Below are 142,110 nucleotides of genomic sequence, written 5' to 3'. Positions count from 1 at the left end.
GTCTCTGTCTCTCTCTCTCTCTATCTGTCTCTCTCTCTGTCTCTGTCTCTCTGTGTCTCTGTCTGTCTGTCTCTCTCTCTCTCTCTCTCTCTCTCTCTCTCTCTCTCTCTCTCTCTCTCTCAAAGAAAACTTTCCATTGTGGAAATGGCATGTGTTTGTTCTTAAAAATCCAGCCACTGAGCTATGTAACTTCTGGGAGTGGGAGAAAGCTCAAGGGCCCATAGTAGCCCTCCTGTTAAAGTGAGATCTGTGGGTTAGTTAGCCTTTGATCCATCCCCACTGGGCCTCTCCCCTAGCAGAGGTTTCTCCTGTTCATACAGGAGAAGGAAGGAACAGGAAAGGCCTGTGGTCCAGAGAGGTAAAACAGTTACAACAACTATGGCAGGCATTTATTGAGTGCTTGCTGTGTACTACACACTGGGCTGGGTGTTTCACTTGTCATTCTAGATAACCCTAGGAAATATATATAAGTCAATACAACTGTTGTTATATTTTTATCTCTACACCTGCAAGAATCCAGTCAAAGAGAATTAGTTACTAAGCTAGGACGGTAAATCAAGAATTACACAGGTTTGATTGACCCCAGAGTCATAGCTTTGTCATAGGTCAAGACAAAGTTTTGGAGCTTTGGGCTGAAGCCTTGTGTAGGGGAGGAGACACTGAGCTCCAAGGCAATCTGGCAAAGGAGGCATGTGAGGAAAAGGCTGAGTCAGGAGCATGGCTCTGGGAGATTCTTTCCAAAACATGATGAGTTGAGGTGAGATGCCGAGCCCATGGCCACATGGCTTCCCTCCCCCTCTTCTGGCGGTGGGACCCTGGCAGGTTACATAACCTCTGTACCTAGATTTCCTCGGCTGTCAAATGGGAGAGTGGAAAAACCTGTTAGGATTTCATCTCATTCTATGGCACATATAACAATGTGCCCAGAACAGTGCCTGCGTGTAATCAATATCTCACAAACACCAGCTATTATTATTTTCCAGGGCAACCCATTCCCACCATTTAGAACGCAGTGAGCAAAACTTCGCAGATCTGTGCTTTTTTAATAAAACAGTCAGACACTGTCATTTCAGCCCTAGCTCCTGATGTTTGAACCTGGCTACTTCAGCCTCTTGGCTGGAGGCTCTTGGGATCCTCAAAAGGACCTAGAAGGGTTGATAACCAACTATCTCCATTCTAGGAACTTTATTCAGAATACCATTATGGGCACACACACACACACACACACACACACACACACACACACACACACACACCCTTCTCCTGGTCAGATTCAAGTAAGATTTACCAAGCTATGAAAGGGGACAGCACCAGACCTTCTGGAAGAGCCCCTTCCTCTGCCAAAGACTCTTTTCTAATGATCCTTGCTTGGGTATGTGGGGCACATGCTTCTAAGAGACCTGTCCCAATTAGACTGTTGGTCTATCACATAATCAATGCCCCCATCACCAACACTATCCTGGTCAAGTGTGTTCATCTAATGTGAACTCCAACCCATGTGACCCATGTAAGCAGCAGTGCCATACCTTCTGACACCCTCTTCCATCATCAGTGTGGCCTTTGTCATTTTTCTCCTTCCTCTCTGCCATCTTTACCATATCGAGAACATCTGGGCCCTCTCGTGAACAGCTGTTCCTAGTCAGAACCCTTTCCTAGTGAGAGATAGAAACTCATGTCAACTAACTCAAGAAAAAAAAAGTCATTGAGGTTTTATGGCACACTGCCCCAAAACGGAAAGGGATTGCATCCTAAGTGACCAACTGGGTCAAACACCCAAACCCAAGGGGAGGCTTACTCTGCTCCGTCTCCCATCTCTCCTCGCTGCTGTTCACTCCATCCTGTTCTGCAGACAGAACTTGTCCACGTGAGCTTCATGAGTCCCTACTCTGGCTGCATAGTGACTCCCAGGCTCCAAGTGAAAACCTCCAAAGGCAGTCACTGCTGATTTTTGCTTGCACTCCATTTGGTCTGCCATAGTGGACAGAGTGTGTGGCATTGCGACTGAACTGACTTGATTGTATGCCTAGCAAGCACATGGCAATTGAGAAAACTTTGTGACTAAGCAATCTTCCTCTTCACCATCTTCCACCACAACCTTTAACACTACCCACTGCCATAACACATAGTCAGAATTTTGGTTTCTTTAAAAACCCAGTTATGCTATGTGAATATGTTTCTGCTTTAATTCCAGGTGTGAGTTATGGGGCTGCTTCAGTTTGTCCATAGCTTGTTAACTATGATTGTCTCGTGCTCTGGGAGGGGTGTGATTTTTTGTCAACTGTAGATAGTTTAATTTTAGGGTCTCTGGGGAGGGTATAAATAGAAGAGCCCTGAGAGGGCACATGGCGGCTGCTGCTACTGCCCCGCTGTTGCTAGTCCCTGCTGCTGCATTTGCTATTCCTGGATTGCTGGGTTGCTGGGTTACTGTTCAGAGATATTCTGGCAGCTTGGACTTGGCCCTAGGAACCCAACACCCCTAAACGGCAGGAAGTAGTCTAAAGAGGTCTATGCTCCCTCTTTCCTCTAACCTTCTTCCCCTAGTCTTGAGGGGTTAGAAAGGTGCTTGTTGTAAGAACCCAAAAAAGTATGCCTATAATCACATCTCCATCATCTTTTTTTTTTTAAATTATTTATTTTTATTTTATGTGCATTGGTGTTATGCCTGCATGTATGTCTGTATGAGGGTGTCAGATCTTGGAGTTATAGACAGTTGTGAGCTGCCAGGTGGGTGCTAGGAATTGAACCTGGGTCCTTTGGAAGAGCAGACAGTGCTCTTAACCACTAAGCCATCTCTCCAGCCCCCATCTCTATCGTCTTTACCATCATCATATCACCACTGCCACCTTCACCACCACCATCATTACCACCACCTTCATTACCACCACCCTTTCGAGCTTTACAGCATGCCCAACTCTGAGCATTAAACTTGGAGCTGCAACAGATTTCAGTTTGATGAGGCTTCCAGTCCTGCAGGAATTTACCGTCTCCAGGAAGCCAGAGCAACCAAGTCAAAAGGATGAGCTCCATTCCTTGCTGTCCGATAGAAACAAAAAGTGAATCTGTGGGCACATCTCTGCCCTGGGAAGGCTGGCATACTTAGAAACCATCAGGACTGTGTTCCAATGGGCCAGACCATTTGGCAAACAGCCATTGTGCCATAGCCCAGAGTGGGAGTTGGGCCTCCACATGTGCCGGGCTCCCACCCCATCCCAATGCCCTGGGCCTCACCAGAGCCTTCACCACACCTGCCCCCCCCCCCCCACTTAGGAGACTGTGGCTTTATTTCTTTGGCTTTGTGCCTCCTATTCCTGCTCCATCTCTGAGCAAACATCTGTTTCCAGATGTTGTCCCAGAACCCTCTAAAGTGGAGGCAGCACTTGAGCTCATCCATCTCCAGCTGACCTGCCTGTCGACAGTGAGCTAGCATCAGACAAGGGCCAGGCTTCAGAAAGCAAGACCCTGATTTGGGGAGTGGGGTACAAGAAAAATAAACATGACCTCCCTCCTCACTTCAGAAATGACCTCCACAAGAAAAGGCCTCCGGATAGGTGCTTCTGGACACTTCAAAGGCGAGCCGCCCTGAGATGAGATTCGAAGACTGGGTTCGCATTCAAGACAAAGGGTTCCAGGGTAGCGGCATGGGTAAAGGACAAGAGCTGCCTGATGCTGGCGAGCGTACATCTGCTCCGGCACACGAATCGGGCTCTTTGTGATCTGTCTGTCATCAGGCAGAAACATCTGTGTCTTGAACGCCAGTTGCCTGTCCCTCCCACAGCTCTCCCGCCTGTCAGGAAGTACTCAGTTCTGGGCTGCTTTTCAGAGCCCATTTAGGGTGCCTAGATTCGGAGCCCTTCCCAAAAGCTGACAGACGGCTCTGAAGATCTGGGCTCTTGCACTCCAGTGATGATTGTTCTTTCTTCAAAAAAGCAGCAAATAACCCAACGGATGCACTTGCTCACGGTTCCCATGAGACCATTCACTGCCATTGTCTCTCCTGGGTTTTCTGCTTTGGTAGGGCTTTGCATACATATAATCATTTTAATATGTCAGCACCCCACCCCCAAGAGGCAATTAATATCCTCCCTGCCCCTGCCAGCCAGGAGGGCTGTGTTCTCAGGTCAGACTTGCTGGAGAAGTACATGGTCTGAAGAGACAGAGACCAGGACCCAGAGACCTGGGGGCATTGTCTCAAACTCAATCTGAATCAGCAAAATGCTTTCTATCTCCAGTAGCAATCTTAATAAATTGATAAAGCCCTCCTACTCGGGAAAGCCCAAGGGTGGTTTGTGTGTGTGCATTCGTGCATTTGTGTGTGTGTATGTGTGCACCTGCATCCGTGTGTATGCGCATGTGTGTGCCTGCATGTGTGTGATGAGAGTACTACTCTGTAGTTGATTGGTGATTTTTGTCAGTGGTGTAGGAATAGGGTGTCAACATTTGTGCCAAACATACCCAGGTCATCCCACCTGAGGAAGGAATGGTGGGGAGGACACTAATGACTGAGGTCCCTGGTATCAGGAAGCCATGCGATGCACCCTGGTCAGAGGAACCACTGATCTCTTCTTCCAGTCTTTTCATGGGACTCCTGCAATGCTCCAAGCCCAGCTCAGGACCTCCTCTTCTAAAAGCCTTTCTGAACTTTCACCCCTCCCTCCACATCTCCACTTGTCCTCTTCTTCCAGTCCCAAGGCGCTGACCATCTGCCTGCTTGTTTGGCTTTCCACTTGTGTTGCTGGCACCAGCTCACATAGTTCCCTGTGGGAACTTGGCTCTGGGTTTTACCTCGCCAGGAACTCAGTAACACTGGAGGATGGTCAGAGGGCTAGACCTACAAAATGACACTCAGTGGCCTTCCTCTCAGCTTCAAGACCCCAGGACATGACACGAGGAGGCACGAGCACTTGCTGGACCACCATCTTGTGTGAGCTTTGTGTTCGGTTCCCAGTCTCTGTAGTTACTCTCGCAGTGATGACAGGTTGCTCTGAGTCCTCCATGCTGACTCCACACTGTGTGTGTGTGTGTGTGTGTGTGTGTGTGTGTGTGTGTGTGTGTGTATGTATGTATGTCAGCATCCAATTTTTTATTTTTTATATTTTGGTTTTTTGAGAAAGGGTTTCTCTATGCTATCTTGACTGTCCTGGACTCGCTTTGTAGACCAGGCTGGCCTCGAACTCACAGCCATCCACCTGCCTCTGCCTCCCAAATGCTGCTTTGGTTGTCTAGGTGCTCCTGGAAGAAGCCAGAAGCGAGATCTGGCTTGAGAAGGCTGTGTGTGTGGAGGCCCTAGCTCTGACAGATGAGTGTGGCCTTCCCTAATTACAACCTTCCCCAAATCCTACATTCAGGGTCATATGATCCTCCAGTGAGGCCCACTAGCCCACCCTGGGCCACATACATCTGTGGCCTCCAAAGGACTACATATTCTGGCATCCACAGCCGGGGCTAGTTCTTATATGGACTGTGGCTTGTTTTGGCCATTAGCGAGTGTCTTAGTTAGGATTGTATTGCTGTGAAGAGATACCATGACCAAGGCAACTCTTTTGTTTGTTTGTTTTTGTTTTTTGTTTTTTGAGACAGGGTTTCTCTATGCTATCTTGGCTGTCCTGGACTCCCTTTTGTAGACCAGGCTGGCCTCAAACTCACAGAGATTCACCTGCCTCTGCCTCCCGGGCGTGCACCACAACACCCGGCCCAAGGCAACTCTTATAAGGAAAAATATTTCATTGGGGCTGGCTTACAGTTCAGAGGTTTAGTCCATTATCATCATGGCAGGAAGCATGGCAGTGTGCAGGCAGACCTGGTGCTGGAGATGGGGCTGACAGTTCTATGTCTTGGTCCCCAGGCAGCAGAAGGGGACTGTGTGCCACACTGGACATAGCTTGAGCATAGGAGACCTCAAAGCCCAGCCCTACAGTGACACACTTTCTTCAACAAGACCACACCTCCTAATCGTGTCACTCTCTAAAGGCCAAGCCTTCAAACACATGAGTCTATGGGGGCCACTCCCATTTTAACCACCACAGCAAGTATCTCACGTGTGGAGGCCTGATAAACACTCTGGGAACCCTGCCTTTGGAAGTCAGTTGTCAGCCAGGTGGTAGTGGCACACACCTTTAATCCCAGGACTCAGGAGGCAGGCGGATCGCTGTGAGTTCAAGGCCAGCCTGGTCTAAAAAAAAAAAAAAAAAAAAAAAAGGAGAAGAAGAAGAAAGAAAAAAGAAAAAAAAAGGAAGGAAGGAAGGAAGAAAAGAAAGTCAGTTAGTCAGTTGTCACGCTATAGGGAAAGCCAGGAGGGACTACAGAATGTTTAGAGGTCATCTCAACTGTACCCCAAAGATGAGAGGCAACCCACAAAGCTTCCACAGTGCAGCCCCACAAGAAATCCCAGCCACACAACTGAGAGCCGAAGAACCACTCAAAGAAACCATAAATCACCCTTGAAGCCTTGAAGCCTTGAAGCCTTAGAGCCATTTGCTGTGCACTTGGAGAAGACTGAGGCACTGGCCCACTTTCCTGCCACTATCACTACACAACACAGTTGAGTTCTGACCACTGAGAGGCAAGTGCCTGTTCTCACATATGCATCTACACCGCCACACGGTATGCGCAGAGGTCAGCACACACTCCTTTCTGGGTACATGTATGAGCATACCCCAACACACACACACACACACACACACACACACACACACACACACACACACACAGCCTATATACCTGCTAAGGCAAGCCTGCTCAATCTGCACATGTCTGCTTGTATGTGCATGCAGAAATACATATCCTGTGTCCTAATATCCTGGTTGCCTCTCTATTGCTGCGAAATGAAACCATGACCATGACAACTAATAAAAGAAAGCATTTAACTTGGAGTTCACGGACCCAGAGGATGAGTAGATGAGGACATGGCAGCAGGCAGGCATGGTGCTGGAGCAGCAGCTGAGAGCTACATCGGATCATGGGCGTGAGGCAGAGAGAGAGAGACAGAGAGAGAGAGAGAAAGAGAGAGAGAGAGAGAGAGAGAGAGAGAGAGAGAGATGCTGGGAAATGATGCCAGCTTTTGAAATCTCAAAGTCCAGCCTCAGGGACCCACTTCCTCTAACAAGGCCACACCTCCTAGTCCTTCCCAAACAGTTCCACCAACCAGACTGTGCCCCTTCAGCTGCTTCTGCTTACTCCGTAGCTCTTACACCAAAAGTCTTATAGGGGCCCCTCTTCTGCAGTCCGCCCTCCCACACCTGCTGTGTCTTATCCATATTCAGTGATGTCAACCATCCATGAACCCATTTTGTCCACAGATGTGTCCCCAACAGTATCGCAGAGCTCTGCTCCAAAAAGGGCTCTATGCATATTTGGTGGGTGAGTGGATTTTTGGCTCCTATCCTTTCCACTGTCTTTCCCTTCCGTGCCCACCAGTCTATCCCATAAGTAGAAATGGAGGTACCAGCTAAGAGGCACTAAGAGAGAGCTTGGGAGCTGGAGAAATGGCTCAGAGGTTAAGAGCACCATCTGCTCTTCCAAAGGTCCCGAGTTCAATTCCCAGCAACCACATGGTGGCTTACAACCACCTGTAATGAGATCTGGTGTCTTCTTGTGGTGGGCAGGCACACGTGTGGGCAGAATACTGTATAAATAATAAATAAATCTTTTTAAAAAAGAGAGAGCTTGGACTTAAATGTACCCACCCAGTCACTTGATGCTTCCTTGTTCAAGCCCATCATCTTTTCTAGGGTAAGCCTTAAGGACCACCTGCTTGCCTCTGGGAGCTTCCAGTTAGAGAGAGGACAAACATGGGTGGGGCTAGGAGAGCTAAGATAGGATTTAAGCCACGGGCAGTGGCTCCTGCATGCTAGGTGAAAGTTTTATCTTGTTGGGGAACAGGACTCCACAAAGCAAACAGGGCCTGAACCCCTTCTCCCTTGTTGCCCACTTCACACAGGTCTCAGAAAGGGAGCTACAAAGCCGGGCTTCCCTGCCACGGACCATAAGGCTGGGAAACAAACATGGCCCAGGAGGTTGGGCAGGTTCTCAGTCTGGGCCTGCTTAGCTTAGCTTTCTAGCTATAGGCACTACAAGAGAAACTGCTGGCTCGTCCTGGAGGAAGAGTGGGCTTGGGTCAAATCAGGTGATGCTAGTCCCAGCAGGGCTACCTGGGCCAAAGTCATTATGAGAGAGCTCAGGCATCCAGCAGGAGCCACAGGGTGCCACGGATGGCTCCAGCTAAGGGAGCAGAAAGCCGAAAGAAATGAGGAGGCTTAATAGAGGAGAGAAAAGGGAGCTCTCAGAGACTCAGGGGCGCAGCTGGATGAGAGAAATAAGTAGTGCACGAGCTGGGGGTTGTGTGAGACGGAAACCAGCTCAGAAGTACGTAAGAACTAACTTTCACCCCTACCACAGTGAGGTGTGCACAGGGCAGTGACTCCGCCCTAGAGGCCCCTCCAATTCCTGGATGAGTCTGGCCTTCTAGGAGCATGACAGGATTTTGTGGGGTCTGCCACGAAGTTTCTTAGGCAAAATCAGGTAGATAGGTCTGTGTGCTCCAACTCAAACAGGCTTGAACAGAACTGACCCACAGTTGGGAGAGTACAGGTGTGGATAGATAGCCTTCTTGTTTAGCAGAGGCCAAGGATCCAAAGAGTGTCTCAGGACTGAGACTCCCACCCCTGGCTAACCCCCAGCCCCCACACCAGGCTTCATCTTACCTAGCAACCGTGCCACAGTGCCCTGAAATTCTGCTGGCTGTCTCTTTAGAAGCACCTTCCCGAAGAAACTCTGCCCCACCCACCACACCCACCTCTTCCTCAACTTGGCCAATCCTTCACTCCATCCCTGTAGCCAGGAAGGAAGGTGACTTCTTGTATCAGTTGCTTTTCTTGTCGCTGTAGACAAACACCCTGATGATGGGTTACTAAAGGAAGGGAAGGTTTGGTTTGGGCTCAGACTTTGCGAGTACAGTCCATCACTGCCCGGAAATGGTAGTAGCAGAGCATGAGGCACCCAGTCATCCTTGTGTCCAGGCAAGAAACCAAGACAGAGGAGGGCAGGGCCTCAGCTTGCTTTCTCCTTTGTATTCATCCCAGGACCCCAGCCCTTGAGACGGTACTGTCTTCATTTAGGGCGGGTCTTCCCACCTCAATCTAGAAACTTCCTCACAGTCGTCCCTACAGGTTTCTGTCCTCGGTGATCTAGATTCTGTCAGGTTGATAATATTAGTCATCATGAGTCATATAGGGCCTGGCATGGGGTTCACCCTTCCAGCCGTGCAAGGACTGAGAGGGAGGGAACCCCTGTCACAGCTGCTGGAAGAGTGGGGAACAGACTGAAGCTGAAGCAACAGGTCCTGATCCCCTGTGGCCTCCACATGTGGCTCAGATGACAGCCGTGCTCAGAATGGCCCAGAAGATGTGCTGTAGTAGAGCTAAAAAGCCTGACTACCATCTTTAACGTGGGACAGCAGGGTTCTGGGAGAACCAGGCAGCAGTAAGAGAGATGGGGAGGCGATGGCCACTCATGAGCGTCAGGAGCGTCAGGAGTATAGCGGTGGCAGTGCATGAATAATGAATAGGCTTCCAGCCAGGGAGAAGAAAAATGGGGATCATATAAAACTGGTCATTCCTCCTACACACACACACACACACACACACACACACACACACACACACTGAGGTGTGGGGCTGAGTGCAAAAAGGCAAGGTCCAAAGTTGCAGAGAGCAGGGCAAATGCACAAAGCAGAAAACCACAGAACATTCCTAAAGAAGAGCCCAGACTGCATGCATAGGGCCACAGCTTTCCTAGACTCTCCACTCCCCAATCCAGGGTTTCCTATGTCTGTTGCCATGTTGTGTGTGCAAAACCTGGGGAGCCACGACACACATTTATTGGCCTATGACAGACTAAAGTACCAGTGCCACCAAAGTCCAACTTGACGACCCAATGAGTTTTATTGGGGTTACTTACAAGAGCAGAAATGACATGAGCAGAAACGCCTCCAGTGAACCGGCCAGATGAGAAACTCATCAGCGCCCCTTAGTGGTCCTTAATGTGTTCCCAGGCATCCGTACTCGACTAGGCTGGAGACCTAGAGGCGTGCTTGCTAGTAAGACACATCAAGGAAATGCTGACGCCGGGACTTCCTGGCCACCAGCTAGCTCTGCGCTTTCTAGCTCTCTAGTTCTCCGTGGTAGCTGAGTACCTAGCAAGCAGCCTTACGTTAATTCTGTGTGAGTACTGTATTACAAGCCCCCATCCATAGATACACACTGCACACTAATGTTTGTGTTGCATATTAAAGTTTGCTCCCACTGGTCAACATGCAGAATGTAAAGTTTGCCCCGTTACTAGGAAAAGACACCCACTTTCCACACTCTTCTACAGCCAATGAAAATACGCAGGCTGGTTGGAGTTAGATCTGAGGGGTATGGGGGGAGATGGAGTGTGTGAGAATTGCTGGCCTTTGATGGCTTGGACCCCTAGGTCATCTGGTCTGCTATGGGTCTCAGATCAACACAAGGAAGAAAGAGAGGCCCCCTGCCTGTCAGACATCCTAGAATAAACCTGGGCAGTGGGCGTGACCCCTGATAAATTTCTGTTCTATAGTTCTTAAGGTCTGCTCCTGAAAGAGAAAAAGGACGCCAATGTCTCTACCTCCCCGAACACTTTTTTTTTCTCCCTCTCGCGAGTGAATCTGTGCCTGGTGGCATGGCCCCACCAGAGACCCACCTGCAAAGAGCGGGTCGTGGGGGAGGGGACGACAACCCTGGCTAGAAATGGGTGAAGAAGAGATTGTCTGACGTAATCACCGCAGATCTCCCAGCTCAGGACATGCAGGACTATACAGGCACCCTGACAGTGACTCAACCGGTTGCCATGAGGGTCCCCGAGGCCCTGGGCGGTGCTTTGGGTGACAGGAGGGTCCCAGATGTTCTGGGAAAGCGGGTTGCTGTGATGCCGGGTCCCTATGCCTTTGAGGTCTTGAGTGTGAATCTAGAGAAAAGAGGAGCGCAGCCCCCGCCTCACTCCACACCCACTTCCCGCCTATAAATAACCCCAAGTGTCACTTCAAAGGGCACCAGGAGTCCGGGTCGGGGGCTACCGGGGTCGACGGGCCCCCGCACACCACGCCCCCCACGCCAGGCAATTTTGCATAAATAAACAAACCCCAGCCGCGGCCCCGCAGGAGGCGGAGGAGGAGCGGGAGGAGGGCGAGGGAGGGGCGCGGGAGATTAGTTTGGGAAGTAGCGCCCGGCGCTCATCCGATCCCCGCGGCCGCGCCGGCTGTGTCAAGTTACAGAGGCGCCGGAATCGGCCCCAGAGCGGCTCACTGCGGCCACGACCCACCTCTGCCCATGGGGCCCTGCTTGCGCGCCCCTTCGCCTGGGGACTGACACCCGCTCTCCCCGGAGACACAAAACACCCAGAAGGACCCCGAGCATCGCACCAGCAGGAGGACTCTGCAAAACAGAGAAGGGAAAGAGCGGGGAGCGGGGCCAGATCCCCGAACTTGGAACATTCTTCGAAATAACTTTTTTCCTACTTTGGTGTACCCCGTTCGCGCCTTTTGGTGATTCTTGGCTGTCCCCGACTTCGACTGCTCGTTTTCTGTCCTCTTTGGAGAGGGACGTCCTCCAGCCACGCTAGCCCCCTTTCTCCCTGCCTAACAGTTTGGATCACTCCTCTTGGATCTCGTTTTTATTTATTCTATTTATTTATTTATTGGCTCTCAAGACGCAAGGGGATGGTGGCGGAGCGCGCCCGCAAAGCGGCAGCCTCCGGCACCCGTGGCCCTGGCGAGCTGGGTGCGCCCGGGCCCGGGACGGTGGTGCTGGCGGAGCAGTGCGCAAGGCTGCCGAGCCCCGGGTGCTGTGGACTGCTGGCGCTGGCGCTGTGCTCGCTGGCGCTCAGCCTGCTCGCCCACTTTCGGACCGCCGAGTTGCAGGCCCGGGTGCTGCGCCTGGAAGCGGAGCGCGGGGAGCAGCAGATGGAGAAAGCTATTTTGGGACGAGTCAACCAACTGCTGGACGAGGTTTGTGCCCTTTGTTGCTAGCTTTTATCCCCTCCCCAAGGCGCCCCCTCGCGCAGTCCCGGGACTCCGTGAGCCGGTGCGGGCCGGCACTCACTTGGACTGTCGCTCAGGTTGCCTGCACTAGGACTGCTGCAAGAGCACTGGGTCGGCATGCGTGGGACCTCCCAACTCCTGGAGACCCCAGGGTCTTGCGCTGGGGGCGCCTTGCGAGCCCGGCGGTCAGGTGGAAGAAGGCAGGGCGCGCGAAAGGTGCTCAGAGGCAACGTGGGCTGGTAGGAGAAATAGGCTGGGGGAGGCTTGCCGGGCTGTTATGGTCCTCTCCACTTCACGAGGGTGGGTACTGTCTGGCTTTTATGATCACATTTGGAAGCAGGGTTAAGAGAATGAGCCATTTAAGGACCTAAAGGGATAGGGTCTAAAATGGATTGCTCTTTGCTGGTCCCTATTTGCTGTTCCTGGCCTCTAGGGCCTAAGTGTGAGTAGCCTGGCTCTGTCCTCCTTGGGGTCCCGTTTACCTATGACTCTTCCTAGCTATGGCTTCTGGGACGGTCCTAATCCCTCCTCCTTCCGCATCTCAGAAAAGGGTGCAGCTCTCTCTCTCTCTCTCCTTGTCCCCCAGTGAGCTCCATGCCAGGTTGTCCAAAAATTACTACTGTGTCTTTTCACAGGGGCAATCCTGAGAGTGCGCAGGGCAGTGGCACCCTCCTTGGAGAGGCGGGGAAATACAGACTCTGGTGGGGCAGGGCGGGGCAGGGAGTGGGTAATAAGGAAGGGGAGCTGGTCCTCAAGATGGAGAGGGCTGGTGGCCTAAGGGAATCTGAACAGCACCGTGGGAGGTATGGGATAGTAACCGACAGGGTGCGAAAGGCCAGCAGCAGCCCTGGGCTTTACTTGCATGCTGTGCAACCTGAGACACATACTGTAACCTCTCCAAGCTGACAGAATGATGGCAAGTTCTAGCCAGGTCTGACAGGGTTGGGTCTCCTGCAGTTAGGTTTCTCTGGGGTGTCACCCCCCACAGGTGACCCCGTGGGGGAAGTCGCAGGCCACAGCATTGAGAGTGGCCTGGGGACAAGTCCCTGCTGTATGAGTGGTGTTCCACTCCCGCTAGTACAAGCTCGTTGTCCTGACTGACCAGAACTAAGAAGGTGATCAGCCTGGCTACCCACAGTTCCCGGGGCCTGGGGGCCAGTCTCTGGGCTCTCTGGCTGGTCGGCTGAGTGTGGAGGGCACTGGCTGGACCGTGAAGAAGGTGGCAAACACCTTCTCATGTGCACCCCAGGTCCTTCCCAAGCCCCTCCCAGTGTCACATCTCCAGGTGTCCACTTTGTCCTTCATGTCATATAGAGTGCCCTGCTCCAAGTAGTAGCTCACGTTTACACTGACTTCTAGACCCTAGCCTCTAGAACTGAGAAGGACTCCCCCCAAAGATGATCTGAATGACCCCCATTTTACAGACAGGAAGAAGTGAGGTCTTGAGAAGGGAGTCCGTTTCTCAAGGCCATATGGTGAAATCCAGTGTTAGGGCTAAGCCTCCCTACCCTGCAACCCCACACCCCAGTCCTCTTGCCACTGTGTCCTACCGCTGATTGCTCAGAGCTAGCTGCAGAAGCGGGGGGTGGGGGCGACCGCTGCCCAGGGAACACTTCAATCTTCCTAAACTTGAGTGGGACACAGAAAGACAGTGAGTAAGGACCAAGTATGGGAAACAGTACAATAACGGAGGGAAAGTGGCCAGGAAATGCATTACAAACAACATGATGTGATAGTGTTGGCAACCAAGGTGGGCTTCCTGGAGGAGTGATTTTTAGGGCAAGACAAAGAGCAGTTAGGAGTTTGCCTGGCACAAGAGGGGTGAGCATAAGGCTTTGTGCTAAGACATCCTGCCACCGCTCCCCCCCACCCCCCCCCCCCCACCCCCCACCAACCTCAGGGAACAGCTTCTGATTGGAGGAGCCAGAGGTTAGGGGCCTGAGCTGCTTTGGGGCTGTGAATAGAGTGGTGTGACTGAAGGTGAGCTTGGATGTGATGTGCAACCCAGGTTAAAAGAGGCCTTAGAGATTGGTACATGAGAAAAGGGGAAATGGGGAGCTAGCTACCAACGGGTTGACTGGGAGATGTTTACATCAGGCTGACAGGAGGCTGTTTGGGGACCAGGGCCTGGAGTGATGTTGGGGACAGGGCTGAGAAGACATGGTGACTGAAGGGACGGTGACACTTGGAGGTGGTAATCAGGGGGTGTTGGGGGGAGCTGTCCTGTCATGGAATCTGGCAAATATGGGGCCTGCAGTCTGGGGCTGCTGGAGGGACACTCAAAGGCCACGGTCTCATACAGTAATCAGTAGCATATGTGACTTAGTCTATTGGAAGGAAATAATTGAACTGGAGTCCCTCGAGGGCTTTGGTCTCACGGAAAGTGCTTCGCAGACATGGCAGCTGGGTGGCTGGCTGGGCAGGCATCAGATATAGTGACAATCTCACAAGAAGTCCGTATGGGGAAGCTCCAAGGAGGCTGTGTTGGCCGTCATTTTGTAGGTTTGGAGGTTTCAGTCCCTCTCGTGGGAGGGGGCAGAACAATGCTGTGTGTGTGTGTGTGTGTGTGTGTGTGTGTGTGTGTGCGCCTCCAGTTCCCTGAAGACCTCCAGTTACAGGTGCTTGGCTCCGTCAGTCTTTTCTGCCCTGCCTTAAGCCTCTCTGGAGTTGACCTCTCGGGACACACCCAGGGGTGTGCTTGGATCCGCCAGACTTTTTTTTTTTTTTTTTTCTGAGACAGGGTTTCTCTGTGTAGCCTTGGCTGTCCTGGACTGGCTTTATAGACCAGGCTGGCCTCGAACTCACAGAGATCCACCTGCCTCTGCGTCCCAAGTGCTGAGATTAATGGCGTGCACCACCACACCCAGCCTCTGCCAGACTTTTCTTGATTCAGTCAAGTTGATAAAATTAACCAGTACAGTGGGCAACTACGGAGCCTGTGAAAGTGTCCCCAGAGAAACTGGAGGGGACCCAAGCTTTGCCCCCACTTCTCCCAGGGGTGTTCTCCCAAGTATATGCAAAGAACAAGAGAGGGAGGGGTCAACACTGACAAGATGGTTCAGTAGGTAAAAGAGCTTGCTGAGTAAACCTGATGACCTGAGTTCAATCCCTGGAACCCACAGACTTCTAACTTCCACAGGAGTGCACACTCATACACACTCAAGCACACATACACACAATAAATAATTTCGAAATAAAAAAAGTAAGGAATGGGTGAGGCTAGAACAGGACGAGAAAGAGAGGGCCATGTTGGTTTGTTTCAAAACAGTTTTCTGAAATGGTCGTGAAGTGAGTCCCTGCCCTTATGTCAACACAGGGAGCTAGAGGGTTTAGGGACTAAGATTAAATTCCAGCTGCTATGTGGAATTCTAGGGTGAGGCACACCCACCCCCACCCCCCCCCCCCACCGCCCGCTGTTAGATTTTTGTTTCTCTCTCTCTGCTAGATCCAGGCTCTAACTCCATCCTAGGACTGCTGTGAGATCCTTAGGAGGTGGCAGGCAGCAAACTGCATGAAGGAATGGGCCCACCACCAGGAAGTGATGATGCAATGCGAAGGGAAGGCTCCAGGGTCCTGGGGTAGCAATTCCTGGGGTAGATGAGCCCGATCAAGCCCCCTCCTTAAAGGAGGAGAGAGGGACTTCAGGGGGGCCTGTATGGTGGTCTGCTGGGTCCCTGAAATCCAAGGAGGCACCAAGAGGAGTGTGCAGAAGACAGAGACTGAGGATTTTCTTTTGTTTTCGAGACAGAGTTTCTCTGTGTTGCCTTGGTATCCTGGAACTCCCTCTGTAGACCAGGCTGGCCTTGAACTCACAGAGATCCACCTGCCTCTGCCTCCCTGAGTTCAGGGATTAAAGGTGTGTGCCACCACTCCCCAGAGGTGGAGTTTGTAGATCTGAGAAAGAGGGAGCTGGGAGGGCAGGCCAAGCAGGACACAGTAGGGAAGGACACTTGGGAAGAAGTGAGCAAGGACAGATCCAAGGGGCCCAGCCGCTGCTGGATGGGTCATCCAGGGAGAAGACCTGGGGATTGGGAGTGTGGCTTGACTTCCTGCCAGGGCCCCTCTGTGGTCTGGGACCCTTAATGAGCACCCCAGCTGCTTGACAGTTAATTTCCTTGCTGTGAATAAAGAAGCTGGAATGTCCCAAATGGAGAAAATCAGATGACACCTAGGCTAGGACTGGGCAGAAGATGGGGAAGAGGAGGGGAGGGAGGGGGCAGAATTGAGGTTGAAAACAGCCAAATTCATGTTGGAGGCCCAGGACTGGGGATCCTGGAGGCGTCTTGCAGCCCCTGGATGGGGACTTAGAAGGAGGCCAGAGAGATTCCCACTCCAGTTACAGTACTGTTCCCAGTACCCTTGCTGTCTTTGTCCCTTAGAGTGGATCCTAGGGCGTACCAAGGCATGCATGTATGTATTTATATGCACACACACACACACACATATATATATATATATATATACACACATATACACACATATACACACACATATATCTATATATGGCCAGGATGGCACCTTCTTTTTCCCCCACCCCCACTGGCTGGCACTGTCCTACCCCACTTTATAGATAGGAAACCAATGCTGCTGGGCCTCCCTCCTACTCTCTTTGACTCATTTTTTCCACCTTGGGGAATCCCAGGGAAAGGAAACGGTAGAAACTTCCAGACCAAGATGTTGATGGAGTGCAGGCAGACCCCCACACCCCTAAAAAAGACCAGTTTGTGAGAATGTCTCACATCTATAGAGTATGTGTACAGGGACCTTTTATTAGCTTTTAAGAGGAGAGATCAAAGCAGCCAGAGGTGGGCTCTGAGGGGAGCAGGCAGTGTAACAGGGTAGGTTGCCTGCGCAGTGGTGTCCTGGGTACGTGACAGCTGCCTGAGACTCGGGAAGTAGACAGGCAGGCCTTAGGCCCCTTCAAGCAAAGCCCAGCATGCCGCTGAGTCCATTCCAAAATCGCTGCCTCCTTTTGTGCAGGGAGTTTAGTCCGGGGCCATTACTCTGTGATGGGAAGACAGGTCCCAAAGATTTTCCTCACACTAGCATCAAAGGACCAGGCCACGATCCTGCTGGAGAGATGTAGGTAGCATGACTCCACCCTGGCACCCTTTCTGTTCTCCAGTTGATTACTAGCTCATTGGCACTCAATCCATGATGCCTGTGTTCCTAGCTCCTGTTCCAGGGTCCTCAGCAGACATGGCACATCGGATACAGGATGCTTTCCCATCGAGCTTAGCAGGGTCTTGAATCTTGCAGCAATGTTCCAGGAAGCTTTGAAGAGCTAGCAGCAAGAGTTGATGCTCAAAGCAAAGAGTTTTGTTTTGTTTTAAATACCAAGTTTACTTAGGGTGGACTAAGTCACGGAGAGCTGTCGTGGCCTCTGTGCTTGTCAGATAACTCCAAGCAAGATGAAGGCTCACTGGGTAGCCAGCCCTCCAAGGAGGTGGTGGGAAGTGAAAGTGTCAAAACAAAGACCTAGCTGCCGGAAACCAGTTTCAAAGTTTGAAAGATATCCCAGAAAGATGTCTTTTCCCCTTACCCCAAATCCTTCTAGATTCTTCTCGGTGTCCTCTGGAGAGATCGCTGGAGCCATGAGAACTCCCTCCTTGCTCTGGCTTGCCTGTGGCACTTCCTGGATATGCCTGAAGTGACATTTAGCTCAGAGAAAGGAAATGCAGACATAGCACACAGTGCTGGCTTCCCTGCCCAATGGTGGCAGGCATTACTAATCACTCAATGAATGAACTTCCCTGAGTCCTCTATCTGGGACTCCAGGCTATACTCTCAGCCCATTGGAGCCAATACACAAGGCAAAGTCTATTGGCCATCTGTGACTTAGCCCCAGCCACCTGGGCAAGGTGTCCTCTGGATAGCCTTTAACTGTCCCATCTCTTTGTTGTTGTTGTTTGTTTTGGTTGGTTGGTTTTTTGAGACAGGGTTTCCCTATGTAGCCTTGGCTGTCTTAGACTCTGTAGACCAGGCTGGCCTGGAACTCACAGAGATCCACCTGCCTCCGCCTCCGCCTCTGCCTCTGCCTCCGCCTCCCAAGTGCTGGGATTAAAGGTGAGCGCCACCATGCCCAGCAAATGTCCCATCTTTTCATTTGTCCACACAACCTGATAACAGAGGCAGAGGCTCATTAGTGTCCTGGCTTGTTATTGAGCGTGGCCTGGGACTTTGCAAGGGGCAGGCAGATTTCACCGCTCATCTGATTGAAGATCACACATGTATGTACATGTGCATGCAGGTGTATGAACGTGTGGAAACAAGAGAACAGCGGTGTGTGTGTGTGTGTGTGTGTGTGTGTGTGTGTGTGTGTGTGTGTGTGTGTGTGTGTGACAGGATCTCTCACTGGCTTGGAACTTGCCAGCGCAGGGATTACAAGCACCTATACCCACACCTGGCCCCTGTTTCTGATTTTAACATGGGTTCTAGGAATCGAACTCAGGTCCTCAGGCTTGCACAGCACTTTTTTTTAGCAACTGGGCTCTCACTCCTCAGCCTCTGATTTGGGATCTTGCTGGAGGCTAGGGAAGGCATCCCAGCCAATGGAACCTCACACACTTCCAACCCCAGCTGTGGCTCAGCATCTGCTCCCACAGTGTCCTTGGGACAGGATTTTCATAGCAGCCAGCCGAGAGTCTAGTATTCCGGCAGCATGCCTGGCCCTGGCTGGAGAGTGGGGACGGCTACATGTGATCAGTTCTGCATGGACGAAGCAGCTGGGCATCTTCCCCTTTGACCCCCCCCTACACCTCCCCCCAAGGATGAGCGTTCCATCTTCTTCTTCCCAGGGTGCTTGGCAACATTTTGCAGGGGCGGGTGGGGGTGGGGGGAATTGCAAAATAATGCCACCAGCAAGCTCACAGCATTTGGTGTCACATGAGCCTCTGACACTAGTTGGGTGGAACTCAGGGTCCTGATTAGAAAACTAGTGGCAGTGTCCTCATCACGGAGATGACAGTAGATGAGGTGAAAATCACCCGGGTATGGTAAACCACTGCCATCACCCCCACCGAGGGTGACAAAGCAGGCGTGCAGCCATCCTCAGCTTAGTGTGAACCTGGTGCTCGCTGTTGAGAGCTTTGCATCTACCGATCCACTGACGCCGTGCAACAGTCCTGTGCGTGCTTTCTGTGTCCTCCACTCCTTTTTGACAGAAGAGCCAAGCCAAAGCCCAGAGAGGGCAAGTGACTTGCCCAAAGAGCGAGGATAGGTTCTTACTGCTTATACCAGGAAATGCCTCATTCATCACAGGTCTGGGTTCACCCAGTGGGCAGAAACATAGTCCTGGTTCATTTTCATTCCTTCCTTCCTTCTTTCATTCATTCATATTCTCTGTGTGTGTGTGTCTGTCTGTCTCTCATTCTCTCTGTCTCTCTCTGTCTTTGTCTCTCTTTGTCTATGTCTCTGTCTCTGTGGTGTGTGTGTGTGTGTGCGTGTGTGTGTGTGTGTGTGTGTGTGTGTGTGTGTGTGTGTGTGTGTGTGTGTACATACCCTGAACAGCTGGTGTTTCCTTAGTCAGTGAGGGGAAACTGAGGCCCAGGGCTGGGATCGGCTGAGCCAGCCTATAGACACTCAGGAGGAGCTGCTGGCAGCTGGGCTCCCCTGGCCCTGCAGCTGGGCACAAAAGGGGTGGAACTGCCTGGGAGAGGCAGGCCCAGCTTCCCCGGGAACACTGGACTCCTGTCTCTCCTCTGGAGGCTATTGTGGGGTTCTGGGAAACCCCACATGGCTGGAGTCCACTCCGGATGGGCCTCTTGAGCCCTTTCCTTTCCTGACCCAGCCCCAGGCTCACTGGCCTCTGAGGGAGGCAGCCTGTCTGTCTGTCTGTCTGTCAGTCAGCCTGTCTGTCAGTTCCCTGTCTGTCAGCCTCCCCAGGAGCCTCGTGTTTACCTGGTGTGTAAGCTGCCACAGGGAGGCTTGGCTGCCCTAGCTGCCCTAGCTGCTGTCCTGGACCCTGGACACCCAAGAGAATCCAATCACAGTTATTAGCTGCACTCCGGCTGTTCTTCTGGATCCTCTGCAGAGAGTCGAGCTCTGACTACAGGACTTGTAGGGCAGGCCAGGAGCAGACATGGGAGACAAGGATGCTGAAGAGAACATGGTGAACAGGCACTCACTGGGACCTCCCTTCCCCTGCCCTCTGCACCGGCTATAAGATTCCTGGGCCTGGAAGGAGTGGATACCTGGGAAGGCCTGAGGGTGGTCACTGTACTCCAGTCCACCCCACCCCCCAAAGCCTCACAGGGAAAGGAAAGAAGCCATGGGCTATATGAGGAGTCCTCCCAGCAGTCTTGGGTCTCACGTTTATACTCCCCCTGTGATGGGGAGCTCACTACAGGCTATGACTATGACTTAGGACTCTTCCAGGCTTAGTCAAATCTCACTTGTAATGCACCTGCCACCACCGAGTCCCAGCATGAATGAAAGGCACCTGAAGTTAAGTCAGAGGGGGAGGGGTCTGCCTTCCTGGACACAGTGGTGACCATCTGTGATTCCCCTGAGCTCCGGCCTCCCACAGACCTGTCTGGTTTTCTTTCCCCATTGCTGCACTGCCCAGCCATCTTCCTAAGCCACCGGCTCACTCCACACCAAGTGACCTTACAGACACACCATATCACAGTTGAAACTCTTCAGTCCCATTGCCCTCAACCCAGAGATGCCTCACCTACCTTTGCTTCTGGAGCTGTGTTGCACTGTGCCACCCAGGTTCTGGATCCAGACGGTTGGGCTCAAGTGTGAGCTCAAGCAAGTTGATAGACCTCTCTGTGCCTTGAGCTGTACCTTCATACAACAGGGGTGATGGTCATAAGTGGGGGTGATGATCTCCCACTATGAGGGCTTTTTCTAGACTTAAGAAATTAGGAGCCTGGGAGACAGTGAAGTGCTTGCCAAGAAAGCATGGATCCATAGCATCCATGTCTGTCTGGTTGTTTTTTTTGTTTGTTTGTTTTGTTTTGTTTTGTTAAGCCAGACATGATGGCATGTGTCTATAACACTAGCCCTGGGTGAACAGAAATAGGCAGATCCCTAGAGCCCTCTGGGTAGCCGGCCTAACCGAGTCAGCCATCCACAGGTCCAAAGAGAGACCCTGCATCATAAAATAAGTTAGAAAACAACTGAGGGTGCCACTGTGTCAACTTCTGGTCTTTTATACTTATGCACATGCACCCATGTCTACACATACATACACTCATGCTCACACACACATGCATATTCACACACACACATATACAAACGCACACATACATACATAAATTTATACACAATCACACACATACATACAAACATGCATACATATATATACTCAGATATATATACATACAAGCTCATGTGTACAAACATACATACACACACACACACACACACACACACACACACAGTCACACGCATGAGGTTAATGTGTTTTCAGATGTTTCTGGTTATCTGGATAGCGGATGTTTTTATCTCCATCTATCACAGACATGGCATGAAGGGCATGGGCTCCAAGCCAGGCTTCCTGGGTTCTAGTCAGACCCTCCCACTGAAGCCCCTGTGCCTCAGTCCCCTGCTTGTGAAACAGCCTGAACAATGACCAGACAAGAAGTTTGCCTGGTTTCCGAGAAGCGTGTCACTGTGCTGGCTTTGAGTCATCCTCAGCACTGGTCCCTCACCCAGTGTCTGCCTCAGCTCAGCTGTAACCTGTCACCTCCCTGTGATGATGAGCCAGGCCAGTCTAGTGACTAGCTCTTGGCCACTTGCTCCTCTTTGCTATGTCCACGCTAACAATGGCGTTGCAGAGTGTCTTGTGTCACACCATACAGGCTCCCCAGAGCCAGCCTCTGGGTCCACTTGAGTCTGACTGTTCTCTAGTCCCTTCTTGGGTGGAGAAGGGAGGAAAGGGTACGTGTGTGTGTGTGCGCGCGTGCGTGCATGTGTGTGTGTGTGTGTTTGTGGTTGTATGTGTGCACACGCGCGTGTGCGCAAGTATGAAAAGCAGCCTCAGCTCTCCCTACCAGAGACTCTTGTCCCTGGACCAGCCTCCTCAGTAGCCCAGCTTCATCTCCCAGGGGCCCTGAGGTGCTGCATCCTGTGCCAAGCTACTCCCATCCACAGCCAGTTGTGGGACCTACCTAACTCCTTGACTCCCCAGAGGCAGCAGGCAGACCTTAGGTTAACTGGAGGAAGGACATCCCTATACAGAGTCTGGAATGGTCCCGCACAGGTACAGACAGCTCTCTTCCCTGAGCTTAGGGAGAGGCTGTGCAGGGCACCCAGAGACTCTTGCCCTGGTGTCTGTGATAGGCGCCAAGCACTCACACAAAGACTAGAGGGAAGAAGAGAGTTCCTTAGCCTCCTTGTGGCCCCCCAGCCCTGGAGTGGTCTGGGCGAGGCTATTTGGGTGTGGGTGGGTGTGTGGGTGTCTGAATTTCCTCTGCTTTGATTTCACTCAACCAGCAGATCTGCTGTAGCCCCAAGGCATGCAGCTACACATGGGCCTGCCCCTTTCCCGGCACCTCTTCTGTGCCCCTACCCCCAAGTTCTCTTCTGTGCCCCACTCCCCTCCCCCATTCACTCCTAAGGCCCCCAACCCCCCCCCCAACACCACCCCTACCATTCTGGGTTTGGGCCACACAGCTAGCCTTGGGCTGCTGGTTTGAGCCTCTGCTCCCCATTGTGGGTATTGCCCAGGTCCTGCCCAAGCCCAGCCCAAAGCCACAGGGAGCAGGTCCCAGGGGCAGACCAGAGAGATGCCTGACTAGACAAGGATGAGGACATCTACAGCCATTTTCTCTTCTGGCAGCTTCAGATCCCCAAGGTTAACAGGAGGGCCACAGGCAGGGTGTCACCCCCACCCCCAGGGAAAGGGCATGGCAAGCACAGGACAGTTAGTACCCATCCCCGTGGTACCCGTGATTGGCTTGGGCACACCAGCCCCTCTGTGGCAGGTTGGAAATGCAAACCCACATCAGCTCAGGACAGAGGTGGCCCACACCACACCTCAAGGCCAGAGTCTTGCTGTCCCATCTCTCTAGCATTTCATCCGTCCTGTTGGAGTAGCAGATAACTGAAGCCACCCCCACTTTACGGCCCGCGTGTTTTATCTGTTGCTTAGAAGCATTGCTGGGGAAGTTGGGATGGGACCCACAAGTCTGGCCCCACCCTCAGCTCAAGCTCCTACCCGTACTGCAAAGCCCCACAGAGCATAGATGATTCATTAGAGTCTGCCAGCTCCTGATAGTCCCAAGGGCACGTACGAGTCATATGATCATTTATCAAAATTAATTATTATGTGACATCTCCCCTAAAATGCATATCGCTATGGGTAGTGTGGAGTGCTTAGTGTGAGTCATTAATGTGGTGGCAGCAAATGCCTTTAATCCCAGCACTTAGGAGGCAGAGGAAGGCAGATCTCTATGAGTTTGAGGCCAGCCTGGTTTACAGAACAAGTTCCAGGACAGTCAGGGCTACAGAAAGAAACCCTATCTAAAAAAACAAAACAAAACAAAGCAAAAACTAAATGAATAAATAATTCTTTTTGAGGGATGACCTGGAACTTTCTTTGTAGACCAGGTTAGCCTTTAAATCACAGAGACCAGCCTGCCTCTGGCTCTGCCTCCTGCCTGCTGGGATTAAAGGCATGCATCACCAAGCCTGACCTAAAATATTTTTGAGACAAGGTTTTCTGTAGCTCAGGTTAGCTTCAAAGTTGGTGTGTATCTGAGAGTGACTGTGAACTTCTCTGATCCTCTTGCCTCTGCCTTCTGAGTGTTTGGGTTAGAGGCACCCAGTTTACTGTCTACTGGAGATTTAACACAGGTACATACCTGCTCTGTGGACATGTAACACATACCAGTATACATGTTGGCACTGTGCCAACAGAGCTGTATCCCCACCCACTTGTTTTGTTATTTTGGTGGCATCTTGTGGGGAACAGTCTTGCTGTGTAACCCAGGCTAGCTTTCATGTTGTAATGATCCCCCTGCTTCTACCTCCTGGCTTTTTACTCCCCCCACCCCACCCTCCCTCCCCTGTGTAGGGCTTTAAGCTACAACCTCAGGCATACCCCAGGCAAACACAGCCCAACCCTATGGAGTGTGTCACTCCCAACTACTGGCAATTAACCCTGACACTTGCTGTTCTACTGCACTGTCACTACCTCAGCACCTGGATGGTTGTCAGGAGATGGCATCTTATTTTGCAGCCTCTGCTTGAGGGCAGACCCTGGAGTGGCAGTCACACTGGGCCTCTGCTCCCACTGCCCTCTATTGCCATCAGGATCCATATTAACAGCCGCCAGGGTTGGGCAGGCACCTGGTCCCTTTAAGAGTCCTGAGCTAGGACATGGGGAGTGACTGGCCCCTAAGCCTGAGCCGGGCTGGAACTGTGTCCTCTGGGGAAATGAGTGGCTGCCTGGCATCTTCCCTTTGATACTGACACCGGCATTTTAATAGCTGCGACCCATCAGGCCGGTGGTGTTTCAACCCTGGCCACACAGGGCATTCCAGGAGGCTCTGGCTGCCAGCCAAGAGAGCAGAAGGCTCTCTCTGCATAGAGGGGCTGGGGTTCATCGCCTAACCAGGACTGCCAAAAGGGCCCCACCCATCTCTAGCCTTCTTGTGGTGGTGGGGTTCTCTCACTAGGGCCTCCAACTCTGATACCTAAGGGGCCAGAGCTAGTTGGGGGTGTCTTGGTGACCTGGGTCACTCATTCCCATCAGAGAGGGGTTGGCCCACACATAGCACCTGACTGAGTGAGTCAGAGCCCATGGCCTCCAGGCCCCCCACTGCAACAGGGGTTGAGTCAAGCTTACTGTGACACATCTGATTTGTAAACAGCTGGGGTTTACTGAATGCCTGCTGTGTGTCAGACTCTGTCATAGGCACTGGGCATGCTGTGATGAAAAACACAGAATATATGGTTCATCTTCCTGTGGAGTTTACCTTCTTTTGGCAAAGGGGAGGCAATAAACGAGAGAGAGAAATGTAAAGGAGGAAATTACGTAGGCAAGGGGACAAGGAGTATGTAGGACTGAGGACAGGAAGCAAAGAAGTTCCCATTAGGAGCATGCTAGGTGGACAGCTAGGAAAAGAACATCCTAGAAATAGAGTGATCACTAGTGCAAAGGCCCTGGGGTAGGAGAAAGCCTGGAGAGATGTGGCTCTGGCAACTGTTGAGAATGGGGCTGTTGGGTCCACGTTGTATGTGGAGTGGGGACATTGGGTTATCAAGGTCATTGGGCTCCAGTTGTGTCTGGAGCAGATGGTAGCCCTGGGATTGGGGAAAGGGACTGATATTCTGTGTGTCTCTAAGGCAGAGGGTGGAGGTGTTTGCTGGCTGGGTTTGGTGGGGAGAGAGTCATCAGCGCAGAGTTGGAGAGTGGGCGAAACTGAATTGGCTCTGATCGTACAGGTATGGGAAGGATAGGGCAGCAGGCTGGGGGCTCAGTCTTGGGACCCTGCTCTAAGATGGCAAAGAGTGACTTGTCAGAAAAGCAGCTGGTCATATGTCCCAGACAAGGCTAGAGGTGGTGATATGGAGCTGTCCATAATCATTATAGTGGTTTAAATAAGAATAGGCCCTATAGGCTCATATATTTGAATGCTTAGTCACCAGGGACTGGAACTGTTTGAAAGGATTAGAAGGATTAGGAGGTGTGGCCTTGTTGGAGGAAGTGTGTCACTAGGGGTGGGCTTTGAGGTTTTCAAAAGCCCAAGCCAGGCCCAGATGTATGCTTGTTTCCCTCTCCCTCTTCTCCCCCCCCCCCCCCGCCCCTCACTCTCACTTTCTCTATCACTCTCTCTATTTGAGGATCAGGTTGTAGCTCTCAGCTACTCCTCCAGCACCATGCCTGCTTGCCACCATGCTCCCTGCATGATCATAATGGACTAAGCCTCTGAAACTATAAGCAAGTGCCCCCCCATGAAATGTTCTCTTTTATAAGAGTTGCCTTGGCCATAGTGTCTCTTCACAGTGATAGAACACTGACTAAGACACAAATAAGGCAAGATTGAAGACCTTAGAGCTGGCAAGGCCTCGGAGAGCCAGTGTCTAGAGGACAGAGATCAGGCCCTGAACCATGGCCCTGTGACCTGCCACGTTTATGCAGTGGGTAGACAAGACAGACCCAGCAGAAGAGAAAGAGAGGGAACAGCCAGGGTGGAAGAAGCAGCATGCAGACAGCATGGCTTCCTGGGAGCCACGTGTAGAAATGGTTACACAGAGGAGGGGGAAGAGAAGGGTGTAAATACTGCCACAGGTCAGGGAGGCTGAGGATTGACTCAGCATCTCAGAGAGGTGATCAGATCAGCCACTGGAAGGAAGAAAGCAGCCTCTGCCAGGTCGGGGGTGGGGAGTTGGGTGGGGTCAAGGGAGTGGAGGTAACCAGCCATATTGGCTGGTTTTGTGTGTTGACTTGACTCAAGCTAGAGACATCAGAGAGGAAGGAGCCTCAGCTGAGGAAATGCCGCCATGAGATCCAGCTGTAAGGCATTTTCTCAATTAGTGACCACTAGGGGAGGGCCCAGCCTTGGTGGATGGTAACGTCTCTGGGCTGCTGGTCCTGTAGGCCTAGCACACCAGTAAGCAGCACCCCTCCATGGCCTCCACATCACCTGCCTCTGGGTTCTGCCTTGAGAGTCTGACCTACCATCCCCTCATGGTGAGCTATGAGCTTGTAGAGTAAACACTTTCCTCCTCGAGTTGCCATGGGTTACCGTGTTCCCTGCAGCGATTGAAAACAAGTGAGGACAGACAGCCATTGGTACCAGGTGCATAGGCGTATGCTGTTTCAGGGAGAGTTGTGGAAGGAGGTTGAAACTTTGAGCTGGCAAAGCTGTGGAATGTTTGAGCTTAAAGAGCTGAGCTGTTCTGGGGGTGGGGGAGGCAGGGCGGACAGTAGAGGCCAGCTTGAGAAGTTTCAGAGGGAAGTTAGTGAGTTCTTCAAAGAGCCTATCAGAGCGGCTCATGTGATAGTTGGAATTGAGAACGTCTGGCGTCTGGTCAGCTGTGACGAACAAGAGGCCAGCACTACTAAAGCGCAACCTTTATACTCCTGGGACAGTCGAAGGTCTCCAACTAGAGCTAAGAAAGCAGCAGGAATTAAGAAGATCCCCGCATCACGGAGGTAAAGTCTTCAGGGATTATACAGAGGGGGGGCCAAGGCTGCGCCCCGTGCTGGCAGCCAAACTCGGTAAATGTGTTAGCGTCATCCACATTTTACTGGTCTTGGCAGCATGAGAGCTTCTGGATTCACAGGGCCACTGACAGCAGCTAAGACCTGGTACCAGCAGAGGCCAGAAGAGGCCACTGGTAAAGGTGCAACCTCAGTTGTAGTGGAGACCTTAGAAATGAAGGGGTCTTGGGGGAAAAAGATGAAGTCAGAAACCCAGGCTGTTGGTAAAGGTGCAGGCTGTGGAGATGCCAGCGTCATAGGATGACCACCAAGGGCAACTGTGGGGTGGAGCTTGGCCTAAGCCTGTGAAAAACACAGTGTGCGTTGTCGATGACCAAGATGGAGAAGTGGGGTCTCTAGAAGGGTCTTGGGCAACCCCTGTGCTACTCAGGCTGACTTCCTAGCAAGGTGTGGTGGTTAGAATAGGTATGGCCCCCCTAGACTCCTGTGTTTGAATGCTTGGCCCATGGGGAAGGCCACTATTAGCAGATGTAGCCTTGTTGGAGGAGGTGTGGACTTGTTAGAGGAAATGTGTTGCTGTGTAGGTAGGCTTTGAAGTTTCACACAGACACGCTCATGTGTGCATGCACACATATATATGTGCTGAAGCTTTGCTCAATGTGACACAATCTCCTTCTACTGCCTTCGGATCAAGATGTAGAACTCTCAGCGGCCTCTCCAGAACCATGTTAGCCTGTGTGACGCCATGCTTCCCACCTTGACAGTAATGGCCTAAACCTCTGAAACAGTAAACCAGCCCTCAATTAAATGTTATCCTTTGTAAGAGTTGCCTTGGGCATGGTGTCTCTTCACAGCATTGGAAACCATAACTAAGATACAAGGCTCACTTAAGAGTGCCATGTAAGTGGATCTCTGTGAGTTCGAAGCCGCCCTAGTCTACAGAGAGAGAGTTCCAGGACAGCCATGACTCCAATACAGAGAAACCCTGCCTTGAAACATTGCCCACACACACACACACACAAAAGTCCCATGCAAGGCACACAACACACTGCCCTCCACAGAGAGGGCACATAGATATTGGCCTCCATAAACAGCCCGCCAGGTGTGGCCATTTTGCACAGCTGTGTTTGATTGTTGCCATGGACATGCAACTTCTTGGAATCTGAAGTATCCCTCCCACTCTTTTTGGGCCTTCCAGATTGGCTCTGTGACTTCAAAGTGTGGAGGGGAGGAGGTTTGGTGGAGAGGGGTGTCTAGGGCCTCTTCAGCACCCCTAGCCCCTCATCACCCACCCCTGTCCACCTCTCTATGCTGGCCTTGCGGGGAGGGGGGAGTAGAAGAGAAGCCTCTGTCCCTGCCCAGGTATCCAGCTGGAGAAGGAAAACTGGGAGAGCGAAGAACTAAGACACATGTGCCATCAAGTCATCATGGGTAGCCATTGTTTCTAGGGCCCTAGGCAGGGCCTACTGAAGATACCAGAAGCTTTATCCTGTTTCTTATCACCCACATGAGGAATGGTTGAGAGTTTTTCAAAAACTATCAGGGCAGTTCATGTGGCCAGCGGAGGGCCATGAACTGCCCACAGGCTTTGATGCCAGAACAGTCCCTTTCTCCCATCCCCCATTCCATTGCTGTCCCCGCTCCCCACCCCTCTACCCCCCTACCCCCCACTCCCACCTGCATACACTCCCCTTCATCCCCCATGCTGACCTTCCAAGACTGGAGCTTTATGAGAGCGCCTGGTGATTTCTCTTGTCTTCTTGTGCAGAAATGGAAGTTCTACTCGCGCAGGCGCCGGGAGGCCCCGAAGACGTCTCCAGGATGTAACTGCCCTCCAGGTAAGGAGCCCTGGGAATGGGTATGGTCAGACTGATATCTCTTGGTCTGCCGCGGCATCCCAGAAGTCCTTGTCTTCCTGTCCCGCTTGGCCACCACCTCTCATTTGATTATCTTCCTGTGGATGTGTCTGCCAGTCTTCTATCCTCCCTCCATCCCTCCCTTCTTCCATTCCTCTCCCTCCCTCACTCCATCCATTCATGTACCTATCCACCATTCATTAATCTAAACACACACCCATTCATTAATTCCTCTGCATACCTGGTACTCCCCTAAGTAGATTAAGTGAAAGCACATCACTTGGTAGATGTGGCTGTGTTGTGACATTCATGATGGGCTATGCAGAGTCCAAGGGAAAATCAGCCCAGCAAATGTGCGATGTCTTCTCACGTCGCCACTGGTGTACCTTCAGTTTCTGAAGGCATAGTAGGTACACAAGAATTCCTATCATCTGGATGAATAGGTGGCCCTGTGGTGCTGAAAATATAAACTCCATGCAAATTCTGCATTGCCTGTTTTCTGGCCTTGCATGAGTGGGATCCAGGATGCTACGGGCTTTGGCTCACACAGTCTGCTCCTCGGTTGTCTCTTTTGATAGTCAAAGCTATGTGCAGAGTGGCTGCTCAGTGCAGGCATCATGTTTGGTGTTGGTTCAAGTGCACTGTCACCAGTTAATACCATCAGTATGTGTGTGTGTGTGTGAGGACTCCTCCAGGCTTCCAACCTTGGCCATTAAATTAATGATTGGTGAGGAATTGACACTGTTTGCTTGAGTAACTAGACTGGACTATAAGCCTTTGAAGGAACAGAAAGAAAAAAATTAGAGAGACATGCTTAAATAATCGCTAGAGACTTTGACCTGCTCAAGATCTCCTAGTAAGCCAGGCGGTGGTGGCACACGCCTTTAATCCCAGCACTCAGGAGGCAGAGGCAGGTGGATTGCTGTGTGAGTTCGAGGCCAGCCTGGTCTACAAAGTTAGTCCAGGACAGTCAAGGCTACACAGAGAAACCTTGTCTTGAAAAACAAAAAACAGAAAAACAAACAAAAATCTCCTAGTGAACACTGGAGCTTCCTGGGTAACTCTGGACAGCAAATGGCCCCAGAACAGCTCCCTCTAAGCTCCCACAAAGTCTTCTCCTGGTTTTAGAACCCTCCAGAAACCCTCCACAGGGTCCTTGAGCCAGGGAAGAGGACTGACAGATGTTAGGTGTATTATTCACTTTTTCCCTTGCTCTGACCAAATACCTGGCAAGAAGCACCTTAAAGGAGGCAGGGCTAACAAGAAGACCATCAGGGCTGGTGGATCTGGACCCAGGAGGGCAAACATAAACTACTGTACCAACCAAGGACAATGCATGCAGTAAACCTAGACCCCCTATCCAGATCTAGCTTATGGACAACACATTCTCCACAGTTGTATGGAGAGTGGGGACTGCTTCTGACATGAACTCTGGTGCCCCCTATTTGACCACTTCCCCTTGGTGGGGAGGCCTGGTGGCACCCTGAGGAAATGGGAAGCAGGCTACCCAGATGAGACCTAATAGGCTGTGATCAGATAGTAGAGGAGGCGGCCCCCTTCTGTCATGGGCGTAGGGGAGGGGAATAGGGTGAAAGAGAGGGAGGGGGAACGGGAAGAAACAAGTGAAGGGACAACAATTGAGATGTAATCTGAATAAATTATTTAAATAAAAAATCTGGGAGGGTCTTGGGGTTAAAAAAAAAAAAACAGGCAGCACTTGCTTTGGCTCACAGTTGGAGGAAGTACAGTCCATCATGATGGGCAAGGCGCAACAACAGAATCAGCTATTGTCTGTGGCAGCGGGAGGCTGCTTGGTCATGTCTCAGCAGATCAGGGGAGGGAGAGAGAGGGGGAGCTTGCTTTTTTCTTTTTATTCATTCTGGAATCTTAGCCTGTGGGGGTGATGCCCAGGGTGAGTCTACCCTCATCAGTTGAGCCTCTCTGGAAATGCCTTCACAGTCACACCCAGAGATGTGTTTCTATGGTGATTTAAAACCCACTCGATCTGACAGTAATGATTAACCAGCATACTAAGCATATAAGCAATGAAGATTCGTGGTAGCCAGGTGTGACTGGGCTGGTGCACTATCCAGATGTGAGGCTGTGATAAGGGTCACTGGTCCCATCACAGGCTGCTTGCCTGGATTAATTTAAAGAGTGTCCAGAGCCCCCAGAAGCCAGCTCCTCTCTGTGAGCTTGGGGAGATTAGGTCCTGGAATCTGAAAAAGCTTTCTGCTAGATCCAGGAGATGCCAAGACTAATGAGCTGAGATGTAAGTGATGATGGGGTGACAGGGCTTGGACAGGTTTCTGGGACTACCTGAGTTCTGTGTGGTTGTGTCTGTTGTCTTAGACAAGAGTGGTACTATGGAAGACAGGTTTGAAATCTCTCTCTGATACTTACCAGCTAGCTTCTGTGCCTCATTGCTTTGTTTGAAGCAAGGATAAAGTCCATCTGGTAAACACGTGGGGGAGATGAATGGCTAGTTATCTGACTTGTTAATGCCTTGCTTGATATTAAGCGGCAATGTTACTGTTATTATTATCATCACCATCATGGTCATCATCATCATTATTAAATTTCCTCAGCTGTCTCTTGTCCCAACCACCATATCCTGGCATTAGGGACAGTGTTGGCTGTATGTTCAAGGCCATGGTAGTTGTCCACGCCTGCTGACTAGGGAAAGCATCTCACCCATAGTGAAAGAATTCCCTTAACAAGAATCTCACCTACTCTACCTAACATCCATTCTTGTCACTATCCCCAGGTGAACACCTACTGTGTGCAGGTAGTAAGTACCTCATATTTGTGGGTAACCTCCCTCAAGATGCTAAAGAAAGGCTGGGAATGTAGCTCAGCTGGTAGAGTGTGGCATGTGATATCCTGGGTTCTATTCTCAGCATGCGTGCGTGTGTGTGTGTGTGTGTGTGTGTGTGTGTGTGTGTGTGTGTGTGTGTGTGTGTGTACACACATACCAGGTGTGGTGGCTCATGCATATAATTCTAACACTCGGGAGGTAGAGGCAGGGAGATCAGGAGTTCAAGGCCATCTTCTGCTTCATAGTGCATCAGAGGCTAGCCTGAGACTCATGAGATGAGACCCTCTTGTGAAAAACAAAACAAAAACTTATGGTCAAAAGAAATGAGGGGAAATCGAGCATTCCAGATGCTTGCAAGTTCTCAAAAGGATCAGGAAAACCCTTCCCAGCCTTTCCCTGTATATACCTGGATCCTTCAGTTTAGGTCATCATCTTGGGGTCAGAGTTCATAAATCTCTCTGAGCTAGGTGTGGTGGCGCACACCTGTAATCCCAGCACTCAGGGAAGGAGAGGCAGTCAGATGTGAGTTCGAGGCCAGCCTGGTCTACAAAGTGAGTCCAGGACAACCAGAGCTACACAGAGAAACCCTGTCTCGGACAAACAAACAAAACAAAACCAAATCTCTCTGTGGCTACCGATGCTATTATAAAACACACAAACACAAAATATTGCACACCTTTGTCTTGCTAACATTTAATATTGCCCGTGTATACAGTAGATACTCAATGAATGCTAATAAAATGACAGCCAGATTCTTCCTCATAGTTTCTACCCACCATCAATACACTTTACACGTGTTGCCCTGCACCGTACCTGGAGTCTTTCCTGCCCTTAAATTCCCTGTCTTGGTCACAGTAAATAAATACTCTCTGCCTGCAGTGGCTGATGGGTCAGATCCTACAGCTCCAAACCCACTCCTGCCCGCTTTGGCTTCTGTGGTCAAGAGAGGCCAAAGCTGGAGTCCTGTGGTGGGTGTGTTCTCCCTCATGGCAGCCCTAGGTCCCTGGGCAGCTCATGATGCACAATCAAGGGCAGAAAACCTGCCTGCTTCCCTTCCTACCCTGACCTCGCCAGCATCCTCCTGAGACCCTCCCTACCTCAAAATAGCTCTCTCCCAGCATCCTGCCACATACACTGTTTGCCAGGGCAGTGATGGGCTCACAGGCTTGGGGCAGGATGCCAGAGTTCAAGCCTCAGGGAGGAGGGCCACAGCAGCCAGAAGTTGAGAAATGGGTGTGGGTCATTTGCAAAGCACTCAGGGCAGGGGGGGTGGGTCCTGAGAAAAGATATATGTACCGTGGGATTTCCTACACCACTCAAGGCCAATACAAAGATCGGGGAAGTTTGCCTATTTTTTGTCCCTGTTCTAACCCACAAATGTGCTGGACAATATAGACTCCAGCTGGCAAGGAAACAGCTCCTTCAGGCCTGTCGTCAGGCTGGGGCTGGGTGGGGCTGGCTGTGGGACCCATCCCTTCTGCCTCGGACTAGTCTCTTAGTGGACTGGAAAGCTGGGGCCTCGAATATCAGTCTGGAGGGTTTGGGTAGCAACAGTGGGAATGCAGGGAGATGTAGTCCATCAGTGTGTCAGCCCCAGTACAGGCACATGGCCAGAAGATGGATGAAGGCAGAGAGGAAAAGTTGCTTTGGCCAGGCCAGTGGATGGATGCCACAAGCCACTGTGTGGTTCAGACATTCTGTGTGGATACTATGAAGGATCAAAGAGCCTCTAAGAAGCCTGGGGACACTAAGCAACTGTCACCTAGGAGTTGGCACTGGAGGTTGGCCATACAGAACAAGCTAGGGCGGTTACACAGTAAGGGTACAGGCTCATCTGCCACCATGACTGCAGTGTAAGTAAAGGGCCTTCAGAGGGTAAATATTTTTGACTGAGCGTGTCACGGGAGCCTGGTGCAGGGGAGGGAGGTGGCGCCACTATCTGTGTCCGGTAGATTTCTTTTATGAAGCCTGGCAGCTGCTTATGCTTTCACCAGCATGAAAGGTGTGTGTGGGGGGGGGGGGGACGAGCGGGGAGTAGATGGTCAGAAGTTGAGGGTGAGTCCTTCGTTTCAGTCCTGTTCACCCACCACTGGCAAGACCTTAGGATGGTCCAGGGAAAGCCAGACAGACACGTGCTGGGTGGTTCATGTACAGATTGAACCTTTGAAACATCATGGTACATGCCTGTAATCTCAGCACTGGGTAGATGCAGGAGGATCAGGAGTTCAAGGTAGGCCTCAGCTATGTGGCAAGTTCAAAGCCAGCCTCATCTCAAAAAGCCAATTTTTGAGACTTTGTTTCCATGGTGATGGGAGAAACAACACCCAAGAACAGTCAGATGGAAGGTCCTTCTAGAACGCCCAGAACAAAAGCTTTGAGGAAAGAGGAGACTGCTGCATCTGGAGTTGACCAGCAGTGTAAAGAACTTAGAGCCCAGAGTGGTGACAGGAAACAGATAAGCAGGGATTAGGGTAGAAAGAGATGTCAAAGCTGCAAAGAGCCAGGCTCTGTTCAGATCCTGTTTATGTTGAGGGTGACTGACAGCTTGTCACTTACTTTCCTCCTCTTTGACAGAATACCTGACAGAAGCAGCTCAATAGTGGAGAGGTTTGTTTTGGCTCACAGTTCGGGATGACACAGTCCATCATGGTGGGGAGGGAAAGCATGGCGGCTGAAGAGCTTTGGTGGCAGCAGGACTGTGAGTGGCTGCTTGTTCACATGGTGCCAGCAAGGAAACAGACAGCTTGGATCAGAAGTATAAAAGTGGGCTGTAATCACCAAGGCACACCTCCTAAAGATTCCACAACCTCCCCAAACGTCGTCGTTTGCTGTGAACCAAGTGTTCAAACACCTGGGATGGTTCACATCCAAACCAGAGCAATTGGTCATGACTGCCTAGATAGAGGCTAGTGCTGAATCATCTTGCCCTCCATATCAGCAGAAGGTGTGGTAGTCGATTAATAATGTCTGCTGTGGGTGCAGGAAGAGTGAGCAGCTGCATCTCACACCCAGGCTGTGCTTCCCCCACAGAGCATAAATGTAGCATCAGGGAAGGTTTGGGGAGGAAGGATGTGGTCCAGTCCAATGTGTACTTCAGAACAGTGGGTAGTTGTGTTGTGGGTGATGCCTCCCAGGCAGGAGCTGCGCCTTCCAGCACCAAAACTTGTGATCCTAGAAATAGGGCTCTGTTTTCTCATGACCCCTTATTTATGCCTGGCTTGGAACAGCCCCTCCAGCCTTGGTTACTTTCCATGGGTGGTGACAGCTGCTGCCACACACCCGAAGCCTTTTCTTTGGCCAGCCCTGCCCTGTTTTTCCTGGCTCCAGATTTTTGCCCACAACAGCCAAATGGGTAGAGCCTGTGGCCAGGACTTTGGTCTCAACTAGGTTCCTGTCACCACCTCTGAGTGGCAGCAGACCGAATCCACAGCCAGGGTCCCTCTCTTTTTGGCCCTTACTTCAGTTTTAGCTGACCAAGAAACTGGAGACTAGGGACCACAGGGTCCCTTGGCACCACTGCCAAAGAGGATTTTAGAATGGATGGTTATCGCAGGGAGATAATTCAAACTAGAGAGATGCTTGTCTTCTGGAGCTTCAAAACTCTGCTGAACCTGCAAATAATTGCCAGGTTACTTATGAGTCATCTAGTCTTTGAAGCAATATCCATGCTTAGCTAGTAAGGAACAGTATATTACACACTTGCTGACGTCATCGACGTTCAGACGTTGCTTTCTGCTGCAGTATGAAGGTTGTGGCTTCACCAGCAATGCCAGCCTCGCTCCTCCCTCTCCTGAACTCCCTTAAGAGCAAGGTTCAGTCCTCATAGCAGCAGCAGCTTCAACGGCTCCTTACCCTTGCCTTCTGCACACTCCTGTTCTGCTCCAACACCAAGGATGGCTGCCCTGTACTCACAACCCAGTGCCACACCTACTCTCTCTCTCTCTCTGGCCTGATCTCTGGCAACTTCCACTCTTCCCTTTTTCTATCAGTAAACCCGGGCTGAAGCTGCTGGACCGCACATCGCCCTGCCTGCAGCCCCTTCTGCTTCTGCTCTCAGCTTCTTCCTGCTGAGCCCCCCAAGCCCTCCCCTCCTTCCGTATCACCCCTGCAGCACTTTCCATCCATCACCTCCCACCTCAGCCATGCCCCGTCCGTTCTGCTATGGGATCATGTTGGGAGAGCGCCTGGTGCATGCTCATTGCGTAGGTCATCTTGGCCAAACCTCTTAGTTCCATGTCTCAGATATGAAGTCCATAAAGACCTATATGCATAGCAGTGGTCAGAGGCTCACACCTGCCGAGCCTAGGCTGCAGTCATTAGCCCATTAGCTATCTGATGTAGGCTCTGTAGATGCTTGAAGGTAGTATCAGTATTAGATAAAGTAGGAACTCCTTTGGTAGGTTCCTAGCCGGGTTCTCTGCCCACAAGTCATGCTGGTAGCCTCCTCAGCACCTTACAGACATGTCTCAGAGGCCATCCTTGCACAGGGGGTGCACGATTACAGCCAGCATCTTCCTTCACGCCAGATCTCCCCAAAATTCTGCAAGTTACCTAATACCTAAGCAGGTTTAAAAATGGGGGGTGGTGGTACATGCACATGTGTACATGAATATGCACGCCGTGATTCGTGTGTGGAGGTCAGAGGACAATTTGCAAAAGTCAGGTCTCTCCTTCCACCGTGTAGGGTCTGGAGGATCGAAACTTGGGTCATCAGGGCTGATGAGTGCCTTAACCTATCTTGTTGGCCCTATGTCAGGGTTCTTTGATACCGTCTTTTCCCCTCATATCCTATCAGTCACAACTGCCACTGAAGGGTGGCTGTCACCCTATACCGCTGGCACTCAGATGCTCGAAGCAGGAGGGTTGCTGCAAGTTGGAGACCGGCTAGGGTTGATAGTGAGTTCTAAGCTAGCCTGGGCTACAAAGAGAGACACTGCCTCAGGGAAAAAGAGAGCCATGGATCCCATTGCTGATCTTCCCTTATCCACAAGAATCACTTTACTCAGGCTGCCGCCATGGGTCGTCTCATGTGCTACAGAAGCCCAGTGCCTGGCCACTTTCAACCGTCATACAGAAGCCAGGTGCCATTTTGAACGTTAATGAATGGCCATGGTTAACCAGCACTTCAGTGTTGCCACCCTGCCCCCACACCCAGGTTCTTAGGATAGAGACAGAAATTCTTAGCACCGTCGCCTTTCAGTACTCCCAGCAGGTTCCTGGGGATATCTGTTTTGCTGGTGACATGACCACCCTGTGAGTGGCAAGGCTGTGTAGCCCTGGCCACCTGGAACAGGGATCCAGAGCCTTAGTGATGAACAGCCCAGAAAGCAGGTGCAAAGCTAAGATGTTTCCTCGTCAATTCCAGCCCTCGAGTGGGCCCTGAGCTCTCACTAGAAGGATTTTTGTGTGGAACGAGCTCTGTGTTGCAGAAGGCCTTGAGCAGCCGCGCCTGCCCTGCTCATGGGAAGGATGGTCAGGTGACCAGCATGGGAGAGCCCCAGCAGCCCACAGCTGTTGAGCGGCCAGGTGCTGCCTAGCTGCAAGAGTGCTGTGTCGGCTCCTGGAAATGCGTCTTCTCTCCTGCCCTTGGCCTGTGTTTTAGGGCCCCTGGGGGAATCCTCTGAGGTTCATTTCTTACCATTTCCTCCTGAAAACATTTCCAGATCCCTAAACGACGCTGATAATGGGTTTCTCCTAGATCAGCTCTGATAACGTCCACCCGGGTGGTCATGGAGATTTGTGAGGAAATAAAAATAAGGAAATAGAACATTCGTGTGTGTGTGTGTGTGTGTGTGTGTGTGTGTGTGTGTGTGTGTGTGTGTGTGTAGGGCAGACGACAGAAAGCTTGATCCAGACCCCGAGGGACTCAGGTGGCTTTCTGTCCCTGGGCCTTGGTATCCTTATATAAAGAGTAGGTGATGGTGAACCCCAACTTGGCAGCATTTGGTGAAGGGAAGGCTTGCCTGGCAGAGTGGCCCCGCTCCTAGACGTGGCCTGGAAAAGTGCACATGGACATGACAGCTGCTTTCCACTGAGGCACCACAGAGAAAGTGCACATGTGTGTGAGATGAAAGGGTGGATAGGCTACACCGTGCCTACCTCAAGGCAAAGGACAGAGAGACAGAGACAGACAGACAGGGACAGAGAGAAACAGAGAGACAGAGAGCAAGAAATTCCATAGCTGGATCTTAGCTGTGGAGAGAAAGCAATGACAGGAGGGGGTTTACAATACTAGTATCTATATAAACTCAGAAACGGCATGCTGTTCACAGGCATAAGTCGTAAATGTGTAGAAACTTGCATGGTAACCCACTACTGTGACTTAATCCTATAAGCCTAGCATGTGGAAGGCAGAGGCAGGAAGATTACAAAGTCAAGGCCTTTCGGGGCCACAGAGTGATTTTAAAGCCAACCTATACAATTGTATAGCATGATAATCCTTGGATTCAGTGGGGAGGGGGGACACGGTGGAGATGGAGGACCCCAGGGTGCTTACTGTTTAGATGCCTATTTAGTGGGATGCTGAATGTGCCAGAGCTGTTACCTAAGTTTGTAGCAACTTGCCCAAAATATAACCCACATGGTATTTCCTCCATTTCAATTGTACAGTGCAACAGTTTTTAGTGCTGTCGCAGAGTCCTGTCATTGTCCTTGCAGCCAACTTTAGGACATAATCATCACCTCAAAAAGAAACCTGGCACCTTTTCCAGTCCTCCATCATTTGCCTCCCCTCCCCAGCCCTAGGTCTCCCGAGCCCCCTTTCTACCACTGTGGCTTTGATGTAACATTTTTAAGGCTTCTCCGTGCAATACATCACTGCCATGATTCTTAAGCCTCTTTGACTAGCTGGAGTATTTCAAGATGAAACACTGATTAACCACGGCGCTGACTAAGGATGACTGCATGGGTGGATGTCAGTAATAAATACTCCCTTGGGATCCCTCAATAAGCATGACGTGTCAGTCTTGGTGTCTGAGTTCTGCCTCCACCTCTGGGCTGGTGACAATAATGCCAGGGGACAAACCCTGCCTGCAGGGCCACAACATGGACTCCCTTCTGCCCCTGGCCCTCTTCTCCTGTTCAGGATCACTGCCTCTGGGATATCTTCCATCAGTCTTCCTGACTTTGCTTATAGTGCCTTTCAGCAGTGGTTTGATCCCACGGGAGGGAATAGCCAGCCAATCTTCCAGCACAGTGTGGTCCTTGATGTATGTGAGCATCAGTCTCCATCATTGTGATATGAAGATGCTGAAACCTACCCGTAGCCCAGGATGCAGTAGTCATTGAGTGTGAGGCCTGACTGAATGTCTATATAGGAGGATGGTCCTGCAGGTGATGTACTGTCTGTAGGAGACACTTGCCTGGCAGTGGCAATGGGTAGCAGTTGGCATGCCTAGAGGCAGACAGGCTAACCCAGTGGTTGCCAAGTGTGGCTTATAGCTCCAACTCCTCACATTTCAATCTTAGGAACCCCAATTCTGCTCCGACTTGGTCCTGGGGCTGTAAGTCATCTCCAGGCCTCATGAAAATGGGAAATAATGATAGCACAGAACTTTGGGGTTGCTAAAGTCAACATGCAGCCTGATACATACAGGACTCTAAATGATGGTTGGTTTCAACCATGGTGGTAGTGGTGACGCTAAATGATGAAGGTGGCAGTGATGAAGATTATCGTGATAGTTGATAGCAATGCATAGAAGCTTCTGGCGACATGGAGCCACAAGGAGAGGATATGGCATTTGTCCAGTTGCATCTAGCCACATAGGGCCGCAAGGTCACCTTTACCACAGAATTAAGTGGAAAAATAGGGCCTAGGCTGCTCAGAGGGTAGCCATCTCTCTCCTCTCTCCCTCTCTGCAAGCACCTTTGTCATTGAGAAGACGTCATCAGAGAGCAGCTAAAGCATGTGAGATGCCTTGTACTCCATAGGATGGGATGGTGGTGTTTGCTGTGGGGTGAGGAGCCTTTGTTGGAGTCTCAGCTTCATGGGGCTAGCTCTTCAATCCTGGAAAATCTACTCTGGTCTCTGCATTTCCACTGGCCATCTTTTACATATCAATGCACTCTTACAGTTCCTGGCCAGCTGTGCTATGCCAATGGGCAGTATCAGGGAGGGGAAGAGACTCAGCTACAGCCCAGCTAGTAGTAGAAGACAGACTGTAGGTTGCTATGGGAAACGAAGAAAGGCATCATGAGATGACATTAGTAAGGGTGCCAATTGGCTCCTCCAACGGAGTTCACTGGTGCTATCTATCTAGGCTCAAGGCTTTGGAGTCCTGGTTTATAAAGAAAGATTTCCCCCTTCCTTTACCCTCCAGCTACAATGTGACCTATGAGCCTCTGGATGACAGGGTTTCCTCAGAGGCCATACCCCTGCCCTTCTGCCTGAAGCCTCACTGTGCACTCAGAGGCCACAGGCTAAGTTCCTAACAGCCATCTGTTAGGATGGGTGTGATGGTATTTTTGTAGAAACTCCATTGTCTTGGAACTTCTGAGAGAGTCACAAGGCACAGCTGGACAGCTGGCTAGTGCATAGACTCACAGGTGATGTCCCCTTGTCAGCTGCGCTCCTACCTGGAGAGGTCAGTGGGGGAAACACTTTGAGAACAGAAGGCCTTTTTGCCCCACAACTGAGAAGGGTCCTACATCCATCGGGATTACACATGTGTGTATCACACCTGTCAGAAGCCTTCTTCGACCCTGCAGTGTGAGGACAGAAATTACAGCCACAGCAGCATGAATTCCATCCTGCTACCCGCTCACCCCAACCTATCAGGACACTACAGGAGTGCATGGCTGGACTCCTGGACTGGCTATGTAGTCTTGGGGCTCTAAGCTGCCTATGAGCAACACTGGCAAATTACCTAAGCCTGCCTGTGGGTAGAGAGTGAATCCAGGACATGCTCAGTGCTGTGGGGTACCAGACACTCAGAGACAGTCCTTTTTGTGTTCAACAGGTGGAAAATGCTGGGGGGCCCTGGAAGGCTCCTGTGGTCATGGGAGGGGCCAGAGGTCAGTCCTGATCCCATGACCTTAGCAAATGAAAAGGCCTCCCACAAGCCACCAGCTGGACGGCTCCCAGCTTCGCTGCTCAGCTGGGGAGACACACAGGGTGCTTCTTGTGGGGGACCTGGCTGGAGATACTGAGGCTGGAGACCTTCTGTTCCAAGAGAGAAACAGGGTCCGAAACGGAGGTTCCTGACAGCCCAAGGCCTGCAGCCTCACTCCCTGTCAGCTCCCTAACAGTTCACGAGTAGGGGTCATGGCCACATATGTCCCCAGGAGCTGTGGCACTCACGCCAGATTGCAGAGGCGAGCAGCCACCTGCTCTGACTCAGTGGAGAGCACCTTGCTGGTCATGAACAGCTCTACCCTGAAGGGTCCCTAGCATCCCACACCTAATAATTACCCCACTTCTAGTGATCACCCCCACTCGTCCATCATAGCTCCCACCTCAGTTGCTCCCACCCCCTTCAGCCATCAGGGCATTCTCCTGGCCTCTGCTGGTGGCCAGTGGGATCAGCTGTGTACCTTGCCAGCTCATCGCACCCTCTCATCATCTTTCTGAGGTCAGGGCTCACAGTAGAATGTTGTCCCTATGAGGACCACTTTAAACCCCAATAGGGAGGGAGAAAATGCAATGGTTCAGCCCAGACATAGCATGCCCAGGGGATATAAGCAGATGCCAGCTCCCTACATAGTTGCATGTGCTGTCACAAGGTGGCCTGGCTCGCTGTGACAGGCCAGCAGGCAGGGCAGGGCCTGGGTGTCCTAGAGGCAGCATGTGCAGGCACACTGCCTGCACACATTCCAGAGTCACGTCCTGACATGGAGGAGGCCCTTGTAGCTGCACATCCTGGTGGTGGTCCAGGGAACTGTGTCTTTTCTGGTTAATTGAGGCTTCACTATTTGGTACCCAGCACACCTCCTTTCTTATTTCATTTCCCACCCCATCCTTTTGTTTCTCCTTCACAAAACTAGAATAAAATAGCAAGAGAACTGATGTTGAGTGATCCACCAAACTCCTGAATAGCGGTTCTCAAGCTTCCTAATGCTGCAGCCCTTTAATACAGTTCCTCATGGTGTGGTGACCCCCCCCCCACACACAAAATTATTTTTGTTACTAGTCATAACTATAATGTCACTACTCTTATGAGTTGTAATGTAAATATCTGCATTTTCTGATGGTTAGGTGACCCCCTAATCATTCAACCTTCTCCAAGGGGGTCATGACCCACAGGTTGAGAACTACTGATCTAAAAGATTCTAGCTCCAAGCCTTGTCCAGCTTAGTGGCACCTGCCAGTTCCTCCCCCAGCGTGGTGGGAGGAATCAGGGGCTTCCCCAAACTGCACATTAGGAGAGGGAGGACTGTGGGCCTTTGATCACAGGACAGTGCCACCTTCAATCTGGCTCCGAACAGCCCCTCTGGCCAGTATGGGAGGAGGAAGCTTCCACCCCCACCCCTACCCCAGGCCTACAGGGGCCCACAGAACACAAGCCTCTTCACAGGTGTGGGATTGTGACTGTGAATACCAGGTGAGCATCAAAGGTCATCTCGGGCAGGACAGGACTGTGACAAGGCCTTTCTTCAGAGGACATTTTATAACCCCAAAAGTATGTCAGGAACAAGAAAGAGCAGAGCCCCGTGGGTAGGGTGGGGCTGGTGGCTCCATGCAGGTGTCAGTGGACAGCTCCAGAGTTCAGGGGATGCAATACAAAGTTCACAGATGCCATCCCTGCTTGGACTTCAGCAGGAAGGGTGGCCATTTGAGAAAGGGACTCTATTCCGCTCCATGGCCAGACAAGGGATAGAAGCGTGTGCTAATCTGACCAGACTTTCCACTGTGTCTTAGCTCATAAATGGCCACCACAGTGGCACCGTGAGAGTCTCAATGGAGGCAGGAATTGGATAGACGCTGAGACCTGGTGAAAAGATGCAGACAGCTCAGAGGCCAGGGTCAGGCAGCACCACCTGCCCCTGATGGTTCCTAGTGCCGAACCAGGTTAATAGTCCCAGGTTCCTCTATTCCTTAGATGCCAGTCTTTCCTGATAGGCAACACCTTAGGTAAAGTATAACCAAAGATGCTACCACATCTCCGAAGCCGACTGGCTTCAAAGCTACCACCTAGCCAGCAACTACATCTAGGGGTGAAGTTATAGCTAGCTCCTTTACGACATCTGTCTCATCTGCTTTACGACATCAGCCCTCTGTGCCATCTGCTGAGGTCCAGGGAGCCGCACCCTGCATGGACACCATTTGGCATTGACTCTGATCCTTTCCTCCCTCCAATCCCATCCCTGTGGGTGGGCCTGAGATGCTAGGAGCTTGTGTCAATAGAAAGACTCAGAGAGTGAACGGAGGAACAGACACCTGGGGAAAGATCCAGGCTCTCTCACCCCCTGAGACCTGAGACTCACTTATTATGCTAGGCACACCGTCAAGTCACCAAACCCAGCTTCATTTCATGGGTTCTGGTGTTCAAACTCAAGACCTCTTGCTTGTGTTGGCTGTAGTAAAGGCAACTACACGCGAAGCCCGCTGACCTCTGAACAGGGTGTGCGCTTGGATCTGTTCGGGCACTGGCTAAGGCTTCAGGTCCACACAGTGAGCCATGGCTAAGCCTGGCTGGCATCAGCACTCATGTTTGTACCTGGCTCCCACATTTGTAAAGCGGGGGCTCTGTCGGCCTCAGCCAGTAGCTTCGAGTGGCCAGTGAGTTCATAAGGGTTAAACACCTTTGAAAGATCTAAAACAGACTGCAGCGGATGGGCCAGCTGCTACTCACAGGGTAACAGACAAGACCTGACCCATGCCTTCTAGAAACCCCTCCCAAGTGGGCCTCTGAGCAATGTCCACCGGAAATGTCTCACCAATTATATCCTGTAGTCTATGTGTGGCAGCTGTGGTGTTTTGAGAGCTCTGGCCACAGCCGCGTCCCTGAAGCCAACCACTCTTGATTCAGTCACTCACCAAGTATCTATCAGCACCTGCCATGGAGAGACTTTGCTCAGGCTCCAGGGTCCTAAGGACTTACTTGATGAGCACGTCTTTCTCTGTTGGAGCTGCCAAATCTTTCAGGAGAGACAGACAAAAATAAACACAAAACAAAGGAAAGGGGATGCTGGGAATATAGCCCCATTTGTCAGACTGCTTGCCGTCCATACACGGAGTCCTGGGTTTGAGTCCCAACACCCTGATGGACTGAGGGTGGTGGTACATGCTTAGAATTCCAGCCCTTGGGAGGCAGAGGCAAGAGGATCAGAAATCCAAGGCCATCCTCAGCCATGTAATAATTTTGAGGTCAGCCTAGGCTACATGAGATCCTTTTGGGGGCGGGGGAAACAAAATGAGGGGGAGGGGAAGGGTGGGAGGAAGGAGGAAAATACTGCTACCTCGGAAAAATATTATCCAAGGGGGTTTCCTTTTAAGGTGTTCACCCCTTTCCGCAGCTTTGTTGGACTCCAACTGGCCAGGACACATTGTATATATTTAAGTTGGCGACTGGATCAAGGGAAACTCCAGCAGGAAAACGGTGTTCAGGGGAATCTATAAGAAGGGGGCATTTGAACTGACAAGTGAGTCACCCCAAGAGTTAACAGATGTCCTTAAAGAAGTTCCTAGGCAGAACATAGCATGGAGTAAGCCACCATTAAGGCATCTACCAAATATGCCAGATAACTAAATCCTGGAGTGGGATCTGAGTTTGGGTCAGCAGAAACAGCTTGATATGTCTGAAGAAAAAAAGAAAGGTCTGAGTGAGCTGGGGGGGGATGAATGGTGGGGTTCGGGGTTCGGGAGGGCTCACAGAGGTGGTGGGGCCAGCCCCGCCATGGTCAATGGGGCTCTCTGGTCTGTGGAGCTTGGAAATTTCTCTTTCTGTGAACCAGGAAAGCCCTGGAAAGTCTCAAGGGGAGGGGTCGGATGGGAACACCCGCAGGCTCTGCTTCTGTTTCTTGTTCCTTTAGCATAGGCAGCGTGGACAGTGAACAGAGTGGAGAGAAAGTCTACTGTGGGTGGGAGATGAGGGAGAAGATGCAAGAAATACGGTGAACCCTTTGGGGTGGTTTCAGGTGGTGGCACTGGCAGGCCTTTGTGGATAGCTACCTGTGGATCGAAACATAGGACAATAGACAGATCACAGCGTTTGGCCTTGTTCCCTTGAGTGGGTAGAGTTTAGATGGGGGTAGGGTAGTCTAGGGGCATGGATCAAGGAGGGGGTGGCTGAGGAATTATTTCACCGGTGGGAGCAGGTTTCCAAGCGGGGATGATAAAAGTGGAGGCTGGATAAAGAAAGGAAAGGACCAGCCGACAGTATGGAAGTGGCCCGGGACTTCAGGGTGTGGCAGGCCGTATCTCCTGCTGTGGAATCCTTTGCTAGAGGAAAAAGTCCTCGGAGGCTGAACACTTTGGTTCACTTCCAGGTCATCAGCACATGCTGGCTTAGGTGCACAAGATCAGGCCAGGGAGAAAGCAGCCAGCTGCCCAGCTGCAATCCCAGTGGGATGTGTTATCTGGGGGGCTGGCGGGGCTGCTGGAGCCGCCTGGCCTGAGATCCCCTTCCCACCCTGGCAGCCAGTGTGGGCTGCCCTTCCTCCTCCACCCAACCCCTAGATACTAGCACGAGGCCCCTCTTGAAACTTGAGCAAGGTGAGTTTAGGACAAACTGGAGGATGCTTTCCTTCTCACAGTGTCTCTGGACCTCAAGAGACTCCCGAGGTGGTCATGGCTGGGAGTGCCATGGAATGCCTGCAAGACCCGGGTGAGGGAACAGATTGAGGGGCTCCAAAGGGCCCCTGAGAGGAAAGCTGGGATTTCTGTGACCTTTCTGTTGACGTCAAGGAGGAAAATCAGTCTCCTGGGGCCTCTGCTGGCAGTGATGAGGGAACCTTCATATCCTAGCCCAGCCTGGGCTCCCAGACCCCAGGCGCCAGAGCTGGAAAGGGCCCAGACTGCTCCAGGAAGCATTCTCCTCCATCTCTCCTCTGCTGAAACTTCAGTGGCACCAGGGCTTTTAAATCTCGGCCACAGCAGCTCCATGTGGCCCTACTTGTTACAAAAACTTCCAGAGTTCCTCTGAGTACAGCCTTACCCGGCAGCATCGAGGTGATGTGTTTACACTATGCTTCCTGCTAGACAGTGACAGACGGTACCCAGTCTTTCTTGGACCTGGCCTAGTGTAGGCCTCTCCAAATTCAAGGTTATCAGGCCCAGAGAATGGCTTACCCTTCACCCAATCCCAGTGACATCTTTCCTTTCATTCATTTGTGTGAACATTCAACAACATGTAACACCGAGCACAATTTGGCTTGGTGCTTGGGATCTCTAGGGGAATAAAGGATAATCTTTTTCCTCTTGGGACTTAGCTTAGCAATGGAGGGTCCTCCATTGATGGCACCAGTGAACGTACAATCACAGTGGTGACGAGCGCCAAGACAGAACACATACTAAGAAGGAAAAACCAAGCAACCAACCAACCAAAATAACAAAACGAATTAACAACAACAAAAACCCAACCTATTAACAACAACAAAAACCCAACCTCAGATCCAAGAAGGCTTTGCTGAAGAAGTGGCCCTTAACCAGAGATCTTGGGATAGAAATAGGAGTTGGCCAGGCAAAGGGAAGAGGGACCAGAGTAGTCAAAGTCCCTGAGGCTGATGAGAGAGTAGGGAAATGAGGAACAGGAAGAGGGTAGTGGCTGGAACGGGGACTTAGGAACAGAGTGGCATTTGGAAAGTCGGCAACAGCTGGGACATGTGGCACTTTATTCTAAGAACAAAGGGGACCCACTGAGGGATCTGAGCAGGGCCATGGCCTGACTACGTTGGTGTGAAAGAAAGTTAAGATTAGTTTCTGTTCAGTGCAGGGACAAGACCCTTAGCCCTTCCCCATAGGACACTGGTACCCTGTATCTCTTACACCAGATCTCTGTCCCTCAAGGATCTATCCAACCCCAAGTACTGATCTGCCCATGCTCATGGGGCACCCTGACCCAGACATCCCCTCCCCCTCCCCCACTGAAGGTAGAGGCAGAATTTGAATGCTACTTTGTTCTGCTCTATGGGTTGGTGGCTTCTGTCTACTCAGGGAAGGATGTGGGTATCCAAATGAGCCCCAGAACTCACTGGATTAGGACCTCCAAATTCAGGGACCACCCCTTTGGAAGCAAAGAGCTGGGCTCCCCACCATGCTTGCCAGTCCTTGCCACATGCGATGAGATGGGGGTTCAGATGAGCCTTTCTGGGACTTCATGGCAGAACCAATGGCAGAGCAGTGACCTTCATGGGCCTCAGATCCATGTGTATGGAACCTGGTGCCAAGACCCAGCCACATTAAATCCTTGTAGCAGGGCAGGGAGTGAACTGTGTTAAGTTCTCTCACAGCGAAGCCTAGGATCAAAGGGTTGTAGGGTGCCCACGTTGGAGGGTGTTGATTGTCTCGTCCAGCCCTGAGTGTCACAGCAGTAGGAACCAGAGAGGTCCAGAGGACCAGCATCTTCACACTGATCATGTGGTAAGAGCGTTCGACTGCCTGCCCACACCGTATGTAGCTGGTTATGACACTGAATCCCCTCCCTGCTCCACATATAATCTCTAGGTGAGAAACAGAAATGAGGCTTGAAGGATAGAGACCCAAAGCAGACAACCTTAGATTTGCTGCTTTCTAGATTCTCTACTTGTTGAGTCTTTGTCTATGCTGAAAAATCCCCTAGCCTATGATTGCCAGGAACTGTAGCCAGGAAGTGGCTGTCTTGATCCTCCTGCCCCATCCATCCTCCCTAGTTCTGGAAGCATGGGTACATGCCACCTGCAGCCTCACTCCAGGCTTGTCAGGAAGGCTTGCTAACACACCGTATGTGCTCAGAGCCTAAACGTAACTTTGTGGTGAGTCTCCACCCCCGGTCTTGCTCTGCAGCATGGGGTTATCCAGTGGGAGGTTCTTACCCAGGGGTGCCCCCAGAGTTCCTGGGGCTCCTCTCTTAGAAAATGCCATGGTAGGCAGCCCTGTCTACAGGCCCCCTAACTTCTGTGGTTTGTGGCCCACAGGGACAGACATCCTCAGAGGATGGGGAAGTCACGAATGGCCCTCAGGTCCAGGTTGGAAGGAATTGCTATTTACAGAAGAGGCTGCTGCCCGGGTCTTTGGGTTCCCCTGAGCCTCTGACCCATCACATAGCTCATGTCTCCTCACACCCCCAGCATTGGAACCCCGGACAACACCCCTAGTTCCCACTGCTTCCTAGGGGGCCCACTCAGTCACCAGACCACCAATCCCTGAAGACCGTGTCCTAGGCTCCTGATACAGTGTCCTGACTGTGACAATCATCTCCGTTCTTCAGAACTAATGCGCCTCCAGTTCAGGAGTGCTGCCTCTGCTCCCCCATCCTCTGCCTTGTAGACCTAACTCACAGTAGGTCTTCAGTGCGTGTGTGGTATACAACTCTGCTGAGGCTATGGGCTCTTGAGCCTTGGCGTGTATCCTATTCAAAGGTAGGTGACCTGACCATGAGAGAAGAACACACCTCCCTCCCATGACCACCAGAGATTTGACCTGTAAGATGGGGCAGGTCCTCACAGGCCAGGCGAGTAGTAGACATGGCTCACACTTCCGTCGGACTTGGTTCCCTTTGGGTTGCGCGTCCCCAGGGACTTTTGAAGCCTGTGCTCATGCTGATCTTACTGGGTTGAGAGTTCTGGGTGTCTGTGGCAGCCAGGCCACACTCCACTGGCTTACAGGTCCTCTGCAGGACACCCCACAGTTGCCCATCTTTCCTTCTAAAGCGTTATGCTCGCTGGAGATCATCGCTATAGGGCTTTCTCTTGCCTCTCTCTCTCTTCTCAGGTATTTTCAAGGCCTCTGTATCTCTCACCAGTGCCTTAAGTGTTGGAGTTCCCAGGGCCCCATCTGCCTTTTACCACCCTCTTCTTAGTGAACTCCTACCCCCCAGGGACTCTCATTTCCATGGAAATCAGTATTTTTCAGTTTGGGGTCATAACCTACTGGCTTGTGAAATCAATTTGATGACTTGTGATCAACATTTTTAAAGAATTAATCCAATGAAGAAAGATGAAGTCTCAAATCACGGATGGGTTACACATAAGAAGGCCACTGCCGCCCCTCCCTGGGGACGTGCCCCATTTGGATGTTCTTACACTGATAGCCTAACTCTGGAAAGTCATACACTTAAGAGTCACAAGTTCCCCAATGTGCATTTGGGGGCTGGTTTTTCTTCCTTGCACTCTGGATCTATGGGTCTAGTTGTCCACCCCACCCCCACCCCCATCAGGGTGGCCATAGAGGCTACAATTACTAGGTTGCAGAGAAAGTACATTGTGTTCCTTTTGAACCAGCCCCTTGTATGTCCCCAGTCTTGGGACAGCCAGGCATCACCTGCTATCTATCTAGCACAGCATTTCCAGAAACATCCTAAGACCTTGCTTTCTCTGCCTCCACCCCTGCCAGGCTCTCTTCCCTTCACATTCCGCCTTCCTCTTTACGCATCTCCAAGTTTGTCCTCTACTTCCACTGCAACCACTGCCTCTACCCACCTCCCTCCTGACCTCCCTCCACAACCAGCCCCCACCCTCATCATCCTTATCCACCCCCTCCACGTTGTCACTGCCCTTCCAGCATCCCCACTGGACAAACTGGACAAGCTTTCCATACTGAAAAGCCAGTCAAGTAAGCCCTCCTCCTCCCACTGTGGGCCTCTGAGAAACACCGAAACACTCCCAAGAGCCCTTGCTCAGCCTGCCACCTGCCTCCATCCAATGAAGGAGGAGTTGGTCCCTGCTACCACACTTTCTCTTAAACCACTGCCTACCTGCTGTTCTTACAACTATAGGTGTGTAGTTCCCCCCACCTCCAGGTTGGCCCTACAACACTCTACACCTGGGCCTGGAACTCTGCATTTAGCCAACCATTGGGAGTATTTTGCCCACTGGGCTCCACCCGCCGCTGCTGTATGTGTACGTTGTTTGAGTGTGTCTCTGTTCTCACCTCGCTTTAGACAGAGGATTTGAGGACAGAGACTTTGTACCCACAAGGATGGGGGCTGTTGTTTCCCCAAGCCCCAGGGTAGGATGAATGAACTGTTCCTGGGCCTGATATGGCCCCCCCCCCCACACACACACCCGCCTCCTTGCAGCCCTTGACGGAAATAACCTTGCAGGAAGGCTCATGGCATGATCTGTAGTCCCTCTAGGTAGCTATGCAGGTCTCTATGGATTACAGAGAGACCTACATGAAGGACTTGCCCAGGCCTGGAGGACAAGGAGCCAAGGGGCTCCAGGACAGGAGCCTGAATGAGGAGGGGTCTGGTGGGACTGGAGGGGGCTCGGGGACAGCATCCCAGTCCCTAATCAACAGGAAGGGCCTCTTCCTCCAGGATCACTTTTCAGCCAGCTGCCTGGACAGAACCTGAGCTGGGGATGGGGCATGGGGGGTGGGGGGAGTGGCAGCGTACAGGCAGATGGGGGCAGCCAGTGCTGGGATCTACAGCAGCTGGCCAGCCACACTTATACACCCTACTTGTTGCACGCCCCCCCCCCCAATGCCTGGGGAAGGCTTGCCCAGGGAGTGAGCCTGGCTGGTTTGGTGGCACCCTCCTTCCTGCTCCCCTCCCCCAGCTCTCTCTCCGCTTCTGCTCTCTCCACACTCAGGGACATTCAATCCTTCCTTTGATGGACAGCCAAGAAAAGACTTCTTCCACATCCTAAATTTGTTAGCACCAGTTAATCGTCTTAACCTTCCTCCCTTCTGCACTCCCAACTGGCGCCTCCTTAAAGACACAGGGCACTTTTCTAATTCTCAGGAGGAGTCCCTGGGGAGGCCTAAGTACCCCACCCCCACTCCCAGGGTGGGTGGGTGAAAAGTCAGAATTTTTTTCCCCTGGAAGATCCTCTGTGCAGTGTCCTGGTGAACCCCAATGTGAGTGTATTCGGGGGGGGGTGTAGAAGCAGCTTGGCTGTTCAGAGCTCCTGGCTTCACCCTCAACTGGAGCCACCCCAGGATGCTTGGAGGATGCTGAAGGTGGCCTGAGCCAGGAGGACCATGTAGAGCAATTCTCCATCTCCTATGCTCCTTCTAACCCCCACCATGTTCCTGTCTTCTCCAGAGCCTTGCCACCAGGATCTGTGCCCTCCTCCTCCTTGTTCCAACTCCTTTCTCCTACCCTCTCTGTCATCCCCACCCTCCTCTCCTTCCTCCCCAATCCTCCCTGTCTTCCTCCTCCTCCTTCCTCCCCTCCCTTCCTCTTCCTTCTGGCCACCATCTGCTGAACACCTTACAGCATTCAAAGCGCATGCTTAGACTTAGGCAGGACCCTAGTTCCCCCAAAAACCCTAAGAGAAAGGCATTCTTGGCCCCTTTGCACTAAGGAGAAAACCAAGGCCCAAAAGGGTGGAGGACATGTCTGTGTATACAAGTTCAGCTCTAAGAGCCAGACTGGCTGCTGAGTGCCTTCACCATCCATCCTCTCCAAAACTGCCCACACTGCTCACAGTTCTGTCACTAACTGTGGTCCTGTTAAATGGTGTTTCCCCAAAAGCATCTTGTTTGCTGAGATGTATACACAGCAGGCCCCAACATGGTGGTTGTGTGGTGTGTGGTTGTGCGTGGGGCTCCTTCTTTCAGGTGCCCCACCCCCTCCCCCCTGCCCTCCCTTCATTCTGTCCTTTCTCTCTTCCCTCCTCACAGGCAAGGATGCTCTGTGGCCTCCAGCCCTTGTCCTGGCCCTAAGCCTCCCAATAAATAACAGATTTCTGTCGAGGCCTGGGCTCTGCAGGATCTCAGCTTGGGAGACAGGCGCTTGCTGGCTCAAGCTTCTGGAGCCCTGAGAGGCGGGACCAGCCTCGCCCCAGGCAGCGGGACTGGAGGCTTTAATCACTCTCTCTTTCCTCTTTCCATCTGTGACTGATAAAAGCCCGGCAGGGAAGAAACCTGAAGAGAGTTCAAGAGCATCTCAACACCAAGAGGTTGGGGTGGGGGGGTTGTGCTTTGGGACTGGTCTAGAGGGAGGAAGTAGAGAGTTGCTGGCTGGGGTCACTCTCTCTGAGAGCGCTGGAAGGTGGCCCAGAGGAGCTTGGGACCCTGTGTGCTTGGAAGCCCCACCCCCACTTCCATTCTTGTTCCTTTTGTCAGCAGTGCCTGGGCATCTATGGTGGGGCTGTGTAACTAGAGGGTCTCTTGGTCATCTGTTCAAGTACCAAGTCAGCAAACCAGCTAACACTGGAAGGTTCTGGGGAAGAAAGTGGGGATAGAGTCAGAGACTTCCTGAAGAGGGAGGGTCACAAGATAGCACCTCTGAGGTGCTGATGAATAAATAAAGCTGAAGACTTGAGACAAATCACAGTCCCTCTGCTTCCGGAAGCCTGGACCCATGTGGGCTGGTGGGGGCTTAGGGGTTGGGGCCCAGTAGGAAGCAAAGCTCAGAGCTTATTGGGAAACCACTCTGAGGGGAGACTGGGGGGCAGACAATGTGCCTATGGCTGACATCCCATCCCCTCAGCTGTCATCTAACGGGGGTCTTACCCCTCCAAAGCTCAGGCAAATGTGTTCAGAGGTTTCAGCAGATGGAAAAAGGACAGTCCCACACCCATCCCCCTACAAGACTAAAGCAAAACCCTAGAGAGACAACCCTCACTAAGGGTGGCGGCCTAGGGACAGTGGGGGCTACAACATTGCCCCTCCTTCATCACAATACCTCCTCCATCACAGTATCTTCTCCATCACAGTACCTCTTTCATCACAGTACCTCCTCCATCACAGTATCTTCTCCATCACAGTACTTCCTCCATCATAGTACCTCTTTCATCACAGTACCCCCTCCATCACAGTACCTCCTCTATCACAGTACCTCTTCCATCACAGTATCTCTTCCATCACAGTATCTTCTCCATCACAGTACCTCCTCCATCAGAGTATCTTCTCCATAACAGTGTCTTCTCCACCATCTCCTCCACCAAAGTACCTCCTCCACCACAGTACCTCCTCCATCACAGTACCTCTACACCAGGTACTGTGGACATTTGTGCTGCCTTCCAGCCAGCTTTCACTCCTGTAACTGTGTCTCCAGTGGGCTTCTGGAGTGGCCACTGTATCTAGACAGCCAGGGTACCTGAATCACTGCCTTGACTTCACCTCATCTTCACATCTCAGGTGGAGTGGAAATCTCTCAGTCACGTTACCAGGACCAAAGGGAAACATTATGATTGGACTTTGGGGGTTTTGGGGGCCCACAAAATGACTCCATGGATAAAAGTGCTTACTGCCAGTGCGATGACTTGAATCTGATCTCTGGGACCCACATACATGGGGAAGGAGAAAACTGACTCCCAAAAGTTGTCTGCTAACCACCCCACTCATGCACCCACGCACACATACATACCCAAGTAATCAGCAATTTTAAAAAAAAATGGCTTGAATTCTCAGCAGTATTATACCATAGGACTCAGAGAGGACAGTTTTCCTGACCCCAAACTGATAGAAGTCCTGCGTAGGCCTAGTTCCTCTCTTGTCCCATTAGAGATGGGCTAAGTGCCCTCCCCTGGAATCAATTCCCTTCCCACTTCTCCCAAGATGCCTCAGTCTTTAGGAAGCATCAGGCTGCAGTTCCCTGTCACTCCACATCCTCCTATCACAGAGGCCTGCCTGAGTGCCACCTCTGTGCCTCCATGTCACCCCATCCACTATGGAGGCCTGTGTTTGGGGCCTAGCTCAGTACTCTCCTGCCCTGTCTTTGGGGAGGGCTGAGATTTTCTTCTCTCTCAACAGCAAGATTCCATTTTTATTTATTTTTATTACATGAAAAGGGTATTCTCTCTCTCTCTCTCTCTCTCTCTCTCTCTCTCTCTCTCTCTCTCTCTTTTTTTTTTTTTTTTTTTTTTTTTACATCTTTTGATCTTGGCCCAGTCCCTGCCCCAACTTTTGCTCAACTTTCTGAAGTTAGCAGCTAAGAAGGCTTCTTTCTTCAGAGCCAACTGTATAGTCTTCTATTGTGACAAAGATGACATCACCGGCAGTCTTCCCAGGATGCCTCACCTGTCACCAGGGAGGTTGGCTGCAGTAATCCCTGAGGAACTTCATCTGCTGAAGTATCAGTGCTCCAGACAGATTTCTAGGCTTCTTGCCTGCTGGGACAGCAGGGGTCCCACAACCAGCTCCTGGGTGAGGTCAGAGGTCAGGAGAACAGATCGATTGGCTCTTTGCGATCATAAATTAGCTAGTCTCCGCGGTGGCTGCAGAGGTGGCAACGATGAGACAGATTAGCACCAGCTGGTAGCCAATACCTGGACTACAACTGGAACAAGCTCAGTGGTATGAGGCGGAGGCGGCTGTTGCACTGGACTTGACCATCTGAAAGGCTGTCTACCTTCCCTAGAGTGTTTGCCCACTTATAATGCACTAGATTTGCTCCCTAGCACCACATAAGCTGGGCGTGGTAGTACATGCCATTAATCCCAGCACTCAGGAAGTGAGGCTGGGCAATGAGAAGTTCAAAGTCATCCTTATAGACACATAGCAAGTTTGAGACCAGCCTGGGCTCTGTGGTACCCTGGGTCAAGAACAGCAAAAAGATGCCAATCTTCCTTAAACCAAATCTGCGCTAATCCATGAACTCTATGCCTGGAGCTCTGTGGGAGCTCTGACTGTATAGTCTAAGGTTGGCTACCTACTACAGTGTCCGAGCCAGCAGGGCCTGAGTTCTAATTCCAGTTGTGACCTATGAGAGATTCAGGAAGTATGGCTTTCAGTCTTGCTCTGTCTCTAGCAGGACAGGTAGAAACATGGCTACATCTCCTAAGGACCGCATGAAACATCTGGGCATGCATGTGCAAACTGCCCGGGATGGGAGTGCCACCTCCCATGAACATGTTCTTTAATCCTTGGAGCAGATCCAACATGGAGTCTTTGGAATCTCTCTAGCAGTGACCCCCATTGGGAAGAATCTGTCTTCGGAGAACTCTGCCTGTCTGGCCAGGGCAGGACTTGACTTAATGTGACTCGTGTTTGCTGACTCCTGATCTGCTACCTACTGTTAGAGGCCTGGGCTCTGATCCTCTTGACCCTGGAGCTACCTGCTGTCTGCAATGCTGTTTTGAAGGTGGGGAGGAAAGTGGGTAGGCCTAGGCAATTAGAGAGGCTAAGTGGCTTCAGTAGGTGTTGTGTGACACCAACTTTTCCCTGAGGAGATAGAACGAACACACACACACACACACACACACACACACACACACTCTGCTCACCTAAGATAGGGAACCCATAATGGACCAAAGTACAGATACCACTAAAGTCCAACGTGGTGAACCAGTGAGTTGTATTGGGGTTACTTACAGGAGCAGAAATGACTCAAAGATCACTGGGAAACCTGGAGCACACTGCACAGCCTGCAGGCAGCTCCTCAGGCTGGAGAGTGTCCTTTCCAGATGCCCTGGTTGGTCTAAACCTCTTCCAGGCAGCTCAGCTGGTTTCTGCTTCTTCCAGGCAACTGGTCTGGTTCATAGTCTATGCAGCTTTGGTTGAGCATCTTCTTGGCAGCTCAGCTTCCTTCTGAGAGGGGCCTCAGCTTTTACTGTTTATACTGGCAGGGAGGGGCCTAGTGAATCTGGTCCATTTCAGGGACTTCCTGAAGCTCATTTGAGCTGTTGAACTTCCTGCTTAAGGAGCTTCCCTGAAGGGTGGAATGTTTCCATCTTGGAGGAAACTGTTCCACAACAGGTGGCCCAGACAGCTCAGCTTAGAGTACAGCCTCCTCTGACCCACCTCATTCTAGAAACATCAGGATAGGGAGGGATAGCAACCTGGGTACCCAAACCTGTTAGGCCTAGTTCCTAGACAGTGAGAGCTGCTAGGCCTAAGGGAAAACATGGACAGCTGTCACCATTTTCAACCTGGTGCTGTGTCGGGGCTGCCACTGCTCAGCCTGTGTTTATTGTGCTTTTGGAGAGCCTAGGGAAGACCGTGCAGAGACCACCCAGCCTCTTCCTGCTCACCCAAGCTCCCATGCCTCTGTCCTCCAGAGCTGACCAGCTGCAAAACTGGACGGGGGCAGGGGGTGCCTGCGCAGAGCAGAGGGTGAGGGGTGGGAGCCCCCTTCTTCTTCGTGGGAACTGACATTTGATGCCACAGCCTACCATCCTCCTGTACCCGGTCCCTCCCTCAAGCAGCATCTTCTCTTAATCTCCTACTTATGAAGTCAGTTTGACAGGAGGGGAAGCCACCAGAATGGCTTTGTTCTCCTGGATGCTGGGACACCATAGTCCTCATGTCCTGTGGATAATCTTGGTCCTTGTCATCCAGGCCTCCTAAGTAATGACAGCATCTGAGGGAGAGGAGAAAATGGAAACAGTTTAGTGGCAGCAGGGCAAGAGACCAGGATGATACTATTTTAATGTCTTTAAAAGGCCATTTTAACAATGAATGTCAGAAAACAAACAATTGGAAGGAAGGATGGATGGAAGGAAGGACCTAATGAAAGATCCAAATAATTGTTGCTTTTCTAAGCTTAGATGGACCTATTTTCTTGGCTCCTCAGTCACTCTGCACCCAACATGCTAGGGGTAAGTCACACAGCTAGCCATGTCACCAGTGTCTACCTTGCCTACCTTGGTCAGTGTGCCACTTCATCCATTCAATCCCCCTGTCTGTTCTCCCACAGTCATAAACACCTCTCAGTTCAAAGACAATCACCTGTACTGGCCACCAGACGCTGGGCAGAGCTTCTGCCCCTTCAGATATGAACATTTGTGCTAAGACCTGGTCAAGTGTGGCAGCTTTGATTGACTAGTTATGGCTGCCCAAAGTATAAGTAACAGCACTGAAATCGATTAGTTATGTCTGCATGGGACCCATTTTTGGTTCTAGTGGATTGTGCTCAGGATTTGCTATTCCAGAGTAGACTGTCATGAAAAGCAGGGCTCCTCTCGATGGCTACTGCACAGCTGTCCTGGCTATGTGGAAGGAAAGGCTCTGGTTTTCCTGAGCAATGTGGTGGCATGGAGTGAGGATGATCTTTGCAGTCACCTGGGCTTAGGCATAAATCTCAGGCCCAGCATCCATTTCTTATTTTACCCTGGATGAGCTACTTCTCCTAGGATGTCTGGGTATCTCATTTGTAAGTTAAAATACTTGCTTGTGTTGACACCTGAAGATCAGAAATGGGTAACAGAAAGAGCCCTGCCTCCTGTGGCACACAAAGCAGCTAGCATCCTGTCACCTGTGAGACTCAGAAGGTTTGCTGGGACCAGGCTCCTGTTTTGGAGGCTGTTTTCTTTAGGTCTCCCTGACTACTGTTCCACATACATACCTTGCCCGTGGCCTCATGGGCACATTACACAGCTGCTTGAAATGTAGGTAACCGAGGGGGAAAAGTCAAGAGCAGTATTTTTCTCTTGTGATGTAGCTCAGTTGGTGGAATTCTTGCCTAGTATGAGTAAGGCCCTGGGTTTGAACCCGAGCACCACAAATAACTGGCATGGGGGCACACACGTATAAGTCAGCATTTGGGAGGTGAAGGCAGTTCAGGGTCATCTTACGTTGTATAGAGAGTTCAAAGCCCATCTAGGCTATGAGGGGATCAGGGAATCGGAAAGAGAAGAAATGAAGCAAAACAATAGGAAGTTCACAAGTTCAAAGCCAGCCTGAGGTCAAAGCCAACTTGGGCAACTTAGTGAGACCCTGTCCCAACACAAAAAGTAAAAAGAAAAGAAAAGGTGGGGGCAGGGGGGACTAGGGGTATAACGCAGAGGTAGAGGGCTAGCCTAGCGTGCAGGCAAACCCCTGAGTTCAATCCCCAATACTGGAAAGATAACAAAGATACAACCCACAGGCGGCTAAGAGCCTCACTAAGCACTGACCACTGTTCGTTGTCTCCGTTCCGCACAGCCCTGCTGTACTCTAGGCCTCTGGGCCAAGTAGAAGGAGGGAGGCCTGGTGGTGCGGCACCCAGGGACAGCACCAACCATTGCTTTCAGGGGCATGCAACCCACACACATCCTTATCACCTCGGTCTTCACAGATACGTAGTTGAGGTGGAAGCTGGGAACCCTGCACCCCATCCTTCCCTCTGTTTCTCATTCACATATGCAGCATGCGCCCGCTGAGCACACTCACTCCAGGCCAGCAATTCTGCTCCATGGGCTTGAAACTAATGGATCTGAGAGGGCCACAGAGAAGACGTGTTGGGAATTAGCACCCCACACACCAGATGGGTCTTGCAGAAGGGGTTTCAGATGCTGCTGAATCAGCACCAACATCTAACAATCAGAACTTTGTACATAGATCTAACTTGGCTCTTCCAGCTGCAAACAACTGCAGCTAAGGGGTGGTCAGTCCCAATCTATCTTGGACAGACAGACAGACAGACAGACAGACAGACAAGCCCTTGGCGCCTTGCCACAGGCTTCTCCATCCCCATTTGCGCTACGCCTAGTCCATTGTGTTCCTGTCTGCAACCTGCTTGGCTGCTCTCTCACAGCTCCACAGCCCTCCATCTTCAACTCTTCTGGAGCGATGAGCAAAGCCTATGCCCACTACCGATCTCACAGCCTAGTAGAGAGTTCTAGATAGAAAAGAACGGGATTGGCATCTGCACAGAGATAGAGTAACGAAAGAAAAACCTTTTGATATCATGGGACTGTGGTTTACTCGGCATCCACAGCCTGGAGGAGGACATGTGGTCTGCTGGGTGCACTCTGTGTTTGCCAGAGAACTGGCTGTCCCTGTGGGTCATGGAAAGGGGACCCTGTCTTGCATAACTGCTGACTTCCTGGGAAGGAAGGTGAGGTGGGGGGATGGGGCAGGAAGTCACCCTCCTTGGGAAGACCTCTGCCTCTACGGGTCATTATGAGAGGATCCCAATGCTCCTGGGTGATTCAGCCAAGAGTGACAGGTTCAAGTTGAAAGACTTCCAGATTCTTATCAAAATAAAGCTTATCAAAATAAAGCTGACTTGAGCCGCCTGAGTCCACCCTGCAAGTCCCAGCCCTGATTAACTTTCCTCTTCGTCACACAGCCCATCCCCCTACCGGACCCGATGTCCCCCGTCTGTGTGTGGCCATCAGCCCCTCTGCCCTGTGCTGGGGCCATGAGGTGGGGTGAGGCTGTGCCCGGAAACTGTTCAGTCTGAGAACAATGCCTGCCCTTGGACTGAGTCTGCAGAACTCAGCCGTAATCTCTCCAACCCGTGAGACCCGCACAAGATTCCATCACTCAGGACTTTTCATTGCTGACCCCAGCCTGGAAGGGGGTGGGGGAAGGGGGAGGGCAAGGAAGCATGAACATACACAGCCTGTCCCTCTGTCCAGAGCTGGGGACACTGATCAGTCGTGTCTGTTTTCAGCCGGGCTCACCCAGCCTGGTCCATCCTGTCTGCTTATCACCCAAGTCCTGCCTGCTGTGTTTGCATTTCCAGAGCTCCAGCAGCATCTCAGAGAAGTTCACAGGGTGGTCAGCAGCTGGACCAGCCTACCCCTCCCTAGCTTGTGACCCCAGCAGGAAACATCTCTCTCCGGGCTGCAGAGCTCCTGTGTGTAAAATGAGCCGCCTCTGGCATCCACTGGATGCCAGTCTCTTATGGGCTTGCCTATGACAACGTCCTTAAAACATCACGGATGGTGGCCTGCATGTGAGAAGAGCTTTCTAAGTGTGCCACATGCTTCTGGAATTTGATATCACTTTGTCATGCCTCCTATAACCATTGCAGCTGCTGGAGCACCATTTATTACACTCTTGACTTGAAACCGGGCACAGTGAAGGCACTTTGCTTTCAGTCTCTTGTTTGCTCCTCTAAACGCAATAGGGTGGATGCAAACACTCAAACTCAAGAGAGGTTAAGCAGTTTGCCTAAGTTCGCACCTCTAGTAAGTAACAAGGTCTAGGTTTTCATGTGTTTTGACCCTTGTGCTGTGGCTCCTGGTGAGAAGCTCACACTCATGGTCTCAGTGTGTCCTTTTCTCTCCTATGCCCTCTCTATCTCTTTTCCTCTATGTTCAAAGCCCGTATTAAAATCTCCTCAACAAAATGTTCAGGTGTGGCGGATCAGTGGGTGAAGGTGCTTGCCAAAAAGGACTGGAGACCTCAGTTTGATCCCCAGAACCCACAAACAGGTGGGAGAAGAGAATTGATCACAGAAATGTTCTCTGACTGCCACACACATTGCAGGACCCATCCCCCCCCACACACACATCCCCCCCCACACACACACACACGTGCGCGCGCACAAGCGCACGCAGTAATGATAAATTTAAAAAGCAACCCCCCCCACACACACACACACAACTCTCCTTTACTATAGTGGTTAGTCCTGAAAGTCTTTTCAGCAACGAAGCCAGGAATCTTGGTCTGGCCAGCGAACTCCTAGAAAACCTTGGGAAGTCTCTGGGCCCCTGAGGATGGCTTGTGGAGCAGTCTGGTTCCTCCACTGCTGACAGAACAATGAGAGGCCACATGTGCTCTTGGGGTGACTGCTCTTCTTCTGGCATGGGTCAAATTTGGATGGGGCTAGCCCTTCCACCTCAGTAGGGGAGCCAGTGTTAGGACAAAGATGACAATGATTGGAAGATGGCCCAGAGATAATGCCATAGGACCTTCAAAGGGACTTGAGAGGACAACGGCAGGCTCCCCCTTAGCCATCTAAACCTCTCTTTGCTGACTCTGTCTTGATTCCTAGTTTGCTTTGACAGCTGAAGCACTATGTATAAGGGTCATGAGGGCAAACTGCGCTGCCGGCTCTGCTACTTTCCAGCTGTGTGACTCTGAATGAATTACTTAACATCTCTGTGCTGAAAAAGAAAAAAGGCTCCTCTTCCAAATGGGGCAATAGAGCACCTACCCGGCCACAGGGCTGCAAGGTCATGCACTCCTCTACAGCTCTGGCATGCCTGTGGCCTCAGTGGCCCGCTCTGCCCTGTGTGGATTGTAGTGACGTCACCTTATGATGCTGTGAGCAGTGACAGAGAACATGCAGAGATGATAAGACAAAAGACTCAGAGGGCACCACCCCATGGTGGGCGTCCCTGTGATGCAATTGTTTTTTTAAAAGCCCATTTTGGAGACAGCTGAGGTGGAACAGCCAGTCAGAGTCAGTGTCTGTCTGTCTGTCTGTCTGTCTGTCTGTCTCTCTCTCTCTCTCTCTCTTTCTCTCTCTTTCTCTCTCTCTCTCTCTCCCCCTCCCTCCCCCTCCCCCTCCCCCTCTCCCTCTCACCAAACTGGCCCCTTTGAATCCTACCAGGGTCTAAACATAAGTTCCTCTATCTAGGCACACCCAGGCATGGTGCCTGCGGCTACCTGCAACCCATTTCCCAGAGCCCCGAGCATGATTTTCCTGGGGTACAAGCAAACAAACAAACAAAAAAACAAAAAAACTGCATAGGTCCCCTACTTCTGCTATGGGCTCCAGCAGATTACCTCAGTGCCATCTTCACAAGGAAGCCTGGCCCCAGGCATTCACCATAGCTGTTTCCTAGCTGGGTCTGGAGTTGTATGGTTGTATGGCTGTGTGGCCAGTGGGGAAAGGCTGGCTGGAATAAAGCTGAAGTTCTCTTCAGAAGGAAGAAGGGAAGGCAGCTACAGGGGAGGCTGAGGCAGGAGTCTGCAGTCCTGGCACACCCTACGCCTCCTCCCAGCCACCTACCTCAGCCCCTCCCCAAGCATTTCATAAAACAAGGTGGGGAAGCTAGTGGGGACACAAGGGACAGTTTCTGCACTGAAGAACAGCACAGCCAAGAGCAGAGCAGTCCGAGCATCCTGCCAGGGAGGGACTTCACTTCCATGGGCCGCACAGGAAAGTGGTCACTGAAATTGCCCTCAGGGAACTATGCGTGGCAGCAGTTCAGCTGTGGTTTTGGGAACAAAGATGTTGACTGGGGACTTCCAGGGCAGGACTTGGTCGGAGGGTTCTCTCTGGCCCTCCCACTTTCATCGCTCATATCCCCAGTCTGCCTTTTTTTTTCAAGATGGGATCTCTCCCATCCCAGGTTGGCTTTGAACTTCTTATGAAGCTGAGAATGACCTTGGGCTTTTGCTCCTCCTGAGCGCTGATATGGGCCGTGATGAGTTTGTGCGATGTTGGGGATAAGACCTAGGGCTTTCTGCATGACAGGCGAGTGCTGTACCAACCGAGTTCTATCCCGGCCACCTCTCTGCCGATCGAAACAGCTGGGTGGGAAAGGGAGGACAGGCTAATACAAAATTATATGCTGGCACAAGGCATGCTGGGGAGCTTTTCTGCTGCCCAACAAGGCTAGAGCCAGGCCTCCCCAGAGAAGTCAGAAAAGAGCTTTCATCCCTGTGTCTCAACCCAGGTGGCTGTAGCTTTAGACCTTGTCTCACATGCCAGGGTTAGGCTGATTGGCAGTAGGAAGACTTGGCAAGCCTTGTCTAGCTAAGCTTATGGGGGGAAAGCAACAATGACTGATGTTTTAGTCTGTGTTCTGTTGCTGTGAAGAGACACTGTGACCATGGCAACTCTCTTATTTATTTATTTATTTATTTATTTATTTTTGGTTTTTCAAGACAGGGTTTCTTTGTGTAGCCTTGGCTGTCTTGGACTCATCTTGTAGACCAGGCTGGCCTGGAACTCACAGCAATCCATTTGCCTCTGCCTCCCAAGTGCTGGGATTAAAAGTGTGCGCCACCACGCCTGGCCAGACCATGGCAACTCTTAAAAAGGAAAGCACTTAATTGGGGCTGGCTTACAGTTTCAGAACTTTAGCCCATTATCCTCACGGCAGGGAGCATGGCAGTACACAGGCAAACAAGGTAGCTGAGAGTTCTATGTCAGGATCCACAGGCAGCAGGAACAGAGAGCGTCTGGGCCTGGCTTGGCCTTTTGAAGCATTAAAGCCCACTCCCAGTGACTCACTTCCTCCAACAAGGCCACACCCACCCCAACAAGACCATACCTCCTAATTCTTCTAAGTAGAGCCGCTCAATATATGAATATATGAGTGAGCCTATGGGGGCTATCCTTATTCAAACCACCACAACTGATTAATAACATCTACTGTGAGTCCAGGAGTGTGCGTTTCAAGACTTCTCTTCTCTGGAGAGGCATAAACAATATCTCCCGTTCCCTCATAAGATCCCAGAGATGAGTATGATTCCATCAGAGACCTTTCCCGGCAACCAATGAGCTTATTGGCCTGACATACAGAGTATAGTAAGGTGTTACTGGCGGGAACTTGAATGACCCCAAAGCAGCCATGTGGAAAAGCTTTTACCCAGAAGGACAGGCAGCTTCGCTAGCTTCTCAGATGGGACAGCCCTTCCCTTAACCTTCGCCAGCCTATACACTCTAGCAGCCAAGGCTCTGTGCAAGTAGAGCTAACCTGCACACAGGTGACAAAAGGGAGCAGCTGGCATCTGAGGTGAGGGCCAGTGACTCTCCTCATCCTCCTTCTAGGAAGGGACATTGACAGTCAGCACACTTGGCTGTGAGGAGCATTTGCAATAGCCAATCTGAGGAAAATGGTGGCTGGCCATTTTGCTCTGAGGACTGTGTTCTGCCATAGAGGGCGGGGGGAGGGCAAACAGACACTGTACCTGCTGCCCATCTCGCTCAGCCCCTGGCTCTCACCTTCACCTGAAATGTCTGGGAATGTTTGTGACTGACGAAAGCACGGCAGATGTTTAACAGCTGGTCCGTGGGATGGAAAGACACTGCTTTGTTGCATTTACCAATTTCTATAGTGCGAACGCCTACTATGGCCAATTTCAGCTGTCGATGCATGTGGCTACGAAGCACCAAGCTGAGGAGAGCTGTGCACACTGGCTCACGGAGACCGAATGTGCTGGGTTTGAATAGTTTCTAAAGCCTCCTGCCAACCCCCTAGAGCTCTACCAGTTCTCAGCTGTTCTGAGCTGGAGTTCAGGATCCTTCACCAGCTGTGAACCTCTGGCAAGCTACAGCCAGATGTTTCTTCGTCCACAGACTGGGGTTCATTGTGTCAGTCACAAAGCATGATTTGCCCAGTGTGTTCCCAGGACAGCTGATCCATAGTCTCTACCCAGAAAGAGATCTCAGCCCTCCCTATCATGGTCCCCATGTCGAAGGTCTCTAGACATGGCCAACTATCCCTGGAAAGTAAACGACACCCCAAGTTGAGATGTTCCCACTCGGCAGGCAGAGTATGACTAGGATTGTAAATAATCCAAGGACCTTGGAGAAACCGGGGCATCCGCTGTCTGTCCTCTTAGAGATGGGCAGGCAGTAGGAGTGTGAAACAGGATTCAGATTCCAGCTCCTGGGAGCCCAGCTGTCAGGCAGTGTCAGAACATGGCTCAGGTGACCTATGAGTTTGAGGCCATCCTGGTCTACATAGCTCCAGGACAAGACTACATGCAAAGACCCTGTCTTAAAACAGGGACAAACAATTTTTTTTTTTAAGCCCAGGGGTTTTCTAAGGTGATGAGTCATCTTAGACGACTCGCTTAACCTCCAGTGGATGCTATGAAATGCAGCCCAACTTTCTCCAAACACCATAAGGTCTTTAACTGTCTGTCTGTCTCTGTCTCTCTCTGTCTCTCTGTCTCTGTCTCTCTCTGTGCGTGCATGTGTGCATGCGTGTGTGTGTGTAACTTGATTGCTTGATGGTCCAGCGAGAACTCTTCTAATGACAGCAATGTGATACTCTGTCAGGAGAGTAAACAAACGGTTTGGAAGGTCAGTTTCCAAGTTAGCGAGAAGGGATGAGCCTGCCACTCTCGCCCCAAGCTTGTCCCAAGAGATGATATGATGTCCTAGGGGTCTTATCAGCGCTATGCATTATGTACCCCGAGTAACGTTGATTTGTAAAATAACGTGATTTGGTGAATGAACGAAGGGCCCTGAGCACTTGGTAAATGTTGACTGAAGAAGTGAACGAATGAATGAATGAATGAATGACTCCTCCTATCACAGGCATTTTCCTAGAGTCTTCACAATCCACCAGGGACCTTTGGATAGTCTCCAGCTCTCTCACATAGGATACTCTTAACCTCTCAGCAGGAGGAAATGAGCTATTTATCTCTATGACACCAGAGATTAGCATCAGGCCTCTAATAACACGTGGGTTTACTTATTGTTGTTATTGTTGTTTAATGCAGTTTTCCTTCCTCAAAGGGCGTCTTTTAAGATGCTCTTCATCTTTATATAGCTGTAGCCTGGTAAGAACGTATTAAAGACAGGCCGCTCAGAATCCTGACCGCCCCAGGTTTCTTCACAGGGTCTGTTCCTAATTGTCTGTTTAGAAAAGGCAAGACTTCCTTATTCAAAGAGACGGAGGTGGCAGTTATGCAGGGAAAGGTTTCTACTCTGGGTATCTACTGTGAACCACCCCTGGACACTCTGTTGCAGCCCACTCCCTCCTTCCCAGGTGGCCTGCAACAATCTCCATCACTCTCCCATCAATCTTCTGTCGCTGTGGCTTGCAGCAGGCACAGGTGGCTTCTTCCTTTTCTGCATGGGGTGATGTGGACAGTCGCTCACCTCCCCAGGTTGGTCGTGAGAGCTGGCACATTTTGTTAGGAGGGTCTAAATGCGAAGAAAGGAGGCTGGGCTCCGTTCCCATCCTTGTCCAACCTCCCAGGCCTCTCTATCCCTAGTCTGTCTGGAGTGGAGTTGATGATGCTTTGGAGTGGCTGTCCTTTGCCTGGACAGAAGGACAGGCCAGTCACATGACTGACTGAGAACAGACAGGTGACATGACCACCCTAGTATACTTTGCAAACGTGTCAGCTGTGCACCCACTGTTTACTGAACAGAGCACCGGGCAAGGGTTACGATGTGAAATCCAGGGGTCCCCACTGCAGGTCCCTGAGACGTGAGGTAGGAGGGCAGCAGGTGGATTCTCTCTTGATCTTCCACAAGTATCCGTGGGGATGATGGCAATCTTCCCCCCTGATACAAAAGTGTTTGTCGTGGACAAAGCCTAGTCCACGTCAGTTCTCCCCATCCACCATATGCGTCCTAGAAATCAAACTCAAGTCATGAGCGTTGGCAGCACCTCTAGCCGCTGAGCCATCTCATCCTCCCATTCAGTCCTAGTTTCTTGTTGCTGAGGCAGAATACCCAACCAAAACAACCGGACGAAGGAAAAGTTTATTTTGGCACACGGTTTGAGGTCCTCATCCATCACTGTAGGGAGGCCAGGGCAGCAGGAGCTTCCTGATGGTGGTAACACTGTGTCTGCAGTCCGGAAGCAGAGGCGGAGATGGAAGGTGAATCCTGAAACTTCCTAATAGACAGGCTTGGAGGTCTCCTAGGAGACTCTACTTCCTCCTCACTGAAGTCCCTGTGAGTGACAGGCCAGGGTGGTGACAGCTTGGCAAAGCTGAGTCCCATGGGAGCTGTAGGGACGCCCTACAGAGAGCTAAAGGTGGCCCTGCAGGATGTTAATCTCATTCTGAGTGAGGGGCATGGTGGGTGTGGCGATGGGTCTGAAGCACTCCTGGATTGCCGCCCCACCGCACAGGCAGACCCACCACCAGAGCTCCACCCTGAATCATCAGGGGGTGTCCCCAATCTTGTGAACTGGGAGCCAGGGCTCTGTCAGACCTGATAGGCTTCTGAGAATTCCCAGAGCTCAGTTTTGTCGTTGTTGAACACATGTCCACCAACCAGGAGGCACAGGCTAACCCGGTGCAGCCTCTGCTTTCCGAGATAGTTTTGCGGGCTCTGGATGACATTGCCCTGTCCCTCAGCCTAATAGGTCCCAGATGCTCTCCCTCCCTGACTCACGCTGTCCCCAGCCTGTTCTGGAATCCTGCCATCTGGCCTAGAGCTTCCCAGGCAGCAGCTACACCTTCCTGCCCCTGCACTCCCCGCCCCTCTCCCCTGCCCCATGCCCCTTGTTTGTCTTTTTTTTTTTTTTAATTGAAACATTTTGTTCACCTGAACATGACGGCCTGACAGAGGCCAGCATGAGACGGGCTGTTTCTTTCTGGACGGGGACCAGAACACAGAATGATACTGGCAGATAAGAGAGGGGGAGAAGAAAATGGCTTTTGGGGGGGCAAGGGTCATAGGAGCCTGGTGGGGGAGGAGGGGGCATAAGGCGGCCATGTTGGCAGAACATGAAAGACCACAGGAGTAGCTTCTAAGCTGATGTGGTCCTGTCAGTAGGGGCTGAGGGGGACACACAGCCGGGACTCCTCCCCTAGGGGCCACGGGGGCTCCATAGCTCCATTCTACCGAAATGCCTTTGAGGCTTCCTCCTGTCACGCCCCTCTTTTCCTGCCCTCTTGGCTCCCACCCTCACAATGCTTGAACTTGTTAGTAATGAGACGGGGCTGCTGCTGTCCAGTGCGGAGGGAGGGAAAGCGGGCAGGGGGAGGGATGGAAGAAGGGAGCTGCCTGTGGAGAGAGAGGGCTGGGCCAAAGACTACGGAAGTGGGTGTCAGGAAAGCTGCAGTGGGCGGCAGACCCAGGAGGGCAAGACAGCTGACTCAATGCCTAACAGAAACCAGGCCAGGCCGATAGACATCAGGCTGGGAGGGGAGGGCTGGAGAGGGTCCCCCACCCCCACCACGCTTCTGTTGCCAGTTTTCCATTGCATGTCCTGGAAAAGCCTGCAGGACTGGTGCGCATGCTTAGCAGCATTGATCTCTTCCGCACCTTCTGTGACCTCCCTGAGTATGGGTTGGAAGCCACCTTGGAGCAGTCTGGAACACAAAAATGCTGGCAGGTCCCCCAGAATGCAGTTTGACAGACAGGAAGGTGAGGGGTGGGGACTACTAGGCCCCTCTCAAGGCCCAAGCCTGGGGTCCAGACCCCTGCATTTCTCATCCAATAATAAAAACATGGAGAGAAAATGGATTACACTGGCAAGAGTGAGCCAGGAAAAGAGGAACTTTGAAGACCAGATGGAAACCCCTTTGCCAGAGAATTCTTGGATGTTGTTTCTAAGGTGACCTCCCCACTCCCTCCCTCTGGCAGCAGTGACACTGACCAGCCCTTTTCTCTCTCTTTCAGGACCTCCTGTAAGTACTGGCTGCAGCTGGTCCCCGTGTGTGAGTCTCAAAGGCCTGTGTCATCTATGGTAACAGGGCCCTGGGTGGGGCGCTGACAGCCAGGCCTCTGCTGTCCTCCAGGAGGGTCCCTCCGCATGTCCCACAAAGATCAAGGATCCTACATCCCCTTAGGGATGCATCACCCTGGCCTTCTGGGCTTCATTTCATTCTAGAAGTCTGGCTTACCCCTTATTGGCCTGGCTATTTTGTGTGTCTCCTCTCCCTACCCCCATCCCCCCATCCAAACACAAATACAACAACAGTCAAAAAAGTGGCAGATGTCAGAAAGAGGAACGATCACCTGCTAGATTCTACTTCCCTCCCCCAGTGTCTTTGTCTCAAGTAGAAAGCAGGTCAGGGCACGGCTCCAAGCTAGGGAGACGCAATAGTGCCATCCACACCCCTGCGTGGGCAGCTCCATTCTGGCCAGGCCCCCGAGGGGCAGCTGAGGCTAGTGATGGTGATGGCACTAGAGGTAACATGTCCTGCTTTCTGGGCCTTAGTGCCAGGGTGGGCAGGGAGCTGGACCTTTTCCAATTCCGGAGAAGAACCCCAGGAAACACCTCCCGAAGGTAAAGGACCCAAAACCAGAATCACGTGCTCCTTGAGGGACAACATTTGATAGCCCTACAAAAGACCCAAGGGTACTGGGGGGACTTGGGGACTGGCTCTGAAAGGGGCCAGCCGCTTCACATCAGATTTTTCTCAAGGTTACTGAAATCTACCCCACCTTCTCCCTCCTGTATTGCTAGGAGGTGGTTTGGGGACTGTGGGGAACCAATGGAAGCCAGAGGAAGAGAGTACCCTACTTGTGAAACCAGTGTACCTGATCCTTAAAGAGACAGTCATGGAATATACTGTGGGTACCCTGGAATCCCAGTCCCCACCCCCAAGAATCCTGCCACCACCTTGTCTGGTAGGCCTCGGAGAGCAGAGCCAAGGAGGAAGGTGCCTTATCGGGTGGGTTTAGGGGCCTCAAGTGGTCATTCCTGTCACCCATCTTCCAGAATAAATGGCAGCAGCTGGGGATGTGGCAGAGTTGATAAAGGACTCACTCACCTGCTCACCTGGCTTGTATGGAGCTCTGGGTTCAATCCCCGAATAAATCCCAGCACTTGGGAGGTGGAGACAGGAAGATCCAAACTTCAGGGTCATCCTCAGCTACACAGGGAGTTCAAGGCCAACCTGGGAATCTTAGACTTTATCTCTTTTTTTTTTTTTTTTTTTTTTTTTTTTTTTAAGGGTGGGGCCATGTATCCTCCTTGTTTTTGGAAGGCAAGAGTTCACACCTGCTCCATCCTAAGGAGACTCCAGAGGTGTCATTGACTATATCCCTTAATAGAACTCTGGTATCCTAAGAGTTGTGTCAGCTTCTCTGGCATGTTGTTCCCAGCCAGAGTGGGTCTCCTGGATTCTGGAGACTGGCAAGGGAAGTGGGGTATGAGTCCCTACTTACAGTCCCTATCTGCCTGAGCTGTGGTGCAAGAGAGGCAAGGCCCAGTTAGCTCCTTGTACTCCATGCCTAGCTCTGGGCACTAAAAACAAAAATCTGAAAATCAGGAGGAATAGAGATGGCACACATCCTCAGCCCTGTTCTCTTTGCTTCCTGCGAAGTAAGGATGTTGGTGGCCAGCGGGGAGGGCTGGACAGGTGGCCATCTGCTGCCCTGTGGGCAATCTCTCAGGGGCCGGCTCGCTCGGTACTCCAGTGGGAATCGACAGGTTCCTGTGGGCACAAGGTTGGCTCGCCATGGAGGACGCACCAATGTGGTAGCAGGGATGAGCACAGGGTAGCAAACTGTCCTTCTCCACTGGCCCCACCCAGCGTTCAAGGCAGAAGCTTGTCCCCCACTTCCCCACTTGAGTTTTAGGAGCACACAGCACCTCCTAATATTTTTTTTCTGTAATTCCTGTTGATTAGTTTATTTCATTTATTTCTATACCACCTCACTTTGGGGCAGGGGAAGAGATTTGAAACCATGTACTTGTTAGGTTTTTGTCAATTTGACACAAGCTAGGGGTATGTGGGAAGAAATTCTCCATTGGAAAAAAAATTCCTCCAACAGATTGACCTGTAAGCAAGTTCGTTTCTTGCTTAGAGATTACTGTGAGGGAGAACCCAGCCCACTGTGGGCAATTCTGCCCTTGGACAGGTGGTCCTTGCTCGGGTAAGAAAACAAAATGAGCAAGCCATGGGAAGCAAGCCAGTCCGCAGTGCCCTTATATGACCCCTGCCTCGGTTCCTGCTTTGAGGTCCTGCCCTGACTCCATGATGAACTGAGATCTGAATGTGTAAGCCAAACAAACCTTCCCCCCAACTCCCCCACCCCAGCCATGGTGTTTATTACAGCAAAAGAAAGCAAACCAGGACAAACTAGGTAAGGAAGTAGGGGTGGGGAACTGAACAGAAGAGACAGAAAAACTGGGCTTCATGCTCCCTGTTGGTCTGAGCAAAAGAGAAATTGGTTTTTGTAAAACTCAAGTCTGCAGTTAGGTAGGAATGTTCCAGACACTCAATGAAGCATGGCTTGTCCTGGGTCCTGTGCCTCCTCAGCTGGTTCCTTTCCAATAATGGCCCGTGTCAGCAATTGCTTAGCACTTGCAGTACGCAAGGCCCCGAGTTCAGTGCTTGGGGTAGCTAGTTTATTCTCATCACAAAAGACAGACAATTACTCGGTGACTGCTCTCCCGTTTTCAAGGTGAGGAAACAAAGGCACAAGGAAACCAAGCCACTTAAAGTCACCCTCATCACTCATGTAGTAAGTGTAGAGCCAAGACTGTGCACAGATCGGGCTGGCTACACAGCGCTTGCTCTGAGTCCAGAAGAGTCCGTCCCTGCTGCAGAAACACCTCCACCTGTGTTGGGCCACACCCCATACACCAGGGCTCAGGCTCATCTTCTTATTTATTTATTTATTTATTTGTTTGTTTGTTTGTTGTATGCTATATCTTGACCATGTTTCCCCTTCTTTAATTCTTCACAGATCTTCCCTCCCTCCCTAACTTGATGCTCTTCTCTCTCTCTCTCTCTCTCTCTCTCTCTCTCTCTCTCTCTCTCTCTCTCTCTCTCTCTCTCTCACTCACTTGCTTTTAAAAACAAACAAGAACCAAAACCAAAACCAATCAAGAAACACATACAAAAAAAAAAAAAAAGAAACCACAAAAGCACAAAAGCACAAAAGCAAAAAGCAAAACAAACAAGCAAAAGACCCACAAGACAAAACAAAGCAAAATGAAACAAAAAGATCCACAAAATTACCATTGAGTTTGTTTTGTGTGGGCCAAACCACTCCTGTTCCCCTAGCCTGTGCTGCAGTGTGGTTGATATATTCAAATGATACAACACTGGGGAGAAACTGGTTACGTTTTTGCCGTTTGGTATCAATTGTGATAGCTTCTTGGTTAGGGGTGGGACCCTATGTCTACCTTCCTCCCGCCCCACTCCCCCCCCCCCACTCCACTCAGTTCTAGGCCCCCACCTAGCTTGAGCCTATACAGGTTTTGTGACTGCTGCCACAGTCTCCTTGAGTTCATAGGCATCAATCCCGTTTTATCTAGGAGACAGTGTTTCCTTGGAGTCCTCAGTTACCTCTTGCTCTGAGACTCTTTCTGCCTCCTCTTGTATGGATTGCCAAGCCTTGTGGGGAGGGGCTTGATGACGACGTCCCCATTTAGGACAGAGTGCTGCAGAGTATCTCACTCTATGCATATTGTCCAGGTGTGTGACGCTGTGTGAGTTACCAACTCCTGTAAGAAGCAGCTTCTCTGACGTGGGCCACGGCACTGATCTATAGGTCTACAGTGTGTCATTTCATTGTTATATTCCTTTATCAGAATAATAGCAGTAGGTTTTGCATTAGGCCCATGAGCTATGGCATCTCTGGTTTGGCCACCTGAGCAGTGCCAGGTGTTCCATCTTGTAGAATGGGTCTTAAATCCAATTTTTTAAAAAAGTGGTTGGTCGCTCCCTTGGCATTTGTGCCACCATTGTACAATCCTACCTTTTAGGTTGTTGTTGCAGGTCTCAGGGTTTATGGCTGGGTTGGTGTTTACTTTTCTCCTCTATAATGTGCAGAGTGCCTCCCAGTGCCATGAACACTAGTCAGTAGGGTCAAGATTCTAGCTAGGCATCAGCTTGACTTCTGTGTTTCCAGTGGCGCAAGAAAGTGTTATCTTCAGCAGCAGGTCCTCACCACGAGATTGGGGAGAACAGCTGACAACTTTGGGTGTTCCTGCGGGGCCCCTTTGTCAACAATTCAACAATGCATAACTTAGTCCTGATATTGGGGGGTTTACTTGGTGGCAGAAGGTATCTCATTGAGGGATATCTCCCTTATTTGGTGACTCCATTTAGACTCATTTCATGAATGTTTATATTTTAAATAGTAATAGGTTTCCATATGGTTTTTCAACTGGCCTTTAGCATTAGTTGTTACTCCCCATAGTCCCTCCCTTACCCTGCCCTCCCTCCCTATTTAAGCCTCCTATTTTAGTTTCCCCTTTGCCATCCCCTCCCCCCATTACACTATATTCTATTTCTCCTTTCTTGAGAAATCTACTCCTCTCCACTGGCTCCTTAGTAGGTACCTACCCTCTGTGGTTATTCAGATTAAAACACACATATTGAAAACTTAAAAGCTAACCGTCACATATAAGAGAAAACATACAATATTTGTATGTTTCTTGTTTTACCCATTTACTCGTGAATTTGATAATTTTATTTTTCTAATTTAAATTTAATTTATGTGCATTGGTGTGAGGGTGTCAGATCTTGGAGTTACAGATAGTTGTGAGCTGCCATGTGGGTGCTGGGAATTGAACCCAGGTCCTTTGGAAGAGCAGTCAGTGCTCTTAACCACTGAGCCATCTCTCCAGCCCAATTTTATTTTTCTTAACAGCTGAGTAATATTCCAGCATAAATATACCATATTTTCATTATTCATTCATTAGTTGATGAACGTCTAGGCTGTTCCCAATCTCTGGCTATTATGAATAGAGCAGCAGTGAACTTGGATGAACAAGTGTCTCTGTAGTAGGATGCAGAGTCCTTTGGGAATATGCCCAAGAGTGGTATAGCTGGATCTTAAAGTAGATCAATTCCCATCTCCCCGAGGAACTGCCACACTGGTTTCCATAGTGACTATAAGTCTGCGCTCCCACCAGCAATGGATGAGTGTTCTCCTTACCCCGCATATTCACCAGCATGAGCCATCATTTCTTTTAATTTGCATTTCCCCGATGGCTAAGGATGCTGAACATTTCTTTAAGTGTTGCTTGGCCATTTGTGATTCATCCTTTGAAAACTTTCTGCTTAGATCCGTACCTCATTTTTAAAGTTGGGTTATTTGTTTTCTGGTGTTCAGGGTTTTTTGTTGTTGTTGTTGTTTTTGGTTTTGGTTTTTTGTTTGTTTGTTTGTTTGTTTTGGGTTTTTGTGGCTTTTTTGTTGTTGTATATATTTTAGATACTAACCTTCTATCAGATGTACAATTGGTAAAGACCTTTACCCACTCTAGGCTGACACTTTGCCTGAGTGAGTGTCCTTTGCCATACAGAAACTTATCCACTTTACATGCGCCCATCCATTATTCTATCATATTCAGGGTGTCTGGTCATGTGTTGAGGTCCTTGATGCATTTGGAGTTGAGTTTTGTGAAGGTGATAGATAGGGATTCTTCTATGTGACAGAAGGACCCAGAGACAGGGCTCAGCGAATGAGAGCCCAAGCCCTAGTGACCTTTAAGTCATGAAAAAGGACATATCATCTTTCTGGTTCCTGTTCCTGTTCCTGTGCCTGGCATATAGGAGCTCTTGGTTACCTGGTTTTATGCATGGATGGATGACAGAAAGAAGCCCCCCCCCCCCGCCCCCGATCCTTGTTTAGTTAGTAAAATAACAAGCTCCTACAGCACAGAGGAATTCCCTGAGGTCACAGCTGATTGGGGCCATGCCCCACATTAACTGTTTGTAACTTTGACCTGTGTCAAGTTCACTCTCCACCTCTTTATTTCAGGGTCCCACTGGAAGACCTGGACTCCCAGTAAGTAACTCATCTCTTCTCTGCCCACCTCCCCTTTATGTGGATGCTGGGGATAGAGCCCAAGGCCCATGCCCCCCTCCAAAGGCTCTCCCGCCATGCCACACCTTAGCCCGCAGCATTCACTCTTTCTCAATCTGTTGACTGTCTAGGTTGGGTGGCCGGTTCTTCTCACAGTTTTCTGAGTATAGCCTCCCTCTCTGGAGTCTCTAATCTGTGGCTGAGGGCGAAACCACTCCTATCCCTTCCACCTTGGAACACTGGAGAACTTCTGAGGTCTATGGCTGCAGCTCTTGGGCTCTCTCCTAGGGCATTACGCGTGTAGACTCGGCAGCAAATCCTTCCAACACAGGAGCTGTTGTCATGGGAACTGGAGCAAGTGGCCAGCCCTTGGGTCATTCTCATCCTTCTTCATGGCAGATGACATCCAGACAATTGTTATAGTCTTCCTTTGCCCTCTGGTGAAAGGTGGATTTGAACCCTTTGTTCCTCCTCGGTTGCCATAAGAAGGCCAAGCCGAGTAACCACAGGGACTTTGGACAAATGTATGTAGATGCCACGTGTATAGCTGACTGTTCCTGAAGCTTTCATTGGTGTCGGGCATTCTGAGCATCTCCAGACTTGATTGCCCAATAACTCAGAGAACAAAAGGAAGAGCTCAGAGAAGTAGGTATTCCCAAATCCGTTTCTGGTGATGGGAAAACAAGGGCTCAGGCACAGAAAGGTAAAATGCATTGTCCAACCTGTTCAAGTTTCAGTAGTGAATTGTTAGCGGGTTACCCCACACCACTGAGCACAGCAGTTTCCTGTGACCCATGCCTGACATTTATTTGAGTGCCATCTTTAAACCCTTCTAAGACATTGTTCTGTGGTGTCCAGCTTAGATAAACGAAATGAGGGCTGGATATAAACACTGTGGGCTTTGGAGCAGGGTGTGGCTCAGGCAAGATGCTGTAGCCATCCAGAGGGTTTAGAGGAAGGGCATAGATTGGGGCTTTGTAGTAGGGCATGGAGGAGACGTTTAGGGGTCTGGAAGGGATTCGGGGAGGGGGCTTTTATAGGGGATACATGTTGATACCTGTCTTCCCTGTCTCCCTTTGCTGAAGGCCACTTCTGCTGGATTCTAGACCCTTCTACGGCCTTTTGACTAAGTCACCAGCTTCCAGAATCAATGGCCAGTGACTAGTTTAGTAAAGTACACATGGAAATCTCTGCTCAGCCTTGAAAGCAGCGATTTTCCCAGGGCTGCAGCTCAGAAGGACAGCGACTCAGTTCCGTGAAATCTAAGCAGGGGTATAGTCAGATGACCCAGAGGAATGTGGGCAGGCTTTTTTTTTTTTTTTTTTTTTCCTCACAGCATCCACCTTTAAAAGGCATTTGGGGGCAATTCACAGAGTGGAGAATGCTGCCGAGTTTCCAGCCTCTGGCCTTTCCACACTTGTCCTTAACCTGAGCATTTTATGACCAGGGCTGCAAAAAACATTATTTTCCAAACGAAAAGGAAAAATAATCACACACACATACACACCCTGCAATATCATTCAAAAGCCCAAGAGTGAGCGGACTGTGAGGTTGGCAGAGCCAGACCTGACAACAAGCACGGGCCTGGCGTGTCCGCGGTGGGAGGGGCAGATCCGCTGCTGGAGGGTCTAAGCTTCTGCGTGAAGGGTCATGAGGTGACCCACAGGCAGTTGCACGTGTGCTGGCTCTTTGTCAGAATACAGAGGATGAGAAGGGTAAACATGCATAAAGAACCGCGGTATGGAGGGTTTCAGCATCAGTCAATATGGTTTTGCCCAAAGTTTACCAAATGCCAGGTTCTTGGCCTGAGGCAGAGGCAGCGGCATCTCAAGGGGACCTCGGCAACCTCAAAGCTCTCATCCCCCATCTCCCGCACAGTAAGGCTGGTGCTCAGGGAGGATGGGGAAACAATTGGTGCTTATGACAAACCCTGTGCCATTCTTAGCAAAGGCACAATGCTTTGCTCAAAGATGCCCTTGATCTCGACAGTGGAAGCCTAACAGGAACTGACAGCATTTCTTGTGTGTCCCACATATGTCTTGGGATGCCTCTTGTCCCTTGAGGCATTTTGCCTCTGTGGTTGCCTCTTTGGAGTCAGCAGATCCACAGTCACCCCCAGAACCGCTTCCCCACACACATCCCAGGGGGATTTCAGTGTAGTCTCCCCCTGCCTGGCAGGCCGGACATCATCTCACCTTCTACACCCTGTTGCTCCCCATCCTTTGAGGGCCCCGCCCCAGATTTTTATGGTGTCAGCATGCCTATGATTAGAAAACAATATTTTCTCCTGAAAGAGGGGCGCAGGAACCTTTGTAAGCAGATCTCCAGAGCAAGGAGGATGTAACCCTGGCTACAAAACAAAGCATCTGAATTCACATGCTGAGGAGAGAGGGGAGGGCGGGACAGGACAGCAGAGAGGGAGCAGGAGGAGCAGGGGGGCAGGGTACTGCTTCCGTGGCTCTGGCTCACAGACCTAGGGAAGTCATTCGCCCTTCTGTCTTGCTCTGTGCCTTAGAGCAGGGATGATGATGACTCCTAGGCCCATTCTTGCTGCCACTGATGGGCTGCAAGAACACAAACCTAAGAGAGAAAGGGCGTTAGAGACAACTAAAGGAAATCGAGGTCCAGGCTGACGACCGCTGCCTCCTGCTGTAACCTTTGTTCTCAAGCACCATGCCTGAGTGCGGAAAACCATACGTGATGGGGTGTCTGGTCCAGGCATTGAGGTCCCTGCACTAGGTAGTGAGGTCACCCTGGGAAGTGCATCCATGACATCCACGTGACACTTGGTGCTACTCCCGGATGTTATCCGAGCTGCTCCAACAAAGCCAGCTAGCTGTGTCCCCTACCCAGGTGTGCAGTGAGAGCGTGGGACACTTTGGCAGGTGGCAGCCATACTGACTGTTTCCACCTCCTTCATCAGGGGGACAAGGGTGCCATCGGGATGCCTGGACGTGTGGTGAGTTGGCCCACGTGTCCCTGCTTGGGGGTGGGGCTTGCCTTGCTTGCTTCCCTATGCTGGCTTGTCCTCCCTCTGGGCATGGTGAAGTGCTGCTCAGGGCAACTTCGGGAGGTCCAAGCAAGGAGAAGGGAAGGGAAGACATTTTATTTTGGTCTCCAGACTTACAGGAAGAGCGAACGGTATGCTCATCTGCAAACACAGCTTCAGTCACCTCCAGTCAGATATTTCAAAAGAGACCACATCTGCCCAACCTCTTAGGAAACACTGTTAAACTTGTTCTCTTTCATTGCAAGTTATCTTTTTTTTTTTTTTTTAATTTCTTCCTGGGCCTAATTTATAAACTAAAGTTTATCATAGGTACACATATCTAGGAAAGACACAGCATACATAGGGTCCCATACAAACCAGTGTTTCTGGCACCTGCTGGAAGCCTGGGGTGTGTTCTCCTTGGAGACATGGGGACAGGGGATTCTCCCCTGCAGAACACCAGACAGCAGAGGGAAAACTACAAGGATGTCACCCAATGTGCCAAGGGGTGGGGACAGATGGAAGCAGGAGGCGGAGTAAGGCCTGAGTACCCCAAGGCACCAGCTGCCTCCGCAGTCATTCTCTGACCAATCACAATCTCCCATGGGTGTCCTCGATGGATGGACACTACACTCAGAGGAAGTGAAGGCAGGGGGCTTGGTTCCAGGAGGTTCCTCCAGGTCCTCATAAGGATGAATACAGTTAATATTTCCATGATGAAAGGGTTCAAGTGTGGTTGGTCAGAAACTATGAGAAGGCTAGCTAGAGGCACTGAGTCCCCGGCCCTTGGGTTGTCCTGTCAGCTTCACAGTGGAAGTCTCTAGGGTCCCGCTCAGTGATTCTCAACCCGTGGGTTGTTACCCCTTTGGTCAAATGGGGTCACCTAAGACCATCTTGTATATCAGATACTTATATGATAATCCATAATAGCAGCAAAATCACAGTCCTGAAGTAGCGTTGGACGTGATTTTATGGTTGGGCATCACCACAACCTGAACTGTATTAAAAGTTTGAAGCATTGGCAAGGTTGAGAGCCACTGGTCTAGACAGGCAGAAGCCTGAGGTGGCCAAGGGCATTCCTGAAATAAGATGTAGGCAGGGCACAGGCATAGTCAGGGCTGCCCCCTCCTCCTGCTGCCAACTTCCCACCAGCGTCTGCCCTCACCTCCAGCATGCTCCCAGCCGCCATCATCATCACTGGCTTTGCCGATGACTCTCATCTCTGTGCTGGCATTGTCCTTAAGCCTGGCTGTGACATTTGTGTGTGAATTTGCATGGCTGGAGCAAGCATGGAGTTGGGGTATCCAGAGCTTAGGCAACTGTTGACCACTGCTGACATCATGCTGGGCATTGAACCAAAGAGCCCTTACAAATCAGCTCGCGAGAACTCCATGCAAAGGCGTGATTTCCACCCTACTCCCAGTACTCCAGATGAGAAAGCCAAGGCTTAGGCGGTAAATGTCTTTCTCACGGTCATGCACTAGGAAGTGAGTGCGCGGATACTTGAGGCAGGCAACCAGGCTCTAAACTTGACCCTGGAAAACCACCCATAACATCACAGCTGAGAGGAGGGGTTGTCCTTAAATGGATGCCCCCACCCCCCACCCCCAACCCTGAGGCTGGAACATTCTAGAGTTCAGAACAGGTGCTCGACGCAAAGTATGAGCTGTGAGGCCACCCCCTTGGTGCTTGGGGGGTCCTCACATTAGTCGATACCATTTTGCCCGACATCTACGGGGTTCCTGGCCCTGGCATTCCCCCTCAGCAACCTCGAAACTCTCGTCCACCGCTCTGCTCCCTCACCTGCCCCTCTATACAAACACTCAGCAAGGCTTGGTACCCAGGGCGAATGGAAAAACAGTCAGTGCATACATCCAGAGCTGTGCCATTCTTCAGTGTCATAAGGTTACCGAGACCTGTCAGGGTGTGGGGGTCCTGGCCCCCTTCATGGAGTCCTCACACTGATTCCATACTGGGGCACTGAGCACTTTGTCTGCTCCACCAGCATCCCCATTATATACTAGACCCTGCTGTTCTTCCGTAAGAGGAACAGAGGCCTCTGCTGCAGCCTTAATTCCCATTTTTTTATGGGTAAAATCTGTCCAGGGAAGAAGAGAGTAGAGTTGATTTTTGTACCCAAGCCACCCGGCCTACGGTCTGTCCTTGCTCCTGTTAGCTAAAGTGTTGGGAGCCCCCACCTCCACCTAACCCACCCCCCCCCCCCCCGCAGGGCACAGCAGCTGGCCTGTAGGAAGTTCTGCTAAGTGCAAACTGTGCTTCCGGCTCCTCCTTCCTGCCCTCCCCAATCAGGGCTTCCTGTGTGGTGGCAATGGAGAGAGTTGGGGGAGCCACCTCCTCCCTCCCCCCCAAACCCCACAAACACCCTCCCACCCCTGGAAGCTTCCCACCTCCAGGGCAGAGCTCCTTTCCAGCCACTTTGGAACTTCTCACTGCTAGTGCTGTTTTAAATGTGGAATGGCCCATTTGGCTGCTCACTAGGGATCCTGGCCTAAGCCACTTGATAAGGACTGGAGTGTCCAACGACCAGTAGGTGTGAAATTCCAGGGTCATTCCCAGACTTCACCAGAGGTGGCGCCACTGGCCTGTGGTGAGGCTCCCTATCTGCTGGCCACAATAGTAATAATGGACCAAGGGACCACTGGCTGGGTATCCAGCTTTCTTCTCATCTGCCATCCTTGCAGAATTTGCATCTCCTTCCTTCTACCTCTGGCTACCCTTTTTGTAGGATTGGTGACTGAATGTAGGGCTTTGAGCATATGAGGCAAGCATCCTACCACTGAGTTCGATCCTCAACCCTCTTTAGACTTTGAGACAGGATCTCACAAAGCTGTCCCTAGCTAGCCTTGAACTCAGTCTCTAGCTAAGGCAGGCTTTGAATTTGTATTCTTCTTGCTTCAGTCTCCTTAGTAGTAGCCACCTTCTGCCCACTACCATGCATGCCTCTAGCTTTCCCTCTTCTGAGCATGGCCAGCCCTACTGGTTCCAGTTTTACCACATTTAACAAGGCTTTGTACTTGGTGCACAGAGGGACCCTCACAGCTGGCGGTCATGCTCATGGGAACTCGTTCCCCATGGCCCATGGACTTGGTTCTTGCTCACTGCTCTCTCTCTCTCTCTCTCTCTCTCTCTCTCTCTCTCTCTCTCTCTCTCTCTCTCTCTCTCTCATGCATGCAGCACTTGGACAGGGTCCCCTCTTTCTCTCCTGCTGATGTAGAGCAGATGGCCATGCTTGCTGGCTGAGATGGCCGTCGCGTGTCCGCATCTGTGTTCTGTTGTGCTGTGTTTTTTTATTTCACGGCGATTTCTTTTGTTCAGTTGCTGTGCCATTAACACAGATTCTTGTGTCCATGTCTGTCTCTCATGCTCTTTTTTTCTCCCCCACCCCCACCCTCCCATCTCTCTTCCCCGTGTTCTGTGTTTCGTGGGGCTGCCTGCCCAGGGTGTCAAAGGTCTACCAGGCGAGAAGGTGAGTCCTTGCTGCACACTTCCCACCTTTATCCCAGACTTCTCTCTCACTGGGAGGCTTTTAGGCTAACATCTTCCACACCCTGGTGTGGAGCCTGGGATTCCTGGGCCAGGCCCCAGCTGTCCCAGCTCAGTGAGTTTGCCCTTCCCTGCCTTAACCACATGCGAAGGGCCCCACTGCTCTGATTCCTAGCTGTGGACTGTCACCCACCTCCAAGGAAAAGAGACTAGCTTATCACTGCTGGGTAGCTGGGACTGCCCAGGGAGAACCCCAGAGTCACAGAGAGGACCCTCCACTCTGTCTGAGAAGCCAGAAGCTGAGTTGAGGGAGGGACATTCTGAAAGAGCAGGCTGGTAGGTTCTGGAGACTTCAGAGCATGCCTTATCCAATCAGAGGAGAAAGTAGGAGCCAGGAAAGATAGGTTTGTTGGAAGTCCCCAGCAGTAACATGAGCAGCCACTAGAAGCTAAGATTCTTGGGCCTCAGCTTTGCTTCCCTCCTTGCACACACTGGGCGTGTCAATATTGGGGGGGGGGCAGTGTTGTTGTTCTGGGGTTTTTGTTTTTGTTGGGGTTTTTTTTGTGTGTGTGTGTGTTGTTTGTTTTGTTTGTAGCCTAGGCTAGCCTAGAAGTCACTTGGCTGACCTGAAACTTATAATGATCTTCCTCCCTCCTGCCTCTGCCTGCTGAGGGCTGGGGTTACAGGCAGGAGATGCCCCCCAACACACACACAGGCACACACATGCACACACAGACATAGTCACATATAGGCACACACGGAGACAGACAGACAGACAGACAGACAGACACACACACACACACACACACACACACACACACACACACAGAGTTACTGCAATAGAGTAGCCCACCTCCAAAGTAGCAAGTGCTAGCAGCAGTAGTGTCTCCCCATTGGCAGGCATGCTGTGGGTGCTCTTGCTTTCATTGGCTCAGTTAATGCTGACAGCCCTTCCTGGAAGCTTTACTCTTCCTCTGTGCATTAGGCCCAGAGAAGGAAAGTTGTGTGTCCATAGTCACACAGCTAGAAGGTGGCAGAGCTGGAGAGGAGCTCTGTGGGCTGTGACTCCAAGGCTGAGGTTCTTGATCGTAGGGCCCAGCAGTCTTCCAAATGGAACAAGACTATTGCTCCCATCTTGGGGGCTTGGGGGGTGGGGGGGAAGTAAAACTGCTTACAAGAGACATGCCACCTTCCCCAGACCACATAGTGCTTTAAAGCACTTTCCATACGCCAGGCACTGCTTTCCCTGTCTTAGTTGAAGGAATAAACAGAGAAATTAGTTGGTCCCAAGTCAGAGCTGCAAAGGTGCCGGGTTTCCCTTCAAAGCATGCATTTTGCTCTCAGCACTTCACAGTGCTACTATTTGAAATCACTGCTGCCTGTGCGCTAGGTAGGACATTTTGCAAAATATACCTCAATCCCTTCCCGAAGGCTGCAGAACATTCCAAGCTCCTGGCTCTCAGGGGGTTGTATGAGCTCAGAAAGCTGCCATGACTTTAACTGCGGGGGGGGGGGGAGGGTGCCTGGGTATTCGCATTCCCCTCCTGCCTCTGCTACAGATTCCTAGTGGGGACCCCTACAAATGCACCCCCTATATTTATCCAGCTGGCTTAGGCATCTGTGATAGCACCCCAGGGGCAGCCAGCTCGAGGACATGCTGTAGGGGCTCAGCCTGGGCTCAAGCCTTCATCCTTCTGTGGCTTTCTCTGAGACATCTGAAACTATCAGCCTTTGGGCTCAAGGCTGCTGGGCCCATATAGCCAGGGTACTGTAAGTCCTGACCATCTGCTTTCATAACTCCTGTTTAGCCATCGTAGGGTACGCTGCCACGTAAAATGGGTGGAATATCACCGCCAAACCGCACCTTTCTCGGTGTCTCCTTCTTGCACCTCCATGTCATGGATCCCTCTCTCCACTTCCGGAACCCAGTGCGGGAGAGGGGGAGGCCCACCCTAATCTCTTCATGTCTGCTGCTTCCCCACTGCCCCTCAGCCCCTCTGAGATGTTCCAATCTCCGTCATTGGGCTCCCCATTTTGAACTGATCTCTGGACAGTCTATGGTGTCTATGGCGTTGGCATCCCCTCTCCTGACTGCCAGCTCCCCTGATCCCTTTGGCATCCTCCCCCGCCCCTTACACACACCATTCTCCCACTCTGTCTACCCTTCTACACACCCTCTATCTCCCCACAGGGTGCCCCTGGAGATGCGGGGATGTCTATCATCGGGCCTCGAGGCCCCCCTGTAAGTTGTTGCTGTTCTTTTGGGGATATGGAGGTTGGGAAAGTTAATGAAAAGATCTTTGCGGGGGGTGGGGCGGGGCGATAACGGTGAGCCGTGGCACAGGCCTCTGGGTGTGACCATCCCATGTGGTTCTCAGCACTGCTGTTGATGTTAAAGAAAGTGGGCTGACCTAAATACACCTAAATTACTGCCTCCCGGGAGAGCTCCAGAGCCTAACTTCTAGCCACAAAACTCCAGCAGCTGGGAGGCAGGAGAAGCGGTTGCCACTGTTTACACGGTGGAAAAGGGCTGCCTGCCCTGAGTGGGTGCCCTGGCTTTCTTTGAAACTCATCTCGGCCTCCCGCAGCCAGGAGCAGATGATGAAGTACAGGTTCACTGACCCCTGCACCCACTCCACGCCTGGTTCTGGTGAAGCCCCAACCCACCCTCCAAGCCTCCTCCTGACTGTCAGTACCAGGCCCTCGGAGTTAACTAGCATCTCCTGACCTCCCCCTGGCATGCTTCCTTAGGGACTGCCTGACATGAGGATGATGGATCCAGCCAGACAGCACAGCTATGGGTAGGAGTGTGAGTGGGCAGCCCCACCCCAGGTACCCATTTGACACAGCTTTAAAGAAACCTGTGTTGCTGGGTGGTGGTGGCACACGCCTTTAATCCCAGCACTCGGGAGGCAGAGACAGATGGACCGCTGTGAGTTTGAGGCCAGGCTGCTCTACAAAGCGAGTCCAGGACAGCCAAGGCTATACAGAGAAAGCCTGTCTCGAAAAACCAAAAGAAAAAAGAAAAGAAAGAAAGAAAAGGAAAGAAAGAAACCTGTGTCAGGGAGGGAACAGGAAGTCACATAGTCTAGCACAGCCTCTTTGAAGAGGAAACAGGCCCACAGAGGAGAAGGGGTTTGGTCAGGGTCCTGTCCATTTCCCAGATGAGGAACGTGTCAAGTGATAAGGGAATGGGGGTTATGGGGGGGCGGCAGGAATGACAGGTATAGCAAAAGAGTGGAATGGTGGGGAAGTGCAGTGAGGGAATAGAGTGGTTCTCAACCTTCCTAATGCTGCTACCTATTAATTCAGTTCCTCACACTGAGGTGAGCTCCCCTGCCCCCAGCCATAAAATTATTCCGTTGCTACCTCATAATTGTAATGTTGCTAGTGTTATGAACCGCAATATAAGTATATGATATGTAACATGCCTGATACGCACGACCCACAGAGGGGTTGTGACCCACAGGTTGAGAATTGCTGGAGTAAAGGAATAAGATGATGTCACAGTGACAGGCAGGAGGTGTCCTTCCCTGCCCCTCCCTCCACTCCCCACCCCCCCCCACCTCCACCCCGCACCCCCGCCCCTGGCTCTCCAACACATGTTGTGCTGGTCACCAGGCTGCTAAGTGATAAGTCAACAGCCCCTTCCAGCTTGAAGTATCATGGTATATAAAGGGTCTTCACCTTCAGGGGAAGATGATGGTCCTTATTGCTGCTGCCATTGGCATTAGCAACGTTTCGTGACACTTGGTGTCCTAGCCATTCCCTGAGACCTCTGATAGTGGCCACTGATCATCAGCCAGATGGTCAAGAGTGGCATCAAACTACCCCTCAGTTGTCCCCGATGAGCCAGCAGGGCAGAAGCAGGAAATAGGCAGACAAAAGGTCTGTTTGACTTTAAGAGTTGAGGTCAAGTAGGCAAGCCCTAGGTGGCAGCTGGAGACATGGGAACATCTGGCCTGGCCAAGAATAAGCACAGCTCATCAGAACTAGCCTTGACATTCTTCAGGGCCACCCGCCCACTCTTCTAGATCCTGATCAGTAGTCCAAACCAAAGGGCCCATCCAGGCACTTGGAGAAGGATTACTCCCATGTCAGTGACACAAGGGGTTGGAACCGAGTGTCTGGGTGTCCTCATGGGAATCCCATGAAACAGAGTGGGGATGGGGGGGGGGCGGATCCCAAGGCACACTAGGCAGGTCATGGCCAAGCTAGGGATGACTGCATGTCAAGGGCCCCCTCCTCTCCATAGGCTCCCCAGCAGTAGGAAGGACCTGAGCTCCCATCCTCACTCACAACAGGTAGACACACCTACTGAGTGTCTGTCAGGTGCAGAATAGGTGATGGGAACCTGACTGCGTGCGCTCCAGGCCCATGATGGCCACCTCGTTTGCTGTAGGTGCTGCGACAGGGAGGAAGGGAATCCCTAAGCTATAGGAGGAAGGGCTAACTGGGCTACATTCAAGGTCTGGGCGTGGTGGTGTACACCTAAACGCCAACACTTGGGAGAGGGAGGCAGGAAGACCAGGAGGAGTTCAACGCCAGCCTCATCTGGTTGGTTCCAGGCAGCCTGAGCTACATGAGATCCTGTCATAGAAAACCAAGCCAAACCCAAAGGAAAGAGTAACAGCAAAAGACTAAGATGTCAAACGTGAAACCATAAACTATATGAGCATGATATGAACCAAGGTTTACGAACTCCCGGTCAGAAGGCTGCTTTGAACATGGCAGAAACCCCAAAAGCCACGGGGAAAGTTTGTCTATATAAACAGGACAATCCTAGGTTGGCAAAAACATACTACAAACAACTCAAGGACAAAAGGTCAGTTAGATGGCCTTAGATAGTTAGATAGGCTTTGCAAGGAGCTGTCCTTAGCAAACAGCTTTAATTAGCCCAGATTTGGGCCCAGGGGTCCCGCTCAAACTAAGGCACCAGCCAAGGACAATACAGGAGGTAAACTTTAAACCCCTTCCCAGATCTAGCCAATGGTCAGAACATTCTCCACAGTTGAGTGGAGAGTGTGATATGACTTTCCCATGTACTCTGGTGCCTCACATTTGACCATGTCCCCTGGAGGGGGAGACCTGGTGGCACTCAGAGGAAGGACAGCAGGTTGCCAAGAAGAGACTTGATACCCTATGAGAATATACAGGGGGAGGTAATCCCCCTCAGGAACAGTCATAGGGGAGGGGAATAATGGGAAAATGGGGGGGGGGAGGAATGGGAGGATACAAGGGATGGGATAAACATTGAGATATAACAAGAATAAATTAATAAAAAACAAAAACAAAACAAAACAAAAAAACAAAAGAAAAGACAACCAACGTAACAGAAAGGAATAAAATAATCCAGGCGTTGCCATGCCTACCATCCCAACGGCTCAGGAGTTCAGGGCCAGCCTGGACAACGTAGGTCCTGCCTCAAATATATTTGCTCATTTGTACTCTTTATATAATATGTGCTACATAAATAATACATAATACTAGTATAACATATTAAATATACACCATAATAATATGTTGCCTCAAACAGCCAGCTCCCTAGCCTGAAATCAGCAGGGCCCAGTAAAGACTAGAAGAGGCCCTAAGCTCAGCATAAAAGGAGATGTAAATTACAGTCGGGTTGCAAGACTCCCCAACTGCCTTCTCCATGCCCAGCCTCTCCAGGAAGCAGAATCCTATTTCCATGTGGTCGATGACAGCATTCCTCCCCCCAGAGCCTTGAAAAGGCCCTGGTTAGTCCCGGACTTGGCCCTGGCCTGGAAGGATGCACCCTGCTTACCAGAGAAGGCTCTGTAATTAACAGACCGTGTGATTATCCCAACCACGTAAATATTCAGCTGAGATGGTTATGAAGGTGCACGCTTCTTGGAACCCTTCCCTCCTGACCTCTTCCTAGGGCCTCTCCGTGTCCAGAGCAGTTACAGAACGTTTACGTTTGGGAGGTTTCAGAGATTACATTGCAATGGTTTCCGGGTTTCTCCTTAGGCCTATTCTTAGCATCACTTATCCTTGAGAGGAGAGAGGCCAGAGCTCTCTGACATATGAGCGATGTCTCTGGTTGCTCGCCTTTGGACGCCTGCCCCAAGTCTGCCCTAAGCCTGCAGCTAACTTCAGCTACTTAGTTTCCCTGTGGACTAGCACCCAACCCTGACATGGCAAGGGGTCTTCTGCCACTTGGCCAGAAGGGTGCCATGGTTTCTGTGCCGAGGCCTCTAGATACTGCCATCCACAGATCCAGGAAGGATCCAGGGAGCCTGGAAATGTTTCAGGGTCACAGCACGTGAGTCCAGAGAAACTGTCCCTTGGATGGGATCTTGTTCAGGAACTGCTTCTTGATTAAGACCCCCAAGACACCGGGGAAATGGCTTGCCTTGTGAGCAATGAGAACCTGGGTTCAGGTCTCAAGTGCGCACATGTAAAGCCAGGTCCTGTGGTGAGTGTCTGTAAGCACAGCACCGTAGATAGAGATTGGAAAAGATCCCGGAACTCACTGACCAGTTAATTTAGCCAAATCGGTGAGCTTGGGGTTCAGCAAAGAGACACGCTTTTCTTAAAACTCATAGGGAGAACAATAGAGCAAGACACTTGACATTGCACTCTGGCCTCTAGGCTCATTCCTGTATATACATGGCCCCCCACCCATGCATACAATAGATACAAGCAGTCTGACTGGTTTCTGGCATCCCTCTGGTCAGCTTAATTCAACAAATGCCAATGGTGCAGCTTCTATTACAAACATAATTGGTGAATGGGAGGAAAGAAGGGATAGGATAACAATTGAGATATAATATGAATATGTATATATCAGAAAAAAAACCAACATAATTGGTGATAGTTCCAGAACACGATGATATTGCATGATGGTTCTCATTCTAGGGATGGGGAAACTGAGCTTGGGGAGGTTAGATGGTGGCTCAGTGTCACACAGTTGTAGATGGAGGCAGGATTAGAACTCAGCCTGCCAGACCCAATCAATAGTCCATACTTATAAAGCGTCTCCACTATGTAACCTGAGGGTATCCTGAGATGAGAGCTGGCATATCTTTCATGAATTGTTCTGGGGCAGGTAGCAGAGGCATAGAAGAGACAGGATGGGAGATAACCAGGTCACAGTGACGCAACAGAGGATGACTTTGACTCTAAAACAATTATGAAGGTGTAGTGGTGTACACCTTTAATCCCAGGACTCAGGAGGTAGAGGCAACAGGTTCTCTGTGAGTTTGAGGCCAGCCTGGTCTACAGAGTGAGTTCCAGGATAGCCAGAGCTACTTAGAGAGACCCTGTCTCAAAAAACCAAAAACAAACAAACAAACAAAAAAGACCCCACAATTTTTTTATTATATGCATTTGTGTTTGTGCGCACGCATGCGAGTGCAGTCAGATGACAATTTGCAGGGGTCAGTTTTCTTCTTCCACTGTGTGGATCCCAGGGATCAAACTAAAGTCATCAGGCTCGATGGCAAGTGTTTTTACCTGCCGAGCCAGCTTGCCAGAGCCTTGAATCATGTGAGTGGCAGAGAACACTTGCTGGAACCCGAGTAGGGGAGTGACCAGGCTTTAGGTTTCTTGGCTCTGTTACCCTTGACCTTTGGGCAGGCCTCTCAGACTGGCAACCAGGGTTCTGTGTTACTTGGACATCCTGACCAGTAGCCACTGGGCTGTGACCAGGAAACTTACTTCCAGTCTCCAGCTGCCTCTGTGGCATTCGGCACCTCTAAAGAAATGAACTTCCTTGTCTCCTCCCCCGAGAGACAGGGGGGATCCAGAGATCGCTCAGCTGTTGGGAGAAGCCTGTAGAGCAGGAGCAGTGATCTGACCCATGCTAGCCTGAAAACAGACGGTGAAGGCTGAGTTCTGCAGGCTTTGAAGCCATCCTTAGATCCGGGGCCATGAACGGTGCCTGTAAATGAAGAAAATGGACCCAGTCTTGGTCTGGGTCTTCTGTGTAATTCAGAGTAAGCCCCTCACGGTCCTGGCTGTCCCGTTGGGTCTGTTGTCAACTTACATGTCAAGGCTCAAAGTGCCCAAGCAGTGAGGAGCATCCCAGGCCACTTCTAGACCTGGTCCTTCCCTGCAGAAGCTCTACTGTGATGCTCCCTTTCTGTCCTCTGCATCCTCCCCACGCCAGATCACAGGTGATAACACAGAGTCAGGGATAAGCTCAGAGATGAACCCAAAGGATAGGTTTGGCTCCACCCCTCCTCACTCACCTTCCCTGTTCTGTTCTTCTCAGGGCCAGCCGGGCACTCGAGGCTTCCCTGGATTTCCGGTAAGTGCAGAGGGCTCAGGTTAGCAGAGATTGGTGGGTCCTAGGACTGGTTGGGTTAAAGTGTATCCACCAAGATGATTTCTGAGGCCACATTTTCCCTCCTGATTCCTAGCCAGTAAAGGACCCTTTGTATAACCGTTCTCAGGCCAGTAGCTCAGGGTGGGGCTCCCGCTACAAGAAAGGTCAGAGACATCCATATAAATAGTGGTGGCCAGGCAGGAGATAAATGAGTGAACTCGGGGCTGATACATCTCGTTTGAGTCCAGGATGTGGGCAGATGGTGGGCCAAGGAGATGAACTCAATGACCTCTGGACAGGCACTAAACAGAGGCCTTCTAGGAAAGTGGCGGTAAGGTGGCTACTCCTTTAACCCTTGCCAATGGAGCCTAGATAGGTTCCAAGTGGCAGGATCTGGGGAGCAGCTGCCTTGGTGCTGATCAACATTAGCTCTCAATGCACATATGATGTCCAGGCTGCCTCCTGAGCAGGACTCTTGGGAAGCTTGACCTTTGAATCTGGCCTTTCTATTTGCAGGGTCCCATTGGTCTTGATGGCAAGCCGGTAAGTGGACTCTTAGGGTAAGTAAACCCGTGACTTGGGCTGTGTCCTGTCTCTGTCCAGCTCACTCACCTGGGGCTCCTGGTCCACCTACACCCCAGATTGTTGGAAGGTATTTTCCACAGAAAAAAAAAACTGGCCAGAACAAGATTGCTCACAGGAAGAGGAGGAGGAATGATTTGAATAAATCACCCCTGACCCAATGGGCTATCACAGGGCAAAGTCTCTGATGGTCAAGCTAGGTTCTCAGTGCCCAAAGCAAAAATCATCCATAGACTTTGGTGACTTTGAACGGCTCCCTGTAGGACCTGGGATCAGGGGTCAGGGAGGGCAAGGAGGTAGCAGGAACAGCAGAGAGGCAGGATGATGGGACAGGCTGCCCCTGCATCACCAAAATGCCTCCTATTCTCCTCAAAGTTGGGGTCTCCTCTACTGCTGAGGCTACACACACACACACACACACACACACACACACACACACACACAGGTCCAGCTCTAGTCACTTTAACCCGTTGGCCTTGGTCTCCTGGTCCAAGCATTCATAGGAATTAGAAGATGGCCACCCCTCCAAAGCTCTTGGAGTCTCCCCAAAAGTGCAGGCACTGGGGATACCATGTACACCTCTCAGCTATTCCTCAGATAGCTGGTGTCATCTCAAGTGAGGACCTGGTCACCTCAGCAAGCCACACATAGCCCAGACGCTACAGTGGTCATGTCTGCTTACCACAAGGCCAGGTATCCCCTCCCCCAAAGCTCTCCTGCGTATATGTAGTAGATGTAGCTGGGTCAAGGGAGACACCCTCACCTCTCCTTTGAAGAGCAGGTGATTACTAGGGTGACCGGGAAAGATAATGGGGAAATGGCCCCTGCCCTGCCCCAGTCAACCTGCAGGTTAAGGTCTGGGCAGGTGAGGGAGTACACATGACCAGTGACTGTGTGAGAAAGGAAAGAAGCCAAATACATTGTGTAGGAGGGAACATGATGGATCATGCAGAGTGAGGGCTTCTGTGTTTAAACAATGTTCATGAACCCCTTTTCCTTCCAGGGCCACCCCGGACCTAAAGGGGAGACGGTAAGCCCTCTACTTTCTTTGCTTCAGAAGACAGGTAGGGGACCAACCTGATCTTACTCCTACAAAGAGACAGAGCCTGCTTGTCACAGTTGCACACACACGCACACACACACACACACGCGCGTGCACACACACACACACCCTGGCTGGGTACAAACCCTAGGCTCTAGATCCTCACACCACACAGGGAGAAGTAGCAAGCCTTTCTTCTCCTGCATAGAAGACATCTGGGGTATCACCCTTGACTTGTGTCACACGACGTCGTGGGTCACCTAGTAACTAGCTCACACTCCCAAAACCTTTTCTGACATGATGACATCAGCACCCTGGCAGGGGTGGTGTGGTCCTTAGGAGATGACGGCCTTTTATTTTCCCACGGCAGCTTCCCCTGACCTGTCCCTCCACCACTCTCAAGCCCCGCCACTGTGAACCTGCTAGGAGTTTTCTAGTTTCTAGGTAGGATCCAGTTATGAGTCTAAGGCAGAAAAGGACCCGACTCCACACATCTTGCCATAATGAGGTCACTCACCCAGATGCCCAGGGGCCCAGAAACTGGTACTCAGGTGGTTCCCCACAGGACAGCACAGGGATAACAGCGGCCTCAGATGTTCAGGCAAGGGTTCAAATTCAAAGCATGTTGGACTGGAAATGGCTAGCCTGCCAGGTCACTCCCTGAGCCGTGTGTGAACACTGCCATTCTCCTGGCACTGGGAGGCAGAAGTGATGGCAGCCCCTTCTTCTCTGGCCCTGTGAAGGGCTCCAGAGGGGTCAACCCTCTTACTTGTTCATCAGCTTGGGTCCCCTCAACCAGGGCTTCAATGTTATCACCTGAAAGCCTGCCACATACTGAGCCCCACTCCTCCTCTGAATCAAACGATAAGACAACCTTGACAGAAGTGCCAAGTCCTCTTGTGCCTCCCAAGAAGCTTAGAACATAGAGTAGGGCGTCCATCCCAGCTTCCTGTCTGTCCCTGTGGGCCTTTCAAAATGTGTCTGCAGCACTGGCTTGCTCTGGCCATGCCCTTAAGCCTTTCTGGAACAGTGGCCAGGAGAAGCAGGAGGCAGGCTGTGCTGGGGTCTCCTGAGGACCCAGGTGCAGGATGCAGGGTCTTTCAGAGCAAAACAACCAACACCACCCAAGCCTCCCGTGAGATGTCAGTGGCTGGTGGGAATGAGTTGGAGAGGACAGGGAGCATCTGGCCACACCCACTGAGGTTTCGAATAGAAGGTCATACTATCTTAGACTTATAGGCAGTCCTGACCTGTAGGACTTTGGGACAATCTGAGAAGCCTCTAGAAGCCTAGGATCTGTTCTAATCCAAGCAGGCATGTGTCTCTGATCTACCCACCTACTGACACGTGTGTTTTCTTCCACAGGGCCTGGTGGGTCCCCGAGGACAACCGGTTGGTGGTTCCTTGTACTTTTCCCCTGGCAGGGAGGTTGGGGACCATGTGGCCTGTGATTTGAGCGCTGACACTGTCATTTCTTTCTCTTTGTAGGGACCTCAAGGACAAAAGGGAGAAAAGGTCAGTGTAATTGATGCTTCCTAGATCTGCACCCTGGGCTAAGCTTTCAACTAGGCAGAAAAGGTCACAGTGGCCCTTGCAGACATGAATTTAAAACAAAACAAAAACAAAAACAACAACAACAACAAAAAAAACACAGCAAAAAAACCAACCCAACCCAACCCTGAGATACCCATAGTATAAGAGAAAAGTGATGGCATTCCTCTCCGAGTCAGGATTGAATCTGAAGAGCTGCATGAGGGTTGGCCCTGTCTGCCTGCATCCCACCGGGTTCCTTCACTCTGCCATATGAACTTTTAGGGGCATGGGTTCAAAACAGTGTTTCTCTGTGCAATCACCCTGGCTACCCTGGAACCCTTATAGACCAGGCTGGTCTCAAACTCTCAGAGACCCACCTGGCTCTGCCTCTTGAGTGCCGGGATTGAAGGTGGGCGCCACCATACCTGGCAGGATATGGATTTATAACCCCACTGGCCTCTTTCCTAGCTTCCTACCGTCTCTGCCTTGTTTAACTTCTTGCCAAGATTGGTAACTTTACCCCTGGGCAGTGTGGTACAGGAGCCCAGTACTCTTGGTTTGGGGGGGGGGGGGGAAGGGGAATAGTCCTAGAGCCCTTCTAGCCACAAGCCATCACAGAACCTGAACTCTGTCAGGAGCTATTGGGTACCAACCCCGGAGATGGGCTGCCAATGAAGATGGACATGATTCCTAATCCTACCATCGTAGCATATGGCATATGGTGGGGTCCTATCCATGTACCTTATGGAGTCTTCTCTAGGGAGTTCCTCCTGTTGCCTGCTAGAAGCAGGGGGCGGGTACCTTAATCTGCCTCAGAGGGCTCAAAGCAGAGCAGTGTCACCATTGGGTGATATATGATGTATTATGGGGGTATGGATCCCCCTAAAATGCCTAACACCCCTCTCTCTCCCCTCACTAGGGTCAATGTGGCGAGTACCCACACCGGGTAAGTGATGCTTTGAGCTGAGGGTGCTCTGTGGCCTACCCTGAAGCCGAGCTGCTAGCCCAGGGGGGAGGAGGAACCCGCAACTCTGTGCAGTATGCACTGTGCACTGTGCACTGTGTTTCTCCCTACAGCTAGCCATGATTTGCTTTCAGCGATGTGTCTGAGGTCACTGTGTCCATTTTCATGGAACTGGCCTCAAATGACCTTGTTTGTCTGCTGAGCAGGTGTCCGAGAGTCTCTTGAATGTGTGTGTCACTTTGCCCTCTGTTGGCCAGGAGGTGTGCATGGGTCTGTGTGTTGCCTCTCTGTCGTGCGTGTGTGAGTGTGTGCATGTGTGTGTGTGTGTGTGTGTGTGTGTGTGTGTGCGCGCGCATGCGCGCGCGCGTGCGCAGACACATTACTATGTCTGCATGTCTGGCAGTCCTGGACAAATATGAGGGACTTTTGAGTTAATCATGGTTTCGGTTGACCCAAATCTCCAGGTGGGGAGATCCTCTGCCACCACATCCTTTGGGGCAGTGTGCATCTTACTGGTTAAAAATACAGGAAGCTCTTCTCAGCAGGAACAGTATGGTGAGGGTGGGGTGTTTCTGGACTAGATGGCTCCTCCCTGACCCCTTGTCCTGGCTTCATCTAAACATACGGAACCCAAGATTCACTTGGACACTGACAGCAGAGCTCCTGATGGGGACAGAGGAGGGCATAGCCGCGCCCCCCCCCACCCCCGTGCCTCCCTGAAGCCTCAGTGGGACACAGTGAACCGGCCTGTAGACCACCCCTATGGTGCTCAATCTGGGCAGCAAGTATGAAGGATATCATCTTAGGTGACCTTCCACCTATAGGGACGGCAGGGTACCCAGAAACAGACAATCTGTTGCCTTGGCTCTTATATAGCCAGGCAGGGTGGAGCTTAGCCTGTAGAGCCCATCGTAGACCCTCACCCCACTCCTACTCCCATACAAACCAGACTCAGAGTATACTTGACTCTTTAGGGTCTCTGGGAAGGTACAGCTAGTATGACCAGCCTCTCAGAGCAAAGAAAACCATGTGAGTCCCTGACATCTGGGTCATTGGACCAGACATCTGGGACCAGATGTTGGACCAGAGATAGGCTGTGCTAGGTTTAATGTATAAGAGGTAGGAATAAGTTTGAAGCCCAGGCCGGCAACCACACAGGCAGAGCTGGCCTGTCAATGGCATGTGCTTCAGGGATGCAGAGCCCTGCTGTTCCAGCCAGCCTGATCCTGATACAACAATAAAAGGCCAGCTGTGTTTATTTGAAATGATGGTCTTTAAGATGGTTTTATTATCCAAAAGAAATACAGCATCCCCCAGCACAGAGACAGCACAACTGCAAGGCTTCTGCAGTGTGTCACTGAGCCTATAAGGGTGCTCAGGCTGGGGAGGGTAGGCTCTCTGCCCTCAACCCTCCACAAGAACAGAGAATGGGACAGTGATAGAAAGTTCCAGAAGCACAGTTTGAGTTCTGAAATCAGGCAAGGATGAGAGATTTGAAGATATAACCAGCGGGCAAGTTGATTTAGAAGAAAGTATGAGACTAGGGGACCTAGTGGGTCCCTGGCTTTCCAAGGGATGGGAATGTTGATAGGTCTCCAAGGCAACCTGCTGGTCCTTACCTCTTGTCTAGCAGAAAGGAAAGGCAATGAGTGGCAAGTCCCCTCATATCAGGCAGGGTTGCTAGGAGGTGCGTGGGTTCTCTCCTGCTTCCTGTGACACCCCCCGCCCCAATCTCTGCTGCCCTCCTTTGCCTCCCAAACCAGGAGTACCCAAGTGGCATGTTAGCAGCTCTGCACTCCAACCCGATAATTTCCCTAAAGGTTTGTCGGTTCTAGGTGGGCTCCAGCCCCTCTTGGCTGAGATGCTTCCTGGACACAAAGCTCAACACTGCACATCCCTGGGCCCCCAGCATGGAAGGATGGGGCTACTGCATGGCTCACTTGTGTGGCAGCTTCCGCCTACGTGCAGCAGGAATAACCTAGAAGTGGCCCCGAGGTGGGCTCCTAATTCCATAGCTGGGCCTTCTCAGCCCAGATGCGTCATGAGACACCTTAAGCACACTCGGTTGATCCTCCAAGCTCTTTGTCTTCATATAGGTTCCATCCTTCTAGCATTTTCTCCAGTTTGGCCTAGCTGAGCAGGGAAACAAGAAGAAACAGAAATTACCCGAAATGAGAATTATGTTAGATAATGTGACTGCAAGCTGCCTGTCCCCCGAGAGTGGTTGACCACTCCCAAGGCATCTTTCCTGAGTGTACCAGCCGCAGAGTGAGGCCTCAGCTGCACTTAGTGTGTGCCACGCAAACCACACCCACAGCCAGCTCAGCCCTGGGAGCCAGGCTTAGCTTCACTTGACCATGGTCCTCAGATTAGCTGACATCAGCCTTTCTTGTCCCACCAAAAAGGAACCCACAGGGGAGCATACGCCAGCCTGGCTCCTCGCACCAATTTAGCTCGTTCTGTGGCTCCCAACGCTGTCCACCCAGCAGGCCTGGGTGGGGCTGTGCAATGTCGGGTGGTGTGTCACATGGCCCAAGTGGCCTGGCATGGCTTCAGAGGTGGGTTTAGCCAGGGAGAACCCTCTTCCTGAACTCAAGGGGGCTGCTAGCCAGTGTCTAGTGCTGTAGCAGTGCTGGTGAAGCCCTTCTGCAGAAGGACCCCTGAGGACAGCCAAAGGCAAGATCAGAGTTGTGCTGTCTGTCCCCTTGAGCTAGCCTCAGGGGTGCCTTTCCCCCGCCCCCCCAGTCTATCTGGATGCTATGTTCACACGGATCTCTCTTTTCTCTTTTCCTTTTCTCCACTTGGCCTTCTTGGCGACTTCCTGCATCGTTCTGAACACCTGCGACCTCTGGCCTTTGCCCTCTGGCCTTCCAACTCATGCCTCTCCTCAGCTGTTGCCTCTCCTCAATTCAGTGCGGCTGGCTCCACCCCCAGTCATTAAAAGGCGGACCTTTCAGGTAGATACCAGGTGGGGCTTCTCCAGGGGCTTGGCATGTCTTGGGATCCTGACAGCGCAGCTGGATTTTCTACTATGCCAGAATCTGCTTCTAACAGTTACAGTCAATTAGACAGACATTGGCCAGAGGTGCCATAAATGTGGAAATAGCCAGTACACAGGCCCCATCATACCATGACAGGCGCCAACCACAGGCATTCCGACAGCCATTTTGCGGGTCTGATTTTAAGTGCTCCAACGGGTCATGAGTCAAGCACCACCATCTTTGTTTCACAGATACAGAAGTGAAGGCTCAGAAAGGTTCAGTAAGTTGCCTGAGGTCACAGCCCGTGAACTACAGAGCAAGGATTTACACCCAGGTTCTCTCTGCCTGCTCCCAGTGTGCCTCAACTCCCTCCTCTGAAAATAAGAACAGGCGCAGTGACTGTGATAGGGCAAGGAAAGTGAGGCTCAGAGAATGAATCGATTCACCCAATGCACCAGGAATAGCAAGAGGGAGACGTGGACTTGAGAGCCAGGTCTCTGGTGCCTGTGCTCACACTCTCTGGAGGGAGCCACATCGTTTATGCTAGAGACACACAGCCTGCTAAGTCTGACCACTCAGACCCCAGGTGGGAGGAACGAGGGTGTTTGTAAAGCAGTGTGGTCCCTAACCAACAAGCCAACAACTTCTTTCATGTCTTCATGCCCAAGGAGGGTTGGCCAGGGACAGGTCCCTAGGGACAAAGCAGCACTGCCCTCTGCAGTCTGAGGTCCCATGAGGCCAGGGGCTGCCCATCTTACCCTTCATCTGCCTTCTATGGCCCAGGTGTCCCCAGGGCGCAGGAAGCTGGGAGAGGCAGGGCCTTGAGCTTATCTGGTGAGTCCCACTCCTCAGGAGCATGGATACCCAAATACCTGGCTGAACACGGCTGAAAACTCAAGCTGATGATCAGCTAAAAATACAGAGTCACATGGTACACGTGCAGCCGGTTAAGCATTCGGCCCATTCCTGTAGGCTGTAGATCACATTACCCACCAAGTCCTCAAGAGCCTCTGAGGGCTCCGATAGCTGCTCAGGAGGCTGCTGGCAGCCCAGAGCAGTACCGGGCCCACGCATGGCCATTCATCCTGCTGTAGATAAGCCTTGCCTTAGGGAAGCTGAGGTAGTACTTCTAAACACGCCCCCATCTCCCTGACAGGAGAACTCCTGGGGCTCTCTGGCCAAGCCACCTTAGCCTAACTAGTGATCTCCAGGCCAGAGAGAGAGAGCGGCAGGGGACCCTATGATGGCCAAGATTGATGGCTGTCCTTCACACACAACTGTACACATACACACACACAAGAACCAGCTCCCCACGGGCCATCTTCATCTCCAGTCGAAAGAGGAAGACCCTAGGGCAGTGGTTCTCAACCTTCCTGATGGATGCTGCGACCCTTCCATAGAGTTCCTCGTGTTGCAGTGAACCCTAGCCATAAATTTTTTTCACTATTACTTCATAGCTAATTTTGCTATTGTTAGGATTTGTGATATAAATATCTGGTGTGTAGATGGTCTTAGACAACCCCTGTGAAAGGTTCATTCGACCCCAAAGGGATTGTGACCTACAGGTTGAGACCCATTGCCCTAGAGCATTCAGGAGTAGATCCAGCCACCACCTTTTGCTGCGTTCATGTCAAAGACACAAAGATGGCCAAGCCAGAATTTTCTGTACTGCCCTGACCTGGTTTCCAAAGCACAGCCAGCAAGAGTTGCCCTGTGGCTGTTGCAGAGTCTGGGGCCAGCCATCAAGGGAAGAAAGCTGATGTGTTTCCTATTGATAAGTGTATATTGATTGTACGTCTTATGCAAGACGGTCTCAGGTTAGCAGAAAGGGGGGGGGGGCGGGCGGTAGCTTGCGCAAGAGCTGATTAGCTTAGCAGATGGTGCTGGGGCCACTTCCAAAATGCAAGGAGTTGGCTGACGAGCCAGACAAAACCCCATGACCTCTGACCTAGAGGCCTCATTTGATCCCCCTAGAACAGATAATCAAAACCAGCAAATGCTGAGACAGGAAGCAAGGACCCTGTGCTCCCATCCTGTGGCCGGGAAGGCTGGCGCTGAGGCACTCTTGCTACATTAAGAGGATAGAGGCAGGCAGAAGACCACCTCGGCTGAGCTCTGGCATCAGGCCAGGCCAGAAGCAGGGCTTGGGCGCAAGCCTGCGGTCATCTCTCATTCACTCTCTGTCTTTGCCACTGCCGCCAGGCCCTCTGCCCTAAAGGCCATGTCCTCTACAACAGCTGCCCCCCACCACCACCCCCGCTCCCTCCCCCCCACTTCTCAACTCAGTAACTCCATGTCTTGGTCCTCTTTTTGCTGCCATTAGCCCCTGCATGCAGTCACCGTCACTGCCACCATAGCACTGTTACCCTCACCATCCACCCACTGCCCCCACCGCCTTCCCAGCAGGGTCCACAGAGGCCTCAGCAGATGCATGGCACTCGGGGAGTCTGAATGAGGCTCTGAGGCCTTCTCTCTAATGTGTGTTTTCTCTAACTCCAGGGAGAACAAAGCCAGGCTGGCATCCAAGGCCCTCCAGGGCCACCGGGCCCTCCAGGACCAAGTGGCCCCCTGGGACACCCAGGACTGCCAGGGCCTATAGGGCCACCTGTAAGTATCTCTCCCTCTCCAAGATTTGCTCCCTAGAAATCGCCAGAACCCGCTAAGCCTTGAGTAGTGGCCGAATGACTGAAACATTCTGTCAAGGGCCTGAGCGCAGGCAGCCTATTCAAGAAGCTGTCAGTGTCTGAGACTGCTCAACCTGTTTGCCCTCTCAACTCAACAAGCACACCTGCAGGGCTCTGTCAACCATGGCCTCCAGGGGGCGCTCTAGTAAGCTACCACCTTATGTTACTGCAGAGTAATTGGGAGAAATCTCAAGAGCCTTTGGCAGCTGCCCCTGAGCCTTTGGTTTAGTAAAACCAAGATCAGTGCAGTAGATTCTGGGAAAGTACAAGGAGATGGCCTTTGATGACTATGCCTTTCAAGGTAAATGCAGGATCCATGCTGCTGGGCCACCTTCCAGGCAAGTTACCCAGTCAGTGGGGTGCTGCATCCCAAGGCCTTGAGGACAGGCCTTGCCACCACTGGAGAAGGGTGCCATAGACACCCCCTTCAAGTGACAAGGCAACCCCCAACTCACTCTCAAACTCTGCCCAAGACTACGCCCTCCGCAGTCACAGCACCACAGAAATACTTGTGCACATCTCTGATAAAGTTTTCCAAGTAGCTTAGAAGAAATGACATCAAAATCACTCGTTCACACCCTGGCCCCTCGGCAGCTCTGAAATCCAGCCATTTTGAGACGTCTCTGAAGGCTGCTCTGCCCACCGTACTCTCTAGTTTGGCTAGGAGGACTGCACTGTAGTGATAGCCTGTGTTGTTCAGGGCTGCCTAAACTTAGTGCCCAAAAGACATATTTACAGAACCTCCCATTCCTCCCCCACCCACCCCCCACCGCCAAGACTCCTGGGGCGGAGTTTAGTCTTGTCTCCAATCAGTCTGTAGATGGGACAGTAGAAAAAGTGAAAGGAAACGGATCTAGAAAATTGAGCCAGGCCAAGCTTCCAAAGTGCCCCCAAATTCACTGATTTCCCATCTACTACCCTCCGACCCAGTACTGGGCACTCATTCTCCAAGTAGGAGTTAGACATGTGTTTGCTATTGGTTTCTTTGTTTTTATATTGCTTATAAGAGAATAAGCCCTGCCGGGCATGGTGGCACACACCTATAATCCCAGCACTTGGGAGGCAGAGGCAGGCGGATCGCTGTGAGTTCAAGGCCAGCCTGGTCTACAAAGTGAGTCCAGGACAGCCAAGGCTAAACGGAGAAACTCTAGAGAATAAGCCCTGAGTATCTTTTATACCAGTTGAAAACAGACTAGCCCTAAGCTTCCCGGTTTTCTCCAACCCAGGCTGATTGACCAGACCTCCACCCAAGACTATAGTACTCAACCATCATGGCCTCTCCCTTGGCACCCACAGACTCCTGGACCCACACCGGCTCACCATGGCGAGCTGCTGTGGTTACCTCCAGGTGGGAGGGGGCCAGTGGGCTCTTCTCTAGGGGTTCAGGCCTGTGTTGGGAAGGTCAGCTTTCCAGCAAGGGTCCTCAATTAGGAGGTACATGGGTAAAGGATCGTTCCTAAGCCACATTGCCAATTTAGCCCCAGGCCACTGACCTACTTTCCAGCGGGCGAGCACAGTAGAGTTGCCCACAGTGCCCACATGGCTCCAATCAGAGATGTTAGCCTGTTGTCCCCATATGCCCTCCTCAGGACACCCTGGAGCTGTCTGGAAGCCCCTCTGCTCCAGCCTCCACTATGAACACGGCTGAGCTCACCCACTCACCTTCTTCTTACTTTACAGGGCTTACCTGGGCCTCCTGGACCAAAGGTAAGCATTCCCCTGGGTGATGATGCTTTTAAGGGGAGCATTCCCTGTAGGGGTGTCAGCTGTGGAAGGAGGTGAGACGGGCTGAGCAGAGTGATGGATTAAAACGCGGTCTGTTTCCAGAACATCACCTTCTCTTACCGAACTATTTGATCCTAGCATGTAACTTTCTTGGGTTCTCAGGCCAGCTAAACAAGTGCTAGGTTGGCATGTGGTGTGGTGGTTGAGTGTTTGCCTAGGGTGCATGAGGTCCTGGGTTTGAATCCTAAACCCACCTCCTAAACAAAGCTTATGCCCCACATCCAGAAAGTGAAGGCAGGAGGGACAGAAGTTCAAGTTAGAGGCAAACCCGGACTACATGAGATACTGTCTTCAGGGGAAAAAACATTTTAAGAGAGCCAGCCATGGTGGTGCCTGTAATCCCAGCACTCATGGAGGCAGAGGCAGGCAGATCTCTGTGAGTTCGAAACCAGCCTGGTCTACAAAGCAAGTCCATGACAGCCAAGGCTACACAGAGAAACCCAATCTCAAAAAACCAAAAATAAAATAATGATTATTATTATTTTAAAATTTTAAGAAAGAAAATAAAAAGAAGAAAGCACAATCCTGGCTGGCTGGCTGGCTGGCTGGCTGGGAGTTTGTGTTCTAGCTGGAAACACAAGGCAGACAGATGCCATAACATGGTCACAGTATCCCAAAGCTGTCAAATATGGAAAAACCTTCAGAGTGATCTGATCTCTTGTGAAATTTCACCTGGAAGCCCACGATGACAGACACTCTCACTTTGAAGTCAGAAACCCTGGGGACCAAAGGCCATGAAACACCAACAGTGGCCACCGCTTTGTAGACATGGAAGCAGAGAGCCGGGGAGAGGCTGGGGAGAAGACTTAAGCTGGTAGAACACATACTGAATGTCCCCAGTCCACAAAAAACGGGCCCGTCCCAGCACCCCTCAGCCATCAGAACAGTGTCTGGGGACCTTGGAGGGCACTGAGGGTTGTTGCTCAAGGAATAGCTGGGTCTAGGGGACCTCCAGAGAACAGGGGTGTCGTGGGGAGGCAGACAGTGACCTTGTAGCAAAGATCACCAGCTGGTCTGGTATGGGGGGGAAAAAACCATTTGGCTTTTCTTTCCTCCCCAGGGAGACCCAGGGATCCAGGGCTACCATGGCCGCAAGGTAAGCAGGACGGGGGAGAGGGAAGACGCTACCTCTTCCGTGGGGAACCCAAGGGGGTCCTCAAAACATGGATGCACAACAGGCCAGGGCTGGGTGGGGAACGGTGTATGTTCATACCTGTGCCAGCCACGTGAGCTTCAGACAGGAAGGCTGTCTGAACACCCAGGAAAGGATGGGAACAGATGGGACAGGGCCTTGGCAGGCTGGTGGCCCAACCCAACCTCAAGTAAGGGAGCGTCTGTCTTACTGATCTGAGTGGCTATGTCTGGTATCTGGACTGGGTAAGCCAGAATACTTGTCCTCTCTGACACAAGCCCCCATGCTGAGCCTAGAGGAAGATGTAGACAATGCAGCCCTGCTCTCGGGCAGTTCTTGGGCCAGACAGACAAGCACTCCTGCACAGACTGACTTACTGGCAGCAAACTGTTGAGAGCTTGCTGAGAGCAGGGTGGAAAGGTAGACCCCAAGTGGGAAGAGTTAGGGGAGCCTTCTGGGAGAAAGCATCCAAGAGTTCAACGGTGTGAATGAGTGTATCAGCTAGCTAGTGCTGTGTAACAACGTATCCCAAATTGGCTGGCTTAAAATCATGAATATTTTTTATGTTTCTGTAAATTGGTGGCCTGTGGTTTTGCAGTTCTACCTGGGTTTATAGGAATAGAGGCTTAACATATAATAGCTAGGAGGGCAGAGGTAGCTTATTCACTCCTGTGCGTGGTGCTGGCTGGTAGCGTCTACCTCTCCAGGTGCCTTTCATCTTCCAGGAGGTTGGATGAGCTTCCCCACAGCAAGGTAGGCCCAGGAAAGCCTCCAAGGTGGGCAGGGTCAAATACATGGGCACTCTTCCAGCATCATCTCAAATCACATTTCCTAAGGACCTTCTGCTCAAATGGGTCACACAGCCAAGTTACCTACAACAGCATAGGAAAGACATAGTTCTAACTGCTTGATCAGAGAAGTAGAAAATCTCTGTGGCCCCTTTCAGTCAACCTCTGTGATCCTTCAGAAAATCTGAAAGGAAATAGTATTTTAGACCAGGAAATCATTTGAGCCAAGGCTGGGAAGCAGTCGCTACAATCGCCATAAATACTTTCAACTGCAGCCAGTGCTTACTGAATGCTGGCTGTGGGCCAGGCATTGTCCTAAAACACAACCAGTACGGTTCCCAATCCTGTACCCTCTGGAGTTGCTGTAACTATCTCCTACCCAGCAAGTGGGAAAATGAGGCTCACCTAAGTCTCAGCTAGAAGTCAAAACCAGAATTCAAGTCAGGTCTGGGTTGTTCTCGTGGTACCAGAAGCAACAGCTGGGAAACTCAGGAATCCTCCAGAACCTTCTAGAAGGGGGAATGCTGAAAGAAGGAAAGGTATGGGAAAGAGAAGGAAGCTTGGAAAGAGACTCACTCGGCCAGGAGTACATGCCTTGCACTCTGGCTTCTGGTGGCTGGCTGGTGTTTTATGGGTACCTGGTGGGGGAAATGGTGAGACACAAGAGATCTTTAATTAGTTCTGCATAAACTGAGAAGCTTGCATTGTGTCAGGAAGTGGAAATTATAGCCCCCACGGCTGCTTCCATCCACTCACTCAGACTCACAAAATTTATTGCCTCCTGGTGTAGCACGGGTCGCTTTTCCCATTAGTAGTCAGATCGGCTCTTTCAAGCTGTGAAAGGGTGGAGGCCCTGGCAGAGGGGTCCCCAGGGTCATGGCGATGCCCCTGGCTGGGACTGTGTTGTGATTGGTGGTGTCTGCCTCTGCTGTAAACCAGGAGTCTGGTACCTCAAAAACAGTCTGGGGATTGTTGTCTTGAAGCCAGTGAGGGCCCAGCTGTGTACTGGGGTGTCCTGACACTGAAAGGCTTGGGTCCATATATATGGTCATCCTCCATATGGGCCGGTGACAGCAAGATCCCTTCAAATCCAGGCATCCCTGCATTTGCAGAGGCCGGGTGCAGCAGTACCGCTGAGGGAGGGGCAGCTCCTGGGGAGAAAGAGGCTGCCTCAGACACCGAGTACTCTAGCCTGACTGGAGAATTCAACTGTGCTACCCTAAAGTGGCACAGTTGGTGAGCAGCCAGGCTGGAAGCAGAAGAGGATCTCGTCAGCCTGTCTGAGAGCCCCTTCTTCTCTCCCTGCGGTTGGTTTCTCTGGGAGAAGAAGGCTGAATGAGGCCCCACCCCATAGCCAGCTTTTCCCCAGCACTCTTTCCTCCCTCTTTCATTTTCCTCCCATTCTGTGCTCAGTTAAGGTGCAAAGAGGGGAAATTAATAAGGAGGAGGAAGAATGGCCACGGCCACGGCCACCAACGATGGTCTCCCTGAGCTGAGGCCGCTATGCCGCTGCCCCATCGCGGGAGCCCTCGGTGTAGCATGCGGGCCTGCCACAATGAGCGCCACTGCTCTGTCTCTCAGGCTTGGCACACAAGGGGGCGTTTTAATTTCTTAGCCTATGAAGTATGAGGACGGGATGCTCCCTCCATCACCCCCACTGGCTGGACCAGGCCTGGCTGGTCCAGGACTCTCAGCAAGGCTTACTTCTCTACTGGCTCCTTGTGATCAGAGCCCAGGATGGCTAGCACCCTTGTGCAGCCCCTACACTTGCCCAGGGGCCAACCCTCCTCCCTAGACATTGCATGCATTGCTGTTTGCCCATGTGGTACCTGCTCGACCCAAATTTACGGCAGCCATCAACCTTACTTAACTATACCGCATAACGCAAAGCGTGTTTCAAAGATCATGCATCACAACCGAGGGTTTCCTTCAGACTACCGTGGGTCACAAGCCTGATGGGAGCACATCTCCTGGTACATCAGTGTTAGTACTGGGTCTGATGCCCCCCATATCATCTGCATGTCTTTTGCAGAAGTCCATAACCTAGGACACATGTTCTGGATGAGGCAGCGTTCTGTGCAGTGATGACCAGTATTGGTATGAATGCTGGGACAGGGTACCAGGTACTTCACAGGCATCGCTTTAATGCCCCGCCCCCTGTTTTTGAGTCCTGAGCCCAGGCATATGTTAAACCCATTTGGTACCTGAGGATATCTTTGAACATCTGATTCTTATGCCATCCCAAGTGCTGGGATTACAGCTGTGCACCCCCACACCCAGTTTATATGCAACCACGCTTTGAACCTAGGGTTTTGTTCGTGGTAGGCAAGCACTGTGCCAACTGAGCCTTGCCCCAGACCCATGCACCGTCCAACTGTCTCCCTTTCAAATCGCCCTCAGAAAGTTGGGGGGTTTTTTTTTTGTTTTTGTTTTTGTTTTGTTTTGTTTTGTTTTGTTTTTTTGGTGGTTGTTGTTGTTGTTTCTAGCAAAGCGTGGATCACAGAGTCTGTCTACCCATAGCCCACAGCCGGGAGGTGGTGACACCTGCACTGTTGATACCAAAGCCGTAGTCTGACTTGGCTACCGGCATGTTGGTTTTGCCAGGAGAATTTAGTGTCCTGAAAGGCTTCTCTCTCTTCTTCCCTGGAAGGAGTTAAGGTGGAAGAGGAGATGTTCTCATGGGTAGGTTCAGACCTTGCGGGGCAGAGGGTGCAGGCTCATAAGTACCTCATTTGGACGAAAGGAGAGCATGCTTTGCCTAGTGGGGTGACACTGGACAGCTGAGCTGCTGCTTGCTTCTAAAACGTCTTAGACCTCGGCAGTTCCTGAAAGATCCCGGTGGCCCTCCAGCTCACAGAGGGTCCAAGGGACCCCGAGCTCCTTGTAGCATTTCCTTCTGTCCACTTTGGGAAGTCCCAGTGAGAACATCTAAATGCCTGAAATAGATGCAGATAAGGCCCAGACCTGCAGCCCCGAGGGGACTGTGGCTGGACCCCAGCCCCCAGCCCCCCTCTCCATGACCTCTGGGGCTCTGCTCTGCCCTCCAAAGACCACAAATTAATGAGAACTGACTTCTCCTTTGGGACGGAATACACAATCAACAGATCTCAAATTGCGATTACAAGCCAGCCGTCCTTCCAAAAGCCCCAAGCCTTCGATGGGGCACCCGACCTAGGAATTCCCTAGATCACTTCCTGCCCGCCCTAATTACCGGACGACCTGGGATTTCCATGGTTCCGGCCTTTGCTTCTGGGCAGAGAGAAGCAGGAACTCGGTCACCTTTTTCCAGGAAGGACAGACTAGGAACTCTGGCCTGGGACAAAGTGTTACATCTCCTACCCGAATCTCTCCAGCTTTCCCACCTTCCCAGGGTGGTACTCCGCAGCCCTTTCAGCCCACTCAACCAGCCCATTCAATCCCCGCCCTGCGTCCCCTTCGAAGAACAAAGATGCTGTTTTGATGAACCCCTTGTAAAAGAGTTAGGGAAACCCCTTCATCTCCCCAGCCTACTGACCCGCCCTTTGCTTGGCTGCGGAGCTGACTTCGACACCCCACTCCTACTCCCTCCAGACAGACTTCTTGCCAAGTCCCTGTGCAGCTTGTTCAACAAACAGTAAATCACCAATTAGGCCACGCCCACCGGCCATGCTTGTGCCGCTCACTCATCTTTAGAAAGGATGAGTCCTCCCACTTAGAAACTTCAAAGGACACAGAACCTGTTGCTACTGGGGGTGGGGGACAGAGGAGGGGGGCTCTAGGAGCTAGATTAGGCCTCCAAAGTCATTTAGTGCAGCCGTCACTGTCCATTTGTCTCCTGAGCCACAGTGACTGCAGATTCTCCCCTCCCCACCTGTGCTTCCATTCATTGTTTCTTGGCACCCTGTTAAGCAGCCAGCATCCCCCAGTGGTATCTGGCAGCCTGGGAGTCAGTCTGTGCCATCATACGCTGGGAAGAGGGGCCAAGACCCTTCGGGAGACTTGGAGCACACTCTTGCCCAGCCTCCCCACCCCACCGCACCCCCAGCCTCTGGGATTCCCCCCGGGAAGGCAATAGCTGAGAGGAATCAGAGTCATAGACTCAGATAGCTGTGAGATCCAAGCCACAAAGGCAAGCACAGCACCAAACCAGCGGGGCCAAGCCGAGCACAGTTCCATCTGCGCCTCAGGAACTGGACAACTCTAGAGGGCACTAGGAAAGGAGGCCCTAGATCTCACAGAGGCATGTCACAGCTTCCGTTGTGTTGTCCCTCAGCCATGTCCACGCCAGCCTCCGCTCCACCTTCTGAGACAGCCGTGCCTTGGTTCCTGAAGGGTGCCTCACCCCCATCCAGGAAGCAATGCTGTCTGGCCTAGCCAGAGGTCAGACAGGGCAAGCCCCTTGGCTGGAGCTGGGCAGTGAGGCTAATGAGAGTGGAGAGAGCCCTGGGGTGGGGTCAGCCAGGCGCCCCTGCTTCCTGCCCAGCAAAAGAGGTGGGAGGGAGGGAAGTCCTGAGGCCCCTGGAGACCAAGATCAACCAAGGGGGGATGGGGGTAGGAAGAGGGGAGATCAACCACCCTAAAGAGGACTGCTCTCTAGAAGGACAGACTGGCTCTTTTGTGTGCACAGGCCCGTGAATTCACAAGGTCAAACCAACATGACCTGAAGACAGTTTAAGTTAGCCTGGGGCCCTCACTGTGTGCATGGCTTCTTGGGCTGCCCTCCACCTGCGGGGTGCATCTCCTCAGTAGGAGCATTCTTGGCCATCCTGGAGGTACAGAAGGGGAGCATCAGAACTCCACCGAAAGCATACACACCCCAGACTTGTATTTCTACCTAAAGCTAAAACTCCCTCCAGAAAGTCCTTTTTCTGGAACTGGGGGGTCTGAGCATCTCCTCGCCAGCTCTGGCTATATCTGCTTCCCAAGAACCATGCAGGCAGCCAGGGCAGGGCGGGGCTGGGACTTCTGGCTGTTGTGCAGTCCATTGGAATGTTATAGGGACCTGATCCTCTAGAGATGAGTGCCACCTAGGGTCCTGAGGGGCCTTTAAGACCACTGAGGCCAAGATGACCAAGTTCAGAGTAGGTCCTCCTGCACCCTCTGCTGGCCACAGAGCAGACATGCCTATGCTGGCTGGACCCCTCTTGGCACCCTGAGCAGGCGGGAGTGGAAGAGGGTTCACTTGGTGTTAGGACATAAAGATCAGAGCCTTCTGTAGAACTCGGGCACGTGGCTCAAAGAGGAGGAATGTGATGCAGTGTCTGTCACCAGTAGGCACGAGCGTGTGCACAGATGCCAACTGCAAAGTGGCTGAGGCAGGAGGATCCTAGTCCTGCCTGGGCTACAGAGTGGCTAAAGAAAGGCCAGCCTGCACAGCTTGGTGAGACCCTGCCTCAAAACTAAAAGGAAGGGCATCCCGTGAGGATAGAGTTCAAGAGTAGAACAGTTGCCTCGCATGCATGCAGCCCTGGGGTAGGAGATACGAAGTGGGCACAGTAAAGGGTCTCGCAGAGGTATAAATACAGCTTTGAACTGAGGGCGTAGCAGGGAGTCATGGGGCTACGGAAGTGGGTGGCTCTTTTAGGAGCACAGTGGTTTATCTGCAAACAGGAAACTAGGATGGAGGCAGACTTCTGGAGCCCAGGATCCCCACTTTTTTTTTTAATCTATGGGTGGTGGGAGAGCCTCATTATTTAGCCTGTGTGCTGTGAGACTCTGAGATACCAATGGGGAGGGCTCAGCGTGGAGGAGGAGGGTGGGAGTCGCTCGAGCCTTTGTCTGCAGAAGGGAAGGCAGAGTTGTCCTGTGAGATAGCAGGCAAGACCCTACAGCAGGAGTCGCGGTGTATCTGGGCTTTGGATTTCCCATCCTGTAGCATTGTCTTCAGCACCACTGAGGCAAGCAACTGCAGGCTGGCGTGGCACTGCTGCACGCCATACTGGGGTACCATGTAGGGTTCAGTGCATGAAGCAAGAGCTACCCCTCCCCCCCTCCAGACAATTGGATTTGAGTCCTGACTCACTTCTCCTTGCTGCTCCTCCCTCCCCCCAACCCCTGCTTTGTCACTGGCTGTTATCTCCTGACCCATCACTTGATGGCACCACTGCCTCCTGTAGTTCTGGGATCACGGGGAAGAAGAAGACATTGAAAGTGAAGGACAGAGCTGCGATGGCACAGCCCTGCCCACAAATCCCAGAAAAGTTGCAACATGCTGCTGCGTCTGGCCAGGCAGGAGCCAAAAAGGGGGGATAAAAGAGAGACCAGCCACTAGGCACCATGCTAACAAACATTCTGGGGACAAACCTGGGGCACAATAGAAGGAAAGGCCTGTGGTAGGTAAACAGCCACATCACTGCTCTTGTCATAGCCATGACTCCAGGCCCAGCGTGGTGGAGGCAGGAGGATTAGTTAAAGGTCATCCTCAACTGTATATCCAGTTTAAGGCCATCTCCCTACCTGAGTTCTAATTCCCGTGTGTGTGTGTGTGTGTGTGTGTGTGTGTGTGTGTGTGTGTGGTTATTTTCAGCCCCCTAATCCCCTCTCTCTTTTTGTGGCATCTTCCTTCAAGATGGCATCACAGAACTGAGGGGAGTGGCCTGTGTGGCTGCTACCGTGGCAGGGGCCTCAGAACTCAAATGGGCCTGGATGCTCTAGATTTCAGGCCATAACAGAGTCTGGTCCTTTTCTTAAGGTTTCTCTTGTTTCGCTTTCCAGGGAGAGCGGGGCATGCCGGGGATGCCAGGCAAGCATGGAGCCAAGGTATCTTATCTTTCCCCTGTGCCTGTTCCTTCCCCCAAACTCTGGGACTCTTGGTTCCTTCTTGAGTCCCCCACCCCAATTCCTTCTCATAACCTGTTGGGAATATGAGGCCACACGTCCTCCCTCAACCCTCCCCCTTCCCATATCTGTCTGTCCTTCCTAACATGAGGCAAGCAGGGAGAGTGAGTGTGATGTGGCTCCAATCACCTCCCAAGTCTTCAGGGCTATCAGCTCTAGTATCGTCTTGAGACCCAAAGAAAACACAAGAACCCCAACAGCCTCCACTTGGGCTTTTCTAAGTGGCACTTTGAACAACACTTTCACCTTAAAGTATGTGGTCTTGGGGAAAAAATGAAAGTGAATTTCATAAACCAGGTGTGGGGCTGCACACACCTAATCCCAAACCCTGGGAGGTGGAGGTAGAAGGGTCAGGACCTTAAGGCCATCCTGGAATATATAGCCAGTTCAAGGCCAGCTACGTGAGATCCTATCTTTTTTTAAAAAAGGGGGTGGGGAAACGGCTCAGCAAAGAGCTTACTGTGCAAGTATAAGGACCTGAGTTCGGATCCCCAGCATCCACTTAGTGGGATGGTCCATGTCTCTAATCCCAGCACTAGGAATAAGAAACAGGAGGGCCCTATGGGCTTGCTGACCAGCCAGTCTAGACAATTAGTGAGTGCCAGGATCGGCGAGAGACCCTGTCTCAAAATAAAAAAGGTAGGGGAAAATGAGGATGAGCCTTACATTGACCTCTGGCCTCCACATGTGTATACGTGGGTATATACCCCTACAAATACATGTACATACACACTCATATACTGTACACACAAAGGAAGGTATGGGGTTTATTCCCAGTTCATGAGGGCAGATGTCTAGAGAGCCATGGGTTGGGGTAACCCACTTATACACAGGGGTACACTATGCTTTGGTGAAACCAACGCCTTCCTATGGGGTTGCCTGCTAGTCCCCAGCCTTTAATCACAGGGACCTAGCCCAAATCTCACTGTCCCCACTATATATCCCACTGAGGTCTCTTGGGGTGCCCAGCTGAACATGCCACATTCTCTCACACTCTGGGAAGATACTGGCTATCAGTCAGCAGAAACGAGTGGACCTTGAGTCCAGGCACAGCTACCTCTGACCTCAGAGACCTTCATGCCTTTTTTTTTTCTCTCTCTACCAGGGGGCTCCTGGGACAGCTGTGGCTGGGATGAAGGTAGGTAAACACTGTCACTCAGTCAGGGGCAGGATGAGAGGGTGTCATGACAGCACAGAGCTGGGACCCAGGGGCTCAGCAGCACAGCAGCTAGACCAGAGAGGACAGAGAGTTCAGCCAGGTCTCCAGCCTCCACTCAGGGCCTCCCTACTCTTGCCTCCCTGGGACTTGCTGCCATGGGCTTCCAAAGCCTCAGAGGAGAGCCGACATCTTCTCCCTGAACCCCTAACCAAGCCAATGGACACCATGGGAGTAGCTTGGCAGGGCAAGTGCGCAGTATTGATCTTTGCAACAGCTCTGCTCACGAGGGTCTCCCCCGCCAACTTCCTTTTGAGATGCCCTTAACCTACTCATCCTTCTAGGCATCCTCCTGGGTCATGACCTCTTTGGGTCGGGGGTCAAATGACTTTTTCGTAGGGGTCACTTAAGGCCACCAGAAAACAGAGATTTGCATCAAGATTCAAAGAGTGGCAAAATTATAGTTATGAAGTAGCAACAAAAATAATTTTATGGTGTGGGCGGGGGAGGTCACCCCAACATAAGGAGCTGAGCATTAGAGAGGGTGAGAACCATTGTTCTGGGGCGGGGGATGAGACCCTCTAGAGCAGCTTCCCAGAAGACCTTTGTCTTGAGGTTTCCCCTGAACAGAGGAAGTAGCTCTTCCCCCGAAGCAGAGGGCTCTCGCTTTGTCTCTCTCCTTTCTTCACTGGTGTCCTCTTTCCCATACAGGGTGAGCCTGGGACTCCAGGAGCCAAGGTACTGATGGGAAGGGAATCCTGTGGGACATAGGGAAATGAGATTGGCTGTGGGGTGAAGCTGACAGGGACCACCATTTTGCTTCTGCCCCACCCCCACCCCAGGCCAGCCGGGTATGTGTGTGTGTTGCGGGGGGGGTGGGGGTGGGGGGTGGGTGGAGCACTGGGCCCTTTCATCAGGAGCACACTGCAAGGACCGTTCTCATTCCTGGTCTTGCCTACATGCATGGCAGCTGCTGGTGGGGGAGGGGGCGGAGGGGGGCGGGGAGAAGATACACTGTCCCCCTACATTTACAAGTGTCTCTCCTTATCTAGAACAGTAATGGAGGTAGCACAACAGAAATGTCAGGCGACCTTGAAATTTACTTGCATAGAGCCAGGCCAGGTGGCACAGACCTAGACTCTTTCCTTTTTGGGGGAGACTGAGGCCAGGAATATCCCAAACTCAAGTCAAGCTGGTTGAACTTAGCAAAACTTTTTCTCAGAGGGAATGATAAAAGAGGGCCATGGGTGTAGCTCAGCAGTAGTGTACTTACCTGGCAGGCAGGAAGCCTTAAGTTAATCCCCAGGTTACAAGTCACAGGTTTCATTGATATGAGCTGTGTGTGTGTGTGTGTGTGTGTGTGTGTGTGTGTGTGTGTGTGTACATGCATTTGGGGTGTTGGATATGCTAACTTGCACTGGGAAAGCCTTAAAAGCCAATATAGCATGAAGCACCCATATATTTACCGAACACCTCTTGTCTGGGAACTCTGGTTCCTGATTACACCTTGTCTTCCCCTCCATGCCCTGTCCATTTTCACCTCTTTTTGTTTTGTTTTGTTGTTTTTTTGAGACAGGGTTTCTCTGTGTAGCCTTGGCTGTCCTGGACTCACTTTGTAGACCAGCCTGGTCTCAAACTCACAGTGATCCCCCTGCCTCTGCCTCCCAAGTGCTGGGATTAAAGGCGTGCACTACCATGCCCGGCTGACCTTCTCCTCTTATCTCCAAGAGAGATGCAGGGAAGCTGGGGTTCCAGGTGTGCTGGGAAAGGAGGACAGGGGATAGGCAGAACACCTCAGGGCTCCTCATTGTAATTCCTATGCTGGGTAGACATGTTGTGGACGAAGAGAATGTGGCCTGAAGCAGTAAACTTGGCGGGGGTGGAGGGATGGGGACTGGACACAAAGCTTTCCAGAAGTCCTTGGCTTCCAGTGAAAGGCCAGGGGACAAGGAGCCTACCTCATCATCTTTGTTGCCAAGCGTGCCCATGCCTGTAGGTAGGACCTGTACAGTTTGCTCCTGCTATTGGGGGTGCCGAGGCTAAAGCCCACTCCAGGGGCACTCAGACAAGGCTGGAGGGAGGAGAACTTCCTTCTCTCCATTTTCCCCGCCCCGACTCGTACTTACCAGGCTCCTGCCTTGCTCTCTCTGCCTCCTTACCTGTCCTCATGCCATGCTACCAGGAAGCCTATTCCCAAGGGCAAGTGGCAGGAACGTGACACCTAGAGACTCAGTGTGGCATCTTTCATGGCTCCAGATGGAAAGGCCATTGGCATTGTGATCCCAGAACCCCCAGATCATATTCTTGTGTGTAGGGATGGCATCCCTACACTCTTCACTATGGAGGGAAGCGTTCCAATGCCAACTTGAATCTAGCTCCTTGCTGCTGTGGGTTCAACTATACCCTTCCAAATTCATATGCCGAAGCCCAGACCAGATCCCCAAGGTGAAGACTAGAGGGGTAGGGCTTTTAGGAGACAAATAGGGTTAAATGAGGTCACAAGGGTGAGGCCCTAATCTGATGGCATTGGTGGCCTCATCAGCAGAAGAGGGATAGTCTTTGTCTTTGCTAAGTGAGAGCCCAGACAGAAGGCGGCCATCTACAAGCCAGGAGAGTCCTTCCTTCTCCCTTGCATAGGCACCCAGATGACAGACTCCCATTATCAGAAATGGGACCTCTGCTATCTCAGCCACCCAGGCATGGCATTTTGTCATGGCCACTGTGATGACTTGTGCAGACACTGTGGACGCAAGTGGGATGACTGTATGCTAAAATGTGGAGATCAGCACTGCCGTTAGCTCAGTAAGGGGCTGTCTACAGCCACCCTGCTCATGGGGCAGGCTGCCTCCACCTGTGAAGAGAGGCTTGGGTTCAGGTGATTCATGCCATGGGACAGATAGCCGAGTTCCTTTGCACTGCACCAAGCTGGGTCAGGAAGTGCTGCAGCTGCAAATCCACAGACCAAGTGTATTGAACAGCAAAACCAGCATCTTCTCACAGCTCTAGAGGCCAGGGACCCAAAGGGGGGGGAGCATTCCAAGGGTTTATGGCAGTCTTCTTGCTCCCTTGGCTTGCAGAAGCCTCAGCTTACCTGCTGCCCCCTTCACATAGCATCTGTGTGTCTGTGCCCATGTGTCTGCCGGTCTCCAGACTTCCCTGTCCTATAATGTCCTGGGAACATTGGGTTCTGTCTACTCCAGTGTGATCCCCTTCACATTTGATCTAAGTGACCTTCAGTGACCCTGTTTCCAAAAAAAAAGGGGGTCAATTTCTGAAGTACTTGAGGTTAGGACTTCAACGCTGAGCTTGCCTGGAACACAGTTTGGCCCATGACACAAACTTCTCAAAAAAGATGTTCGGGTATATGGGTTCTGTCTAGAGGCAGGAGGACATGGACAGAAAAGACAGATGGCGAGTGCAGGGGGGCAGACAGAAAAGGCATGAAGAAGAACAGAGTGGATACATGGAGTTCCCGAGCTCTGGCTTTCCACATTGCTCGCCTTCGCCTCCCAGAGGCTCCCAGGAGAGCGGGACCCAGCTGTGGACTGTGGCCAGTGTTTCTTCTTTATCCCGAGAATTCTAAGAGCCAGTTTCACATGGAGAGAGAGCAGGGTGTCACCCATCTCGCTCATGTAAAGTGCCTTAGGAAAGCACCCATCAGGATGGAGGTCCAGGAGGAAGCCGAGGCCCAAGGAGGGGCTGATAGATGAGGGGCCAGGGGAGCAACATGTTAAGAGGGTAGGGGTGCTGCCACCCAGATACCTAGAGCCTGTTTAAACTCTGCTTCCTCTCTCTGCAGGGTGAGAAGGGGGCTGCAGGCTCCCCTGGGCTCTCTGGCCTCCTGGGGCAGAAGGTAAGTGGATACCCATTTTCAAGGGTGGATGGTGGGCTCTCTGCAAGCCTTGATGTTCTGTCCTCTTGGCCCTGCACATTCTAGCCTAGGGGAACACAGCTGGAGCACAGCCAGCCTGAGGTGTGTGTTCCCCACAATAGGCCCAGATGGCCCCAAAATGCGGGAATTTTGTAGAAGTCAGGGGCTATGACCTGGCTTAGATTTCTTCATGCAGGTTCTGAGAGTCAGCTCATTTACAGCCATTTAAATTATTTATCTGTGCGTTTGTGAGCATGTGTGTGTTCCTATAGGCGCTCCTGTGCATGGTACACATGTGTGCATGAATATTGAGGCTGGAAGTTAAACTTGGTTATCACTCCTTAAGAGATGTCTACCATGTTTTTTTTGAGACAGTGTTTCTCTGTGGGTTGACGATTAAGCTAGGCTGGCTGGCTGGCTGGTGAGCCTCAGGGATCTGCTTGCCTCTGCCTCCCAGGCCCTGGCATTACAAATACCTGGTGCCATATCCTGATTTTCACTGTAGTGGGAGGCAGGGGGTAGGGAGCTGGGGATCCAAACTCTTGTCCTTGAGCTTGTAAGGCAAGCCCATTACTGACTAAGTTGTAACTGTGAAGGTTCCTTAAAGTTGTTTTTAAAAAGTTAAGTCATTATAAAGAGGTCCAATATGTCTGGGGAGAGCTATATAAGCTATATAAGAGAGGACCCCAGGAGAGCCAAGGCCAGAGCTTCTGAGCCTACAGGATTAAAGGGACAGGCACAGCTTCCTGTAGCACTACATATCCTCAACCCACGCACGACTGCTTAAGACTCTAGAGGAATTTGCAGCCCCACCCTCAATCCCCAATATTATGCTGCTCCCACAGTAAAGTTGACCCAGGAATCCCAAAGCGCTTTAGTGTTCTTTTTTGCAGTTGGCCTCAGGACTGTGTCCTGCCTCCTGCTCTTCTCCCTTGGACAGGAGTCAGTCAACCACCTCCTCTGGCTTAGGAAGCCAGTGACATAACTCTGCTTTTCATTCCCAGGGAGAAAAAGGTGACTCTGGCAATGCTATTGGAGGAGGCAGAGGGGAGCCTGGCCCCCCAGGGCTCCCTGGGCCCCCTGGGCCAAAGGTGAGTCTTTGTTGGTATCAGCATCATGAGAGATGTGGAGCCCCCAAAGAGGGGCAGAGAGACTGCACCAATAGGGCAAAGTGCTATTGGGCGGGTGTGGTTGGTTGCCACCTTCCCAGCATCCTAGAAAATCAGCTCCAACCTAACCTAGCAAGAGCTATGGCTTTGTCAGAGAGCCACAGAGGCGCCACTGCCCCATGCTCCCTCCTGGGGCTGGGGTCATAGGTCATGAGGCTGCCACAGCTTGGGGACTAGGGGATGCCTGGCCACCATTGGAAGGGAGTTAGAAGGCTGTGTTCCTAAACTCTGGTCCACTTTCCAGGACTACTAAGAGAAGCACCAGATTGGCCTCTGCCTTCACTATTCTCCTCACACAGCCCGTCCTGGAGTTCTGGTGATCTCTTTCCCAGATTCCCAGGGCCTTTGTGCCTGCTTCTGTTGCCCAGGTGGCAGGATCTGGTACAGGTGTCTTACCAATTGACTGCTGGCTCTGTAGCAGCTGGCCCAGCTGCTCTGCTTGCAGTTGAGCATCTCCTCTCCCCTCCCCCCCCCTTCACCCGCACCCCTACCCTGCTCCCTCTCTCCTTCCCAGGGAGAAGCTGGTATTGATGGCCAGGCTGGGCCCCCAGGACAGCAAGGAGACAAGGTAGAGTCCCCCGCAGTCAGGAGCTGTGGGGTGAGGGGGATCTTGGGTGTTCAAACACAGCTCAGAAAGCCAACCATCCCTAACCTGACTAGACCCCTGTGCTGACCCCAAGCTAGCCAGCTCTGACTCCTGGGGTCCATCTTTTCTGATTGATTTGTACCTCGGAGATCCATGTGCTCAGACAATGGGCATGAAAAGCCTGCCTGGAGAATGTGACAATTCATTTGAGAAAGGAGTCTGAACTCTAGCTTCCAGTAGCTTCCCACATCACAGACCTAGACAGAGAACTCCTTTCTGCTCAACTTGCCCCTGCCTCCTTTACAGGCACATGATAACCAAAATACTGGGGCAGGGGGAGGGACACAGGGGACAGATCCTCAGAGGGGCAGTGGCAGGGTCATCTGAATTGAGTTGACAAGGCGTTCATTTTCCCTTATCTTTGACTTCACGGTTTTTTTTTTTTTTTTTTCCCTTCAAAATTCACATTAATCCCAGAAAAACTACATGGGTGGTTTGTTCTTTGCTTGATACCACTATCCCATCTACTCCACATCACTTGGTCATATTTCCAGTCCCCAGCCCCTGTTCTACTCTAGGACATCAGTATCCTTCTTAACTGTTCCCTCCCGACACCCCTGGTTTCATCCTGTGGTCCCCTCTGCCCCAGGGAAAATGGTCCCTAAAAGCACCACAGGAATGCCAGGCAGTGATCCCTGCTTCCAGTGCAGAATGGAAGTCAGAAGCAAAAACCTAGATCCCTGTTCCCAAGGATGTAACTGGTGTAGGGAGTTGGGGAGATAGGGCCAAAGGGACAAACAAGGGACAGAAGAGAAGGAACATCATTACATGCAAAAGGAGTAGGCCCCACCACCCCCACCCCAGGATCCCAAACTCAAAAGAAGAGTGGGGGCAGGTGTTAGTGGCGGTTCTGGAAGGGGCGGGGCTTGCACTGAAACAAACAGGGAGGTAGGTGTGCTGTTGGCTTGGGCTTCTTGGCCCCTCTATGGCCCTTAAACTGCAGCTCACCTAGGACATCAGCTGTTCTTACATCCAGCCTTATCAATCCATTTCACTCATCTTTCGTGCAACAGGGACAGCCAGGAGCAGCTGGGGAGCAGGGACCAGCTGGCCCTAAGGTACGTTCATCTATCACCTGGAGTTGTAGTATGAAGGGACGTGACCCTGAGCTCTTAAGAAGGATGGGGAGGGAAGCATGTGCTGACCCGAGGAGGGAGGTCTGCATAGCCATAGAGATCAGATTCCGCCATCTCAGGGCTACGCGTTGGTCCTGCAGAGCCTTGAACATCCTGACAGACAGCCCTGGATGCTCTATGCCAGCCTATGTCCAGGCACGTCCAGGCGCCACCACAATGGGCTACAAGCCCTTAGACCCCCTCCTGGCCGAGACTCTGGCTGAGAACTCCTCTGCCTTTCAGGGCTCCAAGGGTGAACCTGGCAAGGGAGAGATGGTGGATTACAATGGAAACATCAACGAGGCGCTTCAGGTACGTGGGCTCTCCTCTAGAGACGTCCTAGTGAGCCTCAGCCTTTACCTGCGCCAGTGCCATCTCTAGCTAAGCTTCCTCTGCTTTCTCTGAGCCTCTGTGGAACCTCCAGGCAAACAGCCCCATTATTTGGCACCAGGCCTAGCTGGTTAATACTTGCCTCTGGCTAAACAAACAGCCATTGGAAATATACTGGTTCCCATAAAGTGTCACCCCTCAGGACTCAGGCAACCCATCACTCCTGGACATAGCCCCATCACCTGGTAGGAGCTGCCTCCCCAAAACACGGCAATTCTCTGTCAGTTTCATCTTGAGCCCTCATCCTTTTAGATAAGTGCCTCTACCTTGGCACAATTATTCGTTGCTGGATCATGGCGGTGGTAAGCAGAGAAACCGCCCCATGTGCTGAAGGATCTTTTAGCACATCTCAACCCATTAGACTGGCAGCACCCCATCCTTAGTCAGGACCAGACAGTTCCAGAGTTCCCCTTGGGGGCAAAACTACCTGGTTGGGAATTGCTCCTTCCAACTGCCAAGGCCTGTGAAGCTACGTGAAAGTGTGTGGGAGTCTTTGTGAGAGCCAAGGGGTCATCTGCCCCCTGAGCTTTGAGGAAGTGTTTTTCTAGCTTCCAATCTGGGTGCTGGGAGAAAGAGAAATAATAGGGATTTTCCTGCAGTGACTGGGAAGAAACAGGGTGCTGTGTCCTTCCTTGCCTTTGGTTAAGAAGTTGCATCCCACAGTAAGTGGGTCTGGTCTACCTGGAAAGGCCTGGGACAGCACCAGGCTTTTGAGAGGCCCCGTCTAAATGTTCGCCATCCATGTGACAAACCTTGGGGTGATGTAAGGTGGCAAAGGTCTGATAGCCACAGAGCCCATCTTTGAGGGTCTTCCTCCACTTCCTCCTTTCAGAGGGCCAAGACCACGGAGGAGACTGTTGCTCACTGGCTAATTATACTGTTTTGTTTCTTTTTCTTTTTCTTTTTTTGTTTTTTCAGGAGATCAGGACACTGGCCTTGATGGTGAGTTACCCTCCTCCCTGGTTTCCCTCAGGCACTGGGCTGGGCACGAAGAGCACAGCCTAGAGTTCTGACCTCTGGAAAATGTGTGCTAAGCTTCCGGACCACACCAGGCAGAGGGGGCACCAACCCTGAGCAGGGGCAAGAGCTATACCAGGGCTTTCAGTGGTGACAGCTCCTCATCTACGCAGCAGCTCACACAGGCATAATATGGACTTTGGGCTTTATTTATAGCACTTTCAGGGGTACATTTTATGCCCCTCCCCCTTCTGAGAAATGAGTAGCAGCCATCTATGCAATCTCAGTATCTGTGTCTGGGGAAAACCCTGGAATTCAATGCTGGGTTCTACACATGTGCCAAGCAGTGACAGGCTTGAAGGAAACGGATGTAGTTACACAACTGTCACTAACTTCAACCTCCACAGTGGATGGGGAAGGGGCCCCAAAGTTCTGCATCTGAGTGAGTCCCACTCCCTCTAATATTGGGGTTCTGTATACAGCAGCATGACACACAAGGTGGCTTGCACCTGTAGTTCCAGCACTCAGGAGGCAGAGAAAGGAGAGTCACCCCAAGTTCAAGGCGAGCCTGATCTATGTAGTGAGTTCTGGCCCAGCTGGAGCCACTTCCCTACAAGACCTCATCTCTAACAAACTCTATTTCCAGGAATATCTCATCCCTAGATGCTGGTACAAACTAGAAAGTTCTGGAACCAATGAACTTCATTTGGGAACATTAAAAAATATATGATCTTTAAAAGACTATTAGTGGTAGGGATATGGCTCAGTCAGTCATATGATTGCTGGACTGTTGAATGTAAGAACCCAAATTTGATGCCCAGAAGCCAGATGAAAAGTCAAGTGTTAGGTCAGGGAGATGGCTCAGCAGGTAAAGGTGTTTACTGCACAAGCCTGGTGACCTGGATTTCATCCATGGAACCATAGGAGGTGAAATTTCCGCAAAGTTGTCTCCTAACCTCCACATTCATGCTGAACTTGTGTGTGCATCCATGAGTGTGTACACACACACACACATACACACACACACACACACACACACACACACACACAATTTTTTTTAAGCCAGACATGGTGGAATGATCTTATGACCTCATATTCCCCAGCTCTGGGGAGGAGGAGCCAAATGCATCCCTGAGACTTTCTGGCCAGCTAGCATAACCTATTCAGTGAACTCCAGGCCAATGAGGACGCTGTCTCAAAATAACAAGTTGGAGGATGGAAAGATGGTTAAGAGCACTGGTCGCTCTTCAAGAGGACCCTGATTCAATCCCAGCAACCACGTGGTAGCTCACAACTGATTCCAGTTCCAGAAGATCTGATACCTTCACACAGACAGACATACAGGCAAAACATCTATGTACATAAAAATAAATAAATCTAAAAAAAAAAAAAAAGTTAGATAGTGGCCAAGGAAGAAAGCCAGGCTGATCCTCTGCCGCCATGCACACTTGCACCTCTACCTTCACAGACATTCACACTCCCCCATCACACTCATGCACAATAGCTGTTAGAAAGAAAAAGTTGCCTGGAAGTAGCATATTTTACAAGATAGCTTACAGAAAAATGTAGTGATTACAATGTATATGACATCTAGACACCACCTGGGAGCCACAAGAGGTTCCCTGTGAGCTGTGAGAGCCATCTCATACCCCCTCCAGCCCCAGAGCATCATGAATGGCTTTCCAACAGTGTAGGTTAGGCTTGTTTTTCCTACAGTCTCACATGATGGGATCATAGTATCAGTACATAACTCTGGCTCCTTTTCACAACATAATGACAGTCACTCCTGTCATTGCCTGGGTCAGGGTTAGTTCCTTTCCCTGCCAAGTAACATGCCATCACGAGGACAATTTCACTTGCACAATTGCCTCTTCCCATGTCAGGAAGTCAAATTCTCTCTCTGAACTCCTAGAGAGAAAGGCACACAAACACACCAGTGCTCATCTGCTTACGTTTTAGGGCTCCCATGTTATTTGCTTTGGAAAAAACCCGAAGGCTTTAGGGATGTAGTTCAGTTGGTTGAAGTCTCACCTAGCATGCACAGAGTCCTAGACTTGGTCTCTAGCACCCATAAACCCAGGCATGGTGGTGCACATATGGAGCCCTAGTACTCAGGGAAGCAGGGGAGAGGCAGTAGGATCAGAAGTTCAAGACCAACCTTAACTGCACAATGAGTTTAAAGCCAGCCTAGACTGTATGAGACCCTATCATTCAGACATACACAGACACACATTCATGCATACACACATTCATATGCGCGTGCATACATACACACACGGGGGCGGGGCGGGGTGAGGAAATGCTATGTTTGAAAGTGGCTGACCCCTGTAAACCAGCCCCACAGCTCTGCTGACAGCCACCCCTCCTGCTTGAATGGTATTTCTTTCCTCCCTAGGGGCCTCCTGGTCTTCCTGGACAAATAGGCCCACCTGGACCTCCAGGGACTCCAGGCCAAAGGGTAAAACTTGCTCTGATGGATGGTGGGGACTGGGGAGGTGAGGGGTTGAGGGCAATGGGACAGGGTGAAGTGCTTAAGACACAGAAAGGAAGATGCATTCTGAGCACATGACCACAGGGCCTTCCCATGTTCTATGACCCCTTCATCTTCTCGGGACCACCACGTTTCTCTGCCATTCTTCTCTGTCCCGTGGCCCTACCACCCACTCCAGTCCCCTCACTTCCAGCCTCAAGCTCTGCCATTCTTCCCTGGTAGTTAGTGTTGGGTCTTGCTTTTCAGAAAACCCTTCAGATACAGTGGGATCTGGAACATACCCCTGGTCATAGCCATCAGACCAGGTCATCCCTTTCTAGCTCTCAGCTGCCTCACCCAGTGCCTTTGCCATTATCCTAATCCTCCACCTACTCTTTCCTCTGCCTCTGAGAGCCTGCCCTCCCCCAGGTATACGTCTCCAGGAAATCACTCCAGACCCATCCAACAGAATTGGCAGCCTTGCTCCTCTGCTCCTTGCCACATCGTGTCGCCACACCCTTTCCTACCCCACCCCCGATCTAAATGAAGAAGGGTCTAAGGTTGCTGTGAAGTGGACAGGAGAGTTGGGCTAAGGTGACCAGGAGCCATAGGGATGCTCAGGGATCTCAGAAATAGCCATGTGAGACTGTGGCTAAATCGTGGGTCACAGAGTGCTCAGCTCCACTCACCACATTGCTTTGGGATCCTGATCTGTGGTGCCAAGGCAACCAAAGGTGTGCCTTCCAGAAGCTCTTGGGGAAGGGTACCAAGGAGGTGGGCATTGATGTCACTGCTCTAAACTGTTTCTGTTGCCCTTGCTGCAGGGAGAGATTGGACTGCCAGGCCCTCCAGGACACGATGGGGACAAGGTAAGCAACAGTGTCTTCAGCAAGGACTCTGCAAGTGGTTCTCACCCTGGGAGTGTGGGCAGGAGGGCTCAGGAGCATGCCCAGCTAGGGAAAGTAAGAAGGGCCAGAAAGAGGGGTTCTGGCCAACCTGGGGATATCATTATCAGCTCCCATCCAGTGCCAGTGAGCCCAGTCCTCTGACCACCAAGCCTGTTCTGATCTCTCTCCCTCCCTCCTCTTTTTTCCATTAATATCCCTAAAAAGTACCATTGATGTTTCTATAGGGCCCTCGAGGAAAACCAGGAGATATGGGGCCTGCTGGCCCCCAAGGGCCCCCAGGAAAGGATGGGCCTCCAGGAATGAAGGGAGAGGTCGGACCCCCAGGGAGTCCAGGGGAGAAAGGAGAAACAGGACCAGCAGGCCCCCCGGTAAGTATCTGGGCAGCTGGCACCCTGCATGTACCACCTCCATCCTGACCTGGGCTCTGCATGCTGCCAGCTGCTCCCAAGTTCAGAGACCCAAGAATCACTTGCTGCTACCTGCTGCACCACTCGCTTTATGAAGGCTGGTATCCTGTGGTGTCCCCACTCAGGAGACCTAAGTCCTGTGTCGACCTCATCAGTGTCCTTGGGCAAGTCACTGAGCCTTGCCTCGGTTTCTCGTCTCTTAAGATGGGAGCAGCAATGCCTTTCCTTAATCCCTCATGGACTGTTGAGGGCTGTGAGCCTGCCTCTCCTGAAGCATGTGAGAGGTCTGTGTCAGAAGAGTTTGCATGAGTAGAAAGGACCCCTTGCCCAGTCCGGCCAGGTTGCTGACTTAGCTGAGGAGCTCTCTCTGAGCCTCAGTAGTGCCATCTGTGAAATGGCACCACCCTTGAATGCCCACCCTTGGAGGAAAGGAATCACGCATGTATGCATGACATAGATGGGCACAATTGCTCAGTGGGATGACTCTGAACGTCACTGACAGAGATCTTTGTTGATCTATAGGGTCTAGATGGCCCAACTGGGGAGAAAGGAGAACCAGGTGACGAAGGGAGGCCCGGAGCGACAGGATTGCCTGGGCCCATCGGGCTCCCGGGATTCACAGTAAGGCGAGAGGACCGGGTGTCAAGGGTGACCACAGGCAGCTGCAGATGAGGGTACAGGAGCAAGGGGCTCCTCACTGGGGCCAACAGCCTGAGAGGGCCTGGCACCATGCTAGACTACACTAGCCTGGGCCTGTACGCTGTCCTGGACTCCTGATTGGGTCCAAAGAGACTCCTAACCTCCATGTGGTAGCTTCTGTCTCCAGAGGCTTCTTAGTCCAAGACTGCTGCACTTGGAATTCCCCTCTTAGAACTAGAAAGAGAGGCAGGTCTCCAGGGGCAGTCCAGCCAACCTAGCTTAATCAGTGAACCCCAGGTGTACCCATAAAGAAGAAATGGAAAGTGAGCAAGCAAACAAGACAGGTACCCGGGAAACACCTGAGGTTGAGGTTGACAATCTGCCTCTACCCACACATACCAACAGAAACATACACACACACACATCCATACACCCTTAGAGGTCAGATGTGTGACTTAAAATGACTGTCTACCCTGCAGGGTCAGACGAGTAGGTGGTTTATAGCCTTACAATGTGCTCACTTCCTAGGTGGAAGCTGAGCCTCTGGGCTTGGTGTGGTGGCTTTCTTATCTGCTTACCCCGATAGCCTCCCTCTTCCTCCTGGGATCTGAGCTATATTCACTTCCTGTCAATGTACCATGAACCATCATAACAGCCACCTAAGATGGCCTATTTTTATCATTGTGTATATACTCTGTGGCTCCTGGAACCAAGGCCCTATCATAGTTGGGGTCCCCAAACAGGGTCTCAAAGGCCACAGTCGAATCAGTGGCCTTCTGTGTTCTTACCTGGAGACTGTGGTCCTCTTCCAAGCCTCTAGTTATTGACAAGATTTGGTTCCTAGGACTGAGTCCCCTAGATTTCCGATGCCACCTACGATCCCCTGCCACATGCCCTTTCCCCATGCTGGACAGTTCACCTCACAATAGCTTACTTCTTGAAGGTCTGCGAGAGGATCTTTCTAGAGTCTGGAACCAGCAAGACAGAACTGTGTGCACACATAGGTCTAAGTGTATATAACTATAACATGTCTTAACATGTATTATGTTTTCCCATGTGTAACACATGTATACAATGAGGTATAAAATAGTCACATGAATGAAAGGCCACATTGCCTCTTCCAAGACTGGGAAACAAGTTATGGTTCCACCCTGCAGGCGGTCTGCTGCAGGAACCAGACACAGCAGACCCTCCCTGACTTCTCCCACCACTAGACTCTCAGGTTCTTGAAGATGTCTGTCATGGGGCCATCCTGGTCCATTGTCCTGCAGGCTGGCTACCTATTCAGCCTCTGCAGGAGCAGCCTAGTCTTCGTAGCTTGTCATAGATGATGTGAGGGTGGACCTGTGGCCAACCTCCTGGCTACCAGCTCTCACACTGGGATGTTTTTTGCACCCACAGGGAGAGAAAGGAGAAGTTGGGGAGAAAGGTGACCCAGGAGTAGAGGTAAGTCAACTCTGGTCTTCCTCCTGTGTGATTATCTGACCAGGGCCTCAATAGAAATATCAGTTGTTTTCCGAGTCACCTAGCATCTCTGACTTGGGAAGGCTGGAAGCTGGGCAGCTGTCAGAGGTGCTGAGCCTCAAGGCTGCCCTGCAGTCACACAGCTTCTGCGGTCCTCAGACAACATCCTGGGCTGCAGTAGACGAAGAGAGATAAGTACAAGCAGCCAGCCTGTGCCACGGAGGTTGAGCCATGTGGGCAGGTTCTGAATAACCAAGTAGGGCTTTTTCCCAGAGCTTCAGGGGAATGCTCTCCAGAGAGGAGAGACTCTCTGAGAGGTGTAACAGAAGAGGAGGAGAAGAGTGAGGAACAAGCAAACCACTGTGAGAATGGGCTGTGCAAAAGTTGGAGAGCGCAAGCTGGGCATTGGTGTAGTCCCAGCACTCAGGGAGGCAGAGGCAGGCGGGTTGCTGTGAGCTCGAGGCCAGCCTGGTCTACAGAGTGAGTTCCAGGACAGCCAGGGCTGCAGAGAGAAACCCTGTCTCAAAAAACCAAACATAAAAAAGAAATAAAAATAAAAAGATGGAGAGCAATGTATGTGTTTGTACAGGATAAGCAACAGAGACCCCGGAGAAGGGAGCGAGAAGATGCTTGGCAGGAAAGCCTGGGCAGCCCAGTAGCCACCTGAGAGCAGAGCTTCATAGTCTCCCACAAGGTCTCCTGGCCATCCCCAGCCCCATCTGAGCCAAGTGAAATGGGCCTAATTGTGTGCTGCCACTGTTCCTTACTTAAGAATGGATTGATTGCACCCTGAAGAAGCGCTCCTAAATTCTGGAAAAGCATCATACAGACAAATTTCCTTTCAGAAGTATTTCATGTCAAAATTGGAAACAGACAGTGTTCCTAGTAAGAAGGAAGGGACTAAATCCTTAGGCTAATAAGCTGGTAGTGATGTTCTGTCGCTGGATGAGGACCTTCCTCATGCCAAGCGTCACTCCCAGCCCTGTCCAGGTGGCCCTTGCCCTCCTGCTCAAGAGCCAGTGTGTCATCCAGGAAGATGGCTCATAGGGGGGGCACACCCCAAAATAGAAAAATCAGCTTTGCAACAACTATAAAAGAGTAGAAAAATCAAATTACATATATGTATCCTTTAAGTACATAAATGTATTCAGCTATAGCTGACACATCTGAAATGCTAGGGAGGAAATCAGGTAAAATATTAGAATCCCCTTTCAATTAAATATAAAAGAAATATATTATTTTTCTCCTTTTAATTCCCTTTCATTTATAAACCATTTAATAAGTCTGTTACTTTTAAACATTGTTAAGTTGCAATGAAGATAAAATGGGCTATGGGAGAGTATGTAGAAGTTTAAAATGCATTCTAATGAGAGTAGTTTCCTTTTTGGGTGGTGCACAATCTCACTATGTGGCCCAGGCTGGCCTTGAACTCACAGAGATCTACCTGCCTCTGCCTCTAAGTCCATCACCACGTTCAATGTGCATGGATTTCTACAAGCACTTTCACAAGCGGATCCTTACATTATTTATTTATAATAAGAATAGCATGTGTGTGTGCACATGTGCATGCATGTTTGCTCAAGATAAAATCTAGAGCCATCTTGCATGTTAGCCCAGTGCTTTACCACTAAGCTACAGCCCCAGTCCAAGCACCCTAGTTTCATTTCTGTTGCTGTCTGTGATTTAAAACAAAACGAAACAAAAAAGCCTTGGGGGGAGAAAGGGTTTAGTAGTTTAGCTCACAGATCCAGGTCACAGTCCACAAGATGGTAGGCATGTCACATCCACAGTTGAGAACAAAGAGCAGTGAATACATGAATGTCTGCTCACTTTCCCAGCTTCATTTCTCTACTCATGCAGTTCAGGTATCCCCTGCCTAGGGAATGGTGCTGCCCACAGTGGGCTGGCTCTTTTCACATCTGTTAACTTATTAACCTTCCACGGGTATGACCACAGGCCAACCCAAAGTGAATAATCCCTCACTGAGAACAAAGACTGTGCTCTCTACAAGGAGATCACACGGAGAAAAAAAAAAAAAAAAAAGCCACAGTCCAAGGGACATTGGTGTTCTCCTCTCTTGCTGCACCTGCCCTCAAAGGAAATACAACCATCCCTGGCCTGTCCATTACCGACCTGGGGCAGAGCTAGTCTTGAAGAATAGTCTTCAAGGACACCTCAGCCTTCCCTGGCTTCAGATAACCAGTCCCAGCTCCCTTAAGCCAAGGATCTCAAATGCACATGTCTACCAGGTCCAGGCAACAGATGAATGCCAAGAGGTCAAAGTTCAAGACAGCAGAGGGTGGAGTCTGGGCAGACTGGAGATCATGCCCTACCTAGAGGGCGGGGCTCTTAGTCCTTTCCTGGGCAGTACTTGCTATGCACAACATGGCACGAATCCACTGCTAGCTAGACAGTGTTTCACAGCAACCTGGAGGACAAGGTGTTCTGGAAATGTTTCCTGTGTGAGGCCTGAGTTCCTGTCCTAAGTCTCCTTCCAGGGTGTGTATTGGCCTGACCTTCAGTGGCAATCCTACCCTCCATGACCTTAGCTGGACTAGGACTATAACAAAGCCTAACAGAGCGTCTCTTTGACTTCTAGGTTCCTGGGCCACCAGGGCCAGAGGGTCCTCCAGGACCTCCGGTAAGTGTCAAGGACCTGGGTAGCATTTCCGCCACTGTGGTTGAGCCTATCATGTCCTCTCCCTTGGCAGTCACAGAGCTCAACCTCAGCCTTATCCTCCCCCTCCTCCTCGATCCCCGATCCCGGGGGAGAGATTTTCACTTCCACAAACTCTCCTCACCCTTCTCCCCTCCCATCTTTTTTTTCCCTCTTTATAACTCCCATTTACTTTATTTTTATGTTTTATCTATATAATTTAGTCACGTTACATCCCGATTATTATCCCCTCACTCGGGTCTTCCTGTTCCTATCCTCCCTTCCTCTCCTGTCCTATTCCTCTCCTCTAGACCTCTGATGGGGGAGGGGAAGAGGGGGAGAGGGCTCTTTCCCCAGCAGCTGACCACAGCCTCTCAGGTCTCATCCTGATAGCCTGCATCCCTTTTCCTCTGTGTGCCCCCAAGATCTTCCCGCCAAGGCCCATCTTAAACACGTCATCCTAGTGACACGCACCAGGGAGCCCTGGCACTGCCTGGTTGACAGGCATGGAAGCCACATGCTTGCTCTGTCATGTGCTCTGCCCAACATCTATTTAACCCTTTCTGTCAGATGTTTGTCCTTGCGCTCTCCTCCTTCACTTACAAGATGATTTTTTAAAAAAAAAAAGAAAGAAAGAGACACATTAAAAACCAGTTCAATTGGATGCAAATAGAGAGTCCCCAAATACCTCAGATGAGCAGCTGCTGGTCTGTGCCTCTTCGTGGTCCATGATGGCCCTCTCATTAAGGGTATCCACTGTGCCAGCAACAGTCCCATTTAAGGAAAGATCCCGCGTCCCGCATACTAGGTGCTTTGTATACGTCGATTCACTCCGTTTTCCCTGGTGCCCCCTCTTCCTTCATGAGACTGCGAGTCAGCCACACAGAGATTTTTGTATTGGCCCCCAGGCTGGGTAGATGGTTCTGACTCCACCGCAGGAAGCCCCACACTTAAACCACCCCCACATTCCCTTCTACCTCACAAGAGCTGACACCTGAGGCTATGCATCCCCAAACCTTGCTTTTCCGTGGTCACCTACCTATGCGGTTCTAATGCTCCTTGTTCTGATCCCAAACGCAGGGCCTCCAAGGTGTTCCTGGACCAAAGGTAAGGAAAGGTCATGTGACAGATGCTGAGGGCAGAGGGAGGGGACATACTTCTGAGACCCAGCTGATCCATCTCCCTCAATGGCATCATCCAATAGGCCCAGCCAGCCAGGCCATCAGGGCAGAATGAGGTCCTACAGTCACTCTGACATCACCACTGACGCCAGACCTGCTTTGGGGTGTGAAGGTCCCCACTCACGTCTTCAACTCCATGGAGTGACTTGCTTAGCAAATGGCCTCATCTCTCCAGGCCCTTCCCTCATTCTAAAGTATGGCAAGACTGCCACGCTTAGCCTCCAAGACCCCAGGGCCAAAGACTGGGATATCTGTGGCAGACCCCTTCACTGTCCCCTCCCATCTCCTTTTCCTGCAGGGGGAAGCAGGCCTAGATGGCACCAAAGGAGAGAAGGGTTCCCAGGGAGAAAAAGGAGACCGAGGGCCTCTGGGATTGCCTGTAAGTACCTTGGAGGCATGAGTCCTCTGGGAGGAGCTGCGCCGGGTGGCCCATCCCCAGGCTTCGTTCCTGGGCAGGGACCAGGAAAGATAATCTCTGCATCTAAAGTTCTGAATGTTGTAGTGTGCTAGGGTCTTCCTTTCATAGTGGGGAGGAGTGCAGGCTCTCAGCATCTTTCCCAGGCCTAGTCTTAATGCTGCAAGGATGTAAAGCTAACTGAGGTAGGGTCCACACCTGAGGACCAACCTGAGGGGAGAACCAGGAAAGCCTGAAGTCAGCCTCAAGGCCTGCTGGGGGCCTGACATAAAGCCATCAAGGTGTGCCCTGAGGTGGTAAGCATGGGAGACTCAAGCCAGTAGGGCAATGGCTATTGTCTCTCTCTCTCCCTTACCATCCCCGATTAACCCCAAGGGAGACCGCAGCTCTCTTCTCTTAAGACACTAGTCACAGCACCCAGGCATGTACAACATTAACTCTGTGATCTCAGCAGGCCGAGGCTGCCCCCACAGCCTGTGCTTTCAGACTTCAAAAGCTAGAAAGCCGCACCCCCCCCCCCATCAGCTTCTGAGGCCTGTGTCCAGTGTCCTGGTTGTCTAGAGGTGTTGACCAGGCTGAGTGAGTCTCTGTCCCATCCTCCCAGTGGCCCGGTGACTCTTTCTGCATCCCTCTCAGAATCTGCTTTTCAAGAGCTATAAAAGACCTCAGCAAATGAACCATCCTGTCATTTTACTGATGGTCGCTTGAGGTCACAGTCAGTGGCTAGACTGACCCACCGAAGCCACAGGGGCATCCTGTTTCTAGCTCCAAGCCAGTCCCTAACCTCAGGTAGCTGTATATAGCAGAGGAACCATGGGAAACCAGTGCAGTCACAACAGACACACGGGCAGGCGGGCAGGCAGAGGTCAAAGGGACCGTTTCCTCTCTCACTGGTGCGGCAAGTGTAGCAGGAGCTGGGAAGCTGATTCACTTGACAGACCACAGAAAAGCAATGGCTTTAGCAGACGGGTTCCCACGTCAGAAGCTGTGTGTCTGGAATGACTTAAACATACACGGAAACGCTCTTCTGACCCCTTCAACTACAGATGGCCTGTTGTTGTCCACCTTCACTGCACCAACAACCCCAGTGACCGTGAGAGGCTTTGGTTAGGGGTACCCATGCCAACAGCCCAGTAGCTGCCCAACGGGTGACATAAACAAAGGCAGTGCCAGTTGAGTGACAGAGAAGCCCTTCCCTGTTTGCATCGCCAACATTTTCTGGTAGAGGCATGTGTTCAGAGAAATCCTTTCCTTAGCTTGAAAACTGCAGCAGGAGGCCTGGAGCGATGACTCAGTCAAGTGCTTGCCTCGCAAGAGTGACACCTGTATTCAGATGCCTAGGAAGCCATGTTAAAAGCTGAGTAGCAGCGGTGTGTACCTGTAATCCCACACACACAACGGCGAGACCACAGACCCCCCCCCCCCCCCCCCCCCCCCCGCCCCGAGTGCTCACAGACCAGCTAGCCTGGGCTCGGTAGAGAAGCTCCAGGCCAATGAGAAACTGTCTCACACAAGAGAAGGAAGGTGCCTAACGGGGGTGGTCTTCTGTCCTAGATATACATGCACACGCATGCCCTCGCCCATATGAATGCATATACATCTCCATGCTCGTACCTACAAAAAGAAACAGCAAGCCTGTTCACGAGGGCTTTGGGGGAGGCAGGAGGGAGTGGCAGCGATGGTGGTGTCCTGGAGAGCATATGGCCATTCCCAGAGAGAGCAGTCTCTTAGCTCAAGTGACCTTGGCCTTGGAGGGAGGAAAGCCCAGCAAGTTTGAATCTTTAAGCTGGATACCTGGCGCTGTATAAGCAGTTACTGCATCTTATGAGTATTAGATTAAAAGCATTAATAGCCCTGGGCGGGCGAAGCCAGTGGCTCACCAAGGGCTTGAGAGCTTTGGTCCATGCCCTGATTCAAACCCCTCAATTGCACTTGGCAGTGACGTGGCATCTGCAGAGCCCCTGGATACTCAGCTCCAGGCTGCCTGGAGGCTGCACCCAGATGTCAGCATTCCTGTAGTGACAGGAGGCAGCCTCATCTCCAAGGCTGTCCTACAGGCTTCCCCACTTCCATGTAGCCCTCAGTGCCACCAGTACAAAGCTTTCCAAACATGCCTTGACCCAGGGCCACCACTCTTAGAGAGCTTTGCATGTGGGCCAGCATGAAACCTGGGTATCTGTATTGTGAGCAGAACCCCAGGAGTGATACTACGTGTGCAGCCAGAGTTGGGCCTCTAAGCTCTGGCTTGGGGGTCATAGTCAGTCCCGGAATCACTAAGTCTTAACACTGAGGACAAAGCCTTGCAGCCTCATCTTACTCAGTACCCTCTCCCAGGACAAGCTCTGTGCACCCCATCTTGTAGTCTCTTCCCCCCTCATGTACCCCAACCCTGAAACTGAGGCTAATTTCTTAGTCTCAGGCTGAAAGCAGTTTTAGAGAATTCCATGCTTGCTGACTAGATGTCCCCTACTGCCAACCCCAGAGACCACTTCAGAGCCTGGCACTAGCGTAAGGCCCCATCCCTACCAAGTTCTTCACTGATCAACAGGGAGTGGTGAGGCCACGGGATACAGGGGCTGAGTTTGCTACAGATTTGCAGCTTTAGACGTATGATCCTGCTGGCTGCCTCCAAAACCTTTGTCTGTAAAAGGATGCTTGTTTGCAAGCATGAAGATGGGCCGAGTTTGTGTCTAACTGTAAAGTGCCAGAGAAATGTCAGCCATTGTTTGGTATGGGCATTCAAGGGCTGCCTCTGCCTGCCCAGACGGAGCAGAGCTAAGTCTGCTGCTACACAGAGTTAAAAGCCAGTGCTGGGGCCAGCGAGAGGGTTAAGTGGGTAAAAAGCACTTTGCTGCTGAGCCTACAAGCCTGAGTGCAGTTTCTGGAACCCACATGGTAGAAGAACCAACCCCTATAAGCTGTAACATAGACACACACACACACACACACACACACACACACACACACACACGGGCACACACACACGCATGCATAGAATTAAAAACAATAAAAGCAATTCTAAAATTGCTCCTGGGAGCTATGGGGTGCCAAATGGCCTATCTCTAAAGGGTTACAAAAGAAGCTAGGATAACACACCCCCCAACATACCCTCCATGTAGCCTGCCTTGGAGAGGAAGAATAGCTCTGGATCCACATGTACCTCCAGGAATTCCTTTCTGTGTCCCCTTCCTGGGGCACGAAAGCACCCGGGGAAGAGGGGTTCCTGTGTGAGGAAAGGAAAGAAGGGGACCAGAGCTGTGGAGGGTCAGAGCACCTGTCCCCATGGTTCACACCCGCTCAGCAGCCAGCCACAGCCCTCAGTGTCTCCGTGTTCTTGTCAGTTTCCGTGTAAACACACCCCCTGTCCTCCCAAGCTTACTCTCCCCCGTTGTGTTTATGGCATTCGTGTCTGTCCAGAGTCACCGCTTTACTCACCTGTCCCCTCCCCGTTGTCTCCTTTTTCTCCCCACCCCCACTCCTTCCATCCCTCTCTTTTGGTCAAACTGTGCCCTTTCGTCCAGGGAGCTTCAGGTTTGGACGGCAGGCCTGGGCCACCGGTGAGTGTCATCACCCCTCCCCTGCCCCACCCCTGTCTGGCCTAGATCCCTCTTGTCTATCCAGCTGTGGCCTTGTTTGCTCCCCTCCCCCTACCCGCAAAGTGATAGTGACCATGCTTTGTCCTGCCATAGACACCAGGAAGCCCTGTCTATGCCCATATCAGAAGTGTCCTTTCAGCCCTCTTGGCCACAGTGAGTGAACACTCAGGGACAACCCCCCCACACACATGCCAAGCACGGGGCAGTAGAAGTCACTCTGACAACAGTGACCCTGATGCTGAGTCCAGCCTGGGAGCCCTACCCTGGGGCTTGAGCCAAGGTGTCCCTGGCAAATGCAAGTGTCTGTGTGTGACCTTCACGCCGTGTTGTTGTCATACTGTGAACTCTGTCCATCTCCTGTCTGCCAGTGAGGGCCTTCCAGTCACGTGCAGTCAGGCCTCCCAGAGTTTTGGCGGGGGAGCATAGGAGGGTCAGGATGGGAATTGTTTGTAGGAGGCTAGCCTCAGCTCACTGCCCTGTGGGTATGTGTTAACTACACCTTTCGCTGTGCATTGCGCCTCAGCTACCCTGCAAGCACAACAAAGCGTCTATAACAGAGCGGGTGACCGACACCTGGGCCCTCTATTACTCTGTCCCTCCCAAGTCCAGACAAGCATCCTCACTATGTCACCTGCAAACACAAAGTCCTGACGGGCCATAGGAAACATCCCTCTGTTTTACACACACAGAGAATACCCTGTGGAGTTGCCAGCATTGCTTCTGGCATCAGGGCACAGGACTTCCAGGCGTGGAAACCATGCCAGGGCTGTGTGCCCAGCCACTTGTACCCAACCAGCTATGCCTTGATGGCTGTTTCTAAGGGCTGTCACCCCATTGTCAAAGCTATTGTCTGATTGGAATGCCATGTGGGAGAGAAGAAAACCAGGCAGGTTTGTGGGACCAAGCCTAGTTTCAGAGGTAGAATGATATCCAGGTGACCCACCAGAGCCGCACCCTACTGAAGGCCAATTCTGTGTCCTCGGATGAAAGAGCCTCGGAGTGTCCTGTCCTGCTGGTAGTTGGCGGGGGCGGGGTGGGGGTGGGGGTGAGGCCAGCATTTGCACAGTTATCCCCAGAGGCCTTGGGACAGACTCTCTAGTTGACCACTAGATTTATAGCAGGGGACAGAGGAGGGGGCCTGAAGCCTGGGTTCGTTTGTGGAGCCCTTACATATTGAGGAGTATGCGGGGCTCGGAGGTGAGCCTACCCCCAGTCCCGCGCTTCGTGAGCCGCTGCTATAATCTGCACTCTACTCTCTTCCTCCTTGCCCACAGAGGGCACCAAGAACTTCCTCTGGCTCCTACATGCTCATACGCTGCCTTCCCAGCCACACTCAGATACCAGACAGCATCCTCCTAGGCCCAGCCCCACCGCCTCATCTAAGTAGGGAAACATAAAGACTGAGAGGCCAATAAACAGGAGGCTGTGAAATGACGAGTTGGTCTAGTTGGGATGCAGATGGGAACCTAGGAGAAATACTTGCTCACTCTGTAGCAACCCCTAGCTTACTGCAGTGGCTACCCCTCCCCCGAGCTCCCTGAGACCCCCAAGTTAGGAGACAACCTGTCCTTATCCCCCTCCCCCCCCCAAGGCCAGTGAGGCTCTGACATTGGAGGGTACTAACTCATTTCGCCTGTTCCTCAGGCCTGGGGCTCTGGGGTCTGCAGTGGGTTGGGGGAGGGGCGCTGGATGGCCCTCTCACCACGCCTGCCTCTAAGTGTGTCTCCGCATCGGTTTCTGTGGCATGAAGACCCTCCCGCTGCATGTGGAGCTGTGACAGCAAGGGGGTGCCAGCCCTAAGCCCCCACTCCTGGGATGGGGTCACCTCCCTCTCCAGTGCTTGTTGGTGGCAAACCAAGCAGCCGTTCTACTGTTTTCCGCCTTGGCAAGCTTGGCTGTGACGTGAGAGGTTTTCATTCCATGAATCTGGCTCCGAGGAGGGGGAAGGAACTCTCGTTCAAGGCCCCTGAATCCAAAATGGATTGTGGCCCAGTCAAACGGCCTCCTTGAACAAGTCTGGCTTTGCCAATCCTGAAAACTGGGGCTCAAGGCTTCACACATCTTCAGGGCCTGGGTGGGATCCTCAGGGCTTCCCTAAGCAACTGACCCTTGACCTCTGCTTTCTTTCACCTCCCCAGGGTACTCCAGGACCAATCGGAGTTCCAGGCCCAGCCGGACCAAAGGGCGAGAGGGTGAGTGCCCAGTGAACTGGGGGGCTTGGGAAGCCAGGAAGGAGGGTTACCATAGGCTTCATCCCCTGTGCCTGGGAACCAGCCCCAGGGTCCCAGTCTCTTGTTCATCACTCCCGGTTACCCTCATAGCAGTCTGGAGGAGGGAAAAAAAAAAACAACAAAAAAAAAAAAAAAAAAAAAAAAAACACTGTATGGCTATGAGGGGACAGACACTTAGGTGAGATGGGAAAGCTCCTTCTCTCCGCTGGTGCCACAGTTCAGTGTCTCAGGGAGACAGGTCTTTTGGACTCATTTAAAGAAGCAGTATGAGACAGAAGGCCGGGTGATGGGGATTTAGAAAGCCCCCAGAGGACATCAGTAAGTCAGATGTCCAGGGGCACCGCGGGCAGGGTTCCCACAGTTAGGGTTGAGTGGCCGTCGCCAAGTCACACAGTATTGGAAGTCCAACCACACCCTTCACAGGATGGGTGTGTGAGAGAATGGAGGTGGAGCCCAGTGTGGGAGGATCCCAATCCTCTCAGTTGCCCCTAGGGGGCAGGCTCCCTGCCGGTCCACCACCAAGGAGCACCTGTGGAGGTCTCTGTCCATCCCTTCTCCCTCTGCCCTTTGCTGTCCCTGGAGAGGCTTGTGGTGGGGAAGTGGGTGGCGTCTACAGAGATCAAGAGCCCCTATGAGATCACTGGGGGAACCAGGACAGCCACTCCAAGTGATGACAAGGCTTCAGAAAGAAATCAAAGCTTTTCTCTTGCTTTCTCTCGTTCCACTGTCTGGCCTCCCTCTCCCGTTGCCTGGTCCTTTCAGGAAGCGGCTGTCCCAGGGAAACAACAGAAGGGCTCTCCAAGCACACCTTGCGTCATACACACGGGAGTTCCCACAAGGGTCCGAGGAGATTTTCCTGTAGGGAGTTAGAAAATGGTCGTGGAAGGGAGCCATCACAACAGGGAGGGTTCATGAGCACCCATCTCCATCTCTCTCTCTCTCTCTCTCTCTCTCTCTCTCTCTCTCTCTCTCTCTCTCTCTCTCTCTCTCTCTCTCTTTCAGGGCAGCAAAGGAGACCCAGGGATGACAGGACCAACGGGAGCAGCTGGGCTGCCTGTGAGTCTCCAAGAACTAGAGGTTCCCCCCTCTGTCCATATCTCTGCCCCCCACAACTATAAAAGTAAGACCAAAGCACACATCCCAGAGCCTGGAGCCCATCCCTGCGGCTGACGGAGAAGATGCCCAGGGTCAACTAGGAAATGAGCTAGAGGTCCCTGTGAGGCATTGCAGGGGACAGCATGCCTGGAACCTGCCACGTTAGTCCCTGTGCTGTGCAGTAGGGTCCCAAGGCTACTGGGCCTCCACTTCTGCTTCCTGGGCATGAGTGGGTCTCAGATCCTGATCCCCACAACCCAGAAAGGGCTGAGCTTGGCTTCCTGTCTGCAACTTTTGCCTGTAGCTCTGTTACGAAAGCCAAGTGGCCGTCTCAAGGAGTCTGGATTTTGTTTCCCGTCCACCCGAGGTTCGTGTGCGTACTGACTAAGCAAGTGTGTCTGCGCCACTCGATGCTCACCACTCACTCCCTTAGGGTGTTCTGCACCTTAAAAGATGGTCTAAGAAGCTGCGGAGGAAGGGCCTGGCAGGGGAGTTGTGGGAATATTCAGCCCATGCCTACCCCCCCTACCCTGCCCCAGGAATGATTCCCAGAAGAACAATTACCAACTGGGACATGGGCTACGGGGCAAGAAAACCCAGAAACCTTGTCCATGTGCCTCTTGGTCAAGTCCCTCTATGTATTCGCCTCTCTGTTCCCCTTTCGCAAATTGGGAGTAACAAAGCCCGTCTCCGTGGAACTGAAAACGCATCAGTGACGTTTTCAGAGCCCCAAGAAAGGACTTCATGGACGTTTTCATGTTTTCTCATTAACATGTCTTCATTTCTCTGATTTAACGCAGGGTTTACATGGACCACCCGGGGACAAAGGAAACCGGGTAAGTCTGAGCCCTCACACTCTGGATCTGGTTACTAATGTCTTCATGATGGGATGGAATGATCAAGTGGAGACTCCTGACCTAACAGGACAAATAGTCATTCCTTATAAATCATCCTACATTGAAAGGCTTTCTAGTGAGGGGCCCCATGCTATACATGCAGGGAACCTGGAGCCTAGGCCTGCGGTTGAGGCCAGCATTTCTCCTCATTTCCAGAGAAGGCCGAATGAATCCCACAGCAACCATCAGATTAGCGTGGCCATCCAGCAACAGGAGCCTGTCATCCGGCCCTCTTTATGCTGCCCTGATAACTGGCCCCTTAGTGATATTTTTAGATCCATCGTCACCTCATCGTTGCCTCCTGAAACTAAGATTTGTCAGGCATTCCAGTCCACTGGTGACTGAGAAAATAAGTTCCAGCTCCAAGAACAGACAGCCAAGCCCTTAAAAGTATCCTGGCTGCTGTTTCTCTTGGAGACTTGGCAGGGAACGGAATGGAGTGCACCCTCCAGATCCTCCCTCCTCCCCTTGACTCCTGCGGTCTACAGCAGGACATGTTATGTGTCCTCAGCACCACAGGCATATGCTGGTCATGGCCTTGGGCATTTGGGCCCAACAGCAATAATTTAACCACATCTGGTCAAGAGGTAGCCCTCTCCATCACAAACTCCAGTGCCCACCTGTGCGCAGGGCATAACCCCCTAGAGCAGCGGTTCTCAACCTGTGGGTCACAACCCTTTTGGGGGTCAGATGACCTTTTCAGAGGTCTAAGACATCAGAAGACACAGATATTTACATTCCGTTGTTGTTGTTTTTCAGACAGGGTTTCTCTGTATAGCCCTGGCTTTTAAAGATTTATTTATTTATTATATCTACAATGTTCTGCCTGCCCTCAAGAAGAGGGCACCAGATCTCGTTGTGAGCCACCATGTGGTTGCTGGGAATTGAATTCAGGATCTCAGGAAGAGCAGAGAGTGCTCTTAGCCTCTGAGCCATCTCTCCAGCCCTACATTACGACTCGTAACAGTAGCGAAATTACAGTTATGAGGTAGCAACAAAAATAATTTTATGGTTGGGGGGGTCACCACAACATGAGGAACTATATTAAAGGGTTGCAGCTTTAGGAAGGTTGAGGGCCACTGCCCTAGAGGACCACGCATTCTCCAGCAGCAAGTAAGGCTCGGGGGACTTTAAGTGGCAAGGAGTGGGAGGGACAGGCAAAGAGCCACTGTCAGGAACAAGGAGGTGCGCTGGACTGAGTTCCCCCAGTGAGACACAGGCAGGGCACACATGGATTCCAAACGTGGCTGATCAGTGGCCACTGACAGTATCTACGTGAATAGACCATGTCAGAATCTGTATGCTTCTATCTGGCCCCAGTTAAATCCACTCTCCTCGATTTAAGACGTATTTACCTGGGCACTTCTAAACCCCTAAAGTGTCCTTACTGGCAGCCACACAAAAGCAACTCAACTTGTTCCCTAAAACTTATGAACAAGTGAAAGCAGGCAGAGCTGCCCCCCCCCCGGCCCCCGGCCCCCCGGCCCCCGGCCCCACAAGCTGTCTATGGCAAGACTGAGTATGGGATCCATCCACTACAGCAGACTGACCCACTTTCAGTTGTATGGCTGGTCTCTGAGTCTCTACAGAACCCCATCATTCCATTTCTTCATTGGCATACAAACCTTCCTAACTCATTTCTAATGTGTTCTGGCTTTCTTTATTACACTCAATTAACAGTTTTCAAGCCTGTTTCTTAAGACTTTTTCCATTGGCCGGAGGCGCTGGGTCCTTTGAAATAAATCGGAGAAAGGAGGCTAGGCCAGTGAGGTACCCTTGTCACAGATTGGGGAGGATGGGAAAATGGACCAGGCTAGTGTCTCCAAATGCTAGATTATCATCGGTGGAGGCCCTAGGAATCGTGGGGCAGATCTTTCTCCTCCACTTCCCCTTCCTGCACTTTGACAGGTTTCCCCCATCCTATATATAAATTAGAATGTATATCTTCATCAGAATCAAATTCAGAGCCTGAGGGTGTAGCTCGGCAGGTGGCGCAGGCCTGTGATCTCAGTTCTCTGGAGGTACAAGGCAGGAGGAGCAGCCTGGGACCTCAGAGATCCAAGAAAGAAGAAAGTCAGGTTCAGAAAGCAGTGAGACACACCATGAAGGGTGAGATAACTTGTCCCAAACAGCCAGGTGTCAAATCAAGGCGCAACTGATATGTCTTACCTAAGAGAGGCAGCTCTCAGGACGCTGAATGTGCTGAGAAAGACACGCAGAATCTCGCCACCTCACCCAGGCCTCTGAGCCACCAGCCATACGGGGCCTAGAGAAGGGCATGTAGGATATTGACAGTTTGATCCAGGTGACGTGTCAGAGGCTAAGGTAACGTTCAAGTGCCACTGTTGCCAGCTGGGAAGGTGACGCTGGAGATAGCCAGTGCCCCATACCCGTTCGCCCGAGTTTTGGTAGATAGGCAACTCTCAATATTTTCCCTCATTAAACTTTGCCTTTATCATGCCTGAGGAATCCATTGGAAAACTGTCCCACCTTACCTGAACCAAGACACAACCTTAAAATTATACTGTTGGGGTGGCATCATGGCTCCACAGGCAAAGGTGCTTGCCACCAAGCCGACAATCTGCAGTCAGTTCCCATGTGGTAGAAGAGAACTGATGAACTGACTCCCACTAGCTGTCCTCTGACACACACACACACACACACACACACAGAGACAGAGAGAGAGAGAGAGAGAGAGAGAGAGAGAGAGAGAGAGAGAGAGAGAATGAATATGAATTATACTGTTGTATGTCATGCCCCAAAACGGTCCTACACCTCCTGCTAGTTCAGGGAATGAGGAAGGTCCTTGTTGTGGGCAAAGACTTAGAATCTAAAACAGGAAGCTTGCTCAGTACACACAAGACCACTGCTCTTGTCCCCTGGGGTACACATGTCTCACCTATGCCCCTACCTTGTTTCAAAGTATCTCAGCAAACTTGGCCCAGGAGCCATGTTTACAAGCCAGACATGGCGCCTCAGGCCTGTAACCCCAGCTTTTGGGAGGTAGAGACGGGAGGATCAGGAGTTCACAGTTGTCCTCAACTACCTCAGCTGTGAGGCCGGATATAGGAGATGACTCAGTTGAAACAACAACAACAACAAAAGTATCAAGGGTAAGGGTACCATTACTCTGGCAGTGTTAACTGTCAGGGCACTGCTGGATTGGCTGCTACCATAGAGCTGCCTGCAGGCTGGCCAGTGGAAAAGGTCCAAGCATGCTGAGACTGCTTCCACTCTCTGCCATCTCTCTGCCATGCCTGGGAATGGGGATGGGGCTGTGTATAGGGGTGTACATGTCTCAGTACCTGAGTCCTTTGTCCCCTCCTTTCCCTCCTCCTCAAGACTCTCTAGCCTGGGCCTGCCTCTTCCTTCTACCTTCCCCTCAACATATGTACCCACTAAAACCCCCGCTTCCCCTCATCCTCCCCCCTTCTGGTTTATGTCTCCTGAAGCCAGTTTTCCACATTCATCGGGGATATTTAAGGGACCTCTGTGGGTCCCTGTCTACCCCTCTCCTCTTACCAGCTGGAGCTGACAGTAGGGGCACTCTGGGGGTGAGCAGTAGGAGATACATAGGTAAAGCAATAGCTCTAGAATCTTCCAGAACAGCTGATGTGGCAGGGGTGGGGGGTAATAGCCTATAGTGTGGGTGACCCACACCCTGTGACCTGCCAGCAAATCTTTTAAGACCTGGAACCAAGCCTTCAGCAACCCTGCCCATATTCCTCACTGGGAAACTGCACTCATGAAGCAGAAGAAGAGGGCCACACTCCTAAGGACACTTACCTCTAAGGACACTTGCCTAGCTCTTTCCAGTCCAAACAGCTGGTTGACTCAGCTTGTCCACGCTAAGGGAATCCTCTTGCCTGGACCTTTTCGTCGGTGGGCGTGGCTTTGGCCCCAGGGATCTCATCGCATATACACGCATTGCCTTTTCAACACCCATCATTCTGAAAAGCTGTTCAGAGTAAATGTGTGGACAAAGTACAGACAACCTCTGGAGTCAAAACAATTGGGGTCCTGTTCTAAGATCTGGGGAACATCAGAAATCTTATTAACCCCTCCTGTCTAAGGAACTCCCACACAGCTGCCTACAATTTCAGGGGCACTACAGACAGAACAAGACCCTCTCGCGGAGCACGTGTCCCCACACTAGGTAGTGAGAAACAGTAATCACCCCAGTTGGCAGAAGCCACCCACCCTTACTGAGTGACCTGGCAGCTCACCCGTGAGCATTTCTTATACACGAGGTCACGCAATAATTTTGGAAGCAAGTGTAATGCATCCACTTTACAGGAGGAAAAAGCTGAAGCTCAGAGGGGTTAAAAGTTAATAACTGGCAGAACTGGCTGAGCCTTTGGCCTTGCCACAATAGAGCGGCCATATAATAAGTCCCCAGGCATGAGGTAGCCCACTTTCCACAGAGGAGAGTGGCTGGGAGACCCTGAGGGACACACATGGTCCATTTTTAAGGACTGAGACATGGGCTGGAGAGATGGCTCGGCGGTTAAGAATGTGTGTGTGCATCTTAACCAAGTTTTGTTCCCAGCATCCACACAGGACAGACCACAACCATCTGTGACTCCAGTTCCAGGAGACTGACACCTCTGGCCTCTGTGGATACCTGTTCTCACATGCGCGCGCACGCGCGCGCGCGCACACACACACACACACACACACACACACACACACACACACCATCGCTGGCCTCAAGTCAGCAAAATTGTCCACTGTCCTCAGTAGACTTTAGGCCCCTGCTCCCGCCTCTCTCTCCTCCCCACCCCTTACCCTCCTCCTTTGCCAGAATCTGAGGTGTTTAGAGCGGGGAGAGGTGAGTGTGCCCCGTAATTCCACCAGAATGCCAACTTCATTAAGAAAGTCTACTTTTCCCTCTGTCGTCTCGGGTGTTGTTTTCTGCCTCTAATCTTAACATGAATGATCCTAACGTTTTGATGATGTGTCTTTTTTCCCCCCCCTCTTACCTCGGACTAAACCATTGCTCACAGGGGGAAAGGGGGAAGAAAGGCTCTAGGGGACCTAAAGGGGATAAGGGGGACCAAGGAGCTCCTGGACTGGACGCCCCCTGCCCACTGGTATGTCTCCGTTTCTCGTTGGCATTGTTCTGAGTGTTTTTCCCACAGGGTTGCAGGTTGGAAACAAACAAGGCAGATGCTCTGAGGTTAGAGCAGAGCTCCACAGATGCCACCAAGCTTGCCTGTGCCTTGGCAGTCCTGCCTGCTGAGGGTGGGCCTCAGCGCCCCAGCTGCAAGCCATTCTGCTAAACCCCTCAGCCTTTGAGTCCCTGCCCTTTGAAGATTCAGAACAATGGACGGCTGGAAGGAGAGGGACCCTGCAGGGTTTGGGTAGAAGGTCTCCGGCTCTGTCCCCAGCATGCTTTGCAAACCCACGTAGTGTTTATGGCACACAGATTTGCGACCTTTGAGGCCTGCAGCTCTGGCTGTCTTGAGTCCTCACTTGGTCAGGATGCAAGACACCAGAGTCAGTCTCCTGAAGGCCATTGAGAGGCAAGACTGGGCAGAACCAGATCAGACAAGGGGCTTTTCATGCACTGCCCCATAGCCCAGCTAAGACCCGCAAAAGAGCCTTCCCAACAAGCCTTGCTTCTCAAGGGACACCACACACACAAAGCACTGGAAGGTTTTGAAAGCCATGTTGCCCTCAAGCCAGGGTTGTCTGTAGTTATGTCAGGTAGGGGTGTCGGTGCAGAAGGAGTTGGCTGTGTCCCACCCCTGCACGTTCCCTTCTATGTTAGTGCCTCTGGCGCTGCATCCTGGCCAGGGTAGGACTGGGCCTGTCCGCTCCACCGTTGGAAATGGCTGACTTTGACCTCAGTAATCATC

The 142,110-nt window shown here is 51.5% G+C and overlaps 2 protein-coding genes across 2 annotated transcripts; both read left to right on the top strand.

The window, feature by feature from the left end:
• The first annotated feature begins 11,224 nt into the window (after positions 1-11,224).
• Positions 11,225-67,954, top strand: LOC127195628 (collagen alpha-1(XIII) chain-like). Its single transcript, XM_051153124.1, has 3 exons — positions 11,225-12,019; positions 28,942-29,011; positions 67,802-67,954. The coding sequence occupies exons 1-3, from the start codon at positions 11,732-11,734 to the stop codon at positions 67,870-67,872; spliced, it is 429 nt and encodes a 142-aa protein (XP_051009081.1). The 5' UTR covers positions 11,225-11,731; the 3' UTR covers positions 67,873-67,954.
• Positions 67,955-80,348: 12,394 nt separating this feature from the next.
• Positions 80,349-141,823, top strand: Col13a1 (collagen type XIII alpha 1 chain). Its single transcript, XM_051152491.1, has 33 exons — positions 80,349-80,370; positions 82,579-82,629; positions 88,627-88,662; positions 89,197-89,223; positions 90,266-90,292; positions 91,670-91,696; positions 91,793-91,819; positions 92,757-92,783; positions 95,693-95,758; positions 98,282-98,389; positions 100,147-100,173; positions 101,312-101,347; positions 108,865-108,909; positions 110,093-110,125; positions 113,910-113,996; positions 115,019-115,105; positions 115,698-115,751; positions 116,843-116,887; positions 117,188-117,256; positions 118,253-118,276; positions 120,687-120,749; positions 121,586-121,630; positions 121,894-122,037; positions 122,599-122,697; positions 124,117-124,161; positions 126,779-126,820; positions 127,916-127,942; positions 128,315-128,395; positions 131,953-131,988; positions 134,166-134,219; positions 135,261-135,314; positions 136,154-136,189; positions 141,256-141,823. Exons 2-33 carry the CDS (start codon positions 82,600-82,602, stop codon positions 141,373-141,375), a joined length of 1,728 nt encoding a protein of 575 aa, XP_051008448.1. The 5' UTR covers positions 80,349-80,370; positions 82,579-82,599; the 3' UTR covers positions 141,376-141,823.
• Positions 141,824-142,110: the final 287 nt, after the last annotated feature.

This window comes from Acomys russatus, chromosome 11 (assembly GCF_903995435.1).
Source record: "Acomys russatus chromosome 11, mAcoRus1.1, whole genome shotgun sequence".
Classification (NCBI taxonomy): domain Eukaryota; kingdom Metazoa; phylum Chordata; class Mammalia; order Rodentia; family Muridae; genus Acomys; species Acomys russatus.
This window is presented reverse-complemented; position numbering and strand designations above follow the sequence as displayed.

Coding starts and splice junctions, on each gene's coding strand:
- Col13a1 (XM_051152491.1), top strand. CDS start 82,600: ATGTCTATCATCGGGCCTCGAGGCCCCCCT. Junction 118,277..120,686: donor TCAGGACACTGGCCTTGATG/GTGAGTTACCCT, acceptor TTTCCTCCCTAG/GGGCCTCCTGGTCTTCCTGG. Junction 127,943..128,314: donor AAGGTGTTCCTGGACCAAAG/GTAAGGAAAGGT, acceptor CTTTTCCTGCAG/GGGGAAGCAGGCCTAGATGG.
- LOC127195628 (XM_051153124.1), top strand. CDS start 11,732: ATGGTGGCGGAGCGCGCCCGCAAAGCGGCAGCCTCCGGCACCCGTGGC. Junction 12,020..28,941: donor TCAACCAACTGCTGGACGAG/GTTTGTGCCCTT, acceptor CTTCTTGTGCAG/AAATGGAAGTTCTACTCGCG. Junction 29,012..67,801: donor AGGATGTAACTGCCCTCCAG/GTAAGGAGCCCT, acceptor TCTCTCTTTCAG/GACCTCCTGTAAGTACTGGC.